Source organism: Aulonocara sp. 'chitande type north' Nkhata Bay, linkage group LG6, assembly GCF_057382095.1.
Source record: "Aulonocara sp. 'chitande type north' Nkhata Bay isolate Kocher_YH1m ecotype deep benthic linkage group LG6, A_spYH_male_GT1.1, whole genome shotgun sequence".
Classification (NCBI taxonomy): domain Eukaryota; kingdom Metazoa; phylum Chordata; class Actinopteri; order Cichliformes; family Cichlidae; genus Aulonocara; species Aulonocara sp. 'chitande type north' Nkhata Bay.
Window position 1 is genome coordinate 20,742,775 of NC_141349.1, and position 141,953 is coordinate 20,884,727.

General features: G+C 40.3%; 8 protein-coding genes, 2 long non-coding RNA genes and 1 pseudogene across 19 annotated transcripts; 7 read left to right on the forward strand and 4 right to left on the reverse strand.

The window, feature by feature from the left end:
- The first annotated feature begins 4,076 nt into the window (after positions 1-4,076).
- On the forward strand, positions 4,077-15,488 carry psip1a (PC4 and SFRS1 interacting protein 1a). 4 transcript variants are annotated; one of them, XM_086295515.1, is made up of 17 exons: positions 4,077-4,156; positions 4,801-4,890; positions 5,023-5,099; positions 5,452-5,590; positions 5,972-6,061; positions 6,404-6,499; positions 7,446-7,505; positions 7,643-7,703; positions 7,977-8,070; positions 8,280-8,451; positions 8,553-8,632; positions 8,731-8,786; positions 8,974-9,044; positions 9,570-9,671; positions 9,763-9,964; positions 12,582-12,678; positions 14,560-15,488. In XM_086295515.1, the coding sequence occupies exons 2-17, from the start codon at positions 4,819-4,821 to the stop codon at positions 14,588-14,590; spliced, it is 1,500 nt and encodes a 499-aa protein (XP_086151641.1). In that variant the 5' UTR covers positions 4,077-4,156; positions 4,801-4,818; the 3' UTR covers positions 14,591-15,488. The 4 variants fall into 4 exon arrangements, with proteins under 4 accessions (XP_086151641.1, XP_086151640.1, XP_086151639.1 ...); XM_086295514.1 differs by lacking the exon at positions 4,077-4,156 and adding an exon at positions 4,262-4,354; XM_086295513.1 differs by lacking the exon at positions 4,077-4,156 and adding an exon at positions 4,287-4,446.
- A 6,431-nt stretch (positions 15,489-21,919) lies between these two features.
- snapc3 (small nuclear RNA activating complex, polypeptide 3) lies at positions 21,920-29,626 on the reverse strand. Its single transcript, XM_086295518.1, has 9 exons — positions 29,393-29,626; positions 28,282-28,365; positions 28,100-28,181; positions 27,817-27,921; positions 27,539-27,688; positions 27,296-27,378; positions 24,055-24,213; positions 22,470-22,577; positions 21,920-22,376 (listed from the first exon to the last, which is right to left on the reverse strand). The coding sequence occupies exons 1-9, from the start codon at positions 29,623-29,625 to the stop codon at positions 22,229-22,231; spliced, it is 1,152 nt and encodes a 383-aa protein (XP_086151644.1). The 5' UTR covers position 29,626; the 3' UTR covers positions 21,920-22,228.
- Positions 29,627-30,870: 1,244 nt separating this feature from the next.
- On the forward strand, positions 30,871-38,055 carry LOC147327683 (tetratricopeptide repeat protein 39B-like). Of its 6 annotated transcripts, none has more exons than XM_086295519.1 (19): positions 30,871-30,931; positions 31,930-31,965; positions 32,333-32,364; positions 32,553-32,669; positions 32,818-32,949; positions 33,040-33,116; positions 33,756-33,885; positions 34,004-34,109; positions 34,208-34,273; positions 34,441-34,549; positions 34,670-34,737; positions 34,826-34,885; positions 34,955-35,116; positions 35,213-35,304; positions 35,575-35,695; positions 35,775-35,886; positions 35,962-36,079; positions 36,669-36,785; positions 37,085-38,053. In XM_086295519.1, the coding sequence occupies exons 1-19, from the start codon at positions 30,929-30,931 to the stop codon at positions 37,197-37,199; spliced, it is 1,773 nt and encodes a 590-aa protein (XP_086151645.1). In that variant the 5' UTR covers positions 30,871-30,928; the 3' UTR covers positions 37,200-38,053. The 6 variants fall into 6 exon arrangements, with proteins under 6 accessions (XP_086151645.1, XP_086151648.1, XP_086151646.1 ...); XM_086295522.1 differs by having other exon boundaries at positions 30,883-30,931; positions 32,637-32,669; positions 37,085-38,055; XM_086295520.1 differs by having other exon boundaries at positions 30,886-30,931; positions 31,895-31,965.
- A 747-nt stretch (positions 38,056-38,802) lies between these two features.
- On the forward strand, positions 38,803-47,912 carry dnajb14 (DnaJ heat shock protein family (Hsp40) member B14). Its single transcript, XM_086295526.1, has 8 exons — positions 38,803-38,981; positions 41,779-41,953; positions 44,394-44,539; positions 45,317-45,505; positions 45,760-45,845; positions 45,983-46,092; positions 46,668-46,840; positions 46,928-47,912. Exons 1-8 carry the CDS (start codon positions 38,849-38,851, stop codon positions 47,050-47,052), a joined length of 1,137 nt encoding a protein of 378 aa, XP_086151652.1. The 5' UTR covers positions 38,803-38,848; the 3' UTR covers positions 47,053-47,912.
- A 1,888-nt stretch (positions 47,913-49,800) lies between these two features.
- Positions 49,801-55,911, forward strand: pla2g12a (phospholipase A2, group XIIA). The gene is made up of 4 exons (XM_086295527.1): positions 49,801-50,458; positions 52,182-52,258; positions 53,002-53,167; positions 54,908-55,911. The coding sequence occupies exons 1-4, from the start codon at positions 50,239-50,241 to the stop codon at positions 55,024-55,026; spliced, it is 582 nt and encodes a 193-aa protein (XP_086151653.1). The 5' UTR covers positions 49,801-50,238; the 3' UTR covers positions 55,027-55,911.
- A 2,155-nt stretch (positions 55,912-58,066) lies between these two features.
- LOC147327686 (caspase-6-like) lies at positions 58,067-64,089 on the forward strand. Its single transcript, XM_086295528.1, has 8 exons — positions 58,067-58,266; positions 58,434-58,476; positions 59,220-59,253; positions 59,349-59,492; positions 60,102-60,178; positions 60,354-60,529; positions 60,961-61,108; positions 61,543-64,089. The coding sequence occupies exons 2-8, from the start codon at positions 58,470-58,472 to the stop codon at positions 61,776-61,778; spliced, it is 822 nt and encodes a 273-aa protein (XP_086151654.1). The 5' UTR covers positions 58,067-58,266; positions 58,434-58,469; the 3' UTR covers positions 61,779-64,089.
- Positions 64,090-66,093: 2,004 nt separating this feature from the next.
- LOC147327687 (caspase-6-like) lies at positions 66,094-70,435 on the forward strand (annotated as a pseudogene).
- Positions 70,436-72,580: 2,145 nt separating this feature from the next.
- Positions 72,581-80,597, forward strand: LOC147327688 (caspase-6-like). Its single transcript, XM_086295531.1, has 8 exons — positions 72,581-72,700; positions 72,976-73,020; positions 74,562-74,604; positions 74,701-74,844; positions 76,854-76,930; positions 77,114-77,289; positions 77,707-77,848; positions 78,323-80,597. Exons 1-8 carry the CDS (start codon positions 72,670-72,672, stop codon positions 78,556-78,558), a joined length of 894 nt encoding a protein of 297 aa, XP_086151657.1. The 5' UTR covers positions 72,581-72,669; the 3' UTR covers positions 78,559-80,597.
- Positions 80,598-80,726: 129 nt separating this feature from the next.
- On the reverse strand, positions 80,727-94,358 carry LOC147327689 (calcium uniporter protein, mitochondrial-like). 2 transcript variants are annotated; one of them, XM_086295530.1, is made up of 8 exons: positions 94,034-94,358; positions 84,036-84,105; positions 83,684-83,851; positions 82,620-82,724; positions 82,309-82,469; positions 81,958-82,161; positions 81,249-81,365; positions 80,727-81,018 (listed from the first exon to the last, which is right to left on the reverse strand). In XM_086295530.1, exons 1-8 carry the CDS (start codon positions 94,139-94,141, stop codon positions 80,941-80,943), a joined length of 1,011 nt encoding a protein of 336 aa, XP_086151656.1. In that variant the 5' UTR covers positions 94,142-94,358; the 3' UTR covers positions 80,727-80,940. The 2 variants fall into 2 exon arrangements, with proteins under 2 accessions (XP_086151656.1, XP_086151655.1); XM_086295529.1 differs by having other exon boundaries at positions 83,684-83,854; positions 94,034-94,356.
- Positions 94,359-101,542: 7,184 nt separating this feature from the next.
- LOC147327690 (uncharacterized) lies at positions 101,543-103,181 on the reverse strand. The gene is made up of 3 exons (XR_015130033.1): positions 103,068-103,181; positions 101,790-101,892; positions 101,543-101,694 (listed from the first exon to the last, which is right to left on the reverse strand). It is a non-coding gene; the product is annotated as an uncharacterized LOC147327690 (long non-coding RNA).
- A 3,199-nt stretch (positions 103,182-106,380) lies between these two features.
- LOC147327691 (uncharacterized) lies at positions 106,381-112,748 on the reverse strand. Its single transcript, XR_015129875.1, has 5 exons — positions 112,519-112,748; positions 110,927-111,189; positions 110,662-110,833; positions 110,157-110,277; positions 106,381-109,852 (listed from the first exon to the last, which is right to left on the reverse strand). It is a non-coding gene; the product is annotated as an uncharacterized LOC147327691 (long non-coding RNA).
- Between the last annotated feature and the right edge of the window lie 29,205 nt (positions 112,749-141,953).

Sequence of the window (141,953 nt, forward strand, 5' to 3'; positions counted from 1 at the left end):
CCTCCCCTGTCCACATGTAGCACTGTGCCAGTGTGGTCACTTTACTGCTGAGAGGACTGCTCCTGTCTTGTTATCCCCGCATCAGAGCCTGTCGAGAGGAAGGGAGGGATGGAGGGATGAGAAGGAGGGCAGTCGTGGAGGGAGGGGGGAAGAAGGCATCTGCGCTGCTCCCACAAAGCGGCGACTGTTGGAACGCTGACAGAAGCATCTGTCATCCCCTGCCTTCACACATCCACCTGCTGTCCTAGTCCCTCACTCTTTCCATCTTCCTCCTTTGTTTCCTCCCACTTCCTCGCCACCTTCCTGCCTTTTTGAATGTTTTGGTGATTGTGTGGAGCTCTTGGGCGTCTCCTTTAGAAGTCCCATACTCTGAACACCCACTCATTCTCACTTTTAATGAATTAGAGCTTCAAGTGCGGGTCCAGACTGCATTAAATATGGCACCTGTGCTGGGAACTTTTCTTTCGTCTGGTGACTGCTTTCCACTGTACTTCTTCATCTCTAATCATCATAGGCTTTCTTTGCCAAGTCAGTGCCAAATTAAGCCATATTTATTAACAAATATTGCCACGGTGTTAATGAATGTACTGACCTGTCTTGTGACTACTTTATCATTCTCCAGTGGCACCCCGGCCGTTCCCCTAACATGCTGAAGGGTTGCCAGCAGTAAGGGGAAAGATGCCAATCCATGTGTATGACACACATACATACACATAGACACACACGCACACGCACATAAAAAGAAAGCACAAGCTCAAGGACACCATCATTCATTCAAGTCAGGAGAAGGTGCCCTTCAGATGATGCCACAGAGGAGTGTGCAAAAACCCAAATCGATGATTTCATCAAAGTTTGACTGGGAAAAACCTTTGTACATTTTCAACATTACTCGTACTTACACTGAAAGACAGAAGATAGTCTTGCTTGGCATTAAATTCTGCTCATTTCACTCCACACTATGGATTTTGGGGGTATTTGATTTGTTACAAAGGCTTTAAGAAGGGGGGGAAATGCAGCTTGTACAGATTTGGCAATCTGGAGCTACAAACCTGACAGACGTGGACTCTAATTTTTGTCTTAGCAGCTTATCTATATATTAGGGATAGGTTTAGTCAAACAACCAATGTGCACACGCCTTCAGATACAAGCACAAAAAGCTTGATTGCACATGAAATATGCACGAGCTTAACCAACTTGCACAGAACAGAAGTTTTATTGTGTAGATTTAAACTTTTTTAATTAATGTAATTTTAAATCTAAATGCAAACTATTCCGATGTTTTATGATACTCTACTGGAACACGTTGTTTGCTTAAAGCTATTTTTTTAAAACCCCCATAAGAGGATTTTGTGGCTCTGCTCCCACTTTTGTCCTCTGATTTCAGCTACACAGCCACTGAACAATTATTCAGATCTTTTAATTGAGTAAAAGTGGAAACACCACAGTATGAAATCACTTCATTAGAAGTAAAAGTCCTCCTCGGAAAATGGAACTCAAGTAAAAGCTGATTTTATTTTTTTGCAAAATGTGCTCAGATAAATACGAGATATAGTGCAGTTACAGAGCATGCACACACCTGTGAGAGACAGCACTAAGACGATAAAAGCTGGACTGGTTAAGTAGTGGTGTGGCTAATGGGGTGAAGAGAACAGGTGTATTGGCAAGTGTGACTGAAAGTAGTGGAAAAGTCTGAGGCCATCTAGTGGCTGGCTAAAAAAAACAGGTCTAGAAAGTGTTGGAGGGGTGCATGAACCTGGTGGGGGGAGTTGGAGGCAGGGACAGGGGCAGGAATCCTGTCTGAGCTACGTCAGCTGTTTCATACGCTGCTGGCTTCATGTTTTTAAAATGACATTTTATGTATAAAATATTAATCCATGAAATTCAAAACATTTTTTTCAAATACAAAACCTTATTGCCAGCATACATTTTTATGGCATTTGTGATTTTATTATTTTTGCCTTCCATGGGTTTTGCATTATGTTTTTTCCAACACAGTTGGAAACACAGTTAACTCATAATAGAACAAAGTGTTCTTTTTTCCATGGTTGCGATTGCACTGCTTAATATAAGGTAAGGCTTCATGGACTTTGTTTTTCTTTGCAGGGAACCTTTCTGAACACCTGCTTCCTTTATTTGGAAAACTAACATAAAGTGCCCTAACATCAGAGCTCACCTGAGAGTCAGACTTTTACCTTTTTGGTGTCTGTGTGTGCTAGTTAAGCAGCTCCATTTGTCTGTGGCAGCTCTGTGGCTCTAAATGCTGCACAGCTTCCATGAAGTCCAGCTGTCTCCTTTCTAGGCTGTCTCATTGTCATGGCGGTCCAGAGGACGGCACTAATGTAGGGAGGTGATTTTGAATGGCAGTGGTCATATATAAAGTAGCTTCCCTCAGCATGAGCGAGGACGCCGCGAAGAAGAGAGGCAGGTTAACAAATGAGTGAGGAAGGATTGCAGGACTTTGTGGCCCTCAGAGACAAAGTGGGTTGGGATGTTCTGCCAACTCCTCGTCTGGCAGGGTGAAGGATACACATTCACGTCCATGCACATGCACACATCTTGTCATCTCTCTATACCTTCATCCCCGGGCCTCTGCCATAGCCGTGTGTCTAAGCAGGAACCCCACTAAGCTGGCTGGGATCCAACTCTAAGGTCTCTCACCTCACAGGCTGGGCAGGGGGCCTGGTAGCTCCTGTGAGTTATTCCTGGGCATGGACCTGGGTTCCACCTCGTTCTCTTCTCCTTTTTTCTCATCCACCCTCCTCTGGCCCACACTGGCCTCCTCTTCTCACTTATCCCCCTCTCTGGGACTAAGTGGCTGGTGCATCTGTCCTTCAACTATCAGCATCTTCTATTGTCTTGATAATACACACAAGCACACACACTTAGATTTATGTACACTTGTGTATCTGTATGGCCACAAGTGCTAAGGTCACCTTCATTTACCTACAACATTTGAGGTCTTATAGTAGTATAAAGTGCTTCAGAGCCTTGTGGATGACTTATGGAAAGATATTTTTATTAGTTTGATAACTTTTCCTACAGTACATTTCAGCCTGTATATAAAACATGGAGGAACAAAGAAGAGAATATTTACATTTGTGAGAAAAGCTGATGCAATAATAGGCTACATTTATATAGTCATATGAGTGTGTTTTATATATGTCTGTGTCTGTGAATATTGCCTGTAGCCAACTTTAGAAATAGGTAAATATGCTACTCTCCAGTGTTTTATCACTCTTAATTAAACTGCCTTTGTATAATAGTGAGGTCCAAAAACTAATTTCAGAAGCTTTTGGTCAGACAGAGCACATCTGAAGACTTGCATTAAGAGCCACGAAATTAATAAGGAGATTTAAGCAGCTAACTAATCAATTAAGAGAACAATCTGGGCATCAACTGATAAGAAAATAGCAGTTATAACTCTAAGATTAGTTAGTAAAACAGATGAGCTTGAAACTCTAAAAAAGAGATTCCAGTGTCCATTGGTAGTTTGCAATATGCACTGTAGTATTGAACTCCTCATAATACCAGGAACCGAAATTTTTTTCATGGGAGTGTAATAAAATGAAGACCACACATAAGTATTTTACTGTAATAATTACAAACTCAGGACTGCGTTCAGTCAATGTGTTATACCTAGATTTGTCCACTAGATGTCACTAAATACAAACCAAATTGAGTCGGGACGTCAGCCATCATATTCCAAGTGATTACCACATCAAGCACAGGCTTTTGCACCTCGTGATGCTGGTTTACAATAAAATGAGAAAATTAAAGGCCTTTTTTGTCTCTCAGGTAATATTGCATTAAAAATAAGATTAAAATATGCCATCCTGTATGAGAGATAGATGGCATCCGCAGCATCAGGACCAGCTGCCGACCTCCCACTCTGACTCTCATGTCCCAGGAACATGTACTGAGCGATCAGACTGTTGGATCAGAATTAACACTGAATGTAAATGTTTAGAATTCTTGTATCTTTCCTTAGTCCGACCCTTATAAGTTTCCATAGTTACAACTTTGAGCGTCAGCGCTTATCGGTTTAAGCTTTTATATAAAAGCGCATGCGCAGACGTTAACGCCTACTAAAGCTGCATCCATCCCAACTGGGTACTAGCGTTATTACCCCTCAAATACATGCTGCACAAGACTCCAGGTAATCATCACAAGCATTTGGCGTTTATTTAATTATTGTAATGGGTTGAGCTCGATTTGATACACAGAGAAAAACCCAGGTAGTGGCTTTTAATTAAAATCGACTCCCCCCGAACTGCACTGTATTGGTACAGTCTATTGACGTCCTGCGCGGGAGCGGAAAACGTGCATCCGAGTGTGCGGAAAAGGAAAAGAGCAGGTTGTTTTCTTATTAACAATTCTGATATACTATCGATTTTTCGAACCGCAGCAAATAGCCTGCTTCCCCGCGGAAGTCTCTAAACGCTAGAGGTCAGTGGAAGAAGCTGTTTTGTTAGCAATTAATGGCTAAACGCTAGCTAGCGTGTGTGTTTGTTGACGAAGCGTTTCGCTTTGCTTGCATCGCTCGCGCGTGTTAATACACCGGGCTTTCACTTGTTTTAGCCAGTGATAAGATTAGCATGAACACATCAAACAAATCCATATAATATACGGCTGTTTTATCACAGCAAACGTGACTGTCATATTTGAATGAACTCCGGACTCCAGAGGATGTTGGTTGTGGTTAGGGGAGGGGCATTGAATGAGGGTTTCCCATTGGTGAGAAGACGCATCACAATGTGGTACATTATATTGATGCAAGATTAAATTTACTGATTTTTCCAGCTTGGTGATACGTCCAACATGACTCGAGATTGGAAACCTGGCGATCTGATTTTTGCCAAGATGAAGGGTTATCCACACTGGCCTGCAAGAGTAAGTGCGATGCTTATATTGTGGAAAGACATACAAATAAGGCAGATCGTGTGCAAACAAGCACCCAGGCAAATAAGCCACTACCATTTACAGCTGTAAGCAAACACCTGCTTTTTCTTATGTCTTTGCCAGATCGATGAAGTACCCGATGGTGCAGTGAAGCCATCCAACGTCAAGTTTCCTATTTTCTTCTTTGGCACCCATGAAACGTTAGTAACAGGCAGCTTGACACCTCCTTCAGTTTGATGTACTTACGGTGTTCTGCATGTTTCATTTGGTCTGAGTGATCTGAAGAGATTCAACTGGGTAAACTTGTTGAAGATCTTTACAGAGGTTTCACATGAGGCTGACTCAAAACTGTAGAAGGATACATGTGACATTTTCATTGTATTTATGAGTCATTGGAATGACCGGAAGGTGACTTCAGTGGTTATGGAAGTACATTTTGTTATTTTTTAAAAATTTTTTAGAGACCTGTCAGTCCTAGCAGTGCATGTACTTACCGGACTTTATACTACACAGCAAAAAAAGTATTAAATATACAAACATCTTTTTCTGCAGTGCATTTCTTGGCCCCAAAGACATTTTTCCATACCTCCCTAACAAAGAGAAGTATGCCAAGCCTAACAAGAGAAAAGGATTCAATGAAGGATTGTGGGAGATTGAGAACAACCCAAAAGTGGAGCTTACTGCACCCAAGGTATATCCTCCTCTTTTCTTTTCTTTTTTGTCTTCTCCAAAACCTGTCCCAGTATTTGTCCTGCAGACATCAGGGCATTGGGATTGAATATACATTATAAAACTTGTTGCCCGGCTTTCTGTTTTGCTGACAAACATAAGTGGGCACCAGTTTGCATTCAGAGCATTTAGCCTTTAGCTACCTAAAAACTCAAGTATGGTTTGTTTACAGGAATAGTTTGGGTCATATTTGTTTAACTTCAAAGAAATTACCTGTTTCCTGCCGCCCTGTTCGGATCATCTGACATTACTGAATGTGCACAGCTACTTCTGAGCCCTGTTCGTCTTGTGTTTCTTTTGCCCAGTTTAATTTAACCAAATTCCTTTTTGTTTGTATTTGAAGCCGGTTCCCCCTCAGTCTTTTGGTGAGAAGGATTCAGACAGCAGTCCAGAAGGAGAAGAGGATGCAGATGACAAGGTGATCAAAGCCAAAGTAAGTTTTTCTCTTCAGATCCCCCTCTGCAGACTGTATTTCACTTCACTGCACTCACCTTCTGCTCGTTTGTCCCTGTGTCACCAGCTTCTATCCTTTTGTTTATTTATTTGTTTTTTTGCTAGCCCTCAAGTCTTCCTCTTGCCTTCTTTATGATGAAAACCATATGACTGCAGCCAAAGCTTCACAGATTATTTGCTATTCTTTGATAACTGCTTCAGAGGCTTTTATGCCAACAGTTGTGTGTGTGTGCAGCAGAAGAATACTCGCTAACTTTTCTCCCTTTTAAGACTCGTTCACCCCACCACGCTGCGTCCTATGCTGTGTCTTGGGTGCATTCAGGTTCCAGGAAGTGAGGCTGAGCAGGAGAATGAGAATGAGGAGGAGGAGGAGGAGGAAGGGTCTCTGATCTCTGAGCAGGGTCATCAGGACCAGGATGTACGTACTTTGCATGTTGTGACGCCCTAAAGCGGTGCAGGTTATTCTGTTCTCCTTGGGAAAAGCATGTGACACCTGGTGCTTTTATTTAATTGGTCGAGTTTTTGGTTTGTTTGTTTGTTTTCCTGTTTGACTCAAAATTCTTGTCGTTGGCCACAAAACTTCCCCGGTGCTGGACGTTTCGATTGGAGAGCCTGGTGTGGGTTTTGCTGTTTTTAATGATTTTGAGGTGATCGCTGATTTAGAAACTGATAGGTTTCTAAGAAAGCAGTCTGTTTGTTTTCACTAGATGAAATAATAATAATAATAAGCTCAGGTAAGGTCAAAGCTACCAGTGGAAATGGCTGTAGATCTAATCTGTCTTCATTCAAGACCCAGTTCTGTGTGCGGCTATAAAGAAAACACAAAAGTGTAATTTCTTCTTCGTCTCTTTCCACCTCTGACGTCCTGCTGCAGCGCTTTGCATTTCCTGCTTTTTCCTATCCATATAATGCACAAGTACTGTTTTCAATCAGTTAATGGTATTTTATTTTGCATGGCTTTCTGTGTACCTTGGAGAAAGGTAAGTCAGGACTCATAAATTAAATTAAAATACATTATTTTACTATGACATTCTTCCTGCTGTGACTGCTCACAAGTTGTCCTATTTCTTTAATAAATACTGATTCATACTGAAGTTTTCATACCCCAACAGAGTGTAGTATTTCAGGTATACCCTAGATGGTGCCACTGACACCCCCTCCCCCACTACCATCACAACCACCACCAAAGTCAAAGACAGATTGATGCTTTCTTTTTTTTTTTTTTTTTTTTAAATCGGGGAGGACATTTACCTGCTCATTCTCTTACTGCTACAGCTTTCCTTCTTATGTTAATGAGATAACAAAGAAAGCTCAAATTTGATGTGCGTTCTGATTAAAATAACTGGATGTGTCAATAATTTTAGGACTCTGCTCAGAAAGAATCACCAGATGTACCTAAACCCAAGCGAGGAAGAAAGAAAAAGGTTGGCACTGGCTATTAATTTGTTTAGTTTAAAAGAAAAAGTATAATAACAATAAATTATAGTTTTTTTTGTTTTTGTTTATTAATTGGTCTTTAGTACTTTGTTTTTAAATTATTTTATTTCTTCCTGAATTTCAGAGTGATGCTGACCAGGAGAATGACAAAGATGATGTACCAGCAAGTCCTGTTAGTCCCACCGGTAGGCTGTTTGTTTTGTGGTGCTGGTATGATAATCACGTAGGAGCAATGAGAAGTTAATAAATCAGAAGCTCATATTCATGACAATACATCTAATACACAGGAACGAGGTGGGAATATACCCATTACAGCTTGTAGCCTGTATGATATATACATTAAAGTTACTGGCAACTGTTAACAATGCATTATTATAGGACTGGACAGCTGTCCTTCATAACTTCTGCATATGATCAAAATGAATCGTGCGTCTGTGTGTCTCCATTCATGTGATTAGGTGGAGAAGGCCCTAAGCGAAGAGGCAGGAAGCCCAAGAGTGAGAAGTTGCTTTTGCTTCAGCAGCAGGAACAGCAAGGCTCCGGCAGTGAAATGTAACTACATGATTATCAACAGACACCGTACAAAATTCACGCAGACACAGAAGCTTCATGCTTTCTTTGCACAGTTTCTGCAGTGGCTCTTTGATGCTCTTCAGCCTGCATAAGGGCCAGATCCTGAAACCCCGATTTCACTGGAATGTTAAAAGCCAAATCGGCCCAGCAGTATAAAAACGGCATTTTTCTCTTTCTTTTTTATTTAGGGAGATTGGAGAGTCAGACAAAAAGCGAAAGAGGACAACAGAGGACAAGACCCAAAGTGGAGAGGAAGAGAAGAGGAGGAAGAAGGAAGGAAAGGACACAGAAGTAAAGGAGCCTGAAGCTAAGAAGAAGAAGTCCAAGGATGACAGTTCCTCTGGCTCTGACGATGAAGAGGCAAGTATCTATGCAATTAGACTCTCCCACTGCCATCATTGTTTCTGAAAGAGGTGTCATAAAAACATGCTTTTGAGTACCTTAATCTCTCTTAATCTCAGAAAAATAAAGGCAGAAAGAAACAGCAAAATGCAGATGTGGACAAAGATGTGCGGCGGCGGAAAGCTGATGAATTGAGAGAGTACGTTTATACACAGTAGTCATCAGAAGCTCAGAGCAAATGATAAAATGTAATCCTGGATAGAGTTATGACATGTTGCATTTATTGCTATCTCGTAGACCAGGTAGAGATGAAGAGAAGAAAAATGAAGAGAGGACAGGAGCCAAGAAAAAAGGTAATTTTGGCGGTCAAAACAAAAAACATATATATTCATATTTTTGTGGCAAGCTAAAAGTCAATTGTAGGTGCAAAAAGATTTTAGTGACCAATCAAAATATTTTTTATTTATATTTCAGTAAAGTTTTTTAAAAGTAGTTATTTAAGAATAATCATGTTTTCTTCCCTTTTCTTTCTTCACTTAGAAATGTCAACTGACTTGAAACTGCAGAGACTGCACAGTGAAATCAAAATTTCACTGAAAATTGACAACCCTGTAAGTTCACATCACTCAAATCTTACATGTTACTCAGTCCACATTTCTCTTCTGACAACTTTATGAATCAGTGTTCTCCTGCACTGAGCTGATGAAGGCAAAAGGTGTTAAACCCGTCAATGCTTCATCTAAAGGATCCATCAAAGACTAAAATAGTATTTACCCATAGACGCATACTTTTCTCATTGTGGTTTTATTGCACTGTTTAAATTATGCCAGAATGCTTGGACTCTTATGTGGGTACCTTAAGGTTAAGAATAAGCCTGCTACTCCATCCTTGTTAATGCGCTCCTTGCATTATTCAGTCCGTCGGGGCTCAGATCTGCACATGAGCTTTTACTTTAGTTCACTCAGTTTTAACTGGGCTGTGGGAAAACATAACTGGCATTTTTCCTCCTATTTTTACCCCTCATTATAATGCTGATGTGGTATTGGCATCACCTCAAATTGATACCATAGGTGTATCTTCTAAAAATCTGTATTTTTTCCATGTGATCTGTATTTTTCCCTGTCTCTTGTCACTAGGATGTGAAGAAGTGTCTGGATGCATTAGATGAGATTGGTGCCCTTCAGGTCACAACCCAGCATCTGCAGAAACACAGCGAACTCATCGCCACGCTCAAAAAGGTAACAGCATGAAGGAGTCTTATTTTGGATGCATTCTGCATCAGCGTTATTTCATGAGTGGTAATGCCTTCCTTATTTGTTCATGTCCTAGATTCGCAGATTCAAAGCAAGCCAGGATATCATGGACAAGGCCACCATGTTGTACAATAAGTTTAAGAGCATGTTTCTGGTTGGAGAGGGTGACTGTGTGCTCAGCCAGGTGCTGAACAAATCTTTAGCTGAACAACGGCAGCACGAAGAAGCAAAGAAAGGAGCGCTGAAGAGGGTTGAACAAGCCAAAGAAAATAATTCGGGTACAGATCATCACATTCTTTCTTTCTACCTTTACAGTAGCTGTTTAGCATGCATGGGCCTATATATTTTTGGACACTTGCAAAATGTATTTTGCAAAAATGTTGCATCAAAGCAGAGACAATCTTATTATGTTGTGATTGCAGCCATTCCTGGACTTTGTGAATGCTACCATGGTTGTGTGTGTTTCATTTTTGTATTTTAGCCTTGTTGTGCTGGGTGGGAGATGAGCACAGCTTTTTAAGATAGACCACAAACATTATCAATACATGATCTAACATTTCACTAACTGTCTTCCCTTGGAGCATATTTCTCTTACTTTTGTGCTCTGTTTAAGAACTACCATTTTATCTAAGAGCTTTCATAAGGGGTATGTGTTTTGTGAATAACTTTGATCTTTATCAGATTATAATCTTAATCTTGAGGGATTCTGTTGAAATATAATTCTAAGAACTTTGACACCAGCAGCTCCTTGTACTTGGAAGCTTTATATATGGTCCTTGGAGCTTGTATATTTTTTCCTGTATTATGCCACTGACATTGTATTAGAAAATCTGCCTGAGGTGTCAGTTATTTAGGGTTCTGTCTTTGTAGTTCAGGGGAGCCGATCAAAGGTTTATGAGTGAGTCAAAGAGTCAACGACTCACTGTGGTTTAACAGCTCCTCACCACATTAACTGTCAATGCAGACATTGGTATTAAAGCTGGTATAACTGCAGCATGTGAGCTCAGTGAGAGAGGTTTTCCACTTGACTGGTGCCAATAAAAGTTTACCTTAATTGGAGGTCTTATCCATGCACGCCTCGACTTGGTTTTTCGGGGCGTTTTCCAGTAGGTGATAGTACCTGCTACCAGGCACTTTTTTACTACCTACTCAGCCAGAGTTCACAGTGATCTGAAAATGTGATGTCAACAGACTGCACACCACTGATTGGCTAGTCAACTCAATAAATTACTCAATAAATCACAAGAGTTTCTCCCACATGAAAATCAACATGAGGGGAAATGGTGTCATAAAAAAACACCACTGTGGTCCTCGAGTCTGACAAAAAGCCATAAACTGAGCAGCCGGTATACCATCGCCTTGACGTCCCCCTTTGTTTTGGTGTTCTTGCAAATGACATCACGGGACTGTCAGCTGATATAACAACCCCACGGATATTAGGTGGTGCTCGGTTGTCATGAAAAACGACCAAAACCGAGTCAAGTCGAGCCAAATAGCCCAATATGATGGCTGCTCTCCATCCAGTGATTTGCAGGATTGTAATGATTCTTTAGGACTGATGATGCAGATCTGTTTCCCTGCTGCGGAGCACCACACACAGCTCCTGGATGGAACATTTCACAATAAATCAAGAACATCACTGATTCCTAAACAGAGGTGCAGTGCATACAATGATAAAGTTACAGAGTGATATGAAGATATTTTGACCTGTTTTCATTTACCAAAATATGCCAGACTGGCAAACAGGCACAGATGCTAAAAAGCATGTTTCTACAGAAAGTAATGCACATTTATTATGGGTTGATACAGATGGTATGTAAAAGGTCTGAAAAGTGAAGTCTCTGTGCAGGTGCCTTAAACCTGCATTTGCTGGCCACCAGGAGCCGACTCCTCTGGCTTCAAGGAAAACAACCCTCGCCTCCCATTCTCAATGACTAATGACTGCCCCGATGAGATGATTTTAGTCCCTGGTTTGGAATCTTGTTTATTACAATGTGACAGTCATTTAGGAAATTATGGTCCCCCACTGAACTTTAGAACAAGAATGAAACAAGATTGCTAGTTGGAGAGTGTGCAGTGTCCCTCAGATACTTGTGACATATGCTTTTAAAACACTAAGATGGCAAAGGCTAAAGAACTCAGATCAGGGTTTCTCAAGACAATGTCACTAACCAGTAGGTGTAGTCATGGTAGCTGCATCCATCCTTTATATACAGTATGTTGTCTGATGGATTTTATTCTTATAACGGTGAGTAGGAGAAAGTTTTTATCAAATTGTGTGGAAATGGCAGAAATAACAGAAAATGTCAGTTTTCTGTCAGTTAAGGCAACACAGATCTCTTTCCATTACGTTAAGCAGAAGGTTTGCGCTTACTACGTATTCAGCCTTTAAGGGCGTGACTGAGCCCTGGGCACAAGCTAGTGATGATGGTAACTGGTATATGGAAATAAGATACCTATAAGCTATTTTGATGACTGCAAGGGAATACAGTAACAGAAATGGGATAAAGTTGCATCTAGGACTTTCTGCTCATTATTTTAAATTCATTTTGAACTTCTAACACACTTATAAATACCAGTAAACAGAAACAGTGATCCTTTGCTATCAGCTTCTTCTCCCCTTCCCAGGGGGACGTCACAGGATCAGTGTGTTCCTTTCCAGAAAAACTAACCTTAATTACCGCATCCTTGCTTGAAAATACAGTAATACTATCAAAATGTGTGCCTTTTATGAAAGGTCTTTTTTTTAAAGTGCATAGCATGTCAAATGGATAGAAAATCGTATTTATTTTTGTAAGATCCTGACCGGTCATGTGCCATCACATGCTCCTGTCATGGCTCAGGTTGTGCAGCGATGACTCTGTTTGACTCAGCCTGTGCGTCTCTGCCGAACAGACAAAGTGACAAATGGTGATGTCGGCCCCGACGAGAAGAAGCAGGAGATGGAGAGAGAGAGGCTTCCCGAAGATGCTTCAGCAGGAGAGAATCAAAGGTAGCTTTGAGAACACAAGCTTGATTGTGATCCTCCTGCATGCTTGATGGCCTCAACAGAAACTGTCAGTGTAAATCAGTTGAACCCATTAGTGCTGGTTATATAACTCCAATTCATAATGTATACATAGTTTTCAGGGCAGTGCCACACATGTGGGTTGTTAACTTTTTCCCCCTCTTGGTCTATTATACAAAAGGTCATCCTGGAAGGTGCTGTGTGATACCTGCCCACTCCCACCTCGTCTTTGAGGTTCATACAAGTCACAAAATCAATGAAGGAAATAAAGCCTTTAGAGCTTATTTTGTTATGTGCTGATTTGATAAAGTTTTCTTACTTCCATTAACAGAATCAAGGCCCTTGCCTCCTGCTCATGACTTAAAGTAGGCATTTGAAAATGCATTCAAATATTTAAGAGATTTGATGTTAAAGGGGACTGGAACTTCTGTTCCTATGTTTCTGTTTTGTTTTTGTTTTTTTAAATAAAGAGCATTAGTAAAATATAACATTGAAATTCAGTTTCTCAAATACACTGTAGCTCTTGATCATCACAGTCTAACACAGAGTCAGTTAAACTGCAGGGATTTCAGTCTGTCCAGTTAGGAAGGATCAAGCACTGTGATTTCATCTGCTTTGGTGCAAATTAAATACAGGTGCACTGGAAAATAGAATAGAATAGCCTTTATTGTCATTGTACAGAGTACAACGAAATTGGAGTGCCACTCCCTTGGTGCAAGTTTCAATAATAAATATAAATGTAAAATATAAAAAGTACAAAAAAACAATCGTAAGTACTCAAACAATAGTATGTACAATATATACAGGATAGCAGCATTAATATAATGACAGTATGAATAGCAGCATAATATAATGACAGTGATGGTATGGAATAGGTTCAATTGTTTTTGTGCTTATTTACTACGGTGGTAGCTCTGGGAAAGAAGCTATCCCTGAATCTGTTTGTCCTGGTTTTATGTGACCTGTACCGTCGGCCTGACGGTAATAGTTCAAACAGTTGGTTGCTGGGGTGAGAGTGGTCCTTGATGATATTGCCAGCTCTGCTGAGGTACCGAGAGTTTGCAGTGACCTCCAGGCTGGGCAGAGAGCAGCCAGTGATCTTCTGGGCTGTGTTGATGACCCTCTGCAGTACTTTCCTGTTCGCAGCTGAGCACCCTGCATACCATGTTGTTATGCCGTACGTTAGGATGCTCTCTATGGTGGCTCTGTAAAATGTCACCAGCAGCCTCTCCTCCAGGTTGTTCCTCCTGAGCACTCTCAGAAAGTGGAGACGCTGCTGGGCCTTTTTAACCACCGCCGTAGTATTTGCAGTCCAGGAGAGGTCATCAGAGATCTGCACGCCCAGAAACCTCATGGAGTGTACCCTCTCTGCACAGTTCCCGTGAATGTAAAGTGGGGCCGGGTCTGCTCTGCCCTTCCTGAAGTCCAAGATAAGTTCTTTAGTTTTCGTGGTGTTCAGTTGGAGGTTGTTAACTGAACACCACTCAGTCAGTCTGTTGACCTCATCTCTGTAGTCCGACTCATCCCCCCTTGAGATGAGTCCAACCACTGTGGTGTCATCCGCGAACTTTATGATGGTGTTTGAGAGAAGAAACAACAAACAGCATCCCCAGGCACATGTATGCTTGTGATTAAAATTTTTGGTATGATTTTGAATCTAGCCTTCACAAGGGTTGATGATTTTAGTTTCCATTGATTGTGCACAAGTGCTACATGAGCCATACATGTTAGAAGGATAACGTTTGGTCTTCCAAGGATTTTTACTAAAAATAAATGAGTAAATATAAAATATCAAGACTTTATCCTCACTATTTTTTAATGAACTGTTTTAACCTTTATCCCTTTATTCTTTATTTTGGACTGTAGTGCCCCGAAAACTCAGGAGGAGTCCACTTGAGTGTCTTGCAGGCCTGAAGAAGGGAGATTTGCTGCTGTAAAACTGGGCTGATCACGTGAGATCTCGTGCCCAGTTTGTGACTGATGACAACCACTGGTTACCAGTTTAATTGATTTGTTGTTGTTTTTCTGCATTGCTGCTGCTGAAAGCTTTCATCAGCCCAACTCCAGGATCGCGACTGAGTGCATATATTTTATTTTTATGCTGTCTGTAATCTTTAACTTCTAGACACCTTCTGCTTAGATGCATCTGTTTGAGTAGTGACACGACTTGTAAATCTGCAACCTTGAGTTTGTCAAACTTTAACGAGGATGGGAGAGAGTTAGTGCGGGAACCATCTGGTGGGGGTGGGGGGTTCAGCTGGTGGAGATGGTTTTGATTGTTGGAGCATTTACTGATTTGACAGGTGGATCTTAGCCTCAATTATGGGAAATACAGACGATTATCTGTAGGTAGAAGCACCTTGAAAATGTCTAATAGCAGTAGATGTGTTAACTCTGTAAAGCGTGTTTCATACATGTCCACTTCAGATGCACGAAAACATAATTGTGGAGATTGCCAAAGTTTCTAGCCAAGAAAATGCTTTAATTTCTAGTCAGCGCCTGTTTTAGGTTTTTCTGTTTTTGTTTTTTACATAGATGTAAATAAGAGTATTTTTGTGCCTGTCTGATGACCTGTTTCAGCATCCAATAACAAAGTGGTAGCTGTAATACAACTGTAGTTTTTAAAGCTGATAGCACAGATATTGTGTGATAATATTAAACAAAGATTAGTCCACTTTCTGTCATCTGGATTTTTCTTAGATTTTTTCTTTTTGCCTGTTTAACCATAGCGGTTATTGTTGTTCTGTTGCTGCCATTTAAAAAAAGAAAAATCAAATAAACATGTTGAACTTGGATTGTGCGCTTTTTTTCTTGGTAAACCAATGGATGTGTTAGCTGATTGTGTTTGACTGTGTTTGTGTTTGTAAGAGTCACTCAAAGCCGAAAGGCTTCATCAAAAGCTTAGAAGTACTGTGTAAAAGTCTTGAGCCATCCTTCATTTCTTAATATTTTTGCTAGAAAAATGGGACAAAACTGCAGTGATTTATTCAAATGTGTACAAAAATACATGAAGGAATAGTATATCCTCCTGAGAATCCCCAAACATTGATTCTGTTCATCTGGGCTTTAATCAATGGTCATGAGAATTTGTATATTAAGGATCAAGGAACTGGGCCCTGTTTCAGGAAGCCGGTTTGGAAAACTCAGAGTGAAAAACGACACTCACGGTTGAGTGACCCCGAACTGTCCAACTCGGAATATTCGGTTTCAGAAAGGCTGATAACAATTAGTTCAGTCAACGCGGAGTTGCTTTAACCCCAAGTGAAGCGCGCGGACGAGGATACATAAAGCCCTGATAAGCGGAGCACAGATTAAGCGAGTCACCATGGAGACGGAGGGAAAGAAGGCGCGGTCAATGTATTTTACAGCGCTTGAGGCCGAAATTCTGATGGCAGCATATGCTGATAACATGCCAATTCCGCGGAAAAAAGTAACACAGCCTCAGCTGCAAAAGAAAGGGAGCATGCATGGCAAAACATAGCCGACAGAGTCAATGCGTGAGTATTAATTTAAACATTGATCGAGGGATTTCCACCCATTTAACACGTTATTTTATCATATGTTATTTTATTTGTTATTTTATACATTTTATTTTGTGATGTGATGTGAGCGCAGGTGCAACCCAACAGGCCCCAAACGTGCCTGGCAGCAAGTAAAAATGAAATATAAAAATATAGTCCAAACAGGTAAGGTGTAATTGTATTATGAGCCACAGTGCTTGGTCTGTTTGTCCTATGTAAATCAATTGCAGTTAGAGGCTACATTAATTTTCTTTCTGTAAGCACTTATTGGAATTATCTGAGCACATTACAAGTACATATTTGCTTACTCTGTATGCTCAAATGTGACCCGTTATAGCCAACAGAAAAAAAGCGGAGGCCCGAAAAACAGGTGGGGGTCCTCCACCACCACCACTCACAGAGGCTGAGCAGTTGGCCCTCAGCCAAAACAGTGGGCGCCCTGTGGCCGAAGGCATCTCTCCGGGGACATCCTCTGAGTCAATAACCCCGCAAGACACAAGTGCCTACATAGGGGGTAAATTCAAAATAATACATGATATGCATACATCCTTTCTTCACAGTCACCTTTGCAGTGCTACTCATTCATCTGATAAACTCTTTACCATAATGGATTATTTTGTAGTGAAGTTATTTTCCTACTGATTTTGCCTTCCCTCAGTCTTGGTTGTCTTTGAGAGCATAATGACAATGAAGTGTAAGGTGATTGGTATGTTTGTTAATTGCCATTTGGTCCCTTGTAAGTTATAAGTGACCTGTATAAACCTCATATTCTATCAGTTGATGGTGGTGGTGTACTGCATCTGGTGCAGCCTCCTGTTGAGCCAGACCAACATGCAGTTGTGAGTAATACTCCACAGATTATATGAGTTTACAGTAGAACAGCAATGTTGTTTATTTCTTTACTACAGGAAAATAATGAAGAAACATTGACAGCTGTTACAGAGGAGGAAGCAACAGAGACACTTTATGAGGTTTACATCTTTTAATACTTTGTGTACAGGAAACACAGGCGACCAATAAAGCCAGTTGAACAAAAAATCAGTTTATTCTTCTTTCAACATGTTGAGGTGATGGGTCAAAAGACATGATTGTGACATATGGTGTCTCTGACTGCGCTTCCATCTTGTATGTCCGTGGGAGGGTCAGGATGTTCATGGTTTGGATCACTGCTGTTTGGTTCAGGAGGACAGTGTTCTCCTCTGATTGTGGCAATGTTGTGAAGAATCACACATGCCACAATAATGTCACATGCCCTTTTCTGGGGTGACCCTGAGTCTTTGCAGGCACTGGAACCGGGCCTTAAGCACTCCGATAGTCATTTCAATTCTGGCTCTTGTCCTGCAATTAGCCAGATTATATCGCTGCTGTGGGCCCAGTTCAGGGTCAGAGTAAGGGGTAAGCAAATAGGGTAAACATGGATACCCCCTATCACCAAGCAAGTAGCCAGTGAACTCTCCTAAGACAGAAGGATACACTTCAGTTCAAATGTCCCTGAAGCAATTGGTCTTTATATATTTTAAAGTATTTTCAACTCACCATGTCCAAATTTTGTGCTCAGTGTACATTCACGGAATATTTGTGAGTCATGGACAGAGCCTGGCCACTTGGCTTCCACATTTGTGATAATGTTGGCAGCATCACATATGATCTTCACAGTGCAGAGAACACAAATTAGCATCCATTACTATAATGAAATGATTTGTTAGTTTGAAATGCTACAGGGAACTATGTACCTGTACATTAATGCTGTGGAAAGACTTCCTGTTCACATAGTCTCCTTCATTTACTGAAGGAGCAATGATTGGAATGTGAGTGCCATCTGTACAGCCAATCATGCCTGGGAACCCTGAAAATAAATGTAAAATTTAAGTAGTAGTTCAAGTATCACCACATTATAAATTAAGTTTTGGTCATCCTGATACCTGCAATTTTGTGGCATCCCTCTTTGATAAATCTTGTGGGTCTGTGACCGGGGAACACCACAAACGAGTACAGGAGACGTTTCAGTGCAACTGTAACATTCCTGACTGCCCGACAGACGGTAGCCTTGGAAACGTGCTCAGCGTCACCAATATTATACAGAAAGCTCCCGTTTGCAAAAAACCGAAGTGCAATACAAATAATATGTACAGAACTGAGAGCATGTCCGCGATGTGTCACATGCGTAATATATGGCCTGAGGATGTTATCCAAATAACTTATAGATTGTGCTGAGAAACGGTAACGTTCGCACAGACAATCATCAGGAAATGATAAAATGTCCAAACGCGCTCTGATCACTCTCTCCCGGCGGAGAGCTCTGCGGAGAATTTGGGCTTCACGATCTACTGGCTCTTCAAGGAAGTGGCACGCCATGTCCGACACTTCCTACTGTCAGGTTTCCGACAAAGGGGCGGAGACAGTCAGGGTTAGTTGTAGTAAACCTGCTAGGGGGCAGGTTAGCTTCACGGCGTGTGTCGTCATAGTGACTCACTCAGGCTTCAGCTGAACTCGCTTTGTGAAACCGAAAACCCAGAGTTTTCGTTAACTCAGGGTATACTTACTCAGTTTTTCCACTAAACCGGCTTCCTGAAACAGGGCCCTGACCTCCCAGCCCATTGTTGACTTATTTGAGCAACCCTACTAAGTCCTGATGTACTAAATGGAGGACATACAGGGTGTTCCATTGATATCTCATGTGTTTGGGTGGACTCCTTTAGCTCCAGAGAAGGGAAATCACAAAAGGTTCAATGGGAAGATTGTTTTTTTCCTCAGTTCTCAGGAGGATATAAGGCAAAAAGTTCTTAAAATTCCAACAAGCCTAAAGTCAATAGTTTAGGTTTAGTTACCTTTACTCTTCAACAAAGCCTGAACTCTCTTAGGCAAGCATTTATCTAATTTCTTTAAGTAGTCTTCAGGAATAGTTCTGAGGTCTGGGCTCTGGGGAGGCCAATCCATGACCGATAGTTTTCCATTGTTTTTCAGTCCAGGTATGTTTTTTACTGCTTTAGCAGTGTTTGGGATCATTGTCCTACTGAAAGACTTACCTCCGTCAATGTACCTCCGTACATGATACGTACATGACACTGAATTTCAGTCCAGTTATTGTGCAGTTTAGCATACCTCTACCTTTTTCTCTTAAGGATGCCTTCTTGACAGCTGCTTTTCCACTGAGGCCATTTCTGATGGTTTCAGTGAACAATAGATTAGCCTTAATCCAGATGCATCACTCGGGTTCTGTATCAGGTATGTGCTGGAGTTTTTGTCTGTTTTCTAAGGATTTACGACACCTTTTTCAGCATCAAATTCAAGCACTTTTTAAGCACTTTCAATGTCCATTTTCAAGCTTTTCCAGCACATTAGCAAAAAAAAGAATGCATGTTTCACTTTGCATCACCTCAGTAACGCCATGTGAAAATTAAAACAAATCATCCTAGGTTGATTTAAATACCGGTACCGTTGTTCCTCTTTTTGCTAAAACAAAGAAAAATGCAGCACACAAAAATAATGCAAAAGGAGGTTACCTTATATGCATATAGTGTATAAACTCAAAAAACCCCAAAACATTTCACTTAAAAATTAAGATGTGGAAATGTGAACAAATTAACTTGTTAGAGATGTCATATTCAGTAAAATTCAAGACTTTAAGAATGCACAAGCATCTACCTAAAATCTATTTATTTAATCTATCATCTATGATATTATTATGTACAATTATAATGTATTCTTCCTCTCCCTTAAATAAACAGGCAGCCTTAATATTACCGTTTTTTCCCCCCTAGGTGTTGCCAAACGCACCAAGTTAATACTTGAAAAGCTGCAGCAATACACAAAAATATGACCAGTATTCTAATTACTTGGTGACAACTTTGCTTTTAGCCTTTAATTGGCTAGTTATGTAGTTCACAGCATATTCCATAAATTACCATGCCATAACTAACTGCTTTAGTAGCGCTGCCGTATTGCATCACACATAATACACATACACAATAGAGCTGGGCGATATGAGATTTTTTCATATCACGATATGTTTTTTTCATTTCAGGCGATAACGATATCTATCACGATATAAGCCAAATAACTATATTTGTAAGATTTAAATGTGCCGTTGCTCACAAGTAAAATGTGAAATAATCAGCAGCTTGTTTTTATTTAAATATTTATTTCCCATAATAAGTTCAACAGGGTAGATGTACTTAAGGAACATGAGACTTTTTCAGATAAAGGCAAATATTGCAAACTACACAAAAGGCAGCCGCTAAAGCGTTTAAGTTTCAAAATAGAACAAACGAAACAGACTAAATTGTCAATTCCACTTAGAAACAAAATATTAATTCTAAAAATAAATCTTAGTTTGTTTTACAGAAGAACAGACAAAACTGACTAACTTTTGTCAATATCAAATAAACTGAGAACTAAAAGGAAATTCTCAATCTCTCCTTGTTGTATAGCTTAGCTTTTCAAACAGTTTTAACAGTTACTTTAGTCTGACAAAAGCCGAATGACGAATTAGCGCTTCCAGTCAGAGACTGAGGCTACGTCCACACGTACACGGGTATTTTTGAAAACGGAGATTTTCCGTTTTCGTTTTAAAAAAATAATCCCGTCCACACATAAAGGCAGAAATGAAGGAAAACGCTGCTATGAACATGCCAAAGCAGCAGGTGGCGCTAGATTCCTAACCGGGAAAAAGTAAACAAAACTGGGGCATAGAAGCAGACCCGAGTCATATGTGTGGACGGACAGTAACTGTGTGTATATGTAAGCATTTAAACACTGCAGAGAGTAGAATTAACAGTATTGTAGAAATTCATTTCACCGAAACAATAACGTGGCGCACAGTGTGACGCATGCACCAGTTTATTGTATTTCCAGACTTGCTTTCGGCACAATTTACAGTGCACGCTACTCTGTTTTTTGTCAGACTTGAAATAGCCGAAATACCTTCACACTACGGAACTTCTATGGCTCTTCCGTTCGACAATCTCTCCGGCATTGGAACCATCATCTGTTTTCTCTTCGGTCACGCTCGGTTGATTTTTCTAGTCGGCACACTCATTTCCTCCATTACCCGCTGGCTGCTTCCCAAACAAACACACGTGCGGCTTGGCACTTGTGCTGTACGTAACAAGTCACGCGACGTGACGCTGCGGCTGTGATTGGTTCGGCTCTGCGCTACTTAATTTGGATTGGCTGACCTTTTTTTTTTTTTTTTTTTGAGGACAAGAGCGGCGAGGTCTATCGCGATAGCTTAATTTCTCTATCGAGTAAAAGTTATATCGCGATACATATCGTTATCGTTCTATCGCCCAGCTCTAATACACAACATACACATACTCAAAAATGATTTACTAGGACTTACGCAAAAAAAACCCATTGGGAAAAGGTGCAAATTCTTCATGCAGACTACTCAGGTGGGGGCGGGGGTCTAGTCTGTACAACGACTAGCCCAGAGAACACTGAATCACTTTCACAAAGCTTTGCTCAAGACCACTTGAAAAATAAAAAAGTTTGACTAACTGGAAACAAAATACCAAATGGAAATGAGAAAGAAAAGGGGGGCGGCTCAAGACTTTTGCACAGTACAGTATAAAGGTGACAAATAGACAGCCTTTTAAAATTGTCATCTCACTAAGGTTGAGTTTCTGTTCCGTGTCACCCTCATTGATTTGAAGTACATCAAAATGAGTTAAACAAGCTGTATAAATGTCCACCAATCAAACATAACAACTCGGTTACTTTTAATGAATTCAATCAATCAAAAAGCTGTTTTGTGCATTTAAAAATCAATAACTTTACACACAAAAAAAAAAAGACAAACCCACACACAAGTATGCTAAACATTAAACTGACTGTGCTGCTGTCAACTGAACTGTTTATCAGTAAATGTTACTGTTTAGCTCAAAGAGGAAAATCAAACCCTAAAAAAACAAAAAAAACAAAAACAGTTTTGATGACGTTGCAAGTATCAGACCATTTCCTTCTGAAATATAAACCATGTAACTGTATTATACAGCAATAAGTCATGAGAACCATTAATTAAAGGCACCCCGGTCCACATAGGGATAAGCCAAGAATTCTCCCAGTTTATTGCCTTGAGCGTCGTAGTGCATCATACGAAAGCATTTGTCACAGAAGAGACATGGGTCACTCGGAGCAAACTGGTCGTTGGTGGTATACCATCTAGAAAGACGAGATACGTGATCAGCCTTTAAAAAAATAAAAATAATAACACAAAGCTTCCGTTGTTTATGCAGCGCCCTGATGTCTCCTCACCTTCCGATGAAAACATGGCAGACAGCACACTTCTGGGTGAGGACTCTGTGCTTGTGCGTGAGCAGTGGGTACAGATTCTTGTCTAGACAGTCGTTCTTGTGGGCCAGTCTGTAATGGGTAAAGAGCAGGGAAGAAGACGACATTCTCACAGGCTCTGAGCGGTAGGGACACAGATTTGTCTCACATTCATGATATCAGGAGCTGCTTTCATGTGCGGTCGGCCTGCTTACGCCAACGCTACATAAGCTCGAAGATAACTACGCATCCGTTAGTCTTGTGAGAAATGTTAAATCTCGTCTGACAATGCATCTCATTGTCAGATGGGATTGCTGCAGCTGACAAATCCACCTCCTGTACTGCAGTAGTAATCAGTTTATTACTTTACGGTTTATTAAGCACAGGGTTTGATGTTAACTCAAACCAGATAGGCATGAGTATTTCTTATTCATACCAAGCATCTTATTCATGAGGAGCAGAGATAAGCTAAAATGACCCTGTTTGGCTGCATGCTTATTTGGTTGTGTGATTATCTGGATGTACTTTACTGTGAACTCCACCAAACAAGAGCCGGAAACTATTAATGCATTACCGGACTAACAGAAGATAAACATTTCGATGATTTTAGCTCGAACTTTTCAACTTTGACTTGGCCGTATTATCGACAGCTGAAATGTTCAGGTTTTAAGTTGCTCACTGGACACAAATAGAAAACTCGAGTTTATTGCACGTGTGTGTTTCATGTTTGCACAACAGCAATAAAAAGAAATAAAAATGACTTTGTTGTAATGAAAGAGCATCCATTAAAGCAAGTAAAGAATAGTTCCTGGTTGAACCTGGAATCATGGTGTGCACCAAGGTGTGTATTGTTAGGTGAACTGTTTATTCTAAATTGGCTGAAGGTGTCAACAGTTATCTGCCTCTCTGCATCTGCCTGTGATTGCCATTCACACTTTCAGCTTTAATGCATGGGGTTCAACAAAAATCTTGCACTGTTTAGGAACTGTAGCCTTTTTTATATGTAGGGTCTCCTGTTGGTTGAAATTTTTGCTAATAGCCAATAAATATTACTAATTCCTGTTATCCCTTGTTACAGAGCGAGACGTTAGAAAAGAACCAGGTAAATGTTAATAATCAAACTCTTTCACCTTGAGCTATTCAGCTGATATCTATCCATTTAATGTTCACAGGACACAGTGGGCTAAATCCTTCTTGATTTTATGTAGTGGTTCAGTAAGCTTCCTAAGCCTCCGTCCTGGTAGAGCCAACAGTACTGCTAGAAGCATGAAATTAAACCAGTTAATCAGTTATTTAAACTTCAGGGGGCCTAGTTTCATTATTACTGTACTAATTCATCTTAAAGACAGCTGTTATTCAACTGTTGCTGAACAGAGGTGCAGGTGTATAACGCAGTCTCTCTGTAATTTGTTTGAATTGACAGCAACACACAGAATATGACATAAATGTTATTTGAGGTTGTAATAGTTATAGTAATAGTGATATATAGTAATAACCAAAACTGAGCAAGAGTTGGAGTGGGCTCTGTAAAGAAGTTGAATCGCAGAACTAGACAATGAGTAGCACTAACCTAACATCTGTGATGATGACCAGATGTTCGCAGTCGCCCTGGTGACAGTAGAGATACGGGAATCCCACTTTGACTTTCAGATCCTCCAAAAGTGTATCCTCCATCTTGGCCTGGCTGTAGGATGGGAAGTTATGGGACTTAGCCCATTCAATTGTAGTCCTGCATCATAAAGCAAGAGGAGATAAGATGAGAAAAGATGTCTGTTATTCATCCAGAAGTTGGCAAATCCCCTTTTTATAATAGTTAAAGATTAAGTTAAACACAGCAAATGTTTAACAAACAGTATCTATGAAAGCAAAGAATAGTTTGTAGCTTAAAAAAGAAAACACAACAAAACAATTGTATTAGGGTAGAAATAAAGCTGAAATCAGAGTAAATATAATAAAGTAAAATAAGTGAAATAGAAAATAATGATAATAATAGAAAGATTTTAAAAAGTGAGCCGAGTTAAAAATTAAAATATAATATTTGACGTATATTTTTTACATGAGTTCCATGGTTATTTCACAGAATGATACATAATTTTGCACAAGAGTGCTTATGTCAGTGATGGATTTATTAAAAGCACAGCAAATATCAGATGACGAGTCCTTTCAGTACCTCACCACAACAGATTAGCCTGAAAAAGAAATACCAGGGGAAAGATACACTTCTTAATATAAATTATGCAAAACTTTGTGGATTTTTAATGGATTTCTAACATAAAACAAAAAACATTTGGAAAATCTCAGTCTAATTCTATTCTAACTGTAAAACTGTGCTTTTTACAGGCCCCCAAATCTGCTGTCAGCAAGCCGACATTCAAATATCTATATTCGATGTTAACTTGAACTACACTCCTGAGTAAATATTCACAGAGCCAACAAACAAAACTGAAGGACCGAGCTTAAAAAGTTTTCTAATTTAAAAATTATACCAGAAAAAAATGTTCCTGATTGGATCTTGGGAGGAGGCACAAATCAAGGAGGACCTATTAAGTAGAACTATCCTCTGTCAGATCTGAGATGATCAGCTGGGAAGTTGCTGTTGGGCAATGCGATAAAGTGCTTAGTGTGTGCTGAGGTGTAGATCACAACGCTTTGTGACCTTAAACTAAAGTAGATCTACAGTTAGCTTCTGCTCTTTAACAAGCTTCATGAGAATGCTACACAACAGACCAACATGCACTTTAAAGGGCTGAGCATTTCTGGAGATTACGTCCTCATCGATTACTTCAACTGATTTATGTCTCTAGGAAACAGATGACTGTATCGATACGACTGTAGGTTGCAATCCAATGAATAAAGACACAAAAAATATCAAATCTGCTAAAACTGTTGTCTTTATTTACTGTGACAGGTCTACGTTTTATAAATGTGAACAGTTTGCAACGGTCAGACTAAGTACACTCTTCAAGCTTCTATCTTTATCTGCTTTCATAAGCTGCAGATATCACAGTGATTATTTGAGCGTTTCAAGTTATTTAACAAATCATTAAATAGAACTCTTGAATAGACCTGGTATTCATAGAAATCCTGCACAAAGCCAACATTTAGATATTTTATTTCATTTTACTAACCTTTCTACGGCTCTCAGCTCCAAGCCCAGGTCACTCCTTAGACACAGTTTGCAAACTGCTGAGCACTGTAGAGTTATTAAACATTACTTAAACAGATCTAATAACTTTATTGTTTGGAATTCTTTCCAGACATGTAGGTCCATAAGGTTTTGGGCAGTAACCTAATTTTTGGTATTTTTGCCTCTGCACCAATGCACAATGCAGATGTGAACGAAGTGCAGACTTTCAGCTTTAACTCAAGGAGCTGAATAAATATATTCTATTAACTATTTAGGAATTACAGTAATTTTTATACAAAGTCTCCCATTTCCAAAGGCTCAAGAGTAATTTTGAATTTTGGACCTAAAACTGTACTTTAAGACTTTAACCGCTTTTACAATTTACTCAAATAAAAACTGAGAACAAATTTAAGGTGGCACAGAAGAAGTTAGCATTGATTCCCACCGTGTGTGTGGAGGTTTTACTTCTGCCTGTGCAGGTTCTTTGTCTTCCTCCCACAGTCCAAATAGAGGCATGTTAGGTTAAAATGGCTATTCTGGTTAAGTGTCAGCGGTCGTTTGTGTCTCTGTCTTAGTGACAGACTGTCAACCCTGTCCTCTCACCCTATGACAGGCTGCCAACCTCCCGCAACCTCGATTTGGACAAGAAAATGGTTGACTGGACATACAGACGAATGAATAATTGAAAAAAACAATCCAATCTAGCGATTGCTTGCATATATGCCTGCAAGTGTTTTGAAATGAAAGCCTTGTTAAGAAGTTAAGGGTTTTCAGCCACTGTGGAGTCAGGACTGTTAATATGAAACGATTGCGCTAAATTTGTTCAAGTTAAGCACCTTGAGGGGGCCATGTCAGGGAAGCTTGCGTGTTAAACTATGATACATTTTTTCCTAGGTCAGCTTTATTACGTTTGCAATTCATTCACTCGTGTTGCATTTCATTTTCAGAGGAGACACATGAGTGCAGTTGATAACTGTTTTGACTGGCAGCCCTGTGCAGGTGAAATAAAAAGATGTTCTACTCTCCAAATAAGAGCAGATTGCAATAAATAATAAACTCAATGATCTCTCTTTAAACTGCCTATTGAGTGAGTCATTGCTTGCTTTGTCACAATCAACCCAAGACAAAAGTCAAAGCAACATGAACAAATGAAAATGTCAGAGTTAGTCTTGTTTACAATTACTTGACCACTTTCTTTGGTCAAATAAATAAATAAATAAGGTAAAATGGCAAATGGCCTGTATTTGTATAGCGCTTCACTAGTCCCTAAGGACCCCAAAGCGCTTTACACAACCAGTCATCCACCCATTCACACACACATTCACCCACTGGTGATGGCAAGCTACATTGTAGCCACAGCCACCCTGGGGCGCACTGACAGAGGCGAGGCTGCCGGACACTGGTGCCACCGGACCCTCTGACCACCACCAGTAGGCAACGGGTGAAGCTTCTTGCCCAAGGACACAACGACCGAGACTGTCGGAACCGCGGCTTGAACCGGCAACCTTCCGATTACCAGGCAGCCTCCCAACTCTTGAGCTACGATCGCCCGAATAAATAAAATAAGAGGCCCATTTTTAATACCAGCCTTCTACAGATTTAGGCCTGCTGCCTTCAACTGTTGTAAAGGTCCTGGTTAAGAAATGCATAATCTTTAAAGCTTCCTAAAGAAGGAGGTACTTACGAGCTGATGTCCTGGCACTCGGGAAACCGCATGTCATTGTAGAAAACTCCTTCAAAGAAGAAGAAAGCTGACTTGTAATGATCCTGAAAAAGAGCACATAAAATATTTTTCTCTAGCTTACAACAGATGCATTTTTAAATATATACATACATGTATGAGAGTCCAGTCACACTAAATGTACAGAAACAGTTACATTTAGATACGGAGCACAGCAATATTATTCTGTTCGGGTCCTGTATTTACCTTGCTGATGAATTCTGGAGCTACGTCAGGCGTGTTGCTGAACTCTCCACACACTTGCAAGTCACTGACGCAGCAAACAGCATCCCTGAGCTCTGCCAAGCTGTGGGAACCCGTCATCAGGAGAGTCATGTGGGGTCTGATGTAGTTAAACTGCAGGAAATGCGCCATTAAATATAGTATTCAACTACAACACACAACACAGTGGCTTTAAAAAAAAAAAAAAAAAAAAAAAACAGTTTTATGACAAAAGAAACAAAAACAAAAAATGTAACCCTTACTTTGTCGAACACAGCTGGGTAGTAGACATTGATGGTTAGAATGATCTCTCCTTCGGGAACCATGTCAGTCACCGTTTCTGGTTTCCTGCCAATGGTTAGGCGCTCCTGAAAAATAAGAGAGAGAACCAAGCCTCACGTTTAGATACAAGATGAAAGAGAAAACTAAAAATGTCTGGGAACCTGTCAAGAAGCCCCAGGGGATAATAATAAACACCTACTTTAGAGCGAACAGTAAATGCAAAGGTTAATTATGTAATCTCAGTCCCTAACTAAATTCACCCACCAGTTCATCTGCATAGAGGTCATGTCTGTTCTTTTTAATCTTTTTAAGAGAAGCTCTGTGGTCTTGCCTCTTCTTTCTTTGCCTGTATTAAAAAGAAAAGAAGAAGCAAGTCACATTTAAAATTGCATTACGATACTGATCAATCGCATTTTTCATTTGTATGAACTGAAGTAAGGTCATACACTAGTGTTCTTAATGTGGGATCTGGAGGTACAACTTCTGTGTCAGGCTGCTGATCTTCAGGATGACATCGAAGCGAATCAACACTTCAAAAGAAAGAAAAAAACAAAGTCATTTGACTGTCTTTGGTAAAAAGAACAGATCATCTTCACAGAGTTATCAGGTGAGAGTCATGCGAGTATCAGAATCGACAGGACTTTTTTTCTTTGACGTTTTGTTTCACAACGGCCATCGTTTTACTTGCAGCTCAATTCTTGTTCCGGAGTTTGCACTAATTAACGAGCCTACTGTGAAACTCCTGGACTGAAATCAACGTTTGAAATAATCATTTATTTTAAAAGCAACCTTCCAGTGACCACAAACGTCATGAGACACAAAAAATAAACATCACCCACTGTCATTAATAAATGTCATTTTAGTCACCAAAAAAAGGATAACAGCCGATAAATCGGCCCATCTCTGTTTAGTTTACAGACTGTGGAAGGAGTTTATATTTTCACACTGTTAAAGCTGGCATTCATTTCTTTAAAGAAGAACTAATAACGTTTTGTTAACTGGATAAAAAACAAAAAATAAAACATCATTTAGTTTTTATGGAAATTATAATAAAGATTTTACAAACTATACAACTAATCAGGGAAACATGGATCTATTTATAATTACAACTGACTTAACCCCATAACCTAAAAAGCTTCAGTTTTAATTGACATTTTTACACGACTTACTTGAACGTAACATGTACGTTGTTCTATATTTCAGTGTCTTTACGCCAACCTTTGCAGTTGTTTTCCCTCTATGTTTGACCACATGGTGGTTTTTGTTGTATTTTACGGTAGTTTATGTTTCTGCCGCACATTGGGACACTCTGTAACTCTTAATTCATAGTTATATAAGTAAGTGTTACAGACCTCTTCCACGTTTGGTGTGTTTACTACCAGTTTTGGGACAAACTAGATTCAGCTATCAGCTATTACACCTCATTATGTAATTTAACTAGTATTCTTAATATCAGTTTACCATTACAATTACTGCAACTGAACTTAATTACCATTAACATATTATTATGGTGCACATGCCTGGTCTAAATGTTTATCAAATGTTGATCTCGACTACCTGCACACAGTCTTAAGTTCAGCCATGGTTTCTGCACCGACCCCCATCTCTTCGGCAAAGTTAGCAAGAAATGCGTCCTCATCCGCCTCCTCATACGAGTAGTCGCTTGGCTTCAGTCTGCTCAGCCACTCCTTTTTAAAAGAGCCTATATGAAATGGTTTTGTATTAACATCGGGATATTCGTACTCCGGGATGTTCACGTTTGCATCTGTCGTCTGCTCGGACGCCGCCATGTTTCCCAGAACCCAAAAGTGCGCCGAGAATCTTGGGATATGTAGTTTCAGCGCTACAGTGCCGTTTAGACCTTGTATGATTAGGCAAACGGGAAAAATATTGGACAAAAGAAAACCAACAAACAGCTTTCCAAACATCTGTTTCATATATTATATAGTACTGTGCAAAATCCTTGAGCCACCCCTCATTAATTTGTGTGTTGCGTCCGAGGAGCCGGACTTTGTTGTAATTATTAAAAGTGATCTTCAGCATTAGTCCTCCAGGGTTTGGACACTGGTGGTAAAGGCTCTAAATACTACATTTTTGGTTCAATTTTTGTCTCATATACTGTATTTCCATGTGTTTGTGCATGTTTCAGCAAATTGCTGCACCTCTGTCCTACATCACAATATAAAGCCTCAAGGGGTAGCTCAAGACTTCTGCACCCTTCTGTATCTACATCTATTGTACTTGCTTTTTTCCCCCCTCTAATGTATTTTTTTTTAATTTTTTTTTTTTACATGGTATTACAGTCCTGTTGTGGACAAGAATGTCAGTACAACAAAAAATTGAGGAAAGGCTAAAGCTAAATTTGTATTAAAACAGACTATTTATGTTAAATGACAATAGTGAATGAGGCTATTTAGGCCTCCTTTCTTTCTTTCTTACTAAATCATCCATGAACTGCTCTTCTAGTATGCTGTAATACCTCATTAGATTGATTCGCTGAAGCTTGAATGAATGTGTGTGAAGTAGTCTGGCTTAAGAGTCAAGGAAGCTGGTTGGTAAGCAGACTCAGCAAACATTTTAAGTTCCCAAAGATAAGCAGTTTATTTACAGTTACCTCCATAACGTGGAACTTAAACCAAACCATCCCAAACTAACTCACGATAACTAAAAACCAACAATGACACAAACTGCGCAACAGCGCTCACCTTTCCTCCCTTATCTGAACCAACATGAGACTGACTATATATAGGACTGTCAATTCACCTTCAATTTGTCTAGCCTGTACCACTAGCTTAAGCTGCTGAATCTAAAACACAACACAAATAGCAGAGAATCACAAAAGGCTCACTGCTCTCCTGATTAACCCATTTAAACAGTTAAATGGCTCTATATAAGAAAATATTCTCGACAAATCACTCCATAATCCAAGAGACAAGCAAAAGAAAACATTGCTATGGAAAAAAAAACCCTCCTCTTGGTTTAGCCTGGGGGTGTGACACGTGACATCATCAGCACTTTAAAAGTCAGGGACTGCTAGGCAGACCCCTTTCCCCACACCTGTAAGACCTTCTGGTAACGCAAAACAAAGAAAGAATGGTAAGTATGAACAAATGGGTTAAATCTGCTACATAATAAAATATAAAGCAATATATTATTGAATATTTGTTTTAATCTGCTGACTGTTTGATTCTGACTGCAACGTAATGCTTGGGGGGGGGGAACAAAAACGGTATAGTAAGTAAAGCAATGTTACTTTGGCCATAGCTAAGCATAGCAAATGTACATGTAGAGAATGTGCTTTGGTATAAAATGTTGACACTTATTAGACAAGTGGTGAGTAGAAAAGTCTCCTGACAGCTCACTCACTTTGTCACAGTGTAGCGCAGCATGAGAAATTAGGAGGAAAAAAGGAAGTGATTTAGTTATGCAGGGACGTCACATGTATGCAGATAATCAGAAATTGTAACCCGTTCCAAGTAAAACACCCTGCGTACCGCCACAGCGCATTTACGCCACATCAGCTGCATGGGGAACAGCTGGAGGGATGTACCCCTCGATGACATAGTCTTTTGTATGGGAAAATGTTTTCCTCGGGTTCTCCGCCTCCCATTCCCATGCACTTGGTACAGTTTTGAGATAAGTTGTACTTGACTATCTCCTTTTCATCTTTTCTTTGGGTTACCATTTTCGCTCAGATTCATTTATCTATTATCGCTCATCTATTGTTATATAACAAAGTCAAACTGGGGCTGATTGTCAGGGCAAAAGTTGAGACATTCATTCGCTGAATGTCCAGGAAAATATAGCAGTAAATTTAATGTAAAATGTCTAATGTCACGCCTTTCAGTGTAGGAAGAGAAGTGCTTTTAAGGAGAAAAAATAAAGATCTCGGCATTGCAATGCTTTGAGGCAAATTTGTGGGCTGGTCCTAAAAATCCAGGCCACACCCAACGTCTTACCTTATAAATGGCAAACTACCGTTAGTCTGCGCTTGGAGTCAGTGTCAAGACTTGTTGACTTGTTGCTACAGGGAAAAATATCAGACCTTTTATTTTTCAGTGACTTGGTTTAACTGCTTTTTTATTTAACTCAAGCATCAAATGGAGGGTGAAGACAATTCACTACAACAGGTAGGTTCCCTCAGTTTCTCTAAAGTAATGTAATGAAAGAGGCGAGCTTTTAAAGGTGAGTGAATTTCAATGGTTGTTTCTGGCTTAAGTGCTTTTATTATAAGTTTTATTTTGCATGTTACTTTGAAATATTAAAGTTACATGATTTCAAAATAATAACACCCAGTAAACCCAGTACCAAAAAGCCTTGAAGAAAACTCTGGATAGTTTCATTTGTTTAAGATGCTGTGGCAAAGGGCTTTACTGTGCAGGTTAATCAACACACTGAATATCAGCTCAGTGAGAACTGAACTGAAATGAATTTAAAAAAAAAGCTAACTTACACATTTTGGCAGCTTTGATTTCAAGTGTCTCTGCTTGTTTTCAGGTGGGTTTGAAGCAGCCCAATGAGGATGCAATGTAAGTGACATCATGCGATGAATATGCTTATTGTAAGAGTTCTAATGCATTTATCCTTCATATTTCAGAGTTATGGAACAAAATTCTTTAGACTGGCTCCATCATTTGGTTTTTGTTATTTTGATTTTGAATATTCATTTTTGACTCTTTGAAAAAAAAAAAAAAAAATTATTATTATTATTATTCAGATTGCCTGAAGAATTGCCTAAAATGGCTTTGGAGACAGCATTGAAAGAATGCTTCACTGCCCTCAGTTTCTTCCTGAACAACAGGTTTGCCGATGCACTGGCTCTTTTAAAACCCTGGTAAGTCACTGTTGCTCTAACAACCTGACTATGTCCCCTTTAATTTGTTCATGTATTGGAACTTTATGACGGTATTTGGATACAGGTTGTATTTTTACTGTGGATTTGCAAAAAAATCCCCACATTTTGCTGCCTTCCTATCCTCTAGGAAGAGTGAAAGCATGTACCATGCGATGGGCTACAGTAGCATTCTGGTGATGCAGGCCGCTGTGACTTTTGATGCAAAGGACATGGATGCTGCCATGACATCACTGAGAGAAGCCTTGCAGGTCTGCCAGAGGTATCCCAATAATTAGAATGACCATTTGATAAGGTGTAAAGTTTTAGGATCTCTTTGGGTTGTTAAAAATCAGTTTCTTAACAACTTTAGATTTCGGAAGAAAACGGGACTAATGGAAAGCTTGGCTAACCTTTGGTACAGACAACCAGCTGACAATCTGACAGAAGGCGAGTGAATTACTGTATCTGCTGACTTTCCCTCCCTCCCGATTCTGCCCCCCTCTCCCCTCTTCTCCACCACGGTCTCACTGAACTCTGTCACACACACACACACACACTCACTCTCTGACGCACTCACTGGCCTGCTCCAGTCACTTTGTGGAGCATTGGACTGCTTAAGCATTGGACCTCATAAGACTTTGTTGTTACACTATCTTTTACCGTACACTACTAAATCCCCATTTGCACTATTTGCCTATTTTGCACCACTATGCCTTCTTACTTGAATATTGTATATTGTATATTGCATAGCTTTTTTTTTTTTTTTTTGTTATACGTAAAATTGTATTGTATTTATTTAAATTTTTACTTTTTAATTATTTTATTTGCATTTTTCTAATCACTAGGGTTTGAGAGTAACGCAATTTCTATTCTGTGTATGTCCTGTACATGTGGCAGAATTGACAAATAAAGTTGACTTGACTTGACTTTACAGCTTGGGGAATTAATGAATTTGATCAACATGGTGAAACATGACATTTTAATGGCTGTGTCACCTTATCTGCCATTTATTAAACACACAAACAAAACAAGACATTTGTAATTTTTTTTCCACACATAACATGATGTTGCATTTCTCATTATCAGAAGAGATGCATGCAGAGCTGTGCTATGCTGAAGTCCTGCTGCAGAAAGCTGCCCTCACGTTCTTGGATGAAAGCATAATAGGCTTCATCAAAGGAGGGATGAAAATTCGACACAGTTATCAGCTTTACAAGTAAGAGGTTTGGAGGCGGTGTTTATAATAGAAATGGCCACCAAAAACATTTTTATAATTTTTTTTAAAAAAGAGATATTTTATTATTTGAATTAATGTAAATGTTTTTCCAAACCAGGAATTGCCAGGCCATGGAAAAAGTCACAAAGGATGAGGAAAAACAGAGAAGCACACACATTCATTTTAGGGGTGGGGTCAGCATGGGAATTGGATCATTCAATCTGGTGAAAAAATAAGATTTGTTCCAAAATATTACAAAAAGTTTTATTTAATATATTTAGTAACAATGTTATATTATTTTTGGTTTATATTTTGTTACCAGATACTGTCTCTGCTTCCATCCAGAGTCCTTAGACTGATGGAGTTTTTGGGCTTCTCTGGAGACAGGGTAGGTGAGACCACATACATACCAACAGAACTCAATAAGTGTGGAAGCTGGGGATGGGGTGAGACGGAGGCCAGTGATCTGTGTTGACAAGTCCAAATGGGAGCGCCCCAAAGAAGTTGTCCTGTCCTTAATATTTTGTCAGTTAAAAGAACTGAACTGTCTCACAGGAAGTGGGTTTGTCAGAGTTGAGAGAGGGAGCAACTACCAACAACCTGCGCTCCATCCTCAGCACCCTCACTCTGCTGATGTTTCAGCTCTACATCACAGTGATACTTGGTGAGCACACTGTAGGCTGGGGCTGTTGCTTCTCCTAAATTCAAAAATCGTGTCTAATCTTAAATAATACCAAAGTTATCATTCATTTGACTTTAATTAATGTGAAAATGATTCTTTAAGGGACTGCTGATGTAAACCTAAGTGAATGTGAGGCTCTGCTGAAACCCTACTGTGAAAAGTTTCCTAATGTAAGTTGTGGGTGTACCTTACTACTTGTGCAAATATTAATCTTTTAATGCCTTTTAGTGTAAGAACTCTGACATTTTTCCTTTATAGGGGGCTTTAATGCATTTCTTCAGTGCAAGGATTGCTGTGCTCAAAGGAAACTTCACATTTGTAAGTACTCATGATGTCTAATGTATGTATTTATAGAACTTTCTCTCATGTAGTTATTGCTCTGTGTAGGCCCAAGAGAAGTTCTTGGCATGTATTGCATCGCAGGAAGAGTGGCGTCAGATTCACCACCTGTGCTACTGGGAGCTGATGTGGGTCTACTCCTTTGAACAAAACTGGTTTGAGGCCTATCGATACGCCAACTTGCTCAGCAAGGAGAACAAGTGGTCCCAGGTATCTAATGTGACAAAATCTCTTTAACCCTGTAATCACATTACTGATTCTTTTCTCTATTGAAACCTTTCTGTTGCTTTCTTTCCCCATTTCTAGGCAGTCTATGTATTTCAGAAAGCTGCCATCTTGAGCATGATGCCAGAGGAAGAAGTGAACAAGTTCAATGAAAATGTGGTGGAATTATTCAGGTGTGCAATATACACTACATATACACTAACGCTCCTTCATGCATCTAGGATGCAGCAGTCTGTCACTGAAGGAGCTCTGCAGCTCAGCAACATTTACATGCATGGGGTGGGAGACTCTGTCCATCAGAAGTTATTTTGGCCAGAGTCCTTCTGTCTCCCACCACCTGCACTAGGTCCAGGGTGCATCCCAGAACAGAGCTGGCCTTTCTGATGTATACTAACAGTACTATTTAGTTTGTATCAATAAAGTCACTGAAATGTGGTTTGAAGGCAGGTGGAGGGCCTCAGGCTGAGATTTGCTGGGAAGTCGATTCCAACGGAGAAGTTTGCAGCGAAGAAGGCCCAGAGATACTCCTCTTCCACCCCCGTGAAACTTGTCGTTCCTGCTTTGGTGAGGACACGTTCTCTCAGTGAACTGATGTGTTTTTTTTATTTTTGCATTTGTAAGCAACAATCATCTGTTACCGCAGGAAATGATGTATGTGTGGAATGGCTTCACAATAGTAGGCAAAAAACCCGAGCTGACTGAAGGAATCCTGTCAACTTTAGAGAAAGCAGAAGAGCAGCTCAGAAATGATCCAAGTGAGGAAAATTTTCTAATCGGTGGGTGTTTTTTAATACTGACACAAGGCTTACAGTTTACTGTGTGATGTGCAGACCCATCAGAGTACCACACAGGCGATGAGTGCGTTGTCCAGCTGCTGAAGGGTCTGTGCTTAAGAAGTCTGGGACGGCTGGTCCAGGCTGAGATCTGCTTCAATCATGTCATCTCCAGGTGAGCTTGTCTTGATGTCACTGCAATACACCAGAAGCATTCGAGTGGGAGTCTACTGAAAGTCCTCAGCAGAAACTTTTACTTCAACAATCCCTTCAATAGACTACTTTTCCAAGAGCTGATCTGTTTAATGTCCCACTTAGGGTCTTCTGCAACCAATCAGCACTGGGGATGAATCGGAGGGGAGAGCAGGTTAATAAGGATGACAGTAAATCAATGGCAGAATGGTAGATGTGCTGACGCGTTAATGCATAAATAACAGGCATATTATTTACATTTTTTAACTCCTCATTGACCTTTTAACAACATTTAAATGTTTCCGGTCTTCCCTGACTCTTAAAAAGGACGAACACAACTGGCATAACATGTATTGCGCAATACATTTTAATCAAATGTTTTAATAATTGATGATAAAGCAGATTTCTCTGCTTGATTACTGATTATTGATGCATAAATATCTTATCTGGACAATTTTACCTCCCTGTGGTGTTAAAAATAAATCTTGCTGCTGCTGTTGCTTTTTATGCTTCTTAACAGACAGACTGAAATGACTTTTGTTTTTTTTGTTTCGTTTTGTTTTTTCTTTCAGTGATGGTGGCATCAAGCATGATAGCTATCTGGTGCCCTTTACCATGTATGAGCTTGGCCTATTGCACAAGCAGAAAGGTGAAATCAACAAGGCCATTGCTGTAATGGAAAATGTCATGTAAGTCTTTTCAAACAGTCTTTTAATTTGAATACAAATAAACTTTGAAGTTACCTTAAAAACAATGGACAAAATTTCAAAAATGTTTTAAGTTTGACGTGTTATCTAAAGCACTTTGAGTGCCCAGTTAGACTGGAAGTCTGCTATATTAACTCACCAGTCGCTTAAGTAATTACACTTTGAATTTCGGTCAACCAAACAAACCCACACACGCAACACAACGGCTACCTGTTTGTTCTAGCAACATCTAGAACCTGCTGCCATGTTACATATTACTGACTCTTTTTATTTTTTTGCAGGACGAACTACAAGGACTACAACATGGAGTCAAGGCTGCATTTCCGCATCCATGCAGCACTCAACACCATGGGCTCCTTTGCAGCCAAACTTCCACCATCACGCACGGCAGCTTAAGAGATCCTATTACATGAAACTTGACAGAAAAAGGGCTTTAAACCTGACATTGTTTACTGTTTCATTGTCTGTTGCCTTCAACTCTGAAGGTCCTTGGTCTTCTGCTCTTGGGGAGCTCTTGGAAAAAACCACTTTTCCAAAGCATGCTGTGGTTTACTTTGCAAATAAATTAAGGGTTCACTCCCTGCCTGTGCTTCACTTCACCTGGTCGTAATGCTAAATCTGCAAATTATTTATTTTTTGTTGTCATTATATTTATGAAAATATAACCTATTTAGTCTATAATTAAATGAGAAACAAGCAAGCAAAGGCTCCAGCCTGCCTTTATGATTGCAGCTTACCTGGTATTTTAAACAGCATGCCTGTATCACAGATTGCAGCTTAGCCATACTCTAAGGTCCTTCTGTACAGCTGAGTGCCAGATGAAACAAAGTACTGGGATTGGCATTTTCAGAATAAATATAATGTTCACAATCCTGTCTGCTGCTTGTGTGAATGTTTCTTCTCGGGCCTCTTAAAAAGAGAATTTAATCTCAGTAAGATTGAGTTAAATGAAGATTTCTGTGGAAAAATAGCATTGTGTTTGTGCATTTGATTACTGAAGGTGAAATGGCCTTTGATCAAATACACGATTCCCACATGCATAATCTATACAAAAGTACAGGTGAGGTTGATGAAGAAAGGCAAGGCTGAGATTGTTTGGACAAATATGCTGGCCAAAGGGTGTTGATGATAGAGGTGCCAGGCAGGAGAGAAAGGGTAAGACCACAGAGAATATTCTTAGATCTAGTGAAGGACAGCCAGGGGGTGGGCGTGACAGAAGAGGATGTTGGGGAAAATGATTTGCTGTGGCGACCCCTAAAGGGACAAGAAGGAAAGAGGGGAAAGAGATACATATAGATCCATATATATTAACGTGACCCGAGCATGCTTCTTTTAAAATGTATGTTTACATGTGTAAAAATAAAAATAATAAAAAATGAGGACTGAAAGTTTAAAGTCTTCTCACATTTTTCGGCACTAATTTAAATCTCATTAACACAGCTGGTTACAGCTTTCACATTCACCAGATTTAAATCCCTTTAAATTTAGATGGTGACTGTGGGAGCCGTTTGACTAAGGTGTATTCAATGTCATATTCAAAAATGCAGTTTGAGACTATTTGAACTCACATGGTTTGTTATCCTGCTGGAAGCAGCCATCAGAAGACGTGTACACTGTGGTCATAAAAGGATGAACATGATCATCTGTTTGCTGGCAGGCTGTGGCTTTTACATTATACTCAGGTGGTACTAAGCTGCCTAAAGCATAACAAAAAAATATAGCTAATACCTTCACACCACCAGCCGCAGCCTGAAAACTTGATACAGGGCAGCATGGATACTTGTTTTCATGTTGTCAAATTCTGACCCTACCAACTGTGTATAACAACAAAGTTTTAATGTTGTTTTAATTAACCTTAATGTGGTTAATTGTGTATATATAATATTGATATCCAAAAATATTCATGTTATGCTAATAAAAAAATACTCTGTGATATTCTGTGAGGTTTACGCCTCAGTAACCCTCTGACTGGCGCTGCTGTCAGTGCCGTTGACCACGTGGTATGAGGTGCTCAGCTGACTGCCGGGGGAGGAAGAGGAAAGAAGATGGAAGGGAACAGAGACGAAGCAGAAAAATGTATAAATATAGCAACAAAAGCTCTCGAAGCCGGTGATAAGGAGAAAGCGTTAAAGTTTCTCAACAAAGCAGAGAAGCTGTATCCGACTATCAAAGCCAAAGGTAAGGCTGTTTGTGGCTGACTTGTACGTTTAGCTAACCAAGCGAAGGAACAACCTGCTCCTCATCCGCTGATATTGTGTAAGTGTTAGCATGTAGCTAACATCTGGTTACATCGGTTCGTCACAGGCCATCTGTTGAATAGTATGTAACAGTGTCAAACGTTTGTCAGATTACTTAACGTTTTTCAAAACTGCGCTATGTTTTATACACAGCAACATTAGAAACACACGTTTAAATTAGCCAAGATGTGGCCTGACAGCTAACCTAGCTTGCGCTTTCCTTTGGGCTTATCAGTTAATTTATAGTTCACATTAAGTTAATAACTAACTATTATCCCGTCGTGTTTTTTAAATAACGCCTTCTAACTGATGAAAGGTCTTAGCTAAATGACGAAACGTCAATTCACCAACAAGCCATTCATTCAATTTGACCCAGGCTAGTTATCGCTACTAGTGACGTTTTATCTCAGTAGTAAGCTGGTTTTCGTTTATTTGTTAAGCTGTTATTTCACTTTCACTTCATTTCGGCACACATTTTTAAAGTATCTGGGGATTTAGGGGCAAGAGCGAAGCTGGAAATGTAGGACGATGTGTATATGCTGTCCAGGCCACACAGCCACCCGGTCAATCCTTTAATTGAGTGATTGACCAGGGAAAGGCTTGAAGTGAAGGCTAATCTAGGACACACGACCGTCTGTGGGATGACAGTAAACCAGTAATAAGGATGAGATTGAGACCGCTTTGGATTATAGTTTAGAAAAAGTCTTAATTATATAGCATTGTGAGTGCTTACATAACAACATAGAGGAACTTGCTCACTGATAATTAGTAACTCCTCCGCTTTTAAACTGTAACTCGTTGGTTGAAATGTGTCTAGCTGTGTTCCTACACTGTCAGCATTAGCTGTGTGTGTGTGTGTGTGTGTGTGTGTGTGTGTGTGTGTTAACCACTGCAGTTTTCAAGATGCCCACAAGAAGCTTGGATAACTTGCTGCCTTTTACTTGTTAGCCATGTAGTCTAACATTAAAAAGCCCCCACTCATGGCACAATTCCACAAGGAGACATCCAGCATAAAAAAAAAGGCTAAAAATATAAGGGAGCAGCTGAAAGTTTCTTTATCTTTGGATGTTTAAAACAACCTCTGAAAACAGATGACATCAGCTTTTGGGAATAAAAAAAAATCTAACTTTGTGACTTTATTGACAAAGCAACACATTAGAGAAATAAATATAAGTTACAATAAATTACAACTTTAAAACGGTAATGAAAGTAATTGGTTGGTGCACAAGATGTGCACTAAAATGCGAAGATCATCACAAAGATGTGTAGCTAACACTTAATACACATTATAAAATTGCATAATGAAGAAAAATATGAATTAGAAGTTCTAAACTGTGCAGCTAAAGAATAAAAGCCATACTGTTTAGGAAAATGTGGATTTTGTGTTTGAGGGTGAGTCGACAGAGTCTAGAACTCAAGTCCCTGGCTGTTATCTTGCTCACGCACTGATGTTATTACTGATAAAGATTAAAAATTGCTGGCTGAAGTAATCCTGAGTATGCAAGGAATTTCTATTAAAAAGGTGGACTTATTATTATTATTATTATTATTATTCGTGGATTATTTGTGCTGGTGAAATGTTTTTGCATTCACAATGAAGGCCTGACGGAGCTGCATGTAGAGGGTTTACAGTCTCATGAGCACTGCAAATGTAGTTTGTAGATAGGTTTAACCTTAATGTGGTAAAGCAATGTGTCAGGTCCCCTGATATTGCTACTGCAGCTTTGCTTGTGGCTGTTTAGCATGAACTAATCTCGTGTGGGTTATGGCTACAACCCTGTCTGTAGTGCATCTATTCACATTAGAGAGGATATTGCTTTTAAAAATGCATATAAATGCAGTATTATTAATATTCAGCCATGACCACTGTAGGCAGATTAAATTTTGGCAGCTGTAAAATTAGATTTGTGAATTTCCAGAGCTGCAAAATATAAGCACATTACTAAAGTATTGGCTCAACAAAAGATTACACTAAAGAATCCACTGTTTTCATCATATTTGGTAGCCGAGAGGGCTGTGGGAATTTGGCGAATATGGGGAATGTTGCACCATTTAGAGGACAGTTGCACTTACATTTCCTGAGTAATGTTAATGAATAATGCATTAATAAACAATTGAAAACTTTCATGCTGCTGCCGAGTCGGAGATAATTGATGTGCTATATTGCTGTGTTACTTTGTTTGCACGTCTTTGCACTTCACTCACCAGGTCTGGCGTTCATGTCCTGTTGAGGATTATGCATGATTTGCAAAAACATAACATGCATTTAAATAAAATTTGATTTACATGAATTAATAGTGGCTCAAGAGTTGGGAGTTCGCCTTGTAATTGGAAGGTTGCCGGTTCGAGCCCCGGCTTGGACAGTCTCGGTCGTTGTGTCCTTGGGCAAGACACTTCACCCGTTGCCTACTGGTGGTGGTCAGAGGGCCCGGTGGCGCCTCGCCTCTGTCGGTGCGCCCCAGGGTGGCTGTGGCTACAATGTAGCTTGCCATCACCAGTGTGTGAATGGGTGGATGACTGGTTGTGTAAAGCGCTTTGGGGTCCTTAGGGACTAGTAAAGTGCTATACAAATACAGGCCATTTGCCATTTAATAGCGCTGAGAATCAGCATTAAGGCTTTCATTCATATTTTATCTTTGCATTATTTCAGCTATAGGAAGTCTGTTAAAAGTGTGGAAATGTAATACACCAGACAGCATTACTGTCTTTTAACGTGTCTTTGTTCCCTCTTCTTTCAGCTTTGTTGGATGCTTTAATGAAGAATGGGAGCTCAGCAGGTAATGGCACATATCGCAGGAGAGCAGCGGAAAACTCAGAAACCAATGGTACTCAGTCAGAACGAGAGAACCCAGGATCTGGAGTAGGTGACCCGCCTAAAAGCTTCACGAAAGAGCAGGTTGAAGGCGTGCAAAGGTGAGACTCGCTGTGCTTCGTTTTCCACTAAAATCTGTCCCACTTCAGTCGGCTATTTTTGTGCTCTTCAGCTTTGCTGCAGTTGGCTTTGTGACAGCACCAGTGTTTCTTGGTTAAATGGAGGAGAACAGATAGGACACTCTAGTCTCAGCAGTGTTGTGCACACATGGCTATTGCTATGGGAACTTCTACATCTTGATAGGTTTCCCATTGGAATAGGCCGGTATTTAGCAGTGTGGACTAGATACTGGGTAACTTTACATGTGGTAATTTTAGAACATTAGAACTAAACAAAGAGAAAGGCAAGCATAGCACATTTACCCATATCCTCAAAAGATGTTTATGGCAAGTTGAGTTTATTTCCAGGATAAACATGCTGCTTGTATTACAGTTAAACTTAGCCACTCTTTCCCTTGTGTTTTTCTGTTAAATCCATTGGGAGACTTCTGTGAGTTAAATATTGCATCATAGTTTCTAGGAAAAAGAAACAAGGGTTGTACACTTAGTGTATATTAAAGGTGTCTTATTTGTGTAGTTCATCCGTAGTTCCACTCCACTGTTTTGTAAGCTTGGTAATTCAATTCAATAAAACTTTATTGATCCTGAAGGTTGACCCCTGAATTATAACATGGTTTGAGAATTTCATCATATACTTTATTAAAATCCAGTTAATTTATTTACTTTTACTCTTTTCTTTTTGTTCTGGTTCTTACGTAGTGCTTTTCTACTCTAAGCAGTCATCCAAGTATGAATTGCTTGGATGACTGGATGAAATTCTCACTCATTCATATTCTAATAAATGCATTGGAGGCTTGCCCAGTATTTGGCAAGCAGACTGGAGCAGACCAGGATCGAACCACCAACCTTCTCATAGGTGACCTGCTCTACCATTTAGCCACAGCCACCATCAATATTCTAAAGTAGCAAAATGCAACCGTATATTTCTACATTTTAAATAAAGTAACTTTCCAAATAATTGTGCATAAAATTGAATTTAGGTGTCGGGCACTATTTTTGTGTTATTATGTAAATTAAAACAAAAAAATGTGAATAAAATCATTTATATGTTCTCATTTTGCCTGTTAGCACATCTGCTAAAACAAGAGCAAGACCGATATAATATTTGCCTGATATTATCAGCTTATAGTAGATATTTGCTATTGTATTGGCATTTAAAAACAGCAAATACATAAAAATAAAAATGAGCAGGCCTCTTGGTCATATTCTGACTGATCACATTGCATAGTTTGTCACCCAGAGGACACTCTGCAACTTCCCTGCCGGCAACACATGTTTGTTTTTACAAACCGAACAGCCAGCTAATGTTTTAGTCTGAGGTGTCAGGCAGACTGTAAATGAATAAGGAACACATAACAAATGTTAGGGAAATCAGTTCATGTTTCTTGCGTTTGAAAGAAAAAAACTGTTGTCTGATATATCACAATTTTCACTTTTTAAATGGCTAAATATCAGCGCTGGTATTGGTCAAACATTCTACATCAGTTGGGCCCAATTTTCTCCTTGACTGTCTTTATAAGTTTTAGTTCACTTAACGTTTGTTTGTGTAGTTTATTCACCTGAATTTGAAAAGTTAATTGAATGAAGTCCTGATCCAAATAATTAGAAAGAAAATGTTTTTCTTCCACTTCACAAAATTGTGTTTTGCCACAATTGAACAGTCCTGGTACTACCACCCCACTCCTTCCAGTTTAGGCATTCTGGAAATTTTAATTTCTGCGTAACAATAATTCAGTTGCTCACAATTTTAGATGAATTTTATCATCACACCTGCAGTTAAAAAGTCACACAAAACATTTAGCCACAAACCTACATTTGAATGACTTGGTTTACCTGATGTGTGGCAGCTAGGCTGCTGACATGCATAACAGACTCAGAAAATAAGAGATGAACTCAAAGTTGTGCATTTCTCTGCCTGTGTGTGAAGCACAGTGCTGCAACATGTTAAAGAGCACCACCTCTGCTCCTGCCACAGATGGAGAGAAATGTGTTTTCTGAATATGAAACACAAAAATGCATCTTTTCAAAACTGAGAACAGTTTAGCTTGTCGTCTTTGATTATGGTACCCACAATTACACATGCAAAGTATAAAAGATGGATTCCTCATCTTGCACTGACTGCTTATGAAAAGCTTTGAGTGCTGAGATATTTACAGTGTAAATGATGAATTCTCACCAGGCCCTTATCAGTGATGTGTGTAGAATCTACAAAGGATGGAAACTTAACTGCTGTGGCATCAAAAGGTTATTCGTGCTCTCAGGTGTTCAGTTGTGGTTAAATATCACACATCTGATCGATTGGGGCCAGGACCATTAATATTTTAGTGACAAAATGTTCTTGCTTCAGCCAGAAGGTGACAGGAAAAGAATGTGAATCTGAAAGCTTTTTATTCCATTCACACATTCTGTTTCTGTCTTTCAGAATAAAGCGGTGTAAAGACTACTACGAAGTGCTTGGTGTCAACAAAGAAGCCGGTGATGATGAGCTTAAAAAAGCCTACAGGAAACTAGCGCTCAAATTTCATCCAGACAAAAACCATGCACCTGGTGCAACAGAGGCCTTTAAAAGTAACTTTGTTATATTTTGCTTTGAATTGTGACTTTGATTGTGTGATGGGGACTGTTTGTTGTGTAGAGCTGACCTCTGGTTCACAGGAATGACTTGCTTGCTATGAGTTTTGTAGCCTCCCTGCTTTTGCCCACTGGACACAAGTGGCAGAGGATAGCTGAATTTCCTGCAGATTTCCTAAAAAGACTGCAAAACCATAGTTCAACTAGTGGGCATAAGCAGGGAGATTAAAATGTTGAGGTGATATTTAAAAATGATGAAGCACTCTAATACAGCGGTCCCCGGGCCTCGGACCGGTACCGGTCGTGAGTTGTTTGGTACCGGGCCGCGAGAGTTGAGGCTCAGGTGTGAAATGTATAGTTTTCAGGGTTTTTATCAGTTGTCAGCGTTATTTTGTTATCGTTTTTATCATTTACTCTGTTTTCCTTGGTCTTTTCACGTGTGTTATGAATAAATTTTCTTTTTTTCGCTACCGGTACTAGTTTTATTTTGTTGTATTTATCCCCGACACCTTAAAGGCCGATCCGTGAAAATATTGTCGGGCATAAACCGGTCCGTGGCGCAAAAAAGGTTGGGGACTGCTGCTCTAATATATTCTGCATTAATTTTTTTTTCCTTTACCAAAAATATAAAGCGCCTTGAGGCAACTGCTTCTGTGATTTGGTGCTATATTTAAAAAAAATAAATTAATTAAATAAATATAAAAATTTTTGAGGAAGAAAAGGAAAAGAAGAGATTTTCTAACTCCATTCTACTAACTCTGCTCTCTTTTCTAGAGATTGGCAATGCATATGCAGTACTCAGCAACGCAGACAAACGACGGCAGTATGACCTGACAGGAGGAGAGGAGCCGAGCAGCCCAAGTCACTCACATGGCGCAGGCTTCGACTTCCACAGGGGCTTCGAGGCTGACATCACTCCTGAGGACCTCTTTAACATGTTCTTTGGAGGCGGCTTCCCATCCTGTAAGTGTGCGCATCAGCACATAAGGACACAAATGCAGAAAGAATTACTTGTTCTAAAAAAAATTTTGTTTTTTTAAAATATATTTTTTAATTGGTATGGATTTCTGTTAAGGGAGACATGAGAAATGTCATTTTGTAAAAAAATTGCATAAAATGTTCAAAATATTAAAAATCCGACTGGTTGTTTGGGTACCTGGTGACAAAGGTCATACCCTTGTGTCTGACCTCAGCTGTGATATTTTAATATTCTGCAGCCAATGCACACACTTTCACCAACGGCAGGACAAGTTACAGCCATCAAACGGATTACAGGCAAGAGAGGACAGAAGAACGAGGAGATGTACGTAGACTGCTCACAATTTCTGTCTTAAATTTCTAGAATTCTTTTTTAACACTTTTCTGTTATCACAATTTTTGTTGACACTTGATGGCTCTATAAGCTCTGTACTAATTTTAACATACTCTGTTTGCCTCTAGGGTGGTTTTTCAATGTTTATTCAGCTGATGCCCATCGTGGTCCTGATTTTGGTGTCATTGCTGAGCCAGATGATGGTGTCTCCTCCACCCTACAGTCTCTATTCTAGACCGTACGTGTACACACTCTGTCATTACTGACACCTTTATACATGATAAGGTGTAATTTCATGCATTACTTGGAAAATTTAGCACAAAGAGTAGTCTTGTAAGACATGTTCTGTGCTCATCTGAGCTTTTTGAAGGCTTTCTTGAAAATTTAGTTCAACTGTGCAATTTGCACAGCTGGGTCCTTATTGGGAGCCGCGGGTTGTTGTTGTTGTTGTTGTTTTGTTTTGTTTTTTTTTCTTTCTCTCACCCTCTCTTTCGCACTTTTCCGCTTCACTTTTCCGAGCCTTGTGCTTTGCACTGGGAAGGGGGGGCGGTAGAGACACTCGCAGTAGCGCAGGAACAGAGCAGGAGGGAAAGAGAGCCAGGGACAACTATTTTCAGTTGCGGATGATAAAGGATTCAGAAAGTTTATTCATGCAGGCCCATATGACAGAGAATGTGCATCTTTTTGTTTTCATATTTTTTTCATATTGCATTGTGGTCTTCTTAGAGTTTTGAAACAAAATGTGTCACCATATGTGGAAATTGCTGCTGTTAAGAATTTTTTACCTAAGCTTGTGCCTCCCATCTCCTCCAGGTCAACAGGTCAGACCATAAAGAGGCAAACAGAAAACCTGCATGTTGACTACTACGTCACCAGAGATTTCAAGTCAGAGTTTAAGGGCTCAGCACTGCAGCAAATTGAGAAAAATGTAGAGGAGGACTATGTATCAAATGTCAGAAATAATTGTTGGAAGGAGAGACAGACGAGTAAGTAACCACAGTTATAAATTCACACTCAGACTAGTTTGTGCTCTTGAAAAAATGTGACACAGTTTCTTCCCCCGTCTCATCCAGAAACAGACCTGCTTTACGCCGCTAAGGTATACCGGGATGAGCGAATGCGCAAGAAGGCAGAACTCATGACCATGGATAACTGCAGGGAGTTGGACAGACTAAATAACCTCTTCAGAGGTGGATGAAATGGATGCTTTTAGGTCTTGTAAATCTATATGAATAGATATGTATGTTCATTTTTTTTTTTTTTTTTTTTTTTTTTTTATGAAGAGTCTTCAAACTTTAGGGCACTTGAAGATATAATTTAGCTCTATTGTTGTGCTTTTCCCCCCTCCTACTCTCATCCTCCTCCTAACTTTTCTTCTTCCTCATTCCACATTCCACTTTGGCCCTTGGAATCGCCTTGTTATGTTGTAAATGACCAATCTACACACAATATAGAACGTCTCAGATGTTTTTCTTTAAAAAAAAAAAACCAAACAAAGAAAAAAAACAACTCTTATTTAAGTGTGTTTTCCTTAAAATGGGAAAGAAAAGGACACTTGATTGTAAAAGGCATGTGCGCTTTGAGTAGTGACAACCTGAGAGGCATTCTGCACAAGCAAATTAATGTTAGACCAACAAGCTGCTTCTGGCATCATCTGCTTGTCATAAACATCAAATGGGAAACAATAAGTTCACCTGGAGGTGTTGTCCCCACACACAAATCAGTTTCTTCAAGAATCACATTTAAGAAAAAAAAGAGAGAGAGAGAGCGAATGCTTGTCTTGGCTCCTTACTCACCTCCACCTGTGGATGAAGATCCCTGGATCATGAAGAGTCATCACTGACTTTGCTACTAGAGAACATTTTATATCGTCCAGTCTAATATGTGACTTTGGTTGGAACTAAAGATGAACGGACAGTGAAACTGTTACTCATAACTGGCTGTACATTTTCATTTTTGAATGTTTAAAGTTTATGCAGTTATTTAAGTAACTATAGAAGGAAAAGGATTTTTCTTCAATGCTCGCCTGATCATTTAAATAAAATCAAATTATTAACATATCCTGAAGGAAACTGTCTTTGAATTATGATGAAGAGTTCGGCGGTTCGAATCCACTTAACGGCTACCCTGAGGTACCCCTGAGCAAGGTACCGTCCCTACACACTGCTCCCTGGGCGCCTGCTTAGTGGGCTGCCCACTGCTTCACTGAGTGAATGGGTCAAATGCAGAGAAAAACAAGTAATTTCCCCATGGGGATCAATAAAGTATCCATTAAGTTGGTTTAAATTACACAAAAACCTCCTCTCATATATCAAGTGGTGTGTGCTTTTAATGGATCTACTTTTTTCCTAACATAATTTAATGGTTAATGTTAATTTTGTACATATGTATTTTACAACTGACAGTAAGCTTAACCAGTCAGGCGTTTGACCGGTACCTCAGATTTGCACTGGGCCTAGTTCTGTGAAAGATGTAGACTAGCTACAATCTGGTTGCTCCCAATATTTTCACAGTCTGTAACAGGTAATCAGGTAGGCTGTGGTAGTTGAACTGTGGTGTTTAGTTGGCACTAAGGGAGTGCAAAGAAAATATAGTAATAATATATGCTTTTGTTTACGCTAAATTCTTGACCCTACCATCCAAATGCTGCTGCTGCAGAAATTTGGATTGATCAGACCGGGCAATGTTTTTCCTATTTTGGTGACCCTGTGAAAATTGTTGGCACAGTTTCCTGTGTTTATGTGACAGGAATGGCACCTGGTGTGGTCTTCTGCTGTGTAGGCTACTTGCATAAAAGTTTGAGGTGTTGTGCAGAACACACTGAGCTCTTGTATACTTTCACATATAATTATGTAAAAGATTTTTTTTAAAGTTAATTATATTAAGCCCTTGAGTGCATTTTATTTTACTTTATTTCAGAAGTATGTGTAATAGCAGAGTTTCTACCAGTAGTCTGCTGTGACCCATGGATGATGTAAGGCGAAGGTACGTTACGAAACATAGTTAAAAAAAATATTATTTTTAACATTTCTATAACATTTAAATTACATAAATTCGAACGTTGATTCTGGACCGAAGTAGAGACGGCGATACAGACTAGTGATGTGTCGGTCGCGAACGAAACGGATCTTAGAGCCGACTCTTTGAAGTGAACGACGCGAGCTGGCTTTTTATTGGGAGCCATGGGGGGGGGGGTTTCTTTTTGTTTTTTCTCTCACCCTCTCTTTCCCAATTTTTTCCGCTTCACTCCGCAAGCGAGCCTTGTGCTTTGCACTGGGAAGAGGGGGGAGGGGCAGTATCGTAGGAACAGAGCAGGAGGGAAAGAGAGCCAGGGACAACAACATCACATTAGAAAGGTATAGTAATCATCCACAACTATTTTCGGTTGCGGATGATAAAGGATTCAGAAAGTTTATTCATGCAGGCCCATATGACAGAGAATGTGCTGCATCTTTTGTTTTCATATTTATATTTAATTGTGTTGTGGTTTGCAGTGTTTTATGTTGTTCCACTTTAAATTTGTTTCAAAGGAAAAAGCTGAAAATTTTAATAGTTAAAATTTGAAATTTAAATAGGTTTTTTTTTGTATTATATGATTTATTTACTACATTTTATGTGGAGTAAATAAATAAAAGTATATTTATGATGGCCCCTAGAGAGGCAGCACATAAAAACTCCGAAGCATGCACAAAACACAACAGAAGTGCCCCAGGATGCTAGGGGCAGTGTTGAGCTTTTGTTACCTAGTGGCTACACAAGCCACGAAGTACCAACGACCGGATTTGGTGTGTGGTAGTAACAGGTAAATGAACTTTTTTTTTTTTTTAATTATTTGAATATATCATATGTGCTTTGGAGTTTGTACGCGCTTTGTCTCTAGCGGCCACCGTATATATTTATATATAAACATATATAAATAAAACCACTTTTTTTTTTTTTTTTACATTAGTAATTCCTTTTCTGCATAATTTTATATTGTTAATTAAAACAACCTGAAGATTCGGATCTTTTTAGTGAGTCCAGCCGAAAGAGCCGGAAATCCCATTACTAATTTTTTTTTCAAACTTTATTTGAAATTATAAAGCGAACAGCCAGTCATTCCAGTTCAGTTTGTACAGTAGACATACAGGGCAAATAAGAGTAAATCCCATTTCTAATATAGACAGCGCACTTTTTCTTTTAACGTCACCATAATTTGTTTACCAGCGGTCACGTGACACCACCAAACCCGGAAACGACATCATAGCTCATGCCACCTATGTGTTTTCGGAATGAAAACAAGCTAGTGTGACAGTTAAAATGCTATCAAGACAACGTATTTAGGAATTAATCAAAACCAATGTGCAAGAAAACGCTGCTTTTTGGCCCTGACGATAAGTAGACCATGAAGTACCCCAGCTACATCTGTGTCTTTCTGTTGGGTTTCTGCTGTTGCGGATATTTTTCACGAGTGTCTGCTAGCAATCACGAGCCGGAGACTCCAGACTGGAGGATGACTCTAAAAACCATTCGCAACGGGATCCACAAGATTGACACGTACTTGAATGCAGCACTGGACTTGTTTGGTGGGGATGACGGACTGTGTCATTACAGATGTAGTGATGGTAAGCTAGGTCATTACTCCAGCTTTCAAGCTCTTTCTCCAAGTTAAGAATGGGTTTATGACATCTAGAGTGTGTAATTTAGGAATTTCCCTGTTATTAGTCAGGCTTGTAAATTAATTATTTATGCCACAACTTTCTCTTAGATCAGCTTGAAAAGGGTTTGCGTTAATTTAATAGTTGGCGCGACCATCTTCAGTCCTGTGTAGAAGTCTCAAACAACCCTCATCTCTTCATACTTTCTTATGAAAAGAATGAGAAATGAATGCAGAAATGAATGAATTGAAACATGTGCAAACATACATGGAAATGCAGTATACAACGCAAAAACATAATTTGGTATCACCTGCATTATTCTTGAACACAGCCTGAACTCTCTTAGATAAGTTTTCTTATAATTTCTTTGGGTCGTCTTTGTGAATATTTGTCCAGGCTTCTTGAAAGACATTCAAAGCTCTTTTCTGGATGTTGGCCTTTCCTTCTGTTCTCTCTCAAGATGATCCCACACTGCTTCAATAATTTTGACATCCGGGATCTGAGGAGGTCAATCCATGACTGATTTTTTTACACTTTGTTTTTCTAACCAGGTATGCTTTACTAAATTGGTACTGCATTGCCAATCAGACGCTTTCCAGATTATAATGCATGGTGGGTCAAAATGTGATGGCAATTTACTGCATATTTCCATCAGTTTTGAAAAGACCCAACACCACTGGCTGAAAAACATCCTCAAAGAGCTTCCAGTTTGTTGTACTGATGGTTGTAGACACTCCCTGATGTACCTCTTTCCTGACCACCTCTGTATGTATTGACACCCAAAACATTTAAACTTGGATTTTTCACTCCACGAGACCTGTTCCCACTAATTTTCAGTCCAGGTCTTGTGTACCTTGGCATACCACAGCCTTTTCTTCCTGTTTCCCTTAATTAAGATTGGCTTCTTGACAGGCATTATTCAGCTGAGACAGTTTTAGATGAGGCTTCAGCAAACAATAGATGGTCAGCTGATGCAAGATGTATCTCTCAGGTCCTGTGTTAGTTATGTCCTTTAAAAATAGCTAAAACTTTTAAGATACTGTACATCAGCTGTAGAGAGGCTTTTTCATGCGTGCCACTACTTCTTCTGTCCTGCACTTGTTGAGTTTCCCCAATTTTTTTTTTTTAAGGATTCCCTGAACGCCGTACTGGTTTTTAGCTAATAGCTCTTTGGGATTCAACTTATGGATATAAAAATACAATCATAGGCTTGTCAAGCTGTGTTATCTTTAGCATTTTAACAGATTCAATTATAGTAATGGGAACAGAAGCCTGTTGTATTTTTGCAACAAAGAGACTAAAAATACATTTTCATTTGGTGCTTCTTTGCTAAGTTAAGCTTCTTTTTTTTTGCTCTTTTTTTGAGTTAAGACCCTTTTTTTTGCGTGAATGGTGAAAATGGCCAGGTCCAAGGCTTGGATTCAAGATGAATGAAAAAGCAGAAAGACCTTTGAAAGACTTTCAGAAAGGTCAGAGAACTATTGCTCGAGACCACTTTAAAAATGACAAGAAAGTCTGGGTTATTGAAATTAAAATATAAAGAAATGAGGGGTGTTTCAAGACATTTGCACAGCACTATCTGTGGCACCGCTAGCCTTTTTTAATTATCTGTAAACATGTAACCTCTGACTGCAAGATAACAGATAGTTGAAGAGTAAGAAATCTTATCAACTTTGCTCCTGTCTCAAAGGGTACAAGCCGGTGCCTCGTCCCGGGTACAAAAATCCACCGCCCAACGGATGTGGTTCCCCCCTGTTTGGAATTCAGGTAGTTCAAAGCGTGTTACCATGTGCATCCAGCATGCTGAAGGGCATCATTTTGTATATCATTTTATTTGTCTTATTTAAATACATTGAGTATACACACAGAAATAGACACGCAAGTCCATAGTACAAGCTGCAGTTTGTGTAAAATGTAGCTAAACTGCTTAGGTCAGTATTATTGGCAGTGTTGGCTCCAGATACATTTGCTTCAGAAAGTATTCACTTCACTTTTTGCACACGTTACAATTCTGTACATTTATTCTTAAATGGCTAAAATTGGCATTTTGTTACCATAATATGCACTTAATAAATGTCATGTAATAATCCTTGAGATAGAAGAACACGTGTTTCAAATTTAATCTATATGACACAAACACCAGTGTATAAAAGATACCATAATACACGCTGAAATCCAAGGAAGTCTTTGAAAATATTCACAGTAAAATTCAAAGTTCCTGGACAAAGAGTTGACCAGAAATCCAAAAGTTTCTGACCACAGCGGGTCAGACCAGAAACTAACAGAATATTGCTGGAGTGGTCTGTAGATGATGAACAAGGCTGTAGAAACATGTTTAATCAATTTAATTAATACAGTTAATTGAATTAACTTCAGCAACAGAGCACAGAACTGCAGTACTATAACATTTACAGAAGTGTGCATCTCATTCTGGTAGTGTCCTTCTCTAGTCAAGTCCAAAACGTGTGTATAACCAACAGCTGCTGAGTAACTGATATGTGTTCATCCAGTTTGACGTTGGCATCCCGTCCATGACCAAATGTTGTAACCAACATGACCGCTGCTATGACACCTGTGGCCGGGAGAAACACGACTGTGATAAGGAGTTCCAGGTCTGTCTGGAGAAAATCTGCAGGAATGTGCAGAGGACTCTGGGATTGGCCCAAACTGTCCAAGGTAAGAGAGCAGTGGTTTAGGAAATAATTTTAAGAGGTTGTGCAAAAAGGCAAACAGATTTTGTGGACTAAGTTTGCTTAGGTGCTACGTTTGGAGATCTTTATAGAAATGAATAGAAACTCAAGTAAAAAACAAATATATCATACCATATTATAGAGTAGTTTTGCATGTCATACAATACAAATCTGTTACAACTACAATATACATATTTGCTCTCTAAATCACTTGTTTATGTTATGATTTGATTGGCTTTATTGAACATGCCGCTCTTACAGCCTTGTAAGATTGTAAGAGTGCTACGTTAGTAAAATTGGGAGGTTACTTTAAAGAACCTGTGAATCACCCACAGCTTGTTACACAGGTGATAAAACACATCTTAAACAGGGGGAAGTGCACTGCTTCAATCTGTTTAGATTAGCCAGTTAGCCAGACTCACTGTCACCCCGTGACACTTTATTTAAACAGAGGCATGGTGTTAGCAACTCAGCTTTTACAATCCTAAGTTCCTTTCAAGCCTTTTTCCTGCTTTTTTCACCATTTTATTCCAGGAAGTAATAAAACATGCTATAATACTGCACAGGAATGATGAATATTCCGAATGACTTGAAGCAGTCATTTTAGTATTAATAAAGTTTTAGCAATATGCATACTATAGCTGTAGCGGAAAGGTGTAAATGGAGAAAAGCCTCTGAGACCCAGCTGTTGTTAATGGTGCAAAAGGCACTGTTCAGTCATTCTTCTATTATTGATAAACTGAAGAAATTAAGAGTTTTGTAAGTGGGGTGATCTAAAAGTCATTTTTGCTGTCTTTTTGTCTATATTTAGGACTAGGGGAAAGACCTTAGTCAGCGATTAATTCTATAATTAATCACTTAATCGCAGCCTACACAAAAGTTATTCATGGAGTTCTACGAGGTTCTGTATTGAGTCTGATTCTGTTTATATTACCAGTATGCATGCTTCCCTGAGACAGTATTATTAGAAAACAGTTTCAGTGCTGTGCAGACTCCAGCTTTATTTATAAATGAAGCCTGATAAAAAAAATTCAATGAGTTAAACTCCAGTGATGTATTAAACACCTGGATGTCCTGTAGTGTTTTTCTTATAAATTAAGACAAAACTGAGGTCATTATATTTGGCCCTAAGTTCTATCGTGTTATCTCAGACTGCAGGCTTACTTGCTTTTCCTAGAGTTTCTAAAAGTTGAATGAGAGGCAGAGCTCCCAGTTTGAATTTGGAACTCAGACACGTTCTCTAGTTTTAAGATTAGATTGAAAGAGTTTCTTTTTGATAAAGTCTGTGGTAAAGCTTGGTCAGGTGACCCTGAACCACCCTTTCAGGATCCCTTGCTGCTGTTCAGGCTCCTGCAGGATGTAATGTGATACACTGTGAGCACTTCTTCTCTACTCATCTCCTTTTATTTAACCCCACAGGTTTATATGCCACCGCAGCATGTCATTACATTTTTGCCTTCTCTCCTCCTGTTTCTTCCTCTTTTCTTTCCACTCTCCTCTCACCCACAACCAGTCATTCGAGATGGCTGCACCTCACTGTTTCTTTCTGTTAAAAGGGAGTTTTTTTTTACTCCCGACCATCATAAAGTGTTTGCTGTACAGTTGTTACCCCACAGTTTAAAGCACTTTGAGGCAGCTGTTACGCTTCGGTGCTATATAAATGAGCTTGAATTGATGTGAGCTGATTTTTCTGTTCATATTATTTCTCGTGTTGCCTGTTTTACAGCATGTGAGTCAGCAGTGACTTTGCTTTTCGATGCAGTTATGCACTTGGGATGTAAGCCTTACCTGGACAGTCAGCGAGCGTCGTGTGTGTGCCAGTATGAAGTAAAGACTGAGCTGTGACGCCACCACAGCCACGAGACTGTCAGCTGACCCTTTCAGAAACTCAACACTAACAGAAGGATGCTAGCAATAAACTTTCTGTCTTTCTTAGATGTTCTCAGGGATAGAGCTACTGGGTTTGCACTAATCTGTGTCTGTTGCCTCCTTTTTTAGATGGAGAGTGGACAATTAATATCTTTCCTATGTCATTGATTATTTATATATATTGTTCAGGGTTTCTGTGGTTTGCCTTTAAACCAGCAGTTTATTTTATATTTCTGTGAAGTCTGCATAACTTCCTCAGAAGTTTACATTAAAAAAAGACTGTGACCATGTTCAGTTTGAACACTTCTGACTGAACTGTTTTAATTCAATGGGAAAAAAAACTGTTTTTACCCCTCAGCTGTAAAAGGATAATGAGTTTTGTTTTGTTGTTAAAATTAATGTACGGTTCAGCTTTCCCTGCCTAAAACATGTCATTTGTTGACAATGAGAAATATATTAAGTATATATAAATGTCGCTTCCAGTACCAAACCATTATTGGTTACTTTATTTAATTATAATAGATGGAGCTGTTTTGGGTTTTTTTTTTTTGTTTGTTTTATTTGTTTCACCCACCCCCAGAGATCAGTTCAGCGATTTCTTTTAAACTCATCACAACCTGAGTAACCTGCTAGAGCTTCGTCTAGATTTCCTGAAATCGCTTAATTTTCAAGATGTCATTAGCGAATAGTGAACTGTAAAAGAAAACAGCACAGCACATTTCCCTTTTCTGTGACAATAACAAGAACTTGTGATTAAGTTGATGTTTATCTCTACCGTATCTGAAGTGCTGACTGGTGCAGATGTGACTTGTAGAAACATCTTTTAAATTTGCAATAAAAATAGTTGTGCTTTAACTGTTACCTTGTTATCCATCGTTTTTAAGTAAATGAGTCTTTAAGTGTCTAAGGTGACATGTTTTAATCATATCTATATATATGTTGGATGAGGCCAGTGAATTTGCACAGGAGCAGATCCATCTACTGTTTGCAAAAGCCTCATCAGAAATGGTGTCAGTGGAAGGAAGGGTGGCTGTCAAGAAGCCATACTTTAATGCAGAAAAGTACCATTATGTTTTGATCTACCATGTAATACTGGAAAGTGTCTTACTGGCATTAGCTATATTTTTCAGCGTGACAAGGATCCCAAAAAGAGTCCCAGAAGTCCCAGTTCAATAAAAGCATACCTGCATAGAAAAACACACAGTGGAAGACTATCAATCATGGATTGGCCTCCCCAGAGCCCGGACCTCAATATTATTGAAGCAGTGTAGGATCATCTTGACATAGATTAGAACAAAAAAGCAACCAAGATTCAAAGAAGAGCTTTAAATGTCCTTCAAGAAGCCTGGAGAACTATTCCTGGAGAAGTTTTTATAGCAAAGATCAACCCAAATGAGCTTTAATTTACACCATACCTAAAAAAAAATGACAAAAAAACTCAGACTTGGAGGTTGTCAAGTCGGTGATTGATGAGAGTGTGTTTCATTATTTTATTTCATATAAGAATGCAGAATGTCAAACCACACTCCAAAATGGACCAAAACCTGCATCAGACATCCTACACAGGTGACCCAGCTGAGGTTGATCAAGCCCTGACTTGTGCCCCAGCAGAAACCACCCACAGGTCAGCCCTTTTAATCAAAACCCAGCTTCACTCATGGTTTTAATGGCCATCTTCTTTGCCTCTCCTGTAATAAAAAACCTGATACAAAATACCCAGCCTTTTTGAGCTGTGCTGACAGAGGGCCCTTTCAGTCTCTTCTCAATGGGCTCTTGGTACTTTGCATGTTTTGGCTCAATTGCTTCTTCCATATCCTCTTCCCAGGGCACTGCAAGTTCTGGCATAGTCAGCTGTTTTGTCTCTTCAGAGTAGATGATGATCTTGTGTAAACCTTAGCCCTTTGTTCAGATTGATATGTAACTGTCAGTCGTAGGCCACAGAGAGAAGACTTAGATCCTCAGTTTTGATTTTGGGTAGGGTTTCTTTCCAGCTTTCATAAAGGCATCATCTTTATGGTGATGGTAAATGCTTTATGATGGTAAATGCCAGACTGTCTGCTCAAATATTTTTAGTCTGGTTTTCTGGTCTAACTAAAACATAACAAGAGAAAATCAATTAGATGTAGCATGATTTTTATACATGGGAAATAAACAGTTTAAATAAAGGTACAAAAAAAACCCTTGCTCGCAGTAGTGAAATTTTATTTAAGCAGAATAACCATGAGTTGATTACAAAAATTCAATTTAAAATTTTTCAGATTAATCAATTTTTCATTAACTAAAAACGTTAAACACTGTAACCTAAAATCATATATATCTTGATTAAGAGGATTTTACTTTTTCAGTTATTCCAACAAAAAACGTTTTCCTTTGGGCACATTTGGAAAGACATCTTTATGATTTTATTAAAAACTACATTAGGGGAAGTGAAGAAGGGGAGACTTCCTAGAAACTCCTGAGAATATTGTCGTCATATTGGTTCCTGATAAGATTGTCAAGTTTTCACCTCATCACATTAAACAATCTTACATACTATTAGCCTGACACACACTGACAAAGCGTTCCTGTTTGACTTTCCACTTTTGATATCAATATTTAAAGTTAGGTAAGAAAACAGCGCTTCCTTGTGGTCACTCGGTAGCACTACAGCTTAAACGAACACCTGCTGCAAACTGCTCCCTTTAACCGAGAAGGGTCTGGCTGCAGCCAGGTGCTCCTGTGGGCTTTAACCACCAAGAACAACAGCGGAAAGAAACGCATGTTGTGTCAGGTGATCACGTGACAGGATGAGGCAAGGCGGTAATGACCCAACCTCTTTAGGCCAAACAGCAAAAGCAAAGATTGAAGAAATCTTTGCTTTTGAGAAACTGGGTACAACATGTATACTGCAGTGCAAGTTTGGCTGTCAGAGCAGCCCGTACGCACCAAACGTTATAATGTCAACTGAAGTTTGTCATTACAGGCTGTTCAAAGGTCACACTGACTGTGGGTCTGAGCAGGCAGTTGAGTTGCAGCCTCTGTGTCGGTATCTGCTGCTGGCAGTAGAGACACCTCCCCTGCCCTGTAGGAGCACAGAACAGAGTGCTGCAATCCAATGAGATTCCGGTGGGCGGGGCTACAGCCTGGTTCTTCATTCATGATTTAATCTGGCAAATATGTTTTTCTCGCTGTGTCAGTCGGAAGAAAGGTCTAACAGGGCAGGAGACTATTGTACAGGTAACAGATTAAGATTTTTGTTTTAAATTGAGAATAGACGTGTGACCCATACAGGTGCTGTCACACCTTTGCCTTAAATTTGATCAGGTCAGTCACCTTTTGAATCAGGTGCCTCATGTTGTATCATTTACAAAGTGAAAACTTTTGTTTCTTTATGACCTTCCCAGGAAGTGTTCCTACACAGACGACCACAAACTAACAATATGACAGGTGAGCATTTCAATCCTACAAGCTTCTTTTGAAATAGGGAAGAGAGAATATTCCTACAAAGAAAAAGTGAAACAAACTGTAAAACAAAGCCAACAGGGTGACTTTAATCATCCACTTAACTTTCCTTTTGATTTGACTGTCATGCAGATAATAATTATAGTAAATATCATTCAAAGTGACTTGATGTCTTGAGGAAACTGACCTGCATAAATCTATAAAAGTGCTTCATATGCATGAATGGATATCCAACAGTTTCCCCCTAATTACCTGTGCTGGATTTAAAAAAAAATAAATAAATAAATAAACAAATCATAGCTGCATGAAGGTTATTGAGGTTGGATTTTGCTGTGTCGCAGAAGATATACAGTTTATAGAGCGACAGCAGCATTCATGTCAAGACACCTTAGTATAATACATTTCTGCCTCAATGCCAGACACACCCATTCTGCAGAATGGGTGTGGAGAATAGAGCTGTTCCACACGGCTTCTGGTCTTTCAACAGTCTTTCTCCACCTTCCTCCGCCTGTAACCCAGCTATTGACAACTATCAGGACTCTGAGTGTATGGAAAAATGGCTACTTGACCCCAGCACTAGCAGCACTTATAGCTCTATGGTTTAACAAAAAAGAATATTGCAGTATTTAAATAAGCTGTAAAGCAAGATTTGCATTATTACACTGCATTATTATTTTGTAATTCTTGCACTGGTTATTTACGAATGTGCTTTTTGATAATGTGCACAGAGAACCAAAGACAGAATGAGGTCACCATTGAAAGGTAAACACTATTAGCTGGAAAATCTTACTTTATTCTGGTACCAGACACTGAGAATGTTGCCTGCATTTACTGCAAATTGTTTACTCTAAAATCAGCTCCTCGGATGGTGCAGAGGAGTACCAGATGGGCAACAAACGACGAGGTCTTGCACTCATTTTTAACCAGAAAGACTTCTTCTGGCGCCTGGAACTGCCTGAGAGGCGTGGAACCAATGTTGATCGTGACAACTTGGAGAAAAGGTACAACCTTCTAGCTATCTGCTGAAGAACGAGGAAACCTGTTTTTGGCACAGCTTCATGCTCAAGAGCATGCCAGCACGTGTTTAGAGTTGTTGATCATTTTTGTGGTAAAACTGAATATTTTTCTTCTTTACTAGTATCGCCCCAGGGCTGCAATCTTTTACCTCTGTGCCCCAGGGAGTGCCAAAGACAATATGTCATATGCTATATTTTTTTAAGTTCACAGAGAACTCTGTGATTGTTTCTCTCCTGAATAGTGATGACCCTGATCACAATCCCCACTACAGAGTGTGATCGTGGCCCTATAGAGGTTGATTTCACACTGGTCCAAGTTATTCCCACTGCATCAACAACTGAAGAGATGGTTGTGGATTTTAGAAAGAATCCTATGACCGTCTCTCCTGTGGTGGTAATAGCTGATGCTTTGGAGTGTCTGCAGAAGCAGAAATATTGAGGCATTGAAATTTATAGGACTCTGAAAAAGGTCCAATCAATCCTGATCCGAGCAGATCCTTGTCTAAGGAATTTATATTGCTAATAAAGAACAATAAAAAAAATTTTGACCATTGATCTGCTAAACTAATCAACTCATTTTCACTTTCTGTTCAGACTGAAGGATCTAAACTTTGAAGTGAAATGTCACAATAACCTCAAGCTGGAGGCAGTCCTAGATGAAATCGCCAAAGGTACCCACATAATCATTTGTTTCTCTCAAATGACCAGCATGCATCGAGATGGACAAAGAAAATCATCACCATAGTTTGAGTTCTTACATAATTCAATTTGTTGCTTTGCTGCAAAAATATCTTTGTCAAATCCAACTTTCGCTGCAAGTTTAACAAGTACTTGTTGTCCCACCAGCTGCGGAGGAAGATCACTCAGATGCTGATTGCTTTTTGCTCGCCTTCCTGAGTCATGGAGATGATAACCACGTTTATTGCCACGATGGAAAAATCAGTATCCAGGAGATCACGTCCAAGTTCAAAGGGGACAAGTGCCCGGACCTTGTTGGAAAGCCAAAGATCTTCATAATACAGGTACAAAACACAAAAACCCATACGAGTCCATCAGATTAACCTGGTGTAGCCATTTTTTAAAGATTCAACAGGTTTACAGTCATTCCAACTCATAACGTAGTCATGAGTCTCAGTCTGGATGTTTTGTTGTGTTGCATTCTTTGGGATGAGAGTTGGGTAAACAAAACTGTCTCATATGTGCCAGAAATGAGTTCCACCACTGCTGTGTCATCTGCAAACTTGACATTGTGGCTGAGCACTTATAAGAGAGTAGAGTGTGCAGCAGGGGGCTTATAACACATCCCTGAGGAGAGCCAGTGTTGAAGATGATGGAGAAGGAGGTGTAGGAGGAAGTGAAGTCTGTCAGTCTGTCTTCTGTTTGTCAGAAAGTCCAACAACCAGTTAATTTGATTTAATTCAACTGGAAACCAATGTTCATCCCCCATCTCCAGGCATGTCGCGGAAAAGAGTTTGATGTGTCAGTTACAGTGACCGAAGCTTCTACGATGGAGTCTGAAGAAAAGGTGTTCATGGATGCCAGCACCATACAGACCCTCCCTGCTGGGGCTGATTTCATCATGTGCTATTCTGTGGCTCAGGGTGAGTCTTCTGGCATTTGACTAAACCTTTTTATTTTTATTTTGACTGAGAGGAAATATCAAAGACACAAAGCAGAGTGTTTTTTTTCCATAAGGTAGAAATGTGATGTTAGTATTATTTTAAAGGCTAGACTTCTGACAAATCTTCCCTGCTTTGGTAATGCTCTGAGTGTGTCACCGTCATTACAGTGTCACAAACTATCCAACTCTTGCTATACACTGTTTGTTTATATGTGCTTGTAAGCTCATTTATTAGTGAGCAAAAACTGAACAAATGCTTCAATAGAATTTTATTTCTTAAGTGAAACCATAAGAGTCAGCTTAAATAAATCCTGGTATAAAATATTTCATAGCCCTCAGAAAATCTGTCCTCTTTACTTTTACCTCGACATCCATGTTCATTTTTGCCGTTTTGCTGTTGTCATTATTTGTTAGGCTACTACTCCTTCCGGGAGAGGGAAAACGGTTCGTGGTATATCCAGGATCTCTGTCAGCTGCTTCAAAAGTATGGTGATAGCCTGGAATTCACAGAGTTACTCACACGGGTCAACAGAAAAGTGTCACTGAGGAATATTCCAACACCATGTCAACCAAGATTTATCGGGAAGAAGCAAATGCCTTGTTTTGCTTCAATGCTCACCAAGAAACTTTACTTCCAACCAAAAAAGTAATAATGACACACCTCAGTCTCAAAATGATCAGGTTTATATTTGTTGTTCAACTATGTTGTTCTGTGTCCTTATTACTTTTAAGCTTTAGTGCTTGAATTGCTTTAAAATTGCATGCTGATTATGAACCACAGTCTTTGTAAAACTACTGTACTGAAATGACTCTAGAAGCAACAGAATGATGCTTTAGTGCACAGAAATACATTCATTTTGCCTTATTTTATATCAAGTTCAGAACAGTTTACAGTGGACCCTTCCACTGAAAAGACAGGGAGTCTTGGCGGTTGAGTCAGTTTCGACTTTGTCTTTGAGCCAGTTATTTTTCAGACGAGACAGCTTAGCAATCAGGAAACGAAATCAGGATTTTTGTACACATTAGTTTCATCCATACATATCTCACTGTAAGCCTCAGGGATCCAGTAACATTAACAAACTGTCTAAACATTATGTAATCACAGTGTTTCCTCAAGCTTATCCAATCCAGTCCAATTTTATTTATAAAGCACTTTAAAATACCCAGCACAGGAACAAAGTGCTGTACAGAAAATAAGTTAAAACAATAGAATAACAGAAAACAGCAAAATAAATAAATAAAACACATAAAACATAAAATTAAAACAGCCCTATGTTAAAACAAAAACAAGATAAAACAGCATCGAATCACCTAAAAACAACAAAAATAAAAAACCAACATCTCACGTGGTGTCAAAGGCCAGGGTAAAGAGGTGGGTTTTCAAGAGTGACTTACAAACAGATAAAGAACTGGCCTGTCTAATCTCTAAAGGAAGCTCGTTCCACAGTTTGGGAGCTGCTACAGCAAAAGCACGATCTCCTCTAAGTTTACGCCCAGTCCTAGGTATCTTCAGGAGCAGTGGGTGTATAAGGCTGTAGCAGCTCAGAGAGATAAGATGGAGCTAGGCCATGGAGGGCTTTAAAAGTAAATAAAAGAATTTTAAAATGAATCCTAAAAGAAATCGGCAGCCAGTGAAGTGAAACTAAAACAGGGGAAATGTGCTCAAACTTTCGAGTGCCAGTTAAAAGACGAGCTGCGGCATTTTGCACCCTCTGTAGATGGCTAATATATGATGCGCTGACCCCAATATAAAGTGCATTACAGTAATCCAGCCGAGTGCTAACAAAGGCGTGGATCACTGTCTCAAAGTGCTGCCGTGAAAGAATTGGCTTTATTTTTGCCAGCTGCCTGAGGTGAAAGAAGCTAGATTTTACCACTGCCTTAATTTGATTATCAAACTTCAGATCACAGTCCACTTTGACCCCCAGGTTTGTGACAGTTGGCTTAACATACTGTGCCAGGGAATCTACATACACATTGGGGGTCTCAGTGGGGCTACCAAAAACCATCACCTCTGTCTTTTTATCATTGAATTTTAAAAAGTTAACAGACATCCAAGCCTTAATGTCATCGAGACACTGAAGTAATGGCTGTGTAAGATATCTGCCTTTTTTCTTTAGAGGGACATAGATCTGACAGTCATCAGCATAAAAGTGGAAAGCAATGCCGTGCTTTCTCAGTACAGAACCAAGAGGAAGCAGATATAAAGAGAAGAGGAGGGGGCCTAGAACTGAGCCCTGTGGGACACCACACAAGAGGGGAGCGGAGGACGACACATAGTCACCAAAGCTGACACAAAAAGTTTGCCCCGTCAAGTAGGACCTGAACCACTCCAGTGCTGTGCCCCTAATGCCCACCCAGTGCTCCAAACGAGAGAATAAAATGGCATGATCCACGGTATCAAACGCAGCTGTCAAATCTAAAAGCACAAGAACAACACAGTCCCCAGCATCAGTCGCTAAAAATATGTCATTAAAACTTTTAAAAGGGCTGATTCAGTGCTATGAAAGGGTTTAAAACCAGATTGGAAAACCTCTAAAACATTTTGCTTTTCCAGGAAGGCCATTATTTGGCTGTAAACTACCTTTTCAAGAATTTTGGAAAGAAAAGGTAGTTTGGAGATAGGCCTGTAATTTGCAATAACCGTAGGATTAAGAGCAGGTTTTTTAATCAGGGGTTTGACTACTGCATGTTTAAAATCTTTAGGGACAACACCTGACATCAGACTATGGTTTACCAGCTCAAGAACCAAAGGACCAACTGTAGGTAACACCTCTTTTAAAAGTCGAGGAGGGACAGCATCATTTGGAGATGCTTACTACCGTACTTAAAAAAAGGGAATTTCTGTTCTGTAATGTGTATTTGCATTTACACATTGACAGTGTATTTTTTTGCATTACTTTAATGATTTTATGGATTTTACTTACTGCTTTGCCCTCAATAAAATCTCTTACTTTATTAGTTTTCTTGCTGTGTGTGTGTGTGTGTGTGTGTGTGTGTGTGTGTGTGTGTGTGTGTGTGTGTGTGTGGATTCTCTTATTTGTCCTGAAATGGTTTAGAAGCAGGTTAAATGAAAGCAAAACTGATTTACAGCAAAGAAGTAAGTTTTATTACTTTTCACAGCACCTTGCAAGATAAAATCACAAGGTGCTCCACATCAAATACAAACAGCAAAACAGGAAGGAGACATTACTACAAAATAAATCAAAATGCCACCAAAGTGTTCAAAATATGAGTGTCTTCCACGTCGAAACCACTGAGGTGACCTGGGAAACAGTCCGTGCTTGTCATACTCAGTATGAGATAAATGCCAGTAGCCAGTATGTTATGTGTTTTACTTCCTCCTTTTCCCAGTGTTTGCACTGAGTAAGAAGTCAACAGGCTCGTTCTGTCTGTCATTAGATTGAGATTATAATAATTGGACAATCTAACTTGTGATTTAATCTTTAGCAAAGTCACAAATCTATACAACTTGAATCATCCACAAAAACACTTTTCATGTCTTTATTGTGATTTAAACACTGAGTAAGAATTCATGATCGATAGTAAAAAGGTAAGTGTCCTCTTGACTTTTCCAAAGGTTAGTTTTTCAGGGGAGACTAACAACCTACCATCCTGAATGCTGCTGTGAAACAGAACTAAATTTGCCTATCATTGGGTGATGTAAATATTCTGCTTTCCATAGATGGGTTGTGTACTGTCACACGACTGCCAGTCAACTAAACACAGCAGAGCATGGAGGAGGGGGCGGAGCAAAGCGTGAGAGGAGGGGTGTTTGCACAGACCTGTTTTCAAATGAACGGGAGCAATAAACTGAACTTAGAGGAGAGAATCAAAGTAACAGTCTTTGTGCTAGTATCAATCTCATACCAGTACCAGTGTTGGTATTGATGCTATTAATATTTACACTGGTCCACCCACAGTGTTACAGATTGTCTAGGCGATCCTTGTTGGGATGCAAGCACGTCTCCTCTCTGAGATGTTTACAATCCATGACATGAACATGCATAACAAAATAAACTTGATCAAACTAATATTTAAAACCATATTTATTTTCTGATCAATAAGCAGACGTTTGATTTCTCCCATGATGAAGAACAGCAGTTAGGCTTTGCTGGTAGAGGATGATCGCAGGCACTGAGAGAGCAGTTTATTAAATCAACATAATCATTCTTATGTGATTCACGTTACATTTAATCTGTGTCACTACACTTTAACGGTTGTTTTCAACCTGATCTAGTTATTCAGGTCTAAGGTTGCTGATGCACTGATAAAAGGTGATCTTTAACTGTGGCAAAAAAGTCTTTCTTATCTACATTACTTCCTTCTCCTCAGCATCATAAATAAATAAATAGCCTACATCTCCCACCTCCTTGTCTGGGTTACACTCCTAATAATTTCTTGAAAGCTCCTGTAGGACACACAAAGGCTGGTCTAACGTTCAGCTATATTTGTTATCAACGATATCTTGTGCTTTCTGTATATCAGCTGGTTGATCTACAAATCTTTGGACTGCAATCACCATTCTTCTCTCGAGCAGCTGAAACTGTGAACACTTCTCCATTATTGTAGTTCACAGTCAGTAGCCTATGTTGATCAAACATAGGAAGAAAATAAATAAAAAATATTTAAGTAGTAGGAAATCGTAAGCACTGAGCTACTAAACTGCTTAACTGATTTTGCTCAGTATAAACTTATACTTTCACAATCATCTCTGTAGCAAAATCATCACCAAACACAGACATCTGTGGTAAAGTGATACCACTGCAACCTTTCATCATCTGCATACATGAATGAATGACCGTGGGTGGAGATTTCTGACAACTCAGATCCTTGACGGAAGGCAATACTTCAGATTCAACAAGACAGCTGGGGGCAGGGCTACAAAATGCCTCTTTAGGATGATTTGACCAGATAAATGTGTTTTTCTCTCTGCGTCAGTCGAAGGCAAGGTGACCTGCGGACATGTCTAACAGGGACGAAGACGAATGTGGAGGTAACAAATTACAATTTTTGTCTTTATTTTAAAAAAAGACACCTGACCTGTTTAAGTGCTGTCACACCTTTAATATTTTTTTAATTTCCTTGAGGCAATCACTATGTTACTACAACAGGTGCCAGGTTCTCTATGACCTTCCCATTAAGTTTTGCTACAGACACAGTAGAAACAGAATAAGACAGGTGAGTATTTCAGACTGTGATTTATATAAACTGAAAACTTATTTTGAAATATGGAAGAGAGAATACTTGTTAATACCAAAGCACAAGTGAAACAAAGTGCAAAGTTACAAAATTTTAAAAAAGTATTATTTTATTATGGCAAAGTCAACATTGAATTCAAATTAAATAGGGTGACATTGATCTAATTACCTGTGCTGGATTTTTAAGGTGGATCTCAACAAATGTTGATGTCCACAGTATTCTGTCCACCATCCTGTCATTTTGTACTAAAATATGTATGAGTGTGGAGTAAATATGAAACACACAGTTCAAAGTAGAGCCTATAACCATGATAATGTGCTGTCAGGGGCTGGGCCTGTGACCCAGCATGTTCATTTTGTATTTTTCATTTCTTATACTGAAAATATGTTAAGTCTTGTGTTAGTATTATCATTTAGGATTTAGTTGAATGTTATTCTAGTTTAAGTTTTCATCTATGTCCCCTTGTGTGAGTCTGTTCTTGTCTTCTGTGTCAGTATGACTTGTATTTCGTGTCTGTGTTTCATGTTGTCAAGCCTGTGTTGTCATGTCTACATCTCTCCGTGTTTCCTGATTTTTTTTATTCTTGTGTTTCTTTGTTCAGTGTGTTTAGTTTTACTCTTTCCCTGTGATGTTGTTATGTTCATTTGTGTCAGCTGTTTCCCCAGTTGTGTATTTAGTCTCTGTGTTTCATTCAGTCAATGTCATCTGTGTTCCTTCCCTTCACGTCACATCAGGTTAGATGTTTTTCATGTGTTTGCTCAGGTCATGTTCATGTTCTTGGTTTTTCATCATAGTTATTTGCATGTTCCTGCTCAGGATCATGTTCCTGTCAGTAGTTATCATAGTTTAATGATAGTAATCACAGTTTAGTTTGCCCAGTTTAGATTTTAGTCTAGTTTTTGCCCCCATTCGCCTTTTGCCTTATTCTGTGTATTTATGTCATCAGCCACAATAAAAGGCTCGCTTTTTGTTTACAGCTCAGTTCCATCTCCTTCGGTGTCTGCATTTGGGTTCGTTTCCTTAAACACACCGGCTGCTCAGCCATGGCACGAACTTTAGAAACAGAAACAAAAACTGAACCAAATGAAATTCCTTCTGTCAAATACACCCATGCCACCCTAAGTCTACCCTACAGTATATTATCTGTAGAGTAAAGCTGTCCCTCTCTGTCTCTATTCTTTTAGCAGCCTTTGCCATCTTTCACCATGCATCACCCAGCTGTTAACAGCTATCAGGACTCTGAATGGATGGAACAATAACTGCATGACCATATTTGAGACAGAAGTAGAATAATTTCTGTGCATTTTTGGCCATTTTTTTTGTTAATACTGTAATGACAACTGTCACAACAAGCTCAATTATCTTAGTGTGTGTGTGTTTGTGTGTAGGTGGTTGGTGATACACAAATATGTCCATACCGTCCCATGTTCTTTTCAATACAATGGTTATCATTGGTAATCATAATCATCAATATTTAGATAAGTTGTAAAGCAGGACTTGGCTCTGTATTATTATTATTTTGTAATTATTGCGCTGGTTATTTATGAATATGAATTTGTTTTTCAATAGTATGCAAAGAGAAACAAACAGAGAACACCTCCTTCATCAGAAGGTAAATTCTTACTTCCACCTTTTTTGGCTATTAGCTGGAAATTATCGCTTTAATCTGGTACCAAACACTCAGACACACTGCATTCATTACTCTTTTTTTTCTGAAATCAACTCCTTGGATCCTGCAGAGGAGTACAAGATGTGTAACAAACGACGAGTTCTTGCTCTCATTTTTAATCAGGAGAAGTTCTTCGGGCACCTGGGCTTGAATGACAGAGTTGGAACCAGTGTTGATCGTTACAACTTGAAGGAAAGGTACAATTCCCAGCTATCTACTGAAGAAAGGGAAACACTGTATTTGACACAGCTTTGTGCTAAAGAACATGCCAGCACTTGTTTAGCAGCTGTAGCTCCTTTCTGTGGTAAAAATGTGTGAGAATTTCCACAGATTTTTCCTGATAATGAAATGTTATTGTCTCTCCTCAAGCCCCTTGGTGCTGATTTCACCTTTGTGCTCCAGTTAGTGCCAAAACCAATATTTGACGTGCTATATTTTCACAAATTCCCACTGTAGAGAATAATGTCGGTCCTGTAGTGAAGAGGTGATTCTAAATAGACTGATGGATGATCTGTTAAACTAATCAACTCATTTTCACTTTCTGTTCAGATTGAAGGATCTAAAGTTTGAAGTGAGGTGTTATGATAACTACAAGCAGGTGGATGTCCTAGATGAAATCGCTAAAGGTACCCACACAATCACTTGTAACTCTCAAATGGAATGCATCCAGGATGTACATGAAGTTTGACTTCTCCCATAACTCTTTGCTCTGCTGCAAAGATATATGTGTCAAATCCGACAATTCGCCGCAAGTTTAACAAGTACTTGTTGTCCCACCAGCTGCGGAGGAAGATCACTCAGATGCTGATTGCTTTTTGCTCGCCTTCTTGAGTCACGGAGAGGATAACCATGTTTATTGCTACGATGGAAAAATTTGTATCCAGGACATGATGTCCATGTTCAAAGGAGACAACTGCCGGGACCTTGTTGGAAAGCCAAAGATCTTTATAATACAGGTGCAAAATACACAACCCAGTCAAGTCCATCAGATTATGTAAACCTGCTGTTATTGTCATCCCAAAAAATGATGATGCATGAGAATCACTAAGTAATGAGGTACTGGTAAAACAGCACTGCAAAAACAAGCAAAACTCAGTAACACAATGAAAAAAAGAATACAATTTAAAGAGCAGTGAGTGTAAGAATGCAAGAAAGTGAAATGTGAGTACAAATATGAACATAAGATAGAAACCATAATGTGTAATGTGGTGTGTGGGTACACACATGAAAAGTCTCTGATGTGTGGCAGAATTTATACATCTGAACTGATGTTGATGTCTTCAGTTGATAAGAGAGAGGCTGCTGCTGAGTTTCTGCACACACTCGTAGAATCTTCCCATCAGCAGCAGAGCAGGTTCCACGACTCACAGGTGTGAGGATGCTCTCCACTGAACTGGACTGTGGAGAGCATCAGTAGATACAAGTGGGGCTTCTTTATTAGCCTGCTGAAGTTGGTGTTCAGGTGAGGCCGTTGTTGATGTTTATACCCAGGAACTTGAAGCTGGAGATCGCCATAAGGGGCAAGAGAGCTCTCAGCAGCTTCTTTTAAGAGTTCATTAATGCCACTTTCATTTTCTTAACATTAATGGAGAGGCACTAATCCTCCAGATGTTCTTCCTGCAACCTGTACTTTGTCTCATAGTTGCTGGAAATTAGTTCCACCACAAACTTGACAACGTGGGTGCTTGGGAATGTGGCTGAGCAGTTATAAGGGAGTAGAGAGTACAGCAGGAGGCTCAAAACACATCCCCGAGGGGAGCCCGTGTTGAGGACAATGGGTGAGGATGTAACGGAGGAAGTGAGGTCGTCAGTCTGTCTTATGTTTATTGTCAAGTCCAGCACCCAGTTAATGCCAATGTCCATCTTTAATCTCCAGGCATGCCGTGGAAAACTGTTTGATGAAGGTGTTACAGTGACCCCTGCTGATGCGGTGGATGGCATAGTGGAGGTGTTTGCAGATGCCTGTGCCATACGCACCCTCCCCGCCGGGGCTGATTTTATAATATGCTCTTCTGTAGCTGAAGGTGAGTCTTCTGGGATTAGACTGAACCTTCAGCTTAGAGGAGAAGTGAAAAAATTGCTGGACAGATTTTTTTTAACCATATGAGTGACCCTTTATGAACCCTGTGTAAAGTATTTGATATATCATAAACACACTAGACCACCTGCCATGTTTTGCTGTTTTTGTCATTTGATAGGTTACTACTCCTTCCGGGAGACTAAGAAAGGCTCCTGGTACATTCAGGCTCTGTGTGAGATGCTCCGAAAATATGGCAACTCCCTTGAATTCACAGAATTACTCACACTAGTCAACAGAAAAGTGTCGATGAGGAACGTTCCAAAATCCTGTGACCCACAGCTTGTTGGGAAAAAAAGCAAATGCCTTGTTTTGCTTCAATGCTCACTAAGAAACTTTACTTCCGACCAAAAAAGTAACAATGTCTCACCTCAGTCTTTAAATCAGCTGATTTATATTTTTTAACTAAAACCAACATCTCACCACAGAAAACAAAAGATCTTTTAGAACGCTAATTAGGATCCTCAATATTTCTAGTGACAGAGTTCTTATAAAATCATGGGAACATCCTCTAGATGTACTATCTATGTATTATAGAGGTACATCTATGCTATTTTACTTAACGGTTACAACTATAGCTGTCTCCTGAGTAAGCAGCCACTTAAAGTACTGATTTTATACAGTTGTATGTAATTCAGATTTGGGCTGCTTTTTACCCCACTTGATTGCTTTGCTGTTAGTTACACAGTTTGGTGATATCAGCTGTTGAAATGTTTCGCTACTTGAATTTAACAGAACTAAATGAAATGTAAATCCAGCAGCAATGTTTTTTTCCAGAAATGATGTTCTAAATACTGAAACGGTTTAATTTTGGAACTGTTTTCTCTTTAACTGTTTGTAGAAGCAAGAATGTATCAACATGTGGCAGGATGGTGGGATGTTCAAGTTAAAGGTGTCCCAGCCAGCTGAGCTGTAGTGAAACTAACTGCATCTTTCTCTTGGTTGTCCGATTTAATTCCATAGAATTAAAATAGTTTTTAAATGTAATTCTTCATATTACTATTTAGGCATCACAAACTGGCATTTAGTTACATTATGTCAAAGAGGAGGCACACATTTCTACAGATGGTGTCTGAGAAACTGATCAACTAGCATCTGGTTTGCTTAGTGTCAACAGCCAGTTGTTTCCCAACTTATCATGAGAGGCACATGACGTGATAGCTTAGCAATCAGAAAATTGGTTTTTGTACTCATCAGTTTCATTCTTACTTTTCTCACTCTAAGCCTCAGGGTGCCAGTAACACTTACAACTTGTCCAAGCACTTCACAATCAGAGTGTTTCCTCAAGCTTACTACTTGAGGAATGGAATTAATGACCTGTCAGCAGTTTATGGTACATGTACTAATGTGTATTTGCACCTTAGTGATCACACTAGCGTGAAAAGTAAGAGGCTGTGTTTTTTCTACTCTAGTCAAAAACACTTGTAGTCATGATCCCTGTGAAGAAAAAAGAAAATACACCAAATTGCACACAGACTTTGGTCATACTTTGTGAACCAATGAGATTTTAGTTATGGCTTTGCCATCGTTAATTTTGTTTTAAATAAAAATCTCCATTGTTTTTGTGACAGAAAGTGTGTGCGCATCCTTTATTTGTCCAAACAAATTCATTCAAAATACAACCAATTCAAACAGACTTGGGGAAACATTCATTTCATGCCATTAGTAATGCCTGTACTTGTCATAGTGTAGTAATTTGCCCATTGTTCCTCTTCCTTGTTTCCCCAGTGTTCGAGCTGAGTTTATATTTTTTTCAATTAATGTTTTAATTAATTGTAATTAGTAATATTAAAGGTGTTACTGAAACTTACATCACAGAAAATGATGCAATCTTCATATGATTACTGTACGAATAAAGATATAGAACTTTGCTGTAGTCTAAAGATAATATCGGAAATTATAATGTGTGTTTGTGTATTGACGTGAAAGTGATTATGTGTTGTTATGCATACCGTTTCCAACAGAGGGAAACAGAGCTTCATTTAACATATTTCCAATATAATTTCCCCATATCTCCTAAAACTGCCAAACAGGACATTATTACAAAACACAGTAAAATAAGGCGGTCAGTATCCACTTCCTTATACCATGAGAAAAACGGAACATATGATGAGTTGGCAGTGTTAGCACATCCCCCCCTGCCCTTCCACAGAATGTAACTGAATGCGATGGTAAAGCTGTGACTTGTAGAAGCATCTTTTTAATTTGTTACCTGTCATTCGTTTATAAATATGTGGACCTTTAAATGTCTCAAGAACAATGAAGTGTACTTTATGTTTTTAGTCATGTATGAGATGAGGCTCGTAACATAAATCTGGATTAGGCTTTTAGCCCACTTAATCTTTTACTTTCTTCTCATGCTCTTGTCGTTGTTCGTGATTTGGTAGTTGCCTGAACTTGTTGCAATGTTGCAAACACGGAAATACTAGTCTTTAAATCTTTGAATGACAGATGCGAGAGCCAATAGGTGAAAATCCGAGCCAATGAGATTACGGTGGGCGGAACCACACCCTAAACTCTTTTTAGGGTGGGCTCTACGACGGTGAGGTTTTCTTCTCACGGCGTTAGTCCGAAAAAAAGACGAACCGTGAACATGTCTGACAAGCAAAAAGACGACTGCGGAGGTAATAAATTTGCATTTTAAAAAAAAATTAGAAACAGACAGGTGACCTGTTAATTTGAAAGCCGAACAATACGTGCAACGCTACTAAGTTTCGATCTACCCTGAGCTCAATGTATTTTAAACTGTTTGGTATGCTCTATTATAAATGCTGTCACACATTTACTATAAGCGTTTATTTACGTCAGTCACCACGTTAGTACAAAGTGTATCAGTTTTTTTTAATGTAATAGCAATGAAGTCGGGACTTCACTGCTCCTCCTTCTCTGACTTTCTTAGGAAGTGTTGCCACAGACAGCAAACCAACAGGTGAAAGCAAGCAAGGTGAGTATTTCCTACCGTGAAGTATATAAAAATTCTAAAAAAAAAATTTAAAACATGAACGACAAAGTACTTGCTCATACCAAAAGCAAAAAGTGAAACACTAAAAGCTGTAAAATTGTACAAACAATGTAATAAAAGTAATGTTTGGTGGCTGGTGAAACAAACAGGGCATGTAAAACAGCGTGTGATTAATCATCAGCTCAAAGATTTTTACTATCGCTTTCATAGCTGTACCCCTCAGTCCAGGTCAGGAAGCTGCTTTATGGCTGCTTTATACCCAACATTTTTTCTCCTAATTATCAGTGTTGGACTTCCAGGTGCACTTCCAGAGTTTTTGTTGCTTGCTTGTTTTGTATTCAGCTGTGAGTTTATTTATATATGTGAGTAACTAATAACAAAAGCAAAACATCTAAAGTGATGGTAAAGATTGCCTCAGAGCCAGGTTATGGAAATAAAAATGAGCAAATCGCCCTCACGGATTCACTTTAACAAAGGTTTATTTACATAGAACCAACAACAGTCACCTCAAATAACCTTTTACCTTCAAATACACCCATTCTACCTCATTTGCACAAATACTATGCCCTATGTATCTGTAGGGTGGAGAATAGAGCTGTTCCTCTTGGGCTTTGTTCTTTTAGCAGCCTTTGCTATGTTTCTCCACCCGTCACTCAGCCATTGACAGCTGTCAGGACTTTGAGCGGATGGAACAATGGCTGCTTGACCCCCACACTAGCAGCACTTGTAGCTGTACTCTTAAACAAAAACAAAAGTCTGAAAAGCTAAATCCTGCTATGGATAAGTCCTCTGCTGTGTTTTCTTTTTCCTTTTCCCGCATGGTTGGAGGATGAGGTTGAGGGTGGCTCCTCCCTGTGCCTGTTTCTGCTGGAGGTTTCTTTCTGTTACAAGGGGGTTCTTCCTCATAAAAGATAATTTGATTGTTGACGCTTTCTCCTGAATACCGCAGGGTCCTCACAGTATAAAACACATTAAGGCAACTGTTGTTGTTATTTAGCTCTGTATAAATAAATGTATAAATATATTTATAAGTATTTATAAGTATAAATTGAATTGACTTGAATTGATTTTCACTACACAAAATGTTTCTCAATTACAATATTAAGAAACCTAATTTCCTGTATTAACAGGATATTAGAAATATGTTAATGGTCAAATTCATCTTAATTATTTTAAGACGTTTGCGTGTGGAGTTAGTGAGGACAGCCTGAAGAAAAGGAACAATTACACAACTATGATATTGTCAAGTGCATTATTGATGCAGTACTGAGATTTTAAAATATCACGGTTGTCGTCTGTGCTCGGTTTATTCTAACACTCTTACTGGCGCATTAAGCAGGTAGTTACTGGCACAGTACGATGTAGGATATTGTCATACATGTGTTACTACTTTCTTTCCAATATCATGTTTATCATTAACACTGGCATGTTGCAAAACTTGGATAAGCATAAAGCAAGACTTGCTACAGCATTATTATTTTGTAGTTATTGCACTGGTTATTTATGCATGTGCTTTTCAATAGTATGCACGGAAAACCAAACAGAGACCGACTCCTTCATCAGAAGGTAAATTCTTACTTCCACGTTTTGTGGCTGTTACTTGAAATTCTCACTTAGATTATTGCGCTGTATTCATGTGCCCAATTTTCACTCGATATTCAGCTACCTGGATCCTGCAGAGGAGTACAAGATGGGCAACAAACGACGAGGTCTTGCACTCATCTTTAATCAGGAGCGTTTCTTCTGGCGCCTGGGCTTGAATAACAGAAATGGAACCAATGCTGATCGTTACAATTTGGAGAAAAGGTACAACTTCTAGCTACCTGCTTAAGAAAAGGAAATTGCATTAGCCCACGCTTTCATGGCAGGTTTAGATCTATTCTGTGGTAATATCGTGTAAGAATTTCAAATGTTTTTTTCCTGGTTATTAAATGTTATTCTGTTCTCTGTTGGATTGCCCTGAGGCTGAGTTATTTCACTGCGGTGCACCAGGGAGTAGAGATGGCACGATACCACTTTTTTATGTCCGATACCGATACCGATATCATAAATTTGGATATCTGCCGATACCGATATGAATCCGATATAGTGTTTTTTAATCAACAAAACTGTTTTTTAAAATATCTTGCTGCATTTTGCAAGTCTGCAAGTTCATACTCAAGTTTAAAACAACAACTACACTAAAGCTATTCTGTTATACCTGTATACAAAAAAAATATTTCATAGTTCAGCAATACTGATCAATCTAATAAACTTAGACCTACACCATCCTCCCTATTCTGGTATTTTAAAGAGTACTGAGCGTAAATATTAAGCAACCTAACTAATAGGGTTCCAACTCCCAGCAACAACAAAAATAAATAAATAAAAAATAGGGAACCACCCCTCACACTCCACCTCATGATGCTTAATCAACGTAATCAACCTTAATTTGATGCAGTGTGAAAAAAAATGCACAGAAATCAATTCTTTTTCAAGAAATATTAAATAGATTCAACATCTTTCTTCAACAAAATTGCAGACTGCACAGATGGTACCTTCCCAAAGTAAAAAGTACTATAGCTTACTAGGGTATATATATTAGACTTAATAGTCACTATATACAGTAATTGACTTCTATTCATTTTACATCAAATTAAAACTTTGGGTGTCAGATAATTATTTATTAAAAGCTCGACATTTTAAATGAGAATAAGAAAGAAAAGTATGTCTTTGTGCCCCCTTTTCCCTGTTAATGCCCTATCGGCCCCCCTGGCTAAACTTTGCTAGATCCGCCCCTGCACAGTTACCAGCCGTCAGCTACGTAGAAAAAGATCCTGGAGTAGAAAGTAAGATTAAATAAATTCTAACAACAGCTTATCAAGCTTAAACGTTCTGCTGTTGTTCAGCCGCTGGTTTCCTCTTTCTGGTGCAAAGTGGACCAAAAACAAACAAGAGAGACAGACTCGCGACAGAAAAGCCGATCAGCTGATCATTTAAGCAGTTTCACGATTGAAGTAGCAGCCGGAGAGCGAGAGGCAGTCGCTCGTTAAGCTTAACGTGGGAATGCTTTACAAACATTCAGAGATGGACTTACACACGTGCTTTACTTCTCTCGGGGATAACTTTGTCGGAGATGAAATGCCAGGTTGCTAGCGAAGCTCCAAATGCTATCCAGACCACCGACAGGTCCTGCATGCCACAGCCGCTCTATCACGTGACGCATACTGCTCCGACATGCTAACGTTCTGAGGTGAGTTACGGCGTGTTGCAAGTTTTGTGAGGTGCTTTCGTGATATTTAATGGATCGGATTACATTTTTTATTTTTCTCCGATATCCGATCCAGTAATTTAGGTCAGTATCGGACCGATACCGATACGTAATATCGGATCGGTCCATCTCTACCAGGGAGTGCCAAGGACAATATGTGCGCTATATTTTTAAGTTCACAGAGAACTCTGTGATTGTTTCTCTCCTGAATAGTGATGACCCTGATCACAATCCCCACTACAGACTGTGATCGTGGCCCTATAGAGGTTGATTTCACACTGGTCCAAGTTATTCCCACTGCATCAACAACTGAAGAGATGGTTTTGGATTTTAGAAAGAATCCTATGACCGTCTCTCCTGGGGTGGTAATAGCTGATGCTTTGGAGTGTCTGCAGAAGCAGAAATATTGAGGCATTGAAATTTATAGGACTCTGAAAAAGGTCCAATCAATCCTGATCCAAACAAACCCTTGTCTAAGGAATTTATATTGCTCATAAAGAACAATAAAATTATTTTTGGTCCTTGATCTGTTAAAATAATCAACTCATTTTCACTTTCTGTTCAGATTGAAGGACCTAAACTTTGAAGTGAGGTGTTATGATAACTACAAGCAGGAGGCAGTCCTAGATGAAATCGCCAAAGGTACCCACATAATCACTTGTAACTCTCAAATGACCAGCATGCATCCAAGATGGACATAAAAATCATCAAGAAAATCATCACTGTAGTTTGATTTCTCCCATAACTCTTTGCTCTCCTGCAAACATATCTGTCTCAAATCCAACATACAGCTGCAAGTATAACAAGTACTTTTTGTCCCACTAGCTGCGGAGGAAGATCACTCAGATGCTGATTGCTTTTTCCTCGCCTTCCTGAGCCACGGAGAGGATAACCATGTTTATTGCTACGATGGAAAAATCAGTATCCAGGAGATCACGTCCAAGTTCAAGGGAGACAAGTGCCAGGACCTTGTTGGAAAGCCAAAGATCTTCGTAATACAGGTACACACTAGCCGAAATCAGTCAAGTCTATTAGAGCAGCGGTCCCCGACCCCCGGGCCTCGGACCGTTACTGGTCCGTGAGTCGTTTGGTACAGGGCCGCGAGAGTTGAGGCTCAGGTGTGAAATGTATGGTTTTCAGGGTTTTTATCGGTTTTCAGCGTTATTTTGTTATCGTTTTTATCGTTAACTCGGTTTTCCTGGGTCTTTTCACGTGTGTTATGAATAAATCTTCTTTTTTTCGCTACCGGTACTAGTTTTATTTTGTTGTATTTATCCGCGACACCTTAAAGGCCGGTCCGTGAAAATATTGTCGGGCATAAACCGGTCCATGGCGCAAAAAAGGTTGGAGACCGCTGTATTAGAGCATGTTAACTTGCTGCATTACCTTAGTTTAATGCGCCATCCATCCATCTCCAGGCATGTCGAGGAGAAAAACATGACGATCCAGTTACCCCTGCTGATGCAGTGGATAGCAAAGTAGAGGTGTTTGTGGATGCCAGTGCCATACACACGCTCCCTGCTGGGGCTGATTTCATCATGTGCTATTCTGTGGCTGAAGGTGAGACTTCTGGGATTTGACTGAACCTTTTGCTTTTTATTTGGGCTCAGAGGAAATATCAAAGACACTGAACTGAGTGTATTTTTAATCATAGGGTAGATATGTGATGTTAGAATAATTGTATCCTCAAATACATCTAATAGTTTCTTCTGTTTAATATAATTAATAATAATATAAAGCTAAAATGTCTCCACTTGGCTACCAGTGACACATGATTACAGTGTCACAAACTGTCCAGCTAGTGTTATACACTGTTTGTGTATTTGTATTTATATGTCTAAGCTCATTTATCGGTGATCAAGAGCTGGACCAGTGCCTAAATAGGTTTATTTTTCTTAATAAAACAGTACAATTGAGCCACTATAAATCCTGGTGTAAAGCATTTAACATTTCATAGCTTTCTAAAAATCCATACTTCTTCCATTTGCATTTTCTTCACCTTCCATATTAACTTTTCTTTTCAATATTTTTTAGGTTATTACTCACACCGGGAGACTAACAATGGCTCCTGGTATATCCAAGATCTGTGTGAATTGCTCCAAAAGCATGGTGATACCCTGGAATTCACAGAGTTACTCACGCTGGTCAATAGAAAAGTGTCCATGAGGAGTGTTCTGAGAGCTCGTGACCTACACGCTATCGGGAAGAAGCAAGTACCTTGTTTTGCTTCAATGCTCACCAAGAAACTTTACTTCCGACCAAAAAAGTAACACTGTCACACCTCAGTCTTTCAATAAGCGGGTTTATGTGGGTTTTTTTTTTTAACTAGATAGGGCTTCTAAACAGGAATTTACACTTGGCACCAGATTATGACTAAATGTATATAATTTTCTGCATCACCATCTGAATATGAACACATGCAAAGTGACCATCTAATGCAGTTTATTGCTTCATTCAGCGCCTGTTAGGCTCTATGGGGGTCATATGTAAAACATGTTTCTTTGGCAAAGAATTAGTGTTGTTCTTATGGCAAAAATTTAAATAACTAAACAGTGAAAACGTGGTTTCCAGAAGATTAAAACAAACAAACAAATGAACTCTTTAATCTTGGTCAGACTTTCCCAGTTATCTCTGAATGCAAACCAATAGTTGGGATTATAATGGAGTCTAACCCAACAACCCCTACAGTAACTGATATTTGAACTGTTGTTGGAAATAGAGATGCTGTTTTACTTAGCGAGCACAACTGTGGCTGTCTTCTGACTAAGTTGAATATCCATCCATCCATCCATCCATCCATCCTCTCCTGTTTATCCAATTCAGGGTTGTCAGGGCCAGCTGCCATAGGTCGAGAGGCAGGGCACACCCAGGACAGGTTGCCAGTCTGACTAAGCTGCTTATGACACAAAATATAACAAGATCTAATGAGTTTATAGAGAACATCCAACTGAAAATCAGTTGTATATACCTCAGGCCTGTAGTTGTGTCTATCCATCTTGACTGCGTTAGTAATGAATTAATTCCAGAGTTTGGTGATATCAGCTGTTGAAACGACCACTCTGCTTGAATTTAACACAACTAAATGGCACTTATCTCGTAAAACATAAGGACCCAGAAATATATTTCTCAGATGTCCACTTTCAGGAATTATTTCCTGAGTATTAAAAAGAGTTCATGTGGGAATGCCAGGATGTTCAAGTTAATGGCTGAGCTTCACTGACAGATGGCCACACATTTTTTTTGATGATCAGATTTAATTCCATACAAAGAAAATAGTTTTTAAATGTGATTTGTGGTTTTAGTCCTTTAAGCATAATGAGACAACTGACATTTAATTTTATTATATAAAAGAGAAGGCAGACATGCCTGGAGCTGGAAATGAAGAAAAGGCACTACAGGCCAGAGGAAAACTAGCAGAGATGTTTTGTTCTGGGGGACAGGGGTGTGTAAAAGGCCACAAATTTGCCAAAACGGGCAACATTAAAACTACTGTCATCGTTTAAATACTGCCATTGATGGCGTAGCTGTGTTAAATTTGGTATTCTTGTTATTTTTTTCTATCCCCGTCCATGTGGATTACAACCCATCTGTATTCAAATTATGATGGTTATGAATCAGTCTTTTTTGGCTGCTTCGTAAAACTACTGAAATAACTTTAGTAGTACAGAACGATGCCTTACTGCACGGGAGTGCGTTCAGTTTGCCTTCTTTTATAACAAGTTCAAAGCACATAGTTTACAGCGGCCTTGTACACAGAGCTTATCACCTTGAAGCTTGAAAACTCAGGGAGTCTGTTTCACGGGTTTTTGAGGATTTTTTTTTTTCAGCCAGACAAATATTTTCCAGTTCATCTTCAGAAATAGGCGACATGCAGTGCATTCCACTTAAAACTGGAATTTCTTAGTTCTTAGCTGGAATTTTCCGGTGGAATGCTCCTACTCATCAGTTTCATTATCTCACTATAAGCCTCAAGTAGCCAACACTTTAACAAACTGTCCAAGCACTACATAAACAGTGTGTTTCCTTAAGCCTTACTGCTTTACAAAGGGATTTCATGTTCTTTATGTGTCAGTAATTTATAGTACATTTACTCCTGCATATTTGCACCTAGACGACAATACCAGTGTGAAAAGTACCTCAGGGAGGAGGGTGTGTTCTTTAAAGTTGTACTTTGGACCTAAAACTGTGTGTGGCGTGGGTGTGTGTGGCGTGGGTGGGTGAATACGCCAGAATAAACAACAATGCTGTATGTTTGTGGTCATACTTTAGTTACTTTACTTGCCCTCAATAAAAAGGTGTTTTATAAAAATCTTCATTGCATTTGTGTTAGAAAGTGCGTTTGCATTCTTTATTTAATAATCCTGTAACGGCCACGATGCAGATTTAATCAAAGCGCTTCACAATCACACAATCAGACCAGAAAGACACCAGATTCAAATGAGGTTTGGGAAACATTTCATTTCATTAGCAGTCAATTTTTGTTCTATTTTTTTTTTCTTTTGATATATAATTGGCATCATTATTAATACTTAAAGAAAACAATTTCATGGATTTGAGATAAAAAGATGCTATTATCAAAATAAAGCAGGAAAATTAGTTTTGTTTTTCCTCTGTTAAAGTTTGAGGGACCATCATTCATGGCTTGGCTTCATTTATGGCTTTGGCTGGATTTGTTCAATTGGTAGCTGGAGTTGGGTTGGATATCTCAGACGCCTCAGGTCTTCCTCCACCTGAAACGCAGAAAACAGAAAATCAAAGACTGTAAAAGCAGTTGTTCATACCTTTTGCAGGTCTCTGAAAACAATTTATCAGAGCTTTTATTTTTGGCTGATATTTCCTTTAATAATAAAAAAAACAAAACCGTTCCTTGTAGATTTGTTTAAGAAAAAAAAAAAACACATTCAGTAACAAAGATTCTGACTATTTAGTCATTTATTGTAAAACAAAACAGTCAGCCAACCTGGGCCAGCTTGTCTTTGAGTTCATTGTATTTTTCCACGTTGAATCTCTTTTTCCTGGCCCCCTTATAAAAATAACGCAGGAACTGCCTGTCCTGGGCGTCTGGGTATACATAATCCTGTAGGAGAGAACAAAGTAGGTTAATTATTTAAAAATATATCTGCACACATGACTATTTTACACAAATGAGCATTAGGTGTAACTAAAATTTGTTTTGTTGTAACACTTTAGATTTTTTTTTAACATCTAAAGTGTAAGATCAGCCTTCTAAAGGAGGTTATTATCATTTCTTGGGTCTAGAGAGTTAGGCTAGATTTTATGGTTTTTTCCAGACTATTAACTGGGCAGAGAAAATTGATGTATTTCCCAAAATGTGATCTTGAAATGATCAGAATATTTAAAAGGAAAAGCATTTTGAAAGTCAGTGAAAGTTCTGGTACGTGACTTGCTGAGTAATAGGTTCTAACTGCTAGTTGTCAGTTACCCTGATAAGAAGTCAAGTTGAGCCATATTTATTTACACTACAAACAGCCTTCACCCCTTCAGAGCAATACAGGACATCTTTATTGTAGCTTCCATGTTGTTTTCACAGTCCACAATAAATCGCACGCCCAAGTCTGAAGGAACAACTTGTGAAATGGCCTGAGGAGCACCTGTCATCTACACCTAGAGGAAAACGGTGAAGTCAGTCAGGTGTCTCTGAGTCTTACCTGTTTGGTGAGGATATAGTAGGCGAAAGCTGCCATGCTGGTCGAGTAGGTGATGAAATACGTGACGGGCTCCATGACGTCCCACGAATAGACCCACCAGGTGAGCCAGGCCAGGGCGCCGCCCTGCACGGACAGCAGCGCCAGGCCAACATACAGAGCCCTGGATGTCTGGAAGTCTGCTTTACCGGACAGGTCTGCCTTCATCTTTCACCAATAAAATGCAGAGAAAAATGGGTTACCAAGTCTTTAAGGCTGACATGTCATCATTACCTTTAAATGAAGCTTTCAAGCAAGTATAACAAGGTATAAAGTAATTTCATGGGTGAGTGGTTGTTGCAACACATCGAGTACCTTCTCCAGAGGAGAAAGCTCCTGTTTGAGGTTGTCCAGTTTCTCCAGGAGCTCCCTCTCCTTCAGCAGCTGGTGTTCGGGCTGGTGGAGCGCCGTGTGCAGCAGGTGCACGACATGTTTCATGTCCTCCAGCTCCATAGCGTGCTCAGCAGATGCACACACTGCAACGGAGGCGCAACAGGGCAGACAACGAGGAGAAAGTAAAAGTGAAATATGAGAAGAATGGAAGATAATAACCACATTTTATCACCAGGATCAAGTGTAATTGGAAAACTGCCAAATGGAGAATTTATGAATGGAGATAAATGTACCCCTTTCAGGAGCGCAGATATTATAAACTGCATTGTTGATGACAAGCTGAAAGTCCTTGTCCAGCAGGGCATCGATCAGCGTGCTGTTGGCAATGCGCTCCCCATCTGTCAAAGCAAGCGCTGAACTGAATTAACTTTATCTTTTATACCGTGAAAAAAAAGGTTTGCTGGCAGAGGGACCAAACAAATTCAATAGAACATGAAAGAAACAAAAAGTTTATCAAATAAACCCCACGGTAATGGACAAAGTCAGTAATTTACACCTTAAAGAATGTAGTTCAGCACTGCATAACTACAGGTCATGTATGGGAACGAGAGCTGTGTGGGAAAAAAGGTCATCTGCTAATCTCTGCTGCTCTGGTCTAACATGTCCCGTCTTCTAAAGTGATAAAAATCTTTGCCACAACCTGCCTCACCTGTCTCCTTCATGGAAAAATACACTTTTCACAAGTTACCCTTAAGGTAACTTAAGGAGGACTGCATCAGATACCCGTCCTAACCGCTCTGGTTCCCATACCAACTCAGATGTGAGTGGCTACAAAATGATTAGAAGTTTGAAAAGGAAGCGTGGAGTACTGTTACAGAAAATTGCCCTATTTTTCTCCACTGTGTCAAAACATGGCACGCTCAAGGCAACACATAACTTTGGTGAGAGACACAGGTGTGTGAAGATCGTGTAGACCAGTGTAACCTTGTGCCACTCCCTCCTGCTCACTGAGGAGCCACAGAGGTTTGCAAGACTATCTGCATGTAAAATACACTGCAGTATTCCCCAAAATTGCACGGTTTATGAATTTCTTTTAAAAGCAATGATCTGTGCTACAAGATCATAAAACAGACACCGCCCTGTTTTAAAGGGCAGGGAACCGTGACCTATTGTACTACAAACAGCCACAGTTACTCGCAGTGGAAGGTGATTAACTGATAACTGCTCAGTGTAAATGTGAAAATGAGTAAATGATTATTGTGGAGGCATCTTGCTTGACTGGCTATTGTTCATCCTTTTTGTGCGCAACCCGGCGAACCAGACCGACTGCACCTGTTGCATACTGAGCATGTCTTACCTTTAGAGAGAACTGAGGCGGTAGCTCCTGGGTCCTCTTTCTGCAGATCGCCGATCAAGTCGCCCACGCTCATCAACATGGGCCTTAAAAAAAACAGACACTTCTCATTCCTGGATGGCAAGGGGACTTCCAGAACCAAACGCCCATGTTTGTACTTCAAAGATGCAGCTGCTGCACAGTGAAGGGGGTGGGGGTGGGGTATGGACAGTTTAAGTGTTAAGCTTTGCATTTACTATTCCAATTATGTGCACAGATAAGGCCAGTCTAACCACCCACAAGTAAAGTCACAAACCAGGTGCACACGTGTGACATAAAAGTTCAATATTGTGTGGATGTAATAACATCATATTACCACTAGAGGGAGCATTTGTAGCGTAGAAAAGAGCTGGATAACTTCCAAGTGGAGGCCTTCTGTGCTGAACCTGTAAAGAAGGATATGAAGGGAGAATGAATGAAAGGAAAGAAATGACTCAGTTTTTTTCTTTGTGTTCTCACGTACACACAGACACACACACAGACACACAAACCCCGCCCTTGGCAAACTGTCATGTCAGCAGATGTTGGAGAGTAAACAGATCCACGGAATACTAAAAGGAAGCATCCAAACAACCAAAAAGAAGCACTTGGAAACCTTCTGCCACAAGCCAGTTCACAGTGGTGCTTAATTACACCGTGGCTTCCTAATATGCTTTTATGTCACAAGGAACAAACTGATGCATGACTTTAATTCTTTTTGTGACAATGGTATTAAATGCTTAAATGAAAAACAAGTGCATTTGTAAATATGAGACGTACTGTCACACAGTGAGACCTCAGGTTTCTCCCAGACTCCTGAGTATGGAGAACACATCCACTGAGAAGTTCATTATTCTAATCAGCAGGAGTACTTCTTTGTCCTACGCTTGGCATTCACTGGGCGTAGTCCTTCTGCCGTCTTTTTAATGCATGCTTGTATGCCTACACAGTGCAGGTATTTAAGTTGCAAGCATAATTTAACACACTAAATACTAAAGCGCACTAAATCTGACCACAATCTGCACACTCAGAAAGTCAGAAGGGTTCCCGCTTGGATACATCTTCATCCCACTAATGCCCAGTGATGCTGCAGACACTCTCCCATCCCTTGGCCTTCAAGCTGGGAGTTTGGTCAATCAATATTACATTAAAGAAGAACAAGGGAGCTGTCCGTTTTCATGAGAGGAAGGGGGCAGGCAAGTCTCCTATCACAGGAACATAGACACGAAGAGACCAGATGTGCCGTTTCTCACGCAGCTTTGGAGTGAGCGCTTTAAGAGGGAAAACGTTTTAAACGAGCAATAAGTAACACGCACTTTAAGCTGAAGCTTAGCCTAAAACTTTTAGTACCGCAGTGGTTCAAGCAAACTGTGAAAGTGCTTTAAAAAGTTACTGACAATTACCTAAAACCTCAGGATACAAGGGCTTGTGTATCGGTTATGTATCACACAATGAAGAAAAATGTGGACAGCAAGAGTGAAGCAAATTGGTCCCATGAGTCAAATTCGAGTTGCTCCAGATAGAGATAGAGAGCAATTAAGGGCTGCCCACACTTGCGGTGAAACCAATATGAAGGTGCCTTCTGTCTGATAGCACACACTGAAAAATGTCTAAAAGCTGCAGTGCACTGGGTAAGGCAACCTGAATAAGCTGTAGTGTCAAAGTCTCAGCTTTCTTATCAGGACTGTAAAAGACGTCGAATTAGTAGAATGAACAGGAACATCGTGAGATCCTGACACTCCCTCACTATAATTTACCCGTAACAAGTTAAATATCCATTTACAGCGCGCCTCCCCTCCATCCCTTATAGAGACCATCTACAACATATCCACTACCCCTCCTCTGCACACGTCCGAACCACCTCATCCTTGCCTCTCTTACTGTGTCTCCACCCTGCACAACCTGACTTTCATTCCTCCTCTCTCCATCGTATACTTGCTCCCTACTCTCACTACAGATCATAATGTTGGCTGTGAAAATCATAGTCCACAGAGACTCCTGTCTGACCTTACCTGTAAACCTGTCCTTCACCAATGCAGACAACGAGTCCCACCCCTGCTGCACACCTCAGCACTGTCTCACTGTCCTCATAAATGTCACGCACGACCCTTTCTGCCACTCTTGACTTTCCTCAGACAATACCACACTTATTTAGCCTTTAAATGTTCAAATATACAACATTTGAGAGGCTAAAAACATACTTTTGCTTCCCTGCTAACAACTCGCCCAGAAAACACTGCGGGTAGACCCACACAGCATGCTGTAGGGCAGTCCACATTAAACCACAGGTAACCATTTGGGCCTGTATGGGTATGTCCACATTAAGGCCATAACCTACAGTGAGGGACAGAGCTTTGTTTTAAGGGCTCACAAGCGAAAATAGATCGACAACAAGTGGCCCAACACACCCAGAGAGATTTAATATTGATAAGTGCTTTGTGTGCTGTTTTCAGGCGCTGCCAAATTTGACTTTTCTCCCAGTCACATTAATCCCGGAAAAAATAACCACGTTATCCAAAGTGGCCAGAAATAATCTAGTTATTCTGTCACTACAGAGTTAACCTCTGACACCAAACACCTTCCCAGCATATTTAACAACAGACTAGGAAAACCTTTTACTTGCCACCTCTGCTCCAACAGTCATTGTGCTTCATTAAACTGAGAGTTGCAGGCATTCACTGCCAACACACACGATAGGTGCTTGAAATAAAATGCATTCAACACTAGACTCGCATTAGCAAACAGTTCAGGCCAGAAGCGGTTTAACGGCCGGTGTGAGCGCAGCGAAGGTTTTTGCACTCTTTGCGCATCGGTGATCTGCTAATGTGAAAACAGCAGAGCTGAAGTTAAGCATTAAGGACGAGGACAGACTGTTTGCTGAATGGGTGTGTGTGTGTGTGTGTGTGTGTGTGTGTGTGTGTGTGTGTGTGTGTGAGAGATCACTGACCGGAGACAATTCAACAGCTGAGTGCCTACAGGCATTTTATATTCTGTGTACACACGTTACCAATCCCATTTTTAAATCAACACAATGTGGCTACCATGGCAGATAATACAGCTTCAGGGCTGTGTAATGAATAATAGTCCACTTCCAAAGCCATGCTCTCAGCCCTCTGTTATTATAGGCTCTAACACACTGCATGATAAATACTGACCTTCGTTTGTCTCTTACCTTCCTGTGGCAGCTACAAAGAAAAAAAAACATTAAAGAACAATTTGGGAATGCTAGCAAACCGATCAACATTTACAGGGTGACAGATGACCTCCAAAGTAGATTGTAGGGTTTGAAACTGAAAACTGAGGCCCAAATCAAATGTTTTTATTTGCATTTTCAATTTTCACCTTGAAATAGGCAGTGTTTGAACATGAATATCTCAAAAACTATTACAACCAAAAGCCTGAAATAACACATGGCCTTTCTTACCATAAAGAAAATGGATCAGAGCTGTAACTGGGACAGAGTGCCTGTTAGTGTCATTCTAATTTAACCTGAGTTTTCCAGCTCTTCCAGGACATTGTGCATGCCTACAAAGATTGTCTGGGAAATGAAAAACATGCACTTATGTAATACAATTACTTCTTAATTATAATTACAGTTCTATCTGGAAACTTTTTTCTTTGGGTTAGACTATCTACTGATATTCTGTTTCTGTGGAACAACTTGACATATTTGCTCAATCCAGCATGAAAGCTGAATGAAGATTTTCTTTATTTTTGTATATAAAATTTAATTAAAAAAATATCATTTTGCATTAGTGTTCAGTTGCAGGTCCTGGTTCATGTTTATGCTATCTTTAACAGTTTTTGAGACATTTATGTTCAAACATATTATTATTATTATTATATATCCAAATATCTCTGGACCGTAAAGTTGTTAAGTAAATTGTAAGCGGCTGAGCAGAAGGTCCCATGATGATTTGTAGCTGTCACGGGATCAGTGACTGGTCTCTATGGCTGTGTGACTGAGGCTTTAGCGATCAATTTCACAGTGGCTGCTCACAAATTCCGGCAAACACTCGCCAACCAATCAACAAATACACATTTCTCAGTTCCACTGACCCAAATTAATGGAGTTTAAAATTGGCAAACAGTTATCAGCTACAGCTGCCTGTGCTGGCATCCACCTCCCAATCAGCATGCTTATTTCTCCTGCACAGTTTGACATGTTAACATGGTGGCATATGAGGATTGAAACTTCCACTTTGGCTTCATTTTCACTGAGCTCAAGTTTTACTTGAGCTACTCTAGTGCAAACAGCCGGGCCCGCCCATAGCTTATGCAGCACACATACATGACTGGTTATCCCATCCTGCAAGTTGAAGACTGTAGTGCCTGAACAAGCCCACACATGACAAACACATGAGTAACAGCTAACTGAATGCCTCTCATGGCACAAAACACGCCTGACTCGGAGAAACGATTGGGCTCTCTGCTTTGGCAGAAATTGCCATTGCCTAAATTTGTCTTCTTATCAAAACAAAACACACTTCCCTGATACGCAGCGCATCAATATTCAGAGCGCAGAGTGGTCGTTGTCTATCTATTGTCCTTCACACATTCCTGGAGCTGCAGGGAACATCACTGCACATCTGCCCCTCATCACCGAATCGTTTCATCCAACTGTTCTTTCACAGAACAATCAGCTGAAGGTGTATTTACGCCGTGAGCTAAGCATTTTTTATTTATGTCATGCAAACAGGGAAGGAGGAGAGAGAAGCCGGGCGGTGAAAACTTGGGAATATGGTGACAATCTGCCAGCCTCTCTCCTTCCTCACGCAGAGGCTGTGGCTTGCTGCTCCAGTAATGATCGGCGTCTATCGCCAGCCTCATTTTCCCTGCAGTCTTCCATCAGTTCCCTCCATTATCAATCCTGTCACAACTGAGCTATGGCCTCCTAAAGGAATCGGCTCCCACTCTGGCCACAGATTTGATATTGCCAAGCAAAGGGGAAAGAGATTTTTGCCGTCGCATAAGGAATCATAAGAGAATAACTTACAGTGTCTACCCAGCATGACCCGAGGCATAGAGAAAAATGTGCAAGCGTGATAAACTACGGCTGCCAGGAGGAGAAATTGAATTACTCTGTGTTGCCATTATGATTGAGAACAGCCAGCACTCTGGCATGAAAATGATTTGCATTGAACCATTTATCTTCTCCTACTCAGTTAATGATCCGGATCGCTTAAGAGAACAAAGAGAAGGTGGGAAGCGGGAAGAAGATGACTGCGGGGTTGGTGTGCTGTACGAACACGAGGCTGAGGTTGTGTTTCATGCAAATACAATGAATAAAACGTTTTGTAACACTATTAGACAAATAGCAGCACACACACAAAACCTATTTCTCCAAATCAAAAATGGCTTCTGGAAATACAAAGTGAGCTTTAAAAGGAAGGCGCAACAAGCAGAGGGTTCCCATCTGCGACCACTGTACAACTGCACTAAAAAGGGCGGAGCACGTACTCACATTTAGCCCATTTAATCTTACAGTTAGTCATCTCTCAGTCCAAACGTCCACATTTATAAGCAACTCATCATTCCCCAAGCTTATCTCAGCAAAGAGTGGTACAACTTTCAACCCTGAATGCCACAGAGAAGGAGCTGAATACTGAAAAACATGGAGGAGGAGGAAAAAAACAGGAGGGCAGAAATTAAGGAATTCATGTGGCGTTCGCAAAGGTCCAGAACAGACGGATCTAAAAAAGTTGATTAAAAAGGAGCAGAAAAACAAACGCAAAGCCGATACAAAAAAACCCTCTGAGTGATTCACATTAACACTTTAGTGACACATGGCTTAGCAATGCTTCATCACAAGGTCGCAACAGGACAAGAACAGCCCATATAGATGAGTATCAGCTATAATGAGTTTACTTATTAAACCCTCAGTGAGAAAAATGCCCTCATTTACACGAGGATTGAAGAGGAGTTTACTTGTGACTATAAACACCAGAGCAACTTTCACTACTTATCACACACAGTGCAGTGCTCTGATGGGCTGTTATCACAAGACCATAACAATGCAGGGTCAACACCGTCACACCCACTGTGCACATGCTTCTGTAAAGACAGCGGCACCATTACCATGGTATTAAGCGAGCTACTGGAATGTTCCTTTGACTGGATGTGCTTTAAATCTGTTCTAAGTTTATCAGCGACTGTTGTGGCACAGATTAGGAATAATATGTTTTTTTAGCTTTATGTGTATTAATGCTATTGTAAAAATATCGATTGAACTGAGAACTATTATTATCTAATTTTAGATACGCCTGTAGATGTGGTCAAGCTGAGCTGCTGAAGTTCAAACCCAGAATCAGAACAGAGAAGAAAGGTGGTTTAAGTGACTTTGAACGTGGCATTGTTGTTGGTGCCAGATGGGCTGGTCTGAGTAGTTCTGAAAATGCTGATGAGCCATCTCTAATGTTTACAGAGAATGGTCTGAAAGAGTAAATATACAGTGAGCTGCAGTTCTCTGAGAGAAAAAGCCCTGCTGATGGCCAGAGTGCCGATTGCTGACAGGAAGGCAACAGTAACTCAAATAACCCCTCGTTACAACAATGGTATGCAGAAGAGCATCTCTGAATTAATACAACGTGGAACCTTGAAGCAGATGAGCTGCTGCAGCAGAAGACCATGCCGAGTGCAACTCATGCCGGCTAAGAACAGGAAACTGGCTGCAGATTGGAATAACGTTGCCTGCTGCAGCATTTGGATGGTAGGGTCAGAATATGGCATAAAGATGATAAAAGCATGGATCCATCCTGCCCTCTTTCAATGGTTCAGGATGATGGAGGTGGTGGTGTTATGGTGTGGTGATATTTTCTTTACGCACTTTGAGGCTACGGCCTTCCTGCGTATTGTTGCTGACCATATGCACACCTTTATGACTGCAGTCAATTTGATTTATTTAAAACATTTGATTATATGTAAAGTCAATGTGTTTACTGTGTTTACTATATAAACATAAAAAACTATGTAGGTCTACAGGCAACAAAAAGTACAATATGTTACAAAGAATTCCCCCAACCATAAAACTAGAGCCTGCATCGATGCCAGTGGCCCATCTACTTAATAAATTCTATGTTGTTCTATGTGCAATCCACCAGTTGCTGATGGGCGAGCCAACATAACACAGAGGAAGGGCATTAGTGTAATGGCAAATGTGTTATTTTTGTACATTTGTGATAGTTTTTTTTACTTAACAGAAAAGTTTCAAAGTGACACTGACAACGACGCTCTCTTTTCATGTTTGACGTAACACAGTTTAGGAAGCTTTTATGGTAACAACATGTTTACTGTTTCACTCCACACACGAATTACGCAAAGAGAGGCATGTCCGTAAAGACAAATTACATGAAAATTACACGTTTTTTTTTTTGTTGCTTCATTTATCTAGGGCCTGTTGTCATTCATTATCTGATCATTTTCCAATTCAAACTTTTCTATTAGCTCAACTTCTTTACTCCTCTCAGGTCACCCTGCCCCACCTTTTCAAGCTGAAGAAGTGCTGTTGCATAACCTCTGATGACACCTTGCATAAACATGTAATTTTCCCCCTCTTAAGAAGTAAACTTAGGAAACTTGCTGTCTGACATCACATCATGAAAACGAGTTCTAAAGCTCGCTGCACTCTCACCAAACCACAGTACTGTTCTTTCTACACATTATTGTATTGAGCAACGGCTTCCTCTTTAAGCAACGCTGGACCACAGATGACGAGATCAGTTCTTGATATCTGCTGAGCCTTCTTACAATTAACAGTCACTTTATTTGTTGCCCTAATGAATACAAGTATCTGCACCTGGCATGGCCACACTTGGTTGTCAGGCTTCTTCAAATTAGATTTTACAGTGTTTGCCTGCCCAGTGCCAAGACAATAAAAAAATGAGCAAATAGTTATGCCTAATTTATCCTACCCCGGTTGTGTCCTTTACTAAATTCCCAACTGCATGATGCTCAGCGTGGATGACACTGTGCATCCGCCAAATGCTGATTGTTCAACTAGTCGGCCAGAGCAGCGGCGGATTTCACCGGGAACGGGAGAACATTTTTTAGAAGTAGGCTGCAAACAAACTCACTTGCAGATGACTTTATCATGTGTCCTGCCATTGCGCCTCAAGGGCTGTTCAAACAGACCCGTATTATAAATGCTCCCAAAAGCCTGACGTCTCATTTTAGCATTCAACACATATTCAATACACTAAACTAATGCTTTTGCGTTTTTTCATCCTGCTTAGCCCCATTGATTCAGCACTTTTGTGGATGCACAGAAACAACGCTGATATCGATTCTCTCATCTGAATGTGTGAAACTGCAAACAACTAACAGCGAGCAGCACTTGAGTTTCCTGCAGGCCAGTCGGGTTTCTCTCAGCCTCCTGAGAATTAAAACATCCTTGTGTTATATGTTTACCTGTATAGCATTACAGCAGTGACGGAGAAGCCCTAACTCCCTGTCACGTCTCTGGTGAAACTTTTGCAAAAAGGTGATATTGAATGTTTTGTCTCTAGTGGAATCTCAACAGGGAAAGGCTTGTGTTACAAATTCATAAAAGACGTGGCTTGAATATGAATATCGCCCTATAGACACCCAAAAGAGATCATATCTGAATTCTGAGCAACTTAGGCCACAGGCTGCTCACAGTGCTTAGTAGCTGTACGTACTCTTACACGGTGGTTTTGAACTGAGGATTTATGTGAACCTAGCTTTCTGCTGTCTCATGTACAATCTTCAGAGTGACCTCTGCCTCCTGCAATGCAGTGTATCAAGTCCTCTGATACACTGCATTGGAAGGAATCTGATTAAAAATTGGCAACTCGCTGTGTGGATTCTAAAAGCCAGATCTGTACATTTGCATGCAGCCATGCTCTCTGCTTTTCTAAGTGCATTACATTCCTATTAAAAACATTCTGTGGCCCAGCTGCTCCTTTACAAAAGACACTTTCACTCTGAATGGCCCGTTTTTGGGAGGTAATGTAATTTAGATTCTCCTCTGAGGTTGATACGTTTCTGGCTGGGGAAAGAAAATTACAAAAAGCAGAGAAACGGAACATTTTATAGTCTAACTGAAATCTATCTATCGCTCAATATAGGCCGGTCTACAGAATGAGGAGGTTAAAGACCACAAAACCTTTGTGGCAGAGCATTCCCAGTCTTTATTGTTTCACTTCCTGTCTTCTAAACTGCCAAATAAAGTGGAAAGAAATTCTGAAAACGACTTTATAAAACACACTAACTCTGTTCTTTTTGCAGCCGATATGAATTGTATTCTTTTTGCTGAAACATGGGTTGCTGTAAGGATTTCGCTTACTGAAGCTCCACTTTTATATACAGTCCAGTCTAAAAATAAAACTCATCTTAGTCATTCTGGCTTGTAGGAGTGAGTCACTGCATCCTGCCCCTCTGACAGCTTCCTTTTTCTTCCAATCCAACAAACTCCATCTCAGCATCCATCTATGGAGGCTCTGATTGCACCGAGCAAAACAGAAAAAAACAAAACAGTGTGCACTGTTCTCCCTGCACACTCACAGATTTGAGGCACCCTAATTGAGATCTGCCTGCCTGCAGCTGAGCTGACCAAAGCAATTTCATGCAGCGAGCGATAAAAGATGTGGGCTGAACTGGTGCCTTAATAAAACTGTGAGTAAAAGCTTCACTACAAAAAATAAATAAATAAATAAAATCTCAAGATGATGCTGTGATGGAGCGTGGGTTTTCACTTTCTGCAGCATTTCCCTGCTGCACTATTTCCTGACTGTGGGCTGGACACGTTTGTTGATGGGTGACTGCATGCAGCTATACGTCCAATACCAAGTAAATACAGGGCCAGTATTGCCAATACCGATACCAATACTTTTACTCTATCATGGCAGGTTTTGTATGGGTGAGCAGTGTCTCGTGACTTATGGGACGAATCATTGTCCATTTGCAAATTATGAACACATTTTAATGATCACTAAATCAATGTGATTTTTACTTTCCACAATAAATACCAAAACAGCTTTTCATATATTTTGAAACAGTTTTTAATAGCCTGAAATTTTAATCTACCTCTCCTTAAAGCACTTAATAAATCAATAAATCTGAAGCTAGTAGCACAGTATAGATCCTATCACTAGTATCGATCAGACACTTTTGTATCGATAGCCTCGATATTTGGATCGATCCTCCCAGATCTTCTGTACAGGCTCCGCAGGCATAGAGACGACAGGAAAACGAAAAAAAGTTTTTGAGAAGCGCTCAAAATAGAGACAAAAACAGCGTCTTGTGCTTCAACAGGAAGCCACGGCACACTTTACACTGTGACGCCCACGAGGGACTCAGAGTACAGCGTTTATTTACCTGGTGTAGAAATGTAACCGGGCGAGCGGGTCTGAGACCGCAGCGTAGGGTCTGAACACTTCCCACGAGTCCCGTCGCAACTTTGCACACCGCCCGCACCGAAGCCATCGTCAGCCGGTAACCGGTTTTAGCCGCCTCGCTGGGGCATGCCGGGAGGAGAGAGGTCCAGGACGAGTACCTCAGAGCTCCGTGTTTCACTTTAAAACGGGCTGCTGTCTGTGCGTATAGCAACAGACAGGAGGATCGCTACGGGACCCGGAGGAGGAGGAAGAGAGCAGGCTTATGGCTGAGCTGCATACCATTTCCTCCTGACTACACCCGCGCGCTCTCTGCCAGACTCCGCTTCCTTTGTCCCCCACCCCTCCTCTTTCTTTCTGTTGGGTCTGTTTTGCGTGAAACAGCAAGTGGGAAGCATATGCGCCTGCCAGGCTCACGGGACTGTAAGCCGACATCCCAAACATCACCCCCTCTCCTCTCACGAATCATCACGAGTTGGTCTGATCGCTAAAATAACAAATTTATATGAGGCTTATTAGGGCTGGAGCCGTTGTAACGTTACACTTTGAAGTCTTCATAACTTCAAATGGTGAACTAGGCCAAGAGCTCCACTTTAAGCATTCCACCCACAAATCGATTTCCTCTGATCCCACATTAAAATAGGCCCTTAGAGATAAAGCGAACTTTCTAATCACGGTGTTACGTATGAGCAAGGACTGCATTTCAGCTGTCAGCCAACAGGGGGAGCACTTACAAATATGTGTCACTGACATAAAGGTCAATGATGCGCAATTCTTTGTTCTTTCAAATACAAAGATGGATAATGTCAGAAGTTTCAATCTATGAGGTCAGCATTTGTGTGCAAAATCCATGTAAGCCAAAGATTCAGGCCTCAGTCTGCTGAAGCATTTAAAGACAGCTCTTTAAATGTTTGGCTCTGTATGCGAGCTTCTTTCTGCCACTGTGGGGGGAAAAGCTATCTGTAAGTCAAAGTGTATGCTTATTATTTTATTAATTTACATGTAATAAGTCCAAAATGTTTACTTGTACAGAAATTAGAATCAACTAGTCAAAATGTTGCGACAATAACTTCAAATTGATTGCTCTGGGCAAACAATTTGAGTCTGTGTCTGTGAGTGTAGATATCCCTGATATGGACAGGGTTTGATATGGATCTATTAGGTATGATGTGATATGAACTTATGCAAAGAAGCTCCAGTAAAGTTAATAAATCAATAAAAATAATAGATTGAGTGTTGTGCAGAGAGGTATCCTGCTGTCCAGTGAGGTTGGGCTCATAGACCATAATCTACTGCAGTGCAAGCAGTAGGAAGCTGTGCACACAATGAAAAATGTTCACACTGCGTTCTGTGTATCATCCCCAGAGCGAAGTATGTGCTACGGCTGGTGTATTGTGTCACAGAAAATGCGAGCATAATCGAGACAAATGGTCTTGAAAGCAGACAGGTCAGATAAATCTGTCATGAACACTCCCATCCGGTGATTTATAATACTCCAGTCAGCCACAATATTAAAAGCACTGACAGGTGAAGCGGCAATGTAAAGTTTTTTTGAGAAACCTTGGGCCCTGGCATTCGTGGTGGATAATTCTGCAGCATTCCACCACAATGCGCGACTGTTTAGAGAACAGGTCCAGAGACCCTGAGGCGAAACACAATGGATGAAACAGCCTTCGAGCTCTCAGATCTGGAACAGGCCCCACCAACAGACACCTCACACTGCAGCCCACAGGAACTGGCAACATCCCAGTGCTACACACTTCAGCACAGCCCTGTAGGTCTCGCTTTCCATGCCTTGAAGAATCTGAACTTTTTTTCGGGGGTGGAATACACTAAGTTAGGGAAAAGCTGTAATAAATGCTGAAGGTAATGGAACAATGGAACATTACTGTCATTAATCACCACTGAGTTTAAAATATTTACCTCCACTGTGTATGCATTTAATTTTTCTAAAGTACCCCACACACTGGACCAAATGCCAGTCTGGAAAAATGCACTTATATTAGCCTGTTCATTAATATTTAAGTATACCATAGTTAAGGCAAACACTTGATCAGCACAGTGTGAGCTGTCTTTTTAACCTGCTGGCCTTGAAGCGTGACAACAGTGACTTTCTTTGAGCGCACAGTTGAAAATTATGTTCTGCACATTGTGGCGTCTTCTTCTCTACTAGATTTATGTGGCATTTTATCAAACAGTAACACAATGGACCCTCTTCTATACTAAGAGGGGGGGTGATTCCTAAAAGCCACTCTTCATTTGTCAGAGATTCTTTCTTCATGCATTCTGCTTTAGTCCACAGTGGTGAGTCTTTAAAGACTGGTGAGAGGCATCAATACTCCCAGAGAGAAGATGCATGACGGAAAGGCTAGATGAAATCGATATGCTCCTGTGGCCACTGAGGCTGTTTTACTGACAGATTACTTTGATTTAAATGTGCATTTGTCCAAGATTTTGCAGACAAACTGCAAGGAATTGTTGCCTTATTAGCACACACAGTGAAATTGAATGCTGTTTACGGTGAAGTTTTCTGCTTAGTTGTTGTTGTTGTTCTTCTGGTCATCTGTTACCCGTCACCTGCTGCTAGATTTATGCTCTCGTTTTGGCCACACGCTGGTGGATTAAGACTGCAGCAGGGCTCTCTCGCTGAATGAAGTTATTCAGGGGAAATGAGCCAGGTTTCATTTTCTAATGAGTTGGCAAATGTGCTTCGGGCCGTTGAAAGAAGCTTCACTTTAATAACAAAATCTGCTTGCACAGAGAATTATGTAGTAGTTAATTATTTAATAGCGAGGTGATGCATGGAGTGATTCCATATCTGTGATGACAAAACGTTGAAAGTCCAAGTGATCACCGAGCGGGAATTAACACATTGTAATTTATGACTTTCATTTTATCTTCATTTAATGTTTGAATGCCCTTCTAAACTACGAGCTGTTGTCTCCTTAAAGCATTTTTCCACTATGAAGAATGATGAAAGAAGAGTGAAGATATTTTAACAGCAAGGCTATAAACTGGAGAGATTATATCTCTCGGCTGGCCTGGGAACGCCTTGGTGTTCCCCCAGACTAGCTGGAGGGGGTGGCTGGGGAGAGGGAGGTCTGGGCTTCTCTGCTTGGGCTGGTGCCCCCGCAACACGGCCCTGGATAGGTGGAATATCAGGACTGGTGTACTCCTCAGAAGGTTTGTATCTTATGGATACTTGGCACCATCTTGTGGGCGCTAAAAGGAACATAATTTCTGCAAAATGAGACTGTCTTTGTGACTGTAAGATAGTCTGTTGACATCACTTTCACACATTGTGTGCATTCTGAGTTTGTGACAGATTCAGAGTTTAAACAATGACTCCAAAACGAGTCCAAAATAAACAGTTGTGTCAGTTTAAGTATTTTAATATCTGTAAAAAATGTACAGGATGTGGATGGGGAGGCTTTTGCATACCTCTCTTTTATACTTTAGCTGAAGTGTGTGCATCACTCGTGTAATTCCTGCAACATTTGACATTTATGAAACGTGTGACTCCCCATAAACAGTGTGGCGGTGGTCTGATGATTTAGGAGCAAAGTGTGTGACAGTCAGTGCTCCTTTGTGTTTCTCGCTCTTGAAGTTTTTTTGCAGCTTTGCTGAGATCAAGTTTCCACCGAGGATTTTAAAGTGCTGTGCACTGCCCCCTTAACCTTTAGTGAAGCTGCAATTTAACACCAAGGAAATTGTTCTTAGCTTAGAGTAACTCCTATATTATATAACATACTATAAGAATAGTATGTTTCCCATCCTCACAGTCAGCACTGATATGGTGTAAAGCTTGTTTCTAAAAGATGAAGTGAATGTTTCCAAGCTGTTTTCTTAAAATGTTATTATCATTATTATTATTATTAGTAGTAGTAGTAGTAGTACACTTAATTATGTTATCATTATTATTATCAAGGTAGTCGTGTGAATATGACTATTTTCATCAGCTACCTAAAACATCTGTTCTGATGATCATTAAAAATAATGACTCAAAAGTAATATATCAACAACATATTCAACAATCTCTTGTACCAGATTATCAAAATAAGCTACAGTTGTCCTTTGACAACCGTTTCAAACATTAGCCCTCCAGTTACTAGAGCCTAAACTAGTATCTGGCAGTTTGTAGTCACATTATGTGACATTATGTGTTGTGCCTTTAAAACCTAAAATAAAAAGTTTGGTTTCCTGAATAAAAATAGTGGGGTCTTCTCTGAGCCTCCACTATTTTTTGGAAAGAGTCCTATGAATAAATGGAAAAAGGACTGAGCCATTTGTTAAACACAGCAGCTGAGTGGAGTTTTCAGCTCCAGCTGCTGTTAAAACTGAAGAACTACAGATGAAGCATCAGACAACTCACCATGTTCCCGGGTCTATGTGCTTTGGTCCGTTTGCTTTAACAACAACAAACGTGGATGTTCTTTGTGTGATTTACTAACAGTGAGCTAATCTATACAGATATACACTATATACTACACTATATACACTATATAGTGCTCTTTCTCTCTCCAAGAGACCAAGTTGCATACGTGAGTTTTTTTCATCTGTAGGCCGACTGTTTTGCCTCAGTCTGTGCTGCATGCAGAATTCCAACACAGCCTACATCCATAAGTTTAAAAATCATAATGACAGCTGAATTTAATTCAGTTGCATCAGTTTGTGGGTGCATCAAATCACTGTGCCAGCTGCTATTTCACAGCGTAAAGAAAATGCAAAGCCCCTGACGCCCTGTGACGAATACAGAAGAAGAAATTCATAATCACACTTGTTACCGCTGTATTGGCAGGAAAAACATTTTAATACAAAATCACAAAACAACACGAAAAGACGAACCTGGAACTCTAATAGACAACAAAGAAAACAGAAAAAAGATTACAGATTTTTGTTGGAAATGTGTATGGAAGAACTGGTTAAGCGAGTGGTAAAAAAATCAGTCGCAGTCATCAGTCAGGAAGAAGTTGTAGCCATCTACACGAGGCTTACCAACAAGCTCTGGGCTGAAATCGATGATCAATTTGATGAAATTCTTTTAATGAAAGCTATTAAGCATCAACGACCATGTCGGACTGATTCCGTAGACCAGAACCATTGGTGTTCAGTTGCCGAAAAGTGGCGTGTGTTTGAGCAAGAATACGACATATTCACAGCCGCTACCCATTCCTATAAAGATGCCAGAACTAGAGCGTTCATCCTGGTAAATCTGGCCAGCTCTGAAGATATCGAGTGGGAGCGTGCCTTCGTGTACGCGGGGGAAGGGGAACACAGACGATTAATGACTGGAGCAAAATTGAGAGAAGACCCGGAATGTCTCAAACGCAAATTCCACGAACTGTGTAATCCTCAAACAAACATAACTATGGAAAGGCACAAGTTTAACACCAGAAACCAGCGACCAGATGAAAGAACATAGTCTTACATGAGTGACGTGAAAAATAAGGCAGGCAGTTGCAGATTTGGCCAGCTTAAAGACGAGCTCATCAGAGACATACTCGTTTGTCCCATGATGCATTGAGTTTTTCCTTTTCAGTCACCCTTTTCACTCGCTATGTGTTAATAGACCTCTCTGCATAGAATCGTACTTGTTATTAATCTCTATCTTCCACAGCATGTCTTCTATCCTGTCTTCCTTCTCTCACCCCGCAGCAGATGGCCGCCCCACCCTGGGCCTGGTTCTGCTGGAGGTTTCTTCCTATTAAAAGGGAGTTTTTAATAATAATAATGGATTGCATTTATATAGTGCTTTTCGAGACCCTCAAAGCGCTTTACAATTCATTCACTCTCACATTCACACACTGGTGGAGGCAGCTACAGTTGTAGCCACAGCTGTCCTGGGGCAGACTGACAGAAGCGAGGCTGCCATACTGCCCATCACCAGTAGGCGGTAGGTGAAGTGTCTTGCCCAAGGACACAACGACCAGGACAGACAGAGCTGGGGATTGAACCGGCAACCTTCCGGTTACAAGTTTTTCCTTCCCACTGTTGCCAAAGTGCTTGCTCATAGGGGATCATTTGATTGTTGGGTTTTTGTAGGGTCTACCTTACAATGTAAAGCGCCTTGAGGCGACTGTTGTTGTGATTTGGCGCTATATAAATAAAACTGAGTTGAATTGAAAGTTCGCTCACACAATAACTAACTGCAACAACTGTGGGGGCAACCACGAGGCAAAAAGAGATCAATGCCCAGCATATGGCCAGCAATGTCATAAATGCAAAAAATGGAATCACTTCCAGAAATGCTGCAAGTCATCACAAACAAGGGGATTTAAAAAGAGATCCGTAAACCACATTGAAATGCAAGCGCCCAGCAGCGATGAGGAAATGTTCTTTGTGAATGGGATCGATATAGACACTGTGAATCCCTGTTTTCTGTGCAAGAATTACATATTCACCACTGTGCATATCAATGGAAAACCAATAGAGCTCAAAGTGGATACTGGCGCCAAATGTAATGTCATGCCAGCTGACCTTTTTGCACAACTGAAACAAGATGAAAAACTCCTGCCATCACAGAAAACCGTACTATAAAATCCTACATACATACTAAAAAAATATAGGAACAACATAAACGCTTTTTAAGGACATAAAAGTAAAAAAAGGCAGATAGTAGTAAGTAATAAGGCAATAAACCATTCTGAAAGCTTCTGTTAAAGGTGTCAGCGGATTACGATACATGATAAGAAACCAGGAGTCAGCCTGGAGATTCTTTGTCACCACTGAGACAAAAATTATTACATTATTTGTTATTATATTACATAAGAGTCAATAGAGATGATTTTATAGACAAAATTGATACTGCATAATTTAGAGATTACTTTGATTTTAAATTAGATCTTACAGTAAAGTACATCTCTATTTTTCTGTGATTAATGACAGATTAATGAAAAATCAGGCAGACAGTAACAGCAAAATAAATCTGTTTGCTAATGAAAGTTTGTGTTGAAGATGTCAACGGAGGAGACACCAAGATCTTTGCTCTCAAAGGTTAATCAGTGGCTCTGCCCTGCCCAGATCAAAATGTGACTTCAAGGAGGAAATGGTTCATTGTACACTTGAATGACTAAAAGTTTATTACAAATTAACTGTGTGCTGATAAAGAACAACACACAACAGAAACCACGTTAACAAGTTTGCAGATGACACCACGGTGGTGGGACTCATCAGGGACGATGATGATGAGTCATACAGAGAGGAGGTGCAACGGCTGGCACTTTGGTGCAAGGACACAGAGGACCTGTGATGTGAACCAATCCTTAACACCTTCTACAGAGGCACCACAGAGAGTGTCCTTACCAGCTGTATCACAGTCTGGTACGGAAACTGCTACGCGTCCGACCACAGAGTCCTCCAAAGCCCACCAACTGTTTACTCCTCTTTCATCCGAAAGATGACTCTGCAGCATCAGGAGCAAGTCGGTGAGATTGTGCAAAAGTTTTTTCCCCCCCAAGTAGTCCAGCTCCTCCACACTGGACACAGGATAATCCAATGCTGTTTGTCTTCATCAGCTCAGTCCTGGTCCCGTGTATGAAAACATCCCATCACAACCAAAGGAGGAGGATGAAGCCCACTACAGCAGGGTCCACTTCAGAAAAAGGCATGTGGTTCCTCTTTATTCCACCGTACAGTCAAATCATCCTAGAAAACAGGAGTATTCTCATTATGCTGCTGTCAGCTTCAGCTCTGACGGAGCATCTGGTGTCACTCCAGAAGACACAGACTTACAGACTTACTCTACTGTGAAAGTTTGAGAGAGAGTGTTCAACAACTGCTTATCCAGTTCAGGGTTGTCATGACAGGGTACAACCTGAAGAGGTCACCAGAAACTCAGCCAACCTAATCAGAAGAAAAATGGTCAGTTGTTGACAGCTGTTAGAATGTGTACATGTGCTTCACTGAGCCTTACTGTGTCACTCTCTCTCTCTGTCACATTATTTGCTATTTCTCTAGTCTACATTTATTAGGAGACTAGAAGTAAATTACATTTATTACTATTATCTCTCTTCTGGCAGTGAGTGTAACAAAAACACATTTGAATGTTCTTTTTCTACCACAAGACACACCTTCTGTGTCCTTTTTTAACAACATACAAAAAACCCACAATAAATATCACTGACTCAATTATGTGATGTTAAGTCATATTGACTATTTGTTGTTCAAAATGCTTTTCATTGTATGCTTATTATCCGAATAGTTGTCTCATAAGCAATGACTTCAGTGTTATTGCTGTATAAGTTACAAACAGGAAATGCTCTGTTAGTAAAATATATTTTCAATTGTTTTGCTATGATAAGATTTTTAAACTTCATTAAAGTACAAAATTATGATGATCTCATTAGAAAAGAAGATTGAAATAGTATAGATCTGTTAAGTGTTTGGTAATGAAATGTTCTTCTGAAGAGTTCAGTGGTAATAAACCAAGATGCACATTTAAAACTAACAAGTGTAATTTCACATTAACAATAAAATAACAGAGTTGTGAACATTTTTACTGTTTTAGTGAAGCTGCAAATGAGACAACTGCCACCAAAGCAGAATTCAACTCAGTGTTGCAGATACAGCAGATTCCACAAATTCATGCTCTATAGGAGCCACTATTTGGAAAAACTGAAGATAATTTATTGAGAAATTAATTAAGCCATTTGGCAATTAGTCTCCTATGATCCATCACGGCAGAACAAAAAGACAGTGGTGACAGGATTTAAGGTAGGACCCAGAGTCTAGATGTTGGCAGAGATGTACAGTAACGCGTTACTTGTAATCTGATTACTTTTTTCGAGTAACGAGTAACGTAAGGGAACACTATTGCAAAAACGGTAATTAGATTACCGTTACTTTCCCGTAAGAACGCTGCGTTACTGCGTTACTAAAACCGTGATTTTTTGCGAGAATGTCTCACGACAGTGGCGTAAGCGAGTGCGACGTTCGTGACAACAGCTGTGTGCAGATCAACAATGGATCACATTTCGATTGTGGGAGAGAGTATGAGCGTGCAGCGTGGAAGTACTGACCTTACTTTGAGTTTGATTCCATAAAAAGTGACAAAAACATTAGTGTCCGTTGTGCGTGGGAAGAAAACTTCTTTTTACAGCGAAAAAAACCCCTAAACTTCCAAGAAAGCACCGAGTGCGCAACAACGTAATGGGAAACTCGCAGAGACACTGCCGTATCCTTCCACTGACCGCTGCACACCTGCACCAGGGTAAACCTCCGCCTACCGCAGTCCTGCTTTACAGGTGAAAATAGAGCAACAGGACCGCTGAGTCTTTGACTTTATTTATGTTCTGCTGTGTTTTACTTGCATCTATTTGAAAGAGTGAGTGTAAACAAAAAAAATATTTTATTTTATGTGCTGGAATGTGCAGAAAATAGGTTTAAATGTTAAACTCATTTATTCAACTCAGAGAATGTTGCATATAATTAAATTTTTGCTTGATGCATAAAGTTAAAAGATTAAAACTGATAAAACAAGTTAAAAAAAGAGACTTTTCCATTTGATTACATTTTGTATGATGGATTATGTAGAAAAAGTAGAATTGGGCTGAAAGAGCTATCGCTTTATCACCTCTTCAGGTTGTAAATCGTGTTTTTAAAAAGTAACTAAGTAACTAAGTAATTAATTACTTTTGAAAATAAGTAATCAGTAAAGTAACGTGATTACTTTTTTGGGGAAGTAATCAGTAGTTAGTTACTGATTACTTTTTTCAAGTAACTTGACCAACACTGGATGTTGGTGATGATGAAGACGAGGCTTAGATGCAACTCTAGGTGACATGGGTGATGTGGAGATGAAGAAGAAGTGGGTTGCATGAAAGAGAGTCTGCAAGGGAGAATGAGATTTAAAGCGTGAATTTTTAGCACTGTCTACCTTTCACATTGCTGCTGGAACACCTGAATTTCATAATTGTAGTGTAAATGTGTAGTTAAACTTCTTTACACTGACTGAATGGGTTTTGCTGGTCCGAACCACTTAAGAATAAAGTCCTCCTACTGCAATAAGTGAAAGGAAAAGAAAAAAAATTGTCAGCACTTTTGGTTCAAATTGTAAGAAATATTTAAAATTACAGAAAAAATATTTTTATTGTTATTGTAATTATTAGCGCAGAGTAATATTACACAAATTGTTCTTAGTAAATGTGTTTCCCCACTGAACAGGAGGATTAAAGTGTTTTGTAAATAATCCTTCAAAAACGATGTTTCATGTGCAAGCCAGAGCAGATTTTTCATAAGATAAGATTTTTTTTGACCAATTTTCAGAGCTGAGAGTGAAGATGAGTCCTGCAGTGGTGACAGAGTGTCAGAGAGTCACGCTGAATTGTAGTACCAGCTGTCCTCTGACTGACAACACAAACTACATTTGGTACTTGAACAGTCCACCTCTGACCCTGAGAGAGAACCAGAACAAACATCTGATCCTAGACCGAGTTATCAGGGAGAATTCGGGAAGCTACTCCTGTGCTGTGAAAACCAACAAAGATATCAGCTCTGCTCCAAAGACTCTCACTGTCCAAAGTATCACAGGGACATGGACACCAGCAGCTGCAGGAGGTTCTGCAGCTCTGCTGGTTTCAATACTTCTCACTGTCTTCTGCTGGATCAGGTGAGCAACAATCTACTCTGATACAGACCAGTCATTTTCAAATTCTCATTTGAAATCTCTTCTTCACTCACATATTAATTTATTTTAGCACATAGAATAAGGAGGACTTCCAGTCAGTCTCTAAGAAGAGAAATGTCTGACAACCAACTGCAGGTACAAAACAGGATTCAAATATACACTACAGTGTACGCTGTACACCTACTTACTGGTTTTGTCGCATCAGTCTGTGTCTCTGAGTTAACTTGTGTTTCTCCTACAGCTCCGGTCCGCAACAAATGCGCGTGCTCTTTGTGAGCTCGTTCCCGGCTCGTAACCAGCGCGTTCTGCCGTCAAGGGCGATCATTGGTTAAATGTGATCATGTGACTGATGCAAGCCAGATCCTTTTATTTAGCAAAATTGTGATTAATAGTTAAATATTATTGTTGAGGGGCACAGACAGGACTCCGCACGCACACACACATTAAAAGTAATAATAATAATTTAAAAAAAAAAAGTTGCCTCAACAAAAGGGCACTTTGGGCACCCATCAGGAAAGGGGCGGGTGCTCAAGCCCCTCTAGCCCCCCCTCTGCACATGCCTGAACAAAACCAAAACAGTGGGTAACTTCCTTGTTACCCTTGAAGGGAGTGTTCCCCGATAATTTTAATGCTTCTGTTTCCCCTGTCAGAAATATGGCAGCACTGTTAATGGGAGGGATGTAGTTTTTACCTTAACTGGTTTTAACAACTGGAAAGCAGCACTTGATCAAGACAAGGGGCTATGGCTGAATACATGAGTAGGGCACAGAAAGGAAATGGAAGGAATACCAAAGGCGCAAAACACCAGCTACTGGTGTGGATGTGTCCTGCTTGTTTAAGTTCAGTGTTTAGTTGTTGTTTAGAGGTATAGATGCAAATCTCAAACGCAGACTTAAACCTCGGCAGGCGAGCTGAAGCTTAAAGAGTATCTTTAATGAATAATGGCTGAAACAGTCCAAATAACAAGTCCTAAATGGTAACAAAGTCCAGGGAAGACAGGAGAACGGAAACAGGAAACACTCTGGGACGGGTAAAGACATGCACTGGCCGTTGGTTTTAAATACACACACTCACACACGTTGAGGGAGAATGCAAATGAGACACAGCTGGAGAACTAAATACACCTGAGGTAGGCGAAACAAGAGAAGTACAATTAAATACAAAGCACAAGACACCAAAGTCTACCAAAATATGAAAACTCCAAACACAGAGACGGAGACTTAACAATGAGAAAAAAGGAAAACAGTGGAGGCTGGAAACTATAACCAGGAACAGAACCCAGATAACTAAACTAAAGTAAAAAGGCCTGAGAATGTAGACATAAGCAAACCAACCAGGAAAACTAAAGTGTATAAACAATAACAAACTATGAGTCAAAGAAAAAATGACATAATAATAGAAACTGAAATTCTAAACCCAAACCTCTGGGACAAAGACCCACAACCACGACTAATAAAACTGGCAGAAAAATGAAATCACACATCAGTATACATTTCCATCTCCAATGTAAATAGGAAACACAGCAAGAACTACTAATTCTTGTTATATAACTTCAACAGCTGCAAATAAATCATCTTCATACGCAGACCACACACAAATTTGCTATTTTCTATTGTAAAGTTTGGTATTGTCTGTGTCACAGTTTGCTGGGGCAAGCCGTGTGGTGTGTGGAAATTAGGACCCAAGGTGCAGGCACGGCTGAGGTGCAAGTGAGCTTTATTTAAGGTTGGTGAAACAAACAGCAATGGAGTAGGCGAGGATGGGAACCAAGCAAAAACCTAAACTGGGAAAACTAACAGCACAGAACTGAAACTGGAATACACAGGAAAACACGAAGGAAGCACAGGGTGACGTAGGGAGGTAACACAGATGGACTGACGACGAGCACAGGTACACAGCAAAATCGCCAGTGTTAAATTGACACTGTGAGTGTTAAATTTAACACTAGAAAAGTGTCTATATGTGTCCACTCTTTTGAGTGTTAAATTAACACTTTTCAAAGTGTTATATTTTTAACAACGAGCTAGTGTTATTTTAACACTGCACAGAGTTAAAAATTAACACTGAGTAACACTGACCAGTGTCAAAAATATTCTACACTGGTGTTAAGTGTTAAAAATTAACACCGAATAGTGTTGGTGGTACTTTACACTAGCCCTGGTGTTAAAAAATTCAACTCTGAATAGTGTTAATTTTCTAACACTAACACTAGTGTCAGTCAAATCATTAATACCACCAGATTACAATAAACTCCCATTAATCTCTGATATCTCTACTGCTACAATTAACCCCCAACATCCACCCATTACAAAGAAATACAAGACATTAACGTTCCAAAATACTTTGTATTCAGATACACCACAAGTAAACAAGTCATACAAAATTACAGTATGGGACAATGTACATTTTGTCATCAGTGCCATTTGAAAATTGCCTATCATAAGGTCTATAGTACACCAGATCATCTACAGAGATCAGTGCAAAGACATCTAATCCATCCTCAATAACAAATGCATTTAAGTGATCATTGAAATATACTGTTGAGACCTTACAAGTTAGAAGATAAGTATTGAAATCGCTAACAATTATACTGACAATCTTACTGAACAAAGGCATCTCATTTTCAACACCAGAACAAACATACATCCCAACTTGATATTCTGTACCATAACTTTTGACCCAGGAAGTTGTAGAAACAATAGAAGAAACATCAAAGATTTTATTCAGTGCTTCACTGCCTTTTAAGCTGCTGGCCAAGACTTCATTAATGGGGCCGAACTGTAATCTTTTAAAATAAAAATTTTCAAAATGAAAGGCTAATTGATTCTGATGTTTTTTTACTAGTGTTTTTGTGATATTTTTAAAGTTCTTTACAGATCTTTTGAAGAACTTGTGCTTTGCTTCAAATCTCATGCACCACATATGTATGAGTGGCCCAATTTTTCTAATGCAGCGTGGGTAATGGATCATTAGGTGGTGCTTTGGAATCAAATTCCGTTCTGGAAAGAGAGATTTGAAAGCCTTGTGATGATCGGCAATCAGATGTTTCAAATAGCAAGTCATGCCATGAGTTATAATGGGTGAAAAAACAATGTTCACAATTTGAACTAACAAAAGTAGCAAGTTCCAATGTCCATCATTTCTGCAAACGATATCTCCAAAAATCAATGGGCTATTCCGCAAAAGACACCATGACTGCACAGCATTAAGCCCAAGATCTTTGCTGTTGTCATCCAGTTTTAGCCCACCTGGCCTGTTCCTTCTCTGTGCATATCCGTAGTTAAAGCTTATAATTCTCTGTGACAATGAATTCAAGGATATCAAAGAGGTCTTAATCAAGTACTGAAACACAAGCTTTAACTCATACTGCACCACTCCCTCTAGTAGATCATGCATTATGTCTACAGCATAGTTGTCTGAAATATGGAACAGCCGAAGTGAATTGAGTAAACAATTTCTTTTTACACCAAATGTTGAGGCCAAAGCAGGATTTTGTTGAATGGCACCACAGTGTTTGTAATGAAGTTCTTTGGAACGCAGTGTTAAGCCTACATGATCTTCACTAAAAACTGACTGCAACTCTGTCTTATCAGTTAAACAAAATCTACAACAATAGTTTGCACTAAATGATTCAACAAAACCAAAAATGCTATGTAAAGCCAAGTTGTCACCTGTAATCTGAAAAAGCGAACCTCTCACAGGTGTGGCTGAAAAGGGCACTTGCATTCCTTCAGTTTCTAAAATCTTTAGATCATCAACAAGTGGCTTTAGGATAGGATCAAACCCATATTTTTTTAAGTCTTCTGAATGAAAAAGGGCTACAAGATGAATGTTCATCAACACAGAATTTAACTCTGGTGGCAAATTTCTCAAAACAAAATAAATACAACCAAGTTTGTGCACCCCCTTTTTTGAGCCTAAAGGATTAGCAGTTTCAAAATCGTCATAGTAGAGCTGGATCTGGAGAGCATGTTCTTGTTGTGAGAATAAACTGTGATTTTTGAAGTAGGAGCCGTCATTTAAATCTCTGTACAATCCCTCCATGTTTAGTTTTTTTTTTCTGGAAACTGCTACAAAGTTCACTGTTTCGAAACATAGATGAAAGGGATCCCATGATAGGAACGTACATGAATTTATCATTGACAGGAACTTGCCTGTATGTCCCTGTTGTTCTATCTTTGCGTACATCAAAACGCACACCAAGAACATGCTCTATGGGTTCAACTATTTTCCATTTTTGCTCAAAATATCTTATCCTTTTAGATTCTGTGTTAAGACATGAAAATGGATTTTCAAGCTGATCAAAGCAATCCTCAACTTTTTCTAAGGTTTCTCTTGATGTATCAGTTGACAAACAGTTGACAACAGATTGTTTTGCATGTGCATGGATGTCATTAACCAGTTCCTCCAATGAACCAACTAAACACTGTACAGTACTTTCAGGAACTCCTGATGATTGTACTTGAGCAATAACAGAGCTGCACATGTTCAGTATTTGCCTTTTTTCAACTGGAACTGGTGTAGTTATTGTCATGGGATGAGCCACATTTACAGGCTGTGAAACAGAGGTTCCATCGTTAGGTACAGGCTCAAAATTGTTGATGACCTCAGAGTGAACGCAGTCTCCATGTGCTCGGAATAAGTGCCGCTTGTAACCAGAGTACGTGTGAAAGATAAATGAACATCCAGGCTCTCCACAGGTCAAACGTAAAAACTTTCCTGGGTACAAACCATGCTGGAACTTCAAATGTCTAAATAACACTGAGCAACTTGTGTGGTATATCTTGCAAATGTAACAGATGAACATTTCCAGTCAAAGTGCTGAATAGTGGATATCTTTAAACCGTACAGTGAAGACTTCCTCTTGTTTCATTGACCCGAGGACTGTCCTTCACGCTGCCAACATCAATGCCATACACTTGATGGTCTGGATGAATGTGTAGAAGTTGTCCAATGCCTTATCAAAGGACACGGCAAATTAAAAAATGTGCCTTGAAAAGTTTTGCCTTGTCAAAACCTGCATCTCCCATCTGTGTCACACAGGGAATGACCTTTTGATCTAGGACAATGTAGAAACTTTGGGTAGAAACTTTGGATGATGTTCTTTCTTTCTCCAACCCACAGGACGAATGGCTGAGTGGGGCCAGCCTTAAGAAAAGCCTCTGTGCTACCTCCCACCTGAGGGAGAGAAAGAAACCAAGTGATTCACATTAAACAAAATTGATAATCTGATGTTGAGGCATTGCTGTTTGAAATTATGACAATATTAAAATGTTTCACTCCGCGCGCACAATTATTTTTGTTTCAATGTGTACATTTAGTTTTAATAGAAACAATGACATGTCAGTCCTGCAACACCAAGCTTGTCTGGGATAGATACATCTGCTGCAGGTTGGATCACCTTGCCATCTTAAAATATCAGCCGTTGATAATTTGCATCTGTTCTCATCAAAAGAGAAATATACAATTCTAAAAAGCATACCTTGATGAATTTCATTAGGTGGTGAGCAGCATCTGATGTGCTAATCTTTGAAGACGTCCTTCCCTTAGATGTTGGAGTGAAGTGAAGCAGCAAAAGAGGGCAGCCGCCTCGCAGTCCCAAACTACAGAATAGAAATTAAGATCATCACAATTACTGTCATTTAAAGGACCACAGCAGTCATTTTTCCACGTTATGTAATACCATGATGACATTTTAGACACCTGATAATTTTTCTAATAAGGCAGTTTTCCAGCGCCTTGGTATAAAAATTCATTTCTAGAGACTTAAAATCTTCTGGCCACCAAGTGAAGTAGATATCGAGTCATAACAATAGTAAGATTATGTAACTTTTTTTGTGTTCAAACTACATTAAATGTCATTTCAGGTTTAACATGTTTGTAAGCTTGTTTTCATACCATACAGAAATGAGTGATATATTGTGTTGTGGGAATTAAGCAAATGCTGTAAAGGCATGCAAAATCTACCATTTCCAACTTACACTTACCAGCCTCGTTAGAGTAACGCTGTGCAGAAATGAGCAGCTCATCCAATTCTGTACTCTGGGACAGATTTTTGCAATCTTTGATGATCCTTGGCTTGAAGAATGTTGGCCACTTTGCAAGGAACTTACCAGACACTTCCTCCCCAAAAAACAGCATTGTGAAGTCTTGGTCAATCTTAAACACAAAGTGTAACAACAGAAACAACACATTAACAAGAAAACAAACAAAGGAACCACAAAGCAGTCATTAAATTATTTTATGCCTTACCAAGCCAGGTGTATCCAGAAATCTTGGGAAAAGGTCCAGGACAGTAGAAGCTATGGCAGGTTCTTGAACCACTTTTTGCCTATGTTGAAATGTCACCTTCATGTTGTCTTTGACATGTTTCATGTCAGTTGAGTGCCTCTTCCTTGCATTTATCACCTGACAACGGCCTCACATCTGAACACAAGTTGCGAAGAGTCTTGGGGCTGTCTTGAAAAGCTGACTTTGATTAGTTCATCTCTTCTCGGGAACCAGCATATCACCACCTGCCAAGAGTAAAATAAGGTCCAGCATATAACACCATTTCTTTGCAAAATATCTAGCATGTCTAGTCCCTTTAGACTGAGTTAAAATTAATTTTGTTAAGAAAAACATCCTTGATCCATTTTTTAAGTAGTACAAGCTGTGTAACATGACTGCAATACAGTATTCTCTCAACTATCACAGGGGTTAGTAGGAACCATATTTCTATTTTATTATTTTTTATATATTTTAAGCGATAAAAACCCTCCCCACAAATATTCCTGACAATGTAGCGTTTGGTTTGTTCGTTTTTAAATTTCAAATATTGTATAACAAGACAAAACTGCAAATATGAACGCATCCCCCCCTCTCCCTCTTAACTAACCGATGCCTTTAATTGAACTACCAAATTAACACAATGGTCCTCTCTTTCTGGTCAGACACTTTGCAGCACTTCTGCTGTAATTTTATTCATATTTAACAAAATAAAAATGCAGAAATAAGTGTACACATTAGTTTTTGACTCTCACTGAACTAACAAAGCCAATCCCTCCACATGTTTGTACTCTCTTGTTACCTCGGCCAGGTCCGCGGCTCTGAACCGTGGTAATGACACCTCTGGCCAATACGCTGGGTTGTCGGGCTTGTAGCTTTACTGTCAGCGAACACAGTGTACAGTCGAATCTTAACAGCTTTCTTACAACCAGGCACTCATTTTGGCGGCAGTGGTTATTATTATATTTACATGCTCTCTTCTTCCATTTCTCATCGGTAACAGCTCTTACTTTCTCCCTCTCTCGCGCTCAAACACACAACGGGAGGGGCAGTTCCACACGTTCTCCCAGCAGCACGGACTACACTACCCATGAGGGCCGGTAACACTCTGCCCTCATTGCCTTTATATTAAATCATTTTTGGCTAATGACAAAAAAAAGTCACTTTAAGGGCCAAATTGCATTATACTTCTTCACCTCACCTGACGTGGGCCGCAAGTGGCCTTTGGGCCACGAGTGGCCTCTGGGCCGCGAGTTTGAGACCACTGACCCTAAGGCTTTGGCAGTTTAATTCGAAAATAAATAAAAGGCATTTAATAAAAACTGTGAAATATATTAACATGTAATATTCATTACAGTCTGCCAATAGCCAGATTATGCTAAATGAATATTAGGAAAGAAACTGGTACTTTGCAGAGTTCTAGCTAGCAGTAGCCCAGCTTAACAAAAACAGTTAAAATTCAAATATGACACTTAAAGATGATGTATTTTGATATAAATACTATTTCTTTTACTAGTTATCATGTTACTTGTTCTAACATCAATCTAAAACTTAATATTTAACCGAATAAAACTTACCGCATCAGCAAGAAAAAATGGCGACCGAAGATTCTGGATTGCGAAGCTCCACAGGAAATGAAGGTGTGGTCTAATTTAACACCCACAGTGTTAAAATGCAGTAACGACTAAAATCTACACTTACACTTTTCAGGAATCAACTCCCGATGTGTTATTTTAACTCGATTAAGTGTTGAACTAACTCGGAACTCTGTTGAAATCTACTAACACTGAAAAATCAACACTGGCATTTTTGCTGTGTAAGCACACACTATATATACATGTGGAGGGGAACTGCTATGGGAGACAAGAAAGTAACCTTCACATTAGTGTACAGTTTTTTTGCTTTTGCATGAACAGTCTAGGAACTACAGAGATTTTTATGCACAGTCCCTCATTTTCAGTGGGTTCGTGTCCAGGTGAGGCATGTTCTTTAATTATTCCTTGACAAATTAAGCAGATAAAAGATCTTGAGTTGACTCAAAAGTGTTGAACTTGGTAGTTTTTCACTGGAACTCTCAATATGAGGTCCAAAGATATGTCAATGCAAATGAAGGATGCCATAATGAGGCTGGAAACTCCCAATAAACCTATCAGAGAGAAATTAGGAGCTTAATAGTCTGGTACCTTTTTAAGCTCTGCAACAACAAAAGGCCTCAAAGACCACTGAAGACAACTAATTGAAAAATTCTTTCCTTGGTTTTGAAAAACCACTTTAAAACATCTAACCAAGTCAAGAACACTTTTGAGCAGACAGGCATATCATTGTCAAAGTCAACAATCAAGAATCATGAATAGAAATATAGAGGGTTTAAAACGTGGTGCAAAGTTACACTCAAGGGCAGGAAAGTCAGCTTAGACTTTGCCAGAAAGCATCTAAAAGAGGACGATCAGTTGCAAGAAATAATCTTTGGTCAGATAAAAACAAGATTAACTTGTACCAGAACCTTGGGAAGAGAAAAGTATGGTGAAAGAAAGGAATGTTAACCACATCAAACACAGTGGGATCATTAGTGTTTATTGACAATATGACTGCTCCTAAAAGCAGCCGGGTGAATTCTGTAGCTATGCTGTTCAGATTCAGCACAATGCTGCAAACCTGATTGGACAGCGCTTCACAGTAAAATGAATAATGACTCAGAGCATCCTGCAAAAGTGTCCCAAGAGTTTCTCAAGGCAAAGAAATTGTTCAGTGGCTAAATCAGTCACTTGATCTCAGCCCAACAGAGGATGCTTTTCAGTTTCTGAAGACAGAGAGAGACCTACAAACAGCAATAATGCAGCAGTCTGCTCTAACCCAAGGAAAGAAACACAGAATTTGGTGATGTCCGTGGATTCTAGACCTCAGTTAGCATCTAAAAATGTCTGCAATTCCAAAACAGCTAATGCAATACTTTTTTTTAAACCCCTATGAATTAAAGCTGGAAGTCTGCAGTCTACTGTGGGGTTGTACGGAGGAAAATTACAAACAAAAAAACCTAACCTATCCAAAAATGTATGGACCAAACTCCTAGTCAGAGTCCTTATAGTGTTGGGAATTAATTGTTGTCATACAGGATAAAGTCCAAGTGCACCTCATTAACTGTAAATGTTTAACTGTACTTGTTAAAATAAAGTGTCCAAAAAAAAAATGAATATAGTCGGGTTAGGTGAGTTTAATGTTCACCTTACACACTCACTGATCTAAAAAGTTGAGCTATAGCTTTTCATGCATTTTTGTGGCCATGTTACAGCTTATAACTAATACTCAACTTTGTGATGCATTTCGGGACTCTGTGTGTGTGTATCTGCGTGTGTGTGTGTGTGTTGGCTGAACAGAGGCGGTAGAAAGTGGTGGGCTGTCAGAGTCAGAGGGACGGGCTGTTGTTTGAAGTGCCGGGGAGCATGGAAGTGAGGTAATTGCGTCTGACGGGCGGCGATAATGATGAGGCGCAGATCAGATCAGCTGCAGATCCCCTGCTTCCAACCCCCCGCTGCCTGCCTTCACTTTTCCCTTCTCCCCTAATTGACCGGGCTGCGTCTCCCCCGGGCCCTTTTGTTATTATTTATTAATAATTCATCGCTAAATAATTCACACCCTTGGAGCCGCAGTGTTAATTGAGCGGGGTGGGGTGGCAGTGCTGGCGGGTGTGTAAATGTCTGCGTGGTGACGGTGGAGGGAGGCAATGGGAAGCGGGTTTTCCTGAAGTTGTAGGGCAACAAAAAAGGAAAAAGGTTTGTTTTTTGTTGTCAAAAGGGATGGCTGCAAATGTTCTCAACTTTTGCATACTTTGCAAATAATAGGAAGGAAATAAACATTTTTAGGCATGTATTACTCTTTGTTGTAAACTGAGGAATTTGTTAGCTAAACAGCCCTCAGAATTTGTGAGAAGCAGATTCTAAGTGTTTTTACTGACAGACATGCATTGATATATTGCTTCGAAACAAGTAATGTAGAACTGCAGATAGATGATCTACCAGGGAGTAGCACATGTATTCTACTTAAAATAAAAAATGCTGGGAATTTTTGGTATACCACAAACAGCATAAAGTCTAACTGTAATATTGTGCATGAAGACTTGAAGTTTAAAGTTTTAAATAAATAGTTCAGTATATGTACACATAAATCATATGAGGCAGAAGCTTTGGCTTCAAACTTATCTAAATGCACTGCTGCAGAAACGTCAACAACAGCAGGTATCCTTAATATGCATCATCTCTTGTTTCAGACGATGCCCGTATAAGATAAACAAGGATTATTTTGTACAGTGAATCCTGTAAGTCAGTTCTAGGAAATTTTAAAAATTAAAATACATAACTAAAAATGGGCACAATACCCTTTCAGTCTTAAATACTGTCATAGGGGTTTGAAAGTAAAGGAGATGGTAGATATGCATGGAGATTGCATGCAAAATGTTATTGTTAAAAACATAGTTAATCAGTGGACTAAAAGAAAAACACGAAGCAAAAGTGATTACAATGAGTTTATAGCTGACCTGCTCAGAAAATAAACACACTATCAAGTTGGAAAACCTTAGTCTCACATATATTGAAACATAATCTGCAAAATCATTTAAGTTACCAGTCTTTCAAACCAGCAGTCATTCATTACTTATTGTTTTTATATATATGTAGTCTCACCAAGAAAAAGTCACCACCTAAGCAAATATGTAAGAGCGCTTAACTAGATCATTATTGCAGTGATTACTATGTTTGGGCGGACAACAGGTCATTTAAGACTAACTGATGCAGTGAGGACATGTTCAGGGTGTAGCCGGCCTCTGATCCTGTTGGCTCTAGCTCGCTCTAGCTATCCCAGCTTGGATAAGAGGAAGAACATGGCTGGATGGCTGGATGGATACAACCAGCAGCAACAACTATACTAGAAGATGTATGCCGTGGTTGCAGAAAATAGATTACTCCATTTTAGAAGGGTCATTAATAGTAAATTTAAATACCTTTCCACATGTATAGTACAAAGGGAACATCTGCGTAGCCTTAAAAAGAGCGCTTTCATGGAGGCTAAACGGAATAAAGGGCTTTGGTTTACTAAGGAGTCTAAAGATTAGACTCTGGAGCAGGTCATAGGGCTTTCATCAGTCCATCATGCCTACAGTGGCTACTGCTGTGATCTGGGTTTTCGTCAGTTGGTTCAACAAAATTATATGGCCAAAAAAATGAGGTCAGCTGACTACCTGAAAACACTGAATAATAACGTTTTTCCATCAGTGGATTTTTCTCCTTTAGCATGGATGTAAGATGACTATGCCAGAGATCAAACTGTGACAGTGGTTCAGGAACAATGAGACATTATGGATTGGCCACCACAGAACCCAGACCTTAAACCCATTGAGAGTCTTTGGGAAGAGCTGCAAAAGATTTTACACACAGGTTGTGACGTTGCATAACTTGTCAAAATGATGCTTGCAACCGAAGGCGGTCAATCGAAATTTTACAGTGTGTGACTTTTCTTCAGCATCCATTATTCCAGTCTTCATCACATTACTTTTGACTCTGTCTGAATAATCTTGCATTCATCAGCAAAAACGACCAGTAGAGGTCAGCCTCTGATCACCATAGCATTACCACATGCAGCTTTGCTGCTTCTCCTGTTTGCAGAGCTGCAGTTAATTTGAGATCACATGCTTTGTTTATGTTAAATTATTCATGCAAGCTTTCATTAACACCCTAAGCAAATACAAATTGCACAGCATACAGTAGAGGGAATCATAGCAGTCACACTGTGCCAAGGAATGTTTTCTTAAGAAAGTGTCTGCTTGCTGATTTGTAAACCAGCTTACTGTGTATTATTACTGCGAATCACACACTCTGGCCAAAACCCCAACAGCCGGTTCTTTTCGCTTTCTGCTTACTAACTAGTTTGCGAGTGATTAGAATATATAAAATATGAAAAGGTTAGAATTTGGACTGTTTGGCCCCTCTGGCTGACTATCTCATCACACTGAATCCAATGTTTAAATTAGCAGATGGTATCTAAAATTGAAGATGCTGACTGTTTCATAACAGGTTACAAAATCATTCTCTCTCGTTCTTCCTCTGACTCAAACACTGGCGCTGTGTCAAGTTGCTTGCTCGCCTTCTGAGCATTGCCTAGTTGCTAAATCTCTTTTAAGCTGAGCAATACATCAAAAATCAAAGCAACTGTGAACCCAGGCTTTTAAAAGTTTTTTTTTTTTTTGTTGTTGTTGGAAAAAAAATCTCCCCAGTTTGCATTTCTTAGGGGAATGGTTCATCTGAAGCTGTCGACAAGGTCCATACAAGTCTCCCGCTACCACTGAGCATACAGACTGTCTTTCATGCTGTGGTGGTTTGGGACCAAAGAGGAAGGGCCAGCAGAGAGGAATCTGTCTAGCTGAGCACAGTGTATACACTGCATGTATTTCTGTAGACATTGCTGTAGACTTCACTTAATCTAAGAGTACATCAAAGCATCCTCTGCTCCTCTTCTTCAGCTAAATCCTTCTTTGGTCCTTATTACCAAAGTGCTCATAAATGCCTTTGGGGAGTTGAAAAGAGGGGAAAAAAGAAAACACAAACAAAAAAACAAACATGTTTGCTTTTATCTCTCAAATAACTATTTATGCTGGTACAAATGAGCATTCTGAGATCTCATTGTATCACAGCGAGTGAAGATGTAAAGATTCCTGCTGATTGAAGGGAACAAAAGGAAGCGTGCAGCACAGCAAATTGTCTCGGCGATGACTGCCAGGATGTCGTCGTCATCATCATCATCATCATCATCATCATCATCGCCACCATCGCCATCGTCTCTCTGAGATTAAAAGTGGGCTGCCACTCTTTAAAATGAAGCTTCTTGATTCAGCAAGTGGTTTCAGAAAGCGCCAACGAACATCGCATTAACAAATGGCTTGCGCCACTCCGTTTTTGATTTATTTTTGATGGCTCTGATGTGAGCTTGGTAGAGAAGGGACCGGGTTGTATACTCCAGCGGCACGCAGTGGTGCTGGGGGCCGGAGAGTAAACAGCCTCTCAGCGGTACAGGAGTCTTTCCATCAGGATAGAGAGTGTAACCCCATGGAGATCCTAGAGAGTTCTGAAGCCAGAGATGGTGAATAATAGAACAAAGTGAGGATGAGTCTTCTGAGGTTCCACTTCTCTTCCTCATCCCTCCATCGCCAGGGTGTAGGGATGTGTTTGCGTGCGAGGGAGAAGCACGGATAGTCGAAACTTCTCCATCCGTCCTCACTAAAGTGTAAAAAAACTCTTATCCTATCTGACATGACTCTCTTTTTTTAAGTACATCACCAAAACTTTGTTCTGTAATTGTAAACTGGCACAGAGACATTTACATGACAGCATCCAGCATCTGATCTCATGGGACTGTGGGCCCCCTTCTCCATTTTTTCTCTCTCTTTGCTTATGAAAAATTCACCACAGCCACCCCCCACTCCTCATGTCTCTTCTGTGTGTCTCCAGCACCGAGAACTGACACACGGTAAACGGACGAGTATTCAAAGGCAGGACAAGGCTGGCTGTCTCCCAAAGGGGTCTTCTTTTTTTCACCCCCCTCACCACTGCTGACAAATCAAAACTCTTTGGATGTCACACGGGCCCATTGAAGTTCGGAGCCTTCTCTTGAGTGGTCCCTTGCCCGTCGATGGCAGGCTTCATTAGAGCTGTCAGTCATGCCCCAGCGACAGGGCAGCGCCATAGGGCACCCTCAGGGCCCAATCAGTGTTGAGTTCCCCGAGAAAGGGCCATCAAACAACCCTACAAGACGGTGCACCGTAACCCTGCATCATCAAGATTGGCGCTCATCCCCCGCCGATCACATGATTAATAGCTCAGCTCCACACTTTTTCAACTCTGTGTTTTTGAACTCGACGCAAAAGCTGCGGTCTTGTATTTTTAATCACCGACTTCCCATTGGCTCGGGTATGGAAATGAGCACCCTGGAAGTCTATATAGGAACGGTCTTATTGAAACTCTAATGATGAAGGAGAATGAAACTTCTCTCACAAACAGCTTCTCAGTAGTGGCAGTGGGAAACTGGAGCCAGTTGTTATTTTTTGCATCATTCCTGCCTGCTTTTTCTTTTTTTTCTTCTTCTTCTTCTTCTTCTTCTTCTTCTTCTTCTTCTTCTTCTTCCCAGTGTCTTGCAATTACAATGAGTCACATCATGCAATAAAAATAAATGAGCCAGTGGGCGCTTCTCTGTCCAACAATCTCAAATCCTGAAACAATGAGATATCCACGAAATCGCCGTACACAATTCAAGTACAGGAGCAAACAAAACCCAAACAAAACAAAGCAAACGTCTTTGAAGAGCGAAAAACTCCAAATGCCCGAGTTCCTTTCAACAATATACAGAGTGCAATATTCTCAGCACCAGTATGTTATTCAGAGCGTTCCTCCAAATATTTGGAGAGAAGGAGGAGAGATGAAACGGGGATAGAACAATGGGACTTTGGCTGTGTTATGGCGTTCGTGCACCTCGCCCCGCCAGCCCTTTGTAGTGTGTGTGTGTTGTGTAGTGTCCGCGTCCCCAGTTGGTCCCCCGCTTGTTCTGAGTCCAGGTGGAGTCTCAGTACCCCCCTCGACCCCACCCCACCCCGACCATAGTCTCCCTCCCCCCTATCTGCCTATCTCGCACACACCTGCTCCATCATCCAAACACACACACACACACACACACACACACACACACACACACCTTTTTGTTTTTCATGCATGCAAATAGAGATTGACTGTTTTTTTTATTCATTATTTTGCATTTTAAGCTCTTTTTTTTCCCTAATTGAATATCATTCTCTGATGAGGAGTGTGCTTGTAATCCAAATCTGACTTTACCCATAAAATAATTTATCCCTCTATAATGTTAAAACACTGAAATATTCCCTTTGATCTGTTTCGTCCAATTTAGTAGAAGTTATTTTGAGAATATAGATTTTTTTTTACAAAGAACATGATTAAAATCCTGATTATAAAAAGCTGAGCTAATATAATATACACAAATTATGTATATACATATTGATTAGATCCATATATTATTGATCATAAACAAGATTGATGATCTCATGAAGTGCTGTAGTCGGGCAGAGAAAGATAAAGCTGATACTAATTTACTCAGGCTCTCTTCTAACGGAAGTGGGTAAAATATTCTCTCTTGACTGGAACAGTGATCAACTGCAAAAGTTGTGCAGAAAGTCCCCCCCCCCCTTCCCCCACCCCCCTCATTTTAAATGCCTTTCATATTTAAAAAGTTGATCGTTTTAAAAAAAGATTGCCCCCAAAACAACATTTTATAGTGTTATGATATCAGCTTCATTTTATCTCATGCTCACATCAAATCCATGCGATAAACCGCTTCACCCCCCCCCTCCCCAGCGTGCAGTACCCAAATGAACCACCTGATGTTGCTGAGACATACGGTGCACAAAAATGAAGTTGTTGAGTATGGAACAAAGAAAATAAAAGTAATGAATCCTCTGTCAGATATTTGGCTTTGGGTACTAAGCGCTCCTCGTGTTTTTAGTAAAAGCAGATCATTAGCAAGTAACGGGACTGCAGACACCTTTTTTTTTAAAAATCCACCAATCAAAGGCAAATAACAGCAGAAAATGAGGCCTGACCTATATTCACTCTACAGCAGAATCCCACAGGAATGACAGGTACCGGGGCATCGTGCACCCTCCTAGCAGATATATTAACTCCACACAGGATGTGAGACTCAAATAAATATAACGTTCACCAGATCTCACTCTCTCTTTGTTACAAATACCAACATGTAATCAATAAATTAAGCCGTTTGCCACTGAAGCTTATTCTGGCTCCCTGACTCTTACCCTCTCCCTGTGGGGGGCAGTTGTGGGGGCATCTATGGTCAGCGTGTAGAAGGCTGCGTCTGGTGGAGGTAATCCTCAGTGATCTGCCCTAATCTGTCACAGATATGCAGCTGAAGTGCAAAGAAGCTGCAAAAGAAGAGAAGGAATGGGGGGTGGATGAGAGTGAGAAGTGGGGGGGGGGGGGGGCAAACTGGATTATGGCAGTATGTCTGCATTAACTCACTGGCCTTATCTCTTAAATGCTCGGCAAAAACAGATTTGGCATGTGCACGGGGAACGGTGCGGCACGCAAGCTCGGATGTATGCGCGTGAGCTTATTTCATGCCAGCAGTGCAGGGCCTGTAAAAGTGAGTGTCCCTATAGAGAGAGACCCTGTGCCATCGAAAGGCTGGCAGCTATTCCCAGATGACACAGTTTCCGATTCTTCCTCTTTGGTCCGTGCTCAGTGGCAAATCTGCTTCTTGGAATATGGTTTCTGGATTGCCGGGCACTGATATCAGATCTCTCCCTTTTTTTGTGTGTCCCCATATCTGAGAATTACATGCTTTTGGACATAATTTTCCTGTTGAAATCACATGCAATTATGTTCTACATGGTTTTGTTGATGAAACTGTCTCACGTGGTTTGGAGTCTGATTCGCCCAGGAGCGCACACGTACGCAGAAACGCTCTTAGAATCTGCTCACAAACAACCGTTATGAATCTGATATGTTGATTGATACAGTGGCTGCATCTCCCCCTAAAACAAACAGTCCGGCAGACAGAAGCACGCACAGCCCTGCGCTCGTGCAGTCCCTCATCTCCAGTCATGGGAGGGTCACCCCTTTTGGCCCTGAGAGAGAGACTGTGTGGATGCTCTCATGTTTATGTTTGGGAGATTAGCAATGATGAAAGAATGCCTTTTCAAGTCTGGACTAGAGGGGCCTCTGTTCAATGCCCCACCCTTACACCATATGCACGCACACACATGCTCCCTCGCAGACATACGTACTCATGTGTGTACGTTTATACACACTTATAACTTTGTCGTCGAGCCTTACGTTTTAGTCCACGGCCACATTACATGGTGCAGCCACATCCAAAGATATGCAACACAACCTGTACAAATGTACGTCTGACTGTGATTCAGTCATCTCGCCACAATTTGAGCCCGTGGAAGCTACGTTGACACTTCACCCTCATCTGTCCTCTTCCCTCTCATCTTCCCTTCGTCATTAAGGCAGAGTGAAAGAGCCTCATTGTTCTGCTCTGCCTGTTTGTAGTCTCTCAGTCTTTTCTCTAAGATTTTCCTCCTCCAGTCCCCTCGCTTCTCTCTTGCAGCCGTATGCCTGGCCCTGTTTAGTGCTTCTTCATCTTCGTGTCCTTGTGGTTTCGTGGATTATTATGTCACTTCTTCATTATTTTGGTGGTGGTGGTGGTGGGGGGGGAGGTTCCCATGCCCACGTCAGGAGAAGACGGGCCCAGTAACCCTCGATCTTGCTTGTCATTATCTCTCCCTGCCAAACCAAACAGAAAAGGTTATGCGCTCTAAGGGTATTTGAGTAGGGAATACCAGAGTTTTAGGGAACTATATGTTCAAGCAATTTGTTTCCTATTAGTTGTAATATAAACCAGCCTTTCTCCAAATAAAACATGGTTACCAGTGAGTGAATCACTCGCTGCCTGCAGCCCTCTTCCATCTATAGACTGCTCGGTCAGAGTCCCATGTTTCTCATGGTTCTCTCTTGAACTATTCCATTGTCTCGAGAGCATCAGTCACAGGATTGTTTGACCAGGTATTACGGGCTCCATTGTGTAACTTTTCTCTTTATGCAAAGCTGATTCTGTTTTCATTGGCTCCCTTTCAAGTCCCTACATGGCAGTTTCACTCACTGCAGAGATTCGTGCTCGTCTTTAAACTGACTAAAGACTTTGATATTCCCCGGTTTTATTACCCAGCGTGGTGACTGTATCCAGCGCTCCCTCCTTTGTTGTCTTGGCAAGTAAACCGTTCATTTGTCAAATGGCTCGAGCCACAGATGTAATTGAAGTTTTTAGAACGATCTCTGATTGTGGGGGGCCCTGGCTGTTAACTCCCTCAGGTCTTACCTACCAAACAGTGGAAAACACCTTTTCAGGTGAAGTCATTAGACAGTTGCTTTTTTTTTATGGTGGCAAGATGAGGGTAGGAGAAATAGGAGGCTTCTGTTAGAACACACTGGAAAGTGCTTAATTAAACATAGATCCAGATGATAGTCATTATCTCCTGATTGGCTTGATAATGTGTTAGCACCGGGAGTGAGCGTCCTGTTCATGACACAAAGGAATGCTAGAGTGAATAGAAGGAAAAGACACACAAACGCACACAAAAAAAGATGAAAAGCTGTTATAAAAGGCACCTTAAAGAGTAGTAGACCTGGAGGCAGTGGCTTGGCTGCCTGCATGCAACCCGATATGGTCTCCGTGACAGCTGCTGATGCTGCTTGATGTGTAGACAGAGGTTGTGGAACCAGTCGGGAGCTATGGCTGGCAGCGTGCTCGGTTTTTGTGTGGGGTCGCGGTTGGCATGCTTCTCCCAGAATGCCACAAGGCAAATGATACACCATCCTCCATTTTTAGGATTGTTGCTTGCAGATTAAATTGCACCCCAACGAGACGTCTCAGCGTGCCGCGCCCGCTGTCAGTGACTGTCATGGCACTTGTTGTTAGTGACACAGGAATGGGAGCTGACCCATATCAGCATACCGTTAACACAGATCATTAACACTGCATGCGCCAGGCTGCTGCCGGGGCCTCCCAGCCTTCTGCTTTTTGAGTGAGGCATAAAATGATGGAAGCAACATGCCGTCTCAATCAGTGTCCTCGTGAAACTTGTATTACTAAGTACAGGCCTCAATATAAAGCCTATTTAGTGACCGAGGCTATACTCTGAGGAGTCAGGCCATATCGTGGGGTGGGGTACGTGTCTGGACAGTACAGCGGTGTGCAGATGTCGATGTGTAGTATTTGCTGTACACGAGGAGCAGATGGCACTACTGTTGACCCCTTCGTGTGTCTTCCTGTCCCCTAGCCGAACCACAGCGTGAGGGGGCCCTTATCTGGTCAAACTGGGCGGTGGGGAGGGGAAGGCTTTGAAGGCACGCTTGTGTGGCGATGTAATCAGGCAGACTGCTGTAGGGCCGCAAACACCACCCCCACCGCCGCTGTCCAAAACCCCTCTTCACCCCTCTGCTTTTCGAACCTTACAGAGGGATGCTCACAGCAAGCTCTGAGGCTCCTTGTTTGAGCAGTCGAGGCTCAGGAGAAGCCTTGGGAATTATGCGGAAGGCATCACATAGAGTTTTTACCGCTTCCCAATCATCAGTACCATCTCCTGGAGAATCTCTCAGTGATAAAACACTTACAGAAACCCGAGGGATTTGTAGCAAATTTTCCACCCTGGACAGAAAAATAAATAGAGATTATCTGTAGAGACAGTGTGATCCCAGTGGTCTTCCTTATGCTGCCATCTGCATGAGGACACAGATAAAGCCTCTCAGATATAGACTGGGAATAAAAATAAGAAAAGGCTTCTGATATGGGAAACATGTACAGTAAAGCTGTCACATTTACATTATAGGTCCTCAACAAAGCTTTGAAATGTTGCATAAATGTTTCTGCCAGCCGTCAAAAACAGCGTGGGTGTGTCTCCAAGTCAAGTGATTTCCACTGATGCTGTTTGACATGCTGTTGATTTATTTTGATGGACGCAGTGGGAAAACAGTCTTCTTATAGCTGTCAGTCAGGTTAAATGACTCCCGGGACAAAGAAAGATACTACTTCTACTTCCCCATATAAGAACATTTGCATGTTAGCAAGAAAAAAAAAGTATGCCAGCTCTCCCAGATTTTTCCAATTATTTCTCATGATATAAAAGACATAATTTTATCTAGCTAACCACTTCGATGCTTTCATCTTCCGCTAATATGTTCCACACTAGCATTGTAACAACACTCCACCACTCACAGATATTGATTTGGATTAGGCTCTGTCACGTTCGGGGATTGCGTAAATGAGGCTTCTTCTTCTTCTTCTTCTTCTTTTTTTTCTTTTTTCTCCCCTCACTCATTTTTGTTCCCCCTCTCCCTGTCACATCTCCATGCTGCCTCCTCACAGGCCCTTTGATGTGCCTGCTTTAATTTGGAGCTTAATGGAATCTGTGGCACTGCTGTGCCTATCGGTGGCAGGATCACAGATCCCAGGGTTCATTGCGGCATGCCTCCATACTGGTGAGTGGGTGTCAAGATAGCCGTGAAACAATGGAGGAGGGCCTCTGGCCCTAGGAGACGAGCTGCATTTCCAATGCAGATCTCAGAGTATCGGAAGTGCCAGTCGGGATATTGCCAGCGCGCTTAACTGGAGGAAGTGTGCAGCTCTCTGTTACAAACTGTTGACTTAATAAAGCATAAAGCATGGAGCCATTGTATTTCTGCTGCCATATTATATTTGTGAACAGGGTGGGGGAAAGTGCAACGACAGTCAGGCGTAAACATGAAAGCAGTGATTCGGTAGACTTTAAGGTAATTTGTCATGCAGGTTGTGGGTATTGGTTGCATGTCACTGGTCCCAATCTTCCCCATGTTACTGTCGATCATGCATATTGCATTTAACTCTTGCCAGGTGTCTCTGCTGTAGATTATTTTTCCATATTCAAGTCCATACTCAAGTATAACCTCTAATTTAGACCATCAGGTCTGCACTGCTCAGAGTCCAGCAGTGTGACTGAACCTAGAAGAGATGTCAGGGATTTCACACACTTCACTCCAGACTACAACTTTCAATCCATGGGGGTTATAAATCAAAGCAGGTGGTTTCCTCCCCAAAAACCTCTCCACAGGATAGAGTGCTCGGGGCAGTCGGCTATGAGTGAGCGGTGATAAAAGTATGGCCATAAATCAATTTTTCATCCCTATCAAAGGCATATTTCAATCTCTGTATGTACTATTTAACTAGCATGCTAGTAAAAAAAAAGCTAGACAGAAAAGAGAACTAACTTCCATCTGTGTGTGGAAAGACGACAGGATCTGGGATCTAAGGCCTGATGAGAGTACGCCCTCAGCCATGCATTTGTACAGCATTCAAAGACCCTGGAAGTCATGTTCAGACAGTATGCGAGCTTGGGGAAATCCCCCAACGCAGGAGCCTTTATCTCTCCTCACATACTCAGCTTAATGAACTCTGCTGCATGTAATGGCAAATACAGGACCTGTGTTCGAGGTGTTTCACCTCCGTCTTTCATCCGTGTTTGCATTTGATGGGAATCTGCCAGACCTTAATGTTGCAGGGAGAGTAGTAGTGGAAGTAGATGCATCGCTCTGTCCTGTAATATAGCGTAATCTGGGTTACACAGAGGAAAAAATGCCATAAAAAAAGAAAAGAAAGAAGTTTGCTGTGATCGATAAAATCAATGCTTCTTGGGCACGACGAAGAAAAACATGAGACATGTATGCAGGCAGTCTGTCAAGTGTTAGTTTGGGTGTGTTGACAAATCAGAGTTTGGAAAGAACGCAGCCATAAGAAATGTGGTCTGTTTAACTGGTGCTGTGTAATTGGCTTTCCTTGTGCACAGAAATCTGATCTCGCCAAACATCTCAGAGATTTCCGCGCGTGCACATTTCACATTTTGGTCAAGAAATTAAATATTCTTTAACAGTCGGAGCAATTCATTCTCCGAAGCAGCCACCTCTCCTGTGGGGTTCACATTAAAACGCTCTACTGAAGCTGATTTGAAAACAAAGTCTTTTTTTTTACCAGTTGCTACATTTATTTGATGTCTGACAACTCCTCATGCAAAGACATATATTACATCTGACTTCACTGCGATTCAAAGTAAAATATGTGTTTTTTCTTCTTCTCTTTTCCCCCCGCTTACAGTGGTTTGAATACTCCTCATGCAGATCAAAACAGAAAAGTTCAATCTTAACTTTGGTCAAACTCAAATTCCAATACACCCGCCGGCATGTAAACAAGATTTGCTTTATTTGTGTAATACGGTACATCAAGTTCGAAATCGGTCACTCTGGACCAACCGCTGTTGGTGGAGTGAGCTCTCGTTTCCTGTCATCCTTCTCACGTCTCTCTGAATGAGCTCCATGTTTTTTAAGAGCCGTGAAGATAAAGGTGCACGGGCAAATTTCTAATACCGTGAAGCAGTTTAAAGGCTGTCGGAGCACGCTCTCCAGGTGCTTTGATGTACCGACATGTGAACCTTTATGGCTGCTGCTGGACACACCACCTTAGTCAGCCCACTGCTTCCTGACTGTGCGCTGAACTGTTTGCACTCTAGCTCGCAAAATCGATGTGTGTAACGAACCCAACAATGAACCTGTTTTAGCCGAGCTATCCAAGCTGTCTGTTCCATTCAAATTTGACAGATGAGGAGGCTGCGGCGCTGCTGCTGCTGCTCTGGCTCTCTTGGCCCTACCTGTGCAGGAGAAGCCTCTCCTTCTGATGTCTGTCTGCAAATTGACTTGCCTTTTCAGGCTTTGACCCTGATGTCTGATGTAAGACCCAGACACCCACACATCAAAGGGAGCTTGGGGTGGAGGGGTAGGTGGGAGAATGGATTTCTATTTTGGAAGAAATATTGACTTTAGGCACTGAGGTGATGAAGTATCCAGTTTTTCGTATCCTATGTGAGGTTACAGAATCTAAAAATTGATTATTTTCCCCCCTCTTTAAATCAAACTATTATAAAATATTGTGAAGTAGGTGCTGTGTTGATCCGTTTAGTATTGTTTTGCTTAATTTATCTTAATCGTCTCAGATGGTTATGATCCTGTTCATTTTGTCTTCTATATTCATTTAAAAAAAGAAGTCCACTCTGCTTTGTTCAGACAGATGTGAAAGATGTGTGTAGATGTTGTGGATTATTACATAAGTTTGCGTGTGTATCGCTGGAGCGGTTCAGAATCGGAAATAATGTAAACACCCAGACTGATGCTTTCAAATCTGTTTGTTTTTGTTAGGAATATAGACACGGTCAGGATGACCTGCCGAAGTTCAAACTGAGCATCAGAATGGAGAAGAAAGGTGATTTCTTTAATGTGGCATGGTTGTTGATGCCAGACAGGCTTTTCTAGGATTTTCCCACACAACCATCTCTAGTGTTTATAGAGAATGGTCTGAATAAGAGAAAATATCTATTGAGCGGTGGTTTTCTTGCAGAAAATGTCTTGTTGATGCCCGAGGTCAGAGGAGAAAGACCAGACTGTTCCAAACTGGTATGAAGGCAAGAATTACTCAAATAACCATTTGTTTCAAACAAGGCAAGCAGAAGAGTATCTCTGAATGTACCACACATGGAACCTTGGAGCAGATGGACTCTGATGACGTGTGCCACTCCTGTCAGCTGAGGACAAGAAATTGTGGCTATAATTTACATGGACTTACCAAAACAGGAAAAATGTTGTGATGAGTTTTGATATTTGCTCCAACGTTTAGATGATAGAGTCAGAATTTGGCATAAATAACATGGAAGCATGGATCCATTCAGCCTCACATCAACATCTGAGGCTGCTATTGGTGGTGTAATGGTGTGGGGGATATTATTTTTGCGCCCTTTGGGGATCTTAGTACCAATATTAACATCATTTAAACACCACAGCCTACTGGAGTATGAATGTAGACTATGTCCATCCCTTCATGATCTCTCCTGATGGCTGCTTCCAAAAGGATAACACGCCGTGCCACACACTTCAGATCACTCAAACTGGTTTCTGGAACATGACGATGACTTCACTGTACTCAAAAGGCTTCCAAAGTCACCAGAACTCTACTTTGGAATGTGGTGGAATGGGAGGTTCAATATGTACGTGCAGCCAGCAAGTCTGTAACAACTGTGTGAGACTATCATACCACCAAAACCTCTGAGGAATGTTTCCACCACCTTCTTCTACCTATGTCACGAGGAATTTAAGCAGTCCTGAAGGTAAAAATGGGAGTCCAATCCAGTACTAGTAAGGCATGCCATGTTAAAATCCCCAACTTTTTCAAGGAAAGCTGTCTGGTACAAAAAAACAACTGTATTGGTGTTTTGTGCCTTTTGGAGGATAATATTAAAGTAACATGGTGTTATATAATTGTACAGGACGCACACAGGGCTAATTACTGTACTAATAAGTTTATATATTTAACATAAAAACAAAAAAAAAAAACGATATGCAGCTGTATCTCAGCTACGCACAGATTTAGTCTTTGTTTATCTAAGTTTTGCACATCACATTAGGGGCAGCATTTATTCCTGTAGACACACGCACTTTGGAGGGTTGTGGAGTTTGAGAGTCTAGAGTGAGAGCGGAGGAATACCCCTGGCCTAGTATCAACAAGTGGGATGCATCTGTAGTTGCTAGACGGAGGCCACCTGCTGTGTATCCTGCAGGCTCATTCTGCTGTAGCGTAAACATACCTGCACTGCTTCGGGACTGGCCCATTAAGGAGAGGCTGTAAATGTGCGCAGACACACAGCACAGAATCAGTTCTTCAGGCCAACAGGTGCAGATGGTGTACAGACAGACAGACAGTCAGTCAGTCAGTCAGACAGTCAGTCAGTCAGTCAGTCAGTCAGTCAGTCAGTCAGTCAGTCAGTTAGTTAGTTAGTAAATGCACCTGATCAGAGACTATTGACACACACACACAAGCATGAGCACACATATCCTACTGCACAACAAAGCCATCGGTGATCTCTGTTGTAAAAAGTTAGCTGAGACTCTAGAGCCATCTTCAAGGTTTGTTCAGCCGCAGTACTCAGCGAGGAGTTTGCGGGATGGAAAAGCATTTAAGCTGGATTCACGGTGGGGATCTCCGCAAAGCACACTCAGTAGACAGCAGAAGCAAGTATTATACAGCTTTCTTTGAAGAGTGGGAAATACCAGTTGTTATGTTTCCCCAAAATAAGCAGCGCAGCACACTGCGGGTTTGTACCTTCAGTTTTTCTCCTTGTACAAATAAAACTAAACATGAGGGAAGCACGAACGCACGGCCGTGCACGAGCAGACGGGGAAACTTGTTTTGATTCAGGGGCACACATAAAAAAAATCTCTGTGATTTACTGTACTTGCACATGCACATAGTGCACACACATGGCAAACCACTTCCTAACCCTTTACCACTAACTAGAGTCTAAGGGTTGTGTCCCTCCTCTGACTGCTCTTCTCGTAATCGTTGGCTGGCTGCAGACTCAGCCACGGCGCTGCCTTGCTTAGGGGCCTCTGGGAAAACAACCTCACAGGTGGCTTGCTGGCCTGTTGCCAGAACAGAAAACAGATATGAAAGCTAGTACCTGTGAAGGCGTCACACTCTAGTGCAAACCATACACACCAACACACACAAAAGGGAGGATAATTCCCTTGGCCACATGAAAGCGGGAGGCAGTGGGCCGAATGCCAAGCAGAGCTACCTGGAGACAAAGGAGCAGCGCCTCTCGGGGGTGGTGGTGGAGGAGGGCAGGGTTGATGTTCATCTGGGATTCAACATGCTGATGGATGCTGCCTGCGAGGAGGACAGGGAGACTGGGCTTGTGTGTGTGTGTGTGTGTCTGTGTTTGTGTGTATGGAGATGAATATATTTGAGCCTCCGAGCAATGTGTGCTCCCAGCATGCTGCAGCTCCGTAGTCTGCAATTAATCTCTCCAACATCAGGCCTTCCCCCGGGGAAGCAGATTTCTCTCTGCTGCTACTGATCTCCCCCACAGAGCGGGCCTGGGGAGGGGGGGAGGCTTGAGAGCTCACCCTGTCTACTCAAGCAAGGAGGGGATACACCTGAAGACTGGGAGAGACATAAGCAATTGCAGCACTCACCTGTCTGGGCAGATAGTAGATAGTGCGATGTGATTAGTTTTAAATATCTGCAAATTAAGTGTAATAACACACTTCAAGTAATGTCATGGCACTTTAATTTCCCTCCCTACTGACTGCTGTGTTTTAGCAGACCTAGTTGGTCAGGAAAAAGTTTTGCTCGTAAAGTGCAAATACACATCTATCCATTGTTGAAAAGTTGGAAAGTCTGTCACTTTATAAAATGCGATTACTGTTTTTTGTTGTTGTTTTTTTGAGGGTTATCTCAGTCAGACTGCCTCAGTTTTACTTTGATGACAATGCATCTTGACATTATCCACTGGGTTTTGAAAGGGCTTTGATGAGCCCCTCCAGATTGTGATGGCGCCTTAACGTTTAGCTTAAGAAGAATGGCCAGAAAGTTTGAACAACAAATGTCTCACAACAGAACCTAAAGTACAGACCTCATGGTTGATGTAAGTGTGAATGAATGTCTGTCTCGCTGTTGGCCCTGAGATAGACTGGCGTTCTGTCCAGGCTGTACCCCACCTTTCACCCTATGAAAGCTGGGAAAGGCTCCAGCCTCTCTGCAACAGTGAATTGGATAAACAGGGGAAAAAAGTGATAATTGCATGGATGGTTACCTGGTTCACTATGTTCTCGCTCAACTAATCTGTCAAGTGAGTAATAGTTTCACTCACTGACTTTTTTAAAATGAACCTGCGAAGGGACAGAATCCACAAAACAAGTCTTGCTGAAAAAATGAATATAAACAAACTACAGTTTGAAGAAGTGACACCAAAATCTCCAAAGACTGCCATGTTAAAATGGCCAACTTGTCAGAAAAAACCTTGGTATCTGTAGCTGAATGCTAATCACTGTACAGTTGTACAGTTGTATGCTTTAAGGTCGTGCATTTTTAGGGGTTTGGCTGCTAGCAGGGATGAGTGGATGGTGAAACGTGAAGCTGTACGCTTGGCTTAACCTCAGCTCATTTGAGTCACTGAGATGTCGCACATGTTTGAGAGGTCCAATTAAAAAAAGAAGTGAAGTCTAGCTATTCCCACCAGTGAGTAATGTAAACTTTAAACCACAGTATGATCAATATATAAATCTGAAATAATTTTATTTTTTTAAAAACAGCTTTAGAGACCAAGAGTGTTGATCTTTTCTCTTCTTTTTTGTGCCAGGTTGTGTTAACGTTCACTATGGGGATTGACTCACTATTTGAGCCAGCCTCAAGTGGCCATTCAAGGAACTGCAGTTCTGCATTGGATTTCTGCTCCCAGAGGATGAAACAGCACCAGGAGCTTTTATTACAAAATCATTATATTAAATTAGTTTGGTCCAAAGCCACTTAATCACTTTGTAAAAATCATTAACATTGAAAGTCTCTAAAATAAATACTGCTGTTTTGCATACAGGCTGTACTTTTGGCTGAGTATTGTGTGATTATTATTGATGGCTATTGTAATTATTATTGTAATTCGTGCAATCTTCTAACCTGCTAATCTTTTTTATTAATTGTTTGTGGTTAGCACTGTTGCCTCACAGCAAGAAGGTCCTGAGTTCAGGTCCACCATCAGGCAGGGTTTCTGTGTGGAGTTTGCGTGTTCTCCCCATGTTTGCGTGGGTTCTCTCCAGGTACTCTTGCTTCTTCACACAGTCCAAAGAGATGCAGTTAGTGGGGATAGGTTAACTGGAAACTCTAAATTGCCCATAGGTGTGAATGTAGGTGTGAATGGTTGTGTGTGTCTGTGTGTTAGCCCTGAGACAGACTGGCGATCTGTCCAGGGTGTACCCTGCCTCTCGCCCTGAGAGAGCTGGGTGTCCCCCCGCGACCCTGAAAAGGATAAGCGGCAGAGAATGGATGGATGGATGGTCCATGAAGGAAGGCCTGGTGGTTATGACCATCGCTTCATAGCATAGCATGGTCGTACGTTCTCCTAGTGCTTGTGTGGTTGTTGGGACTGTGTTAGACCTTTGACAGACTCTGTGACCTGTTCAGCGTGAAGGTTCCAGACTCCCTGTGACACTCTGAAGAAAAGAAACAGGGTTTTGGGGACAATACGCAATAAAATATTTACATTTAAAGAGCTGGAAGTGGGAAATTCCAATTACTTCTTCATGTGTGACAGGCCAGTAGTTTTAGCTCTGTGATCCAGTTGGACGTTGACCAGCCTGTGATACTAATATTGAATAACAGATGTGATCTGATCTCAGCATTTCTCTGCGGTTAAAGGCTTTACAGATGATCTATAACCTTCCCAGTGTTATATAATCTGAAAAAGGCAAAAAAACAACAAAAAATAGAAAGATAGAACGTGCACACTTTCATACTTTTCCAAACCTCTTGGTTCTGTTCTACTTACAGCACAACTGACTCCAGTGAAAGCACCGGTGCTGCTGCTTCTGCTTGTGCCAGATAATCCCGTGTTTATGTTTGCATGCGCACACTGAAACATGCACAGTGTCACTCCACATTAGTACAAAGGACCTGTGATGTGAGGATTACCACACAGAAGCCACACGGCGCTTTTGGTTTCATGCGGTGGGATGATGGCTGGCTGCTGCGCACCGGCAGCCTCTGTACCGTCCTAATGATGATGTCTGAGCGCTGAGAGGTGGGGATGTGGGTTGCATGGAGAGGTGGGGGGAAAGGGGAGGGAAGGATGGGGAGCAAGGGGGAATCGGGGGTAGGGGGCGGGCGGGTGGGGGTGTTACTTATCTCCACTGCTCCCTAGCATTTCTCTTAATTAAAACTCCTATCTGTGTCTTTGAAGTTCATAATGAGTCAGTTTGGTTACGCAGAGGAACAGGGCGAAAATAAGGCCAGGGCTGATATTCATGTGCTATTTCTCCACCTCTGATTCCTCCTGGTAGTCCCAACCATAGTGAACGTGTGTTACTGCGTGTTATGCAAGGGGACGGGTATTGTTTCACATGTGTTGTCGACTCTCTTATTTAGTTATTTACATGAAAACAACCCAGAGGAGAGACGACGTAAGAAATGAGGCTGATAAAAAGGAGCCAGGGCTGCTCATTTTCCATTATACGATGTGAATGGGTTTAATCTTATCACTGGCTGCTTCTTACAGCTTGTGCTGATCTCTCTCTCTCTCTCTCTTTTGCTCTCTCTCTCTTTTACTGCACACTCCTGCTTTCACAGGCCTTTCAGATTACAGTCAAATATTACAGCCCGTGACCAATCTCCAATTAACCAAATGTTGTAGGGGTGTAGTATCACCCTTGGCTCCTTTCATGCTCCTTTAACGCCTTTTCAAGGGGGCTTGAATATTTTTCACTTGTGTACTATGAAATATCATTCTGTTAAAGCTTCCTTGCTCTTCCGCCAGGCACCAATGGAAGCTTAACCTAAATAAATCAGTCTTCCCGTAATGTATTCCAAATCAGCTTGGAATTAATTGAACCTCAAAATTGTATTCCAATCAAGTAAATTACCACAGCATCCCAGTTTTGAAAGGCTGACCAAGGAATTTTAGTGTCTCTAATTTTTGTCACAAACTGCCACGCATAATTGAGCGTTAAATGAGACGATGTCGGTCCGGGTCTACATGCATTTTTCTGGTTTACACGCATCTTCTTTGTGTGTGTTTTGATGTACTTTGGCAGTGGCTTCATTGTGACTTTTTGCTTTTGTTTTTTTAATCTATCCTTTGTCGCGTTTATGCTTTACCCTCATGTCCGTTTGTTGGCTGTATGCTCTAAATCAAAAAATAATTAGAGGCTAAAATGCAGAGAATTATGGGTAGAGTGAAATCACATAAAAGCATTTCAGGCCGATAAGCCCAACCAGGATTCACACTGTTATGGCAGTGTTTGCTTTCAGATTGATGAAGTTAATGACGGAGGGTTTTTTTCTTAGTGTAGAAATGTTTGTTGATCCGTTCTCCTTCAGTTGCTTTATTTCCCCACGTTGTGCTCATTAAGAAATTAGCCCTAGCAATGATCTGAAAAACTCAAAGCTTGAACCTTCTTTGCTCTGTGAGGAACAGAAATCTGAACAGTCTTAAAATCCTTATTTCTTCGTCTTTTCTGGAGTCAAAAAACTTCAAATGAACTGTGTGAAGCATGATGCTGAGGTTGGGAGAAGGCAAGGGGAAAAGCTCAGTATGTGAGAAAAAAGGGTGAAAGGGCTTACTATACATATTACTATGCAAAAATCCTGAGTTGTCCCTAATGTCTTTGTATTTTGGTTCCAAGAAACCAGACATGTCATTTTAAAAAGTGGTCTTGCAAAATAGGCGTTCAGATTTTTTTCCTTTTCCTTAGACACTGGTCCAGACCTTGTACCTGAGCATTTTTGGGGGAATATTTTTTTGTTGCTAAACCACTTCATACTGATTTATGATTCATTAAGCATAAGAAAATATGTCACTCAAAGGGCAAACCAGTGTTGTGTCTATAGATAGTTTCATGAGAACAAAATCAATGTTCCATTTTATTTATATAGCACCAAATCAAAGCAAAAGTCAACTCACCATGCTGTATATTACAAGGTAAAGAGCCTACGATAATAGAGAGAAAATCCCAGCGATCAGATGACTCCATAGGAGGAAAAACTCCCTTTTAATAGGAAGAAACCTCAGAACCAGTTGGCAATGAGGGGAAGAAGACAGGACAAATTTTTAAATTCTTAGACATTTGCAAAAACATATGCTTTGTTCCAGTTTCTTTAGCTGAATCTAGAAAAAACATGCCAAAGATAACACATTTTGACAGATATAAAAGAGTATTTTTGCACGGCTCAGGTGATTCCTAAAGAACTGTAAACTGAGTGCTTAAAAAATCGGAGGTTGCTGCTGAAGTGCAGGACAAAAGGTGAAGGGGCAGGCTTGAAAACCCAGCTACAGAGAGAAGAATCATTTGGAAAAGTTTTACATTTTTGGTTCAGGCTGTCCTCAGTATGTATGAAGGTGGTGAGACGATATGGACAACAGGGAGTGAGGCTCTGTCATGGTTTGGAGCTGTAGTATTAGGGATGTTGTCAAGACTGCATGTAATACCATCTGGAAAGCCTCTGATTAGTAAAAGCTTCATTTTTTTTTTTTAGAATGACAATGATCTCAAACACACTGCAGAGGCAGTAGAATTATACCTGCATAGAAAAACATAAGAAGGAACACTGTCAGTCATGGATCGGCCTCCCCAGAGCCCAAACCTCAACATTACTGAACCAGTGTGGGATCACCTGGACAGAAAATGGAACAAAAGGCAGAAGCACCCAAAGAAAAGCTTTGAATGTCCTTCAAGAAGCCTGGAGAAATATTCCTGAAGACTACTTAAAGAAATAGAAAGCTTGATTAAGAGAGTTCAGGCTGCATTGACGAATGAAGGCAGTCTTGTTAAATTTGCACCATCTTGTTTTTGTCTTATATACTATATTTCCACTTGTGCTTGCAGGTGTTTTAATAAATGGTTCCGTGTATTTTTCATTTTCCTCACAAAATACAAAGAAAAGAAGGACGGTGTGAGAATTTTGCGCAGTATCATAAACGGTATATCGAGGATTGTTTTTAGAATTAGTTTTGATTCAAGAAATATCCAATAAATAGGATAAATAGGATATCCGCTCTGGTCCTGTGTAAATGGTCGTAGTCAGAAATTACATCGATGTGTACAGTAAAGACTGACATTAAAACGATGATTGTGGGAAAGTGGACCGTGAGACATTTCCTGTGTGTATTACCACAAAATAAAGTTCCTGGTTATGTGGCTTCTAATTGCTGATGTAGTTGTTATCCATGACTTCTCTGTTTCAAAGGAACTTTTGATCAGTTGTATCTGAATTTGCTGGTATGGTGCTGTAAATCTACAGCAACAAGTACCCTCTAATTACTCCAAATGGGGTCTTCAATAATCATAAAGTGACTTGAGAAGTATTGTTTTTAATGTTAACACAGTATTTAATGTGTCTGCTTGACTATGGTGACAAAACATGTGAACAAAACATTGCCATTGATTGAAGTTAGTTGCAGGAAAACTGCAAGCAAGTTGTTCGGCTTTATAGATCTAGTGGGGCAACATTAATATTTATTTGAAGTTGTGTTTCTGGCAATCTAATAAATATCTAATATTTGCAGTAACTTTAGCGCTACAATATACTGAGCAAAGCACTATCTAACTCGGTTCAGTTCCCGCTTTGTCTTTGGTGCTGGATAGGTAGCATACAGAGCAAATATGCACTTTAACAAGTGTAAAAACAAGCCTTCGGATAAAGCATGGGTTAATATCTGTTGATAAAAAACCATCAAATTCACTGTTCCTTTTTAAAAGACTTCTAATTATTATAGAAGCATTACAATCTTGCAATTTTAGGATGTGTAAAGTGTTGCCGAATAAAAATATGACCTATAAGATTAAAACAACAAATTGAAAGGCATTAAAATGCTCCGTTGAACTTTGTCACTGTACTTTTGTCGTAATGGCATTGGTGCTTTTGAGGTAAAGTACTTTTCCTGCTCACCTGATGTTTCCTGATTCTGTGGACTTTAAAGTCAGACAAGTATATATCTGTTTGTCAGTTTGTGTATAAATTGTGTTATTTATTGATTCATCTCTTTAATCTTTGTGATCCTCTGTGTAAAGTGCTTCATCTTGCTTGCTCGCCTACTTTCACTTTTCGTGCAGTCAGTACATCCGTTGTGCAGATAAAAAAATAATGAATGCGGCTTTGATAATAATCAACCTGAGGTCAAGATTAGGGTTAAAAATCAAGGAGCAGAAGAAAGGAAAGTTGATGATTTTCTCATTGATATCTCAAAGGCCGGGGCTCCAGCTGATACCAGATTTTCCATCGCCTCTTTTCCTGACACACACACACACACACATACAGCCCAGGGCCTGGAAATTGCCTTTCTGTGACCGCAGGCAGAATTCACCGGAGCATTTTGAGAAAATGCATCTGCAAGGACACAGAAGTCCTCTTCAGGTCCAAACCTTTGATCCTTAAGAGACCCCCACCTTCCTTTTTACCCCTTAGGTACTGGCATCAGTGTAATTGAAGATCATTACTAACCCACAATGCAACCCTCTCAGCGACTGTCTCCATAATGGAAATGAATTGTGTGGCACAGAGCAGCTCACAACAGCAGAAAATGGAAGCCAAGAGGTAGAAGGAGCAAGGGACGTATTCCAAATTGAAATGAAGTGGAAATATCCTGTCCGTGGTGCCATTGGTTAGCCAAGGAGCCGAAACGAGCAAGATTACTGGCTTACATTTGTAGCTCCTCAGTGTTTTTGTTTTGTTTCGCTGAAGTGGGGTGGTATAGGGGGTGTTGTGTGTGTGTGTGCGTGCCTGCACGTGCGTGTGTGTCTGTGCACTTCAAAAGAATTTGTAACAAACCTAATTCATCTGAAGCGTAGGATGAGCTGGTAAGAAAGATGAAAGATGAAAGTGAGTTGGCATGGAAACAGAAAGCACATCAGTGCTCGCTGGCACACAAAAGGGCTGCCTGTGTTGCATGTTGCATTTCTGCGGGAAGGGATCCAGAGAGGCTTTAAGTGCTATCATGACCTTACAAACAAAATTAGCCAATTATGACTAACTAGGCTGCTCAATTTCCACTTTTTCTATGAGACCGTGCTCATCATGTTTTCCCTCTCTCTTTTTCCCCCACATAGGCCTATAATTAGGAGCATAGAATCCAGAATTTTCCTGCACACCTTCTGTATTTCCTCCGCACTTTGTTACATTGGTTCCCGATGGGCGTGAGAGCCTATCCACAGATTTCCAACGCAGCTAATTCCAGACCCCCCCGCCCTCTGTCTTTGACACTTTCTTTCAACCTCTGGCTGGTTCCCATCTCTGCTGTTGACACGTTTCATCTCAGGTTAAGTATTAATTGGAAAGCAGCGAGAGCCCATATATCTTTATTTCTATTTGATCTCAGGTAAGGGGGAATTCCAAAAGTTGCTCCTGCAACAGACCTCCAGTGCTACTGCTACTGCCACCACACAGACACACATGCAAGCACAAACATGCATGCGCGTGCCCTTAAAAGCACGAAAAACTTAAGCTTAAGAAAGTGAACAGAATACACAGGGAAAGTTTTTTTTCTGCAAACTGCAGCAGCATTCGCAGAACAAACACAATCCAAACAAGAAGAAAAAAAAGAAAAAAAAACATTAAAGCAGACAGTCATTTCCAGAAAAGCAAACACTGAACAAGACTGTTGCCCCCAAACATTTGTGGTCAGAACATTTGAAACAAAGAGGGTCTCTAAACAGGTAAACCACCAGGACACAGTGTTTACCTTTTCATGTTCTCTCTGTGCAGAGGAGTTTGATCTTTTTCTCCTGTATATCCCGCAGTGTCACAAACACAATGCAGTGTCTCCCAGCTTCAAAGGCCCATCAGTGACAGGTTCAGGGGGAAAAGATCAAATATTCATTTCCAAGACACAGAGTGGAAATTTAAATGAAATACAGTAAAAATAGGAAAATAACTGCCTGTGTCACTCGTGACGGGGGGACTCGCTCGAGAGGGAGAACCTTTGGGCGCTCCTTTGTGGCACGCTTTTATTTTTGTAACGTGTCGGCTGGCGACAATAGCTGCTTTTTTTTCTTTTTTTTTCAAAATTTGCTTGAGCTTCAACTTTAAAATGAGCCCTTTGTTTGACAGCCAGAGAAAAACACATACACGCTGCAAGTCTGATATTAATTATTACTCCCATCTAAAGAAAAAGAAGAAGAAGAAGAAGCATTTTTCAGGCCTGCTCTCACTCTTCGCTCCAGCCTTGTTTTACTCTTAATTAAAAGTTTTCAGTTTGTTGCTTTGTTATGGCACCGAACGCTCACCATCGTGTCATCATGTTCAAACTGGTGATCCTTCCTCTCTACTCACTTTTCACACCATCACCAAAATTTCCCCGTGGGATTCTGTGGCACGCCCTGCGAGTGCTAATTGAATTAAACTGCATTAACATGACACACTGTACGTCCTCACCGACCAGAGATGAACATCGCTCTCTAATGCCCTCATGCTTGTGATTATACGGGATATTGATTCCACCACTTAAAAGAGATGTGCATTTTATCATATCATCCAAGCGTCTCTCTCGCTGTCTTTCATGGTTGCTTGTTTACAGCAAAGCCAGCCTGAATCGTAAACACAGATAACAAACACATGCATTGCGGAAAAAAAAAATCCCACAGCAATTTGGAAACCAATCCTTAGCAAACAGTCTTTTTACTCTTTCTGTGCAGTTAAGAGCAACTTAATCTCTCTCCTCTTAGCTGGGTTTTCCACTTAAAATATGGGCGGGCTGCGAAACCAATTGCGAGCTGAGTGCTTCATCAATATGACAGCGATAACAAAGAGGCTGACCCGGTGAAGCCTCCAAAAGTCCAACTTCACAGAGAGAGAAGGACCTTCCCCTGCTTCTGTCAAGTGTGGGAAAAGGTGGAGGGCTTTAGTGGATTTTTGTGATCCCTGCCTGGCTGGCTGGTGAAGGGAGCGTCTGTGCTGAAAATCAAGATCTGAGGATGATCCATCGCTGCCATCATTGTTTTCCTGGTGACACTTCTTCTTCTTTTTCTTCTTGTTTTAATACATTTTGAAATAAAATGATTATTCTGAGCTCATCAGACACTGAATATCTTTGATCACAGTCACAGATCATTGAAGACACCCGCTCCTCGAGATATCAGTAAATCAGAAAAAAGAGAAGAGCTTTTGTTTTCTCTTCACTTTATATTTTGCTTTCATTGAGCCTGACTTGTAATTTTTAAGTGGTCTTGATCAATAGTTCTCCAGGTCCTTCAACATTTTTCATTGGACATTTCCAGAGTTTTCACTCATTTTCACTCATTTTTGTTCTGATTTCTTTAGTTTAATTGACAAGAAAAAGCCAAAGAAAACACAGTTTGACAGGCATAAAATAATAAGTTTGCGAAAATAAGGTGGTTCCCAAAGATCTGTTAGCTGACATGTGCATGGTGTACAGTGCATCCTTTAAAAAAGTGAGGAAATAGGACAAGTGGAGGACCACACATGAAGTGGCAGGCCTAAAAACGTATCTGCTCCAAACAGTATCCCAATGTCACGTCTTTAAGAAATAGAAAGAACTACAGCAAAGACCTGACACTGGACGTGATCATCTGGCAGTTCAAGCCTCATCAGAAATAGCCTCAGTGCAAGGATGGATGTCAGAAAATGATTCTTTAGAAGGAAAACAGGCAAGGCTGAGGTACGCCACGTTACATAAGAACTGGACTGAATATCAGTGACAGTAGGTCTTATGGAGTGATAAATCCAAACATCTGTGAGTGTCTACACCCATCTGTAAAACACGGCAGAGGCTCTGTTATGGTTTCGAGCAGCATTTTAGCCAGCGGTGTTGGAAATCTTGTAAAAACAGATGGAATTATGAACACAGAAAACAACCACCAGAGTTAATCGACCATGCAGTACCATCTAGAAAGCATCTGTCTGGCAAAAACCTCATTTTTTTAGCACGACAATGAGCCCAAACACAATGCCAGTGTAGTAAAAGCATACCTGAATAAAAAACACACACAGTGGAACATTGACAAGCCTCTCCGGATCCTGGACATCAACAGGGCGTGACAGAGAACAGGTTAAAAGGCAACCAAAGTCCAAAGAAGAGCTTTAAAAACCTTTAAGAAGCCTGGAGAATGATTCCTGAGGAAATGTAGAAACTTTTTTAACGAAGTGCCATTTATGTTACATGTTTCAGTAAATCTCTGCAAATACTTTCAATTTTCCTAGCAAAATATAAAGAAATGAGGGGTGGCTCAAGACTTGCACAGTACTGTGTAAAACTGAAAACAAGGATGACTGAAACCTTCCACCAGTGTTGGTGATGGTGTTAATGAATAGCTCACAGCAATACAAAAGTCACAACAGCAATGATAGCTCACCATTTCCCCAAACTGCACTAAATGAGCCCCTCTTCCCATTACATTTTGTATATGTATGGATGCATTTGAAATGTGATGGGGGCTGCTCAAGCTGAGGAGACCAGCCGGCACATGTTAAAAGGCATGGCTTCTCTTTAATGTGGCTCCAGCTTGAGAGTCCTGGGCCTAATGAGGTGCTGTGGAGCTCTGCTGCTCCATCTCCCTTCGCCTACACACACAAGCAGCCCACATACTGCCACTGCAGCACCATTCAGGATCATTAAGGAGATGCTCTCAAATTCCTCTAGGGACCCAGAAAGAAAGAAAGAAAGAAAGAAAGAAAGAAAGAAAGAAAGAAAGAAAGAAAGAAAGAAAGAAAGAAAGAAAGAAAGACTCAGATTGGCACACATGAGTTTGGTTGAGGTGAGAATTTTGCTCTGGTTACAGTCACATCTTCAAACCAGTACATACCTGTT

What these genes read in the sequence shown, in the direction of transcription:
- psip1a (XM_086295515.1), top strand. Translation starts at nt 4,819, where the DNA reads ATGACTCGAGATTGGAAACCTGGCGATCTGATTTTTGCCAAGATGAAG. An exon ending in CACTGAAAATTGACAACCCT is followed by an intron (nt 9,045 to 9,569) that starts GTAAGTTCACAT and finishes TCTTGTCACTAG; the next exon opens with GATGTGAAGAAGTGTCTGGA. An exon ending in TCAGCAGGAGAGAATCAAAG is followed by an intron (nt 12,679 to 14,559) that starts GTAGCTTTGAGA and finishes TTTGGACTGTAG; the next exon opens with TGCCCCGAAAACTCAGGAGG.
- snapc3 (XM_086295518.1), bottom strand. Translation starts at nt 29,625, where the DNA reads ATGGCGGCGTCCGAGCAGACGACAGATGCAAACGTGAACATCCCGGAG. An exon ending in GAGTGCCAGGACATCAGCTC is followed by an intron (nt 24,214 to 27,295) that starts GTAAGTACCTCC and finishes TTTATGATGCAG; the next exon opens with GACTACAATTGAATGGGCTA. An exon ending in TGCCATGTTTTCATCGGAAG is followed by an intron (nt 22,377 to 22,469) that starts GTGAGGAGACAT and finishes TCGTCTTTCTAG; the next exon opens with ATGGTATACCACCAACGACC.
- LOC147327683 (XM_086295519.1), top strand. An exon ending in AGCTGACAATCTGACAGAAG is followed by an intron (nt 33,117 to 33,755) that starts GCGAGTGAATTA and finishes TCTCATTATCAG; the next exon opens with AAGAGATGCATGCAGAGCTG. An exon ending in CACAGTTATCAGCTTTACAA is followed by an intron (nt 33,886 to 34,003) that starts GTAAGAGGTTTG and finishes TTTCCAAACCAG; the next exon opens with GAATTGCCAGGCCATGGAAA.
- dnajb14 (XM_086295526.1), top strand. Translation starts at nt 38,849, where the DNA reads ATGGAAGGGAACAGAGACGAAGCAGAAAAATGTATAAATATAGCAACA. An exon ending in TGGAGGCGGCTTCCCATCCT is followed by an intron (nt 45,506 to 45,759) that starts GTAAGTGTGCGC and finishes AATATTCTGCAG; the next exon opens with CCAATGCACACACTTTCACC. An exon ending in TACAGTCTCTATTCTAGACC is followed by an intron (nt 46,093 to 46,667) that starts GTACGTGTACAC and finishes CATCTCCTCCAG; the next exon opens with GTCAACAGGTCAGACCATAA.
- pla2g12a (XM_086295527.1), top strand. Translation starts at nt 50,239, where the DNA reads ATGAAGTACCCCAGCTACATCTGTGTCTTTCTGTTGGGTTTCTGCTGT. An exon ending in CCCCCCTGTTTGGAATTCAG is followed by an intron (nt 52,259 to 53,001) that starts GTAGTTCAAAGC and finishes GTGTTCATCCAG; the next exon opens with TTTGACGTTGGCATCCCGTC. An exon ending in ATTGGCCCAAACTGTCCAAG is followed by an intron (nt 53,168 to 54,907) that starts GTAAGAGAGCAG and finishes CCTGTTTTACAG; the next exon opens with CATGTGAGTCAGCAGTGACT.
- LOC147327686 (XM_086295528.1), top strand. An exon ending in CCTAGATGAAATCGCCAAAG is followed by an intron (nt 60,179 to 60,353) that starts GTACCCACATAA and finishes TTGTCCCACCAG; the next exon opens with CTGCGGAGGAAGATCACTCA. An exon ending in GTGCTATTCTGTGGCTCAGG is followed by an intron (nt 61,109 to 61,542) that starts GTGAGTCTTCTG and finishes ATTATTTGTTAG; the next exon opens with GCTACTACTCCTTCCGGGAG.
- LOC147327688 (XM_086295531.1), top strand. Translation starts at nt 72,670, where the DNA reads ATGTCTGACAAGCAAAAAGACGACTGCGGAG. An exon ending in AACAGGTGAAAGCAAGCAAG is followed by an intron (nt 73,021 to 74,561) that starts GTGAGTATTTCC and finishes GCTTTTCAATAG; the next exon opens with TATGCACGGAAAACCAAACA. An exon ending in ACCGACTCCTTCATCAGAAG is followed by an intron (nt 74,605 to 74,700) that starts GTAAATTCTTAC and finishes CTCGATATTCAG; the next exon opens with CTACCTGGATCCTGCAGAGG.
- LOC147327689 (XM_086295529.1), bottom strand. Translation starts at nt 94,141, where the DNA reads ATGGCTTCGGTGCGGGCGGTGTGCAAAGTTGCGACGGGACTCGTGGGA. An exon ending in CGCCTCAGTTCTCTCTAAAG is followed by an intron (nt 82,725 to 83,683) that starts GTAAGACATGCT and finishes TTGCTTTGACAG; the next exon opens with ATGGGGAGCGCATTGCCAAC. An exon ending in TCAAAGACAAGCTGGCCCAG is followed by an intron (nt 81,019 to 81,248) that starts GTTGGCTGACTG and finishes TCTGCGTTTCAG; the next exon opens with GTGGAGGAAGACCTGAGGCG.